Source organism: Macaca mulatta, chromosome 3 (assembly GCF_049350105.2).
Source record: "Macaca mulatta isolate MMU2019108-1 chromosome 3, T2T-MMU8v2.0, whole genome shotgun sequence".
Classification (NCBI taxonomy): Eukaryota; Metazoa; Chordata; class Mammalia; order Primates; family Cercopithecidae; genus Macaca; species Macaca mulatta.
The window spans coordinates 179,049,248-179,193,426 of NC_133408.1; the positions used below are offsets into that span (position 1 = coordinate 179,049,248).

Below are 144,179 nucleotides of genomic sequence, written 5' to 3' on the forward strand. Positions count from 1 at the left end.
AGGTGAACTAATAAGTGAATATCCAGCTACAAGATGTTGGTTACATAAATACAGGTGCATCTATAAAATATAATATTTTGCAATCATAAGCTGGGCACAATGGCTCATGCCTGTGATCCCAACACTTTGAGAGGTCAAGGCAGGAGGATTGCCTGAGCCCAGGAATTCAAAACCAGTCTGGGCAACACAGTGAGACTCTATTGCTACAAAAACATTAAAAATTAGCTGGGCATGGTGGCCCAGGCTTGTAGTCCTGGTTACTCAGAGGGCTGAGGTGGGAGGATTGCTTGAGTCCAGGAAGTCAAGGCTGCAGTGAGATCTGTGATCACACCACTGCCCTCCAGACTGGGTGACAGAGTGAGACCCTATTTCAAAAAATAATAATACTTTGCAATCATTAAAAAATGGTGAGGTAGATTTACATTTAATGACTGTGGTAGGCAGAATAATGGTCCCACAAATATGTCCATATGTAAATCCCTGGAACCTTAAAATACATGCAACTACATGGCAAGGGGGAATTAAGGTTTCAGACAGAACTAAAGTTGCTAATAAACTGGCCTTAAAATGGGACAGTTATCCTGGGTTATCCAGGCAGACGTGGTGTAATCACAGAGGTCCTCGGAAGAGGGAGAACCAAAGTCATGGCAGCATGAGAATGACTCAGCTGAAGCTGCTGGCTTTGAAGATGGAGGAAGAAAGCCATGAACCAAGCAATGTAGGCTTCCTCTAGAAGCTGGAAAGGGAAAGGAAGTGGATTCTCCCCTGGAGTTTCCAGAAAGGACTGCAGTCCTGCCAACAATATGACTTTGGCCCAGTTAGACCCATTTTCAGACTTCTGACCTATAGAACTGTAAGATAAATTTGTGTCGTTTTAAGCCACTAAATTTGTGATAACTTGTCACAGCAACAATAGGAAACTAAAAACACTTTAGAAACATTTATAAGACATACTGATAAGTCTTAAAAGTAGGTTACAAAATAACTTTGTGTTGTTGTTATAGTTTGAATATATCCTCCAAAACTCTTATGTTGGAAACTTAATCCCCACTGCAACATTGTTAAAAGGTAGGATCTTTTGGGAGGTGTGTAGATTATGAGGGTTCAGCCCCCACAAATGGATTAATGCCACTATGAAAAGGGCTTTGGAGAGCGGGTTTGCTCTGTCTTGCTCTTCTGCCTTCCTTCATGGGAGAACTCAGCAAGATTTTTGTCTTCCCAGCCTTCAGAACTGTGAGATAATAACTTTCTGTTCATTATAAATTACCCAATCACAGGTATTCTGTTATAGCAGAACAAAATGGACTAAGACACATGTGATTTCATTTGTGCATATATATTTGTCTGTATATGCATAAAGACATCAAGAAGGATGCTCATGAAAAGTTAAATTTAGACTTTTATTAATAATCATTATACATCTATCTAAGAGTAGCTGAAGAAAAGATATTTTCTTCTGGTATAACCAAAAGACTGGAAGTAGGTGATTACTGGCATAGGTTCCTGGAAGGAGAAATGACCACCCAATGGTCTTGGGGACCCAGTGAATCCACAGTAAGATGAACTTTGGCCAGGACTGCATTTATTACCTCGTCTGCCAACTCCAACAAAGGAAACCAGGATGACATTTGGGTCTCTGTGTATAAATCTTAACTAAAACCCTGTGTCTCATAATCCTCAAAATAGTTGGGTATTCCCTAGTGTACTGTCCCTGAGTAAATGGTGATAGGTCCTTTTGGGAAAGGACTGAGGATATCATTAATGTACATGTATTTGGTAGTCATTACATGACTGTATACATTTGCCAACTCTCATAGCAATGTACATTTTAAATAGGTGGGTTTCTTTGTATAATAAAGCTATTTTTGAGGGAGTGGAGTGAGGGTTGAAAAATTACTATTGGGTACAATATTCACTATTCAGGTGATGGGTACATTAAAAGCTCAGACATCCCCACTACGTAATATATGCAGGTAAGAAACCTGGACTTGAAATTCAGAGGATCATAGAGGCTACTGTGAGCAACAAGCCAAAAAACCTAAAGAAATTGACAAATTCCTAGATGCATATGACCTACCAAAATTGAACCAACCAGGAAGAAATCCAAAACCTAAACAGACCAATAATAAGTAACAGAATCGAAGCCATAATAAAAATTCTCCTAGCAAAGAAAAGCCCAGGACCCAATAGCTTCACTACTAAATTTTAACCAAATATTTAAAGAAGAAATAATACCAGTCCTATTCAAACTATTTCAAAAAAGAGAAGAGGAGGGAATCTTTCCAAACTCATTCTATGAGGCCAGTATTACCTTGATACCAAAACCAGACAAAGACACATCAAAAAAAGAAAACTACAGGCCAATATCTCTGATGAACATGGATGGAAAAATCCTCAACCAAATACCAGTAAACAAAATTTAACAACACATTGAAAAGATCATTCATTATGACCAAGTGGGATTTATCCCAGGAATGCAAGGATGGTTCAATAGATGCAAATCAATCAATGGGATACATCATATCAACAGAATGAAGGACAAAAACCATGTGACTACTTCAACTGACAGTGAAAAGAATTTCATAAAATTCAATATCCCTTCATGATTAAAAAAAAAAAACTAAAAAAACTGGGTATAGAAGGAACACACCTCAACACAATAAAAGCTATATATGACAGACCCACAGCTAGTATCATATTGAATGGCTAAAATGGAAAACCTTTCCTCTACGATCTAGAACAAGACAAGGATGCCCACTTTCACCAGTTTTTCGACATAGTACTGGAATACCTAGCTAGAACAATCAGATAAGAGAGAAATAAAGGGCATCCAAAGTAGAAAAGAATAAGTCAAATCATCCTTGTCTGCAGATGATATGCTCTTATATTTGGAAAAACCTAAAGACTCCACCAAAAAAAAAAAAACTCTTAGAACTCATAAATTCAATAAAGTTGCACCAGTACCATTTCTACATGCCAACAGCAAGCAAACTGAAAATGAAATCAAAAAAGTAATTCCATTTACATTAACTACAAATAAAATGAAATACCTAGGAATTAAGTAGTGAAATATCTCTACAATAAAAACTATAAAACATTGATGCAAGAAATTGAAGAGGACACGCACAAAAATGGAAAGATATGCCATGTTCATTGGTTCGAGGAATCAATATTGTTAAAATGTCCAAACTACCCAAAGTAATCTACAAATTCAATGCAGTCCCTAGCAAAATACTAATGACATTCTGCACAGAAATAGAAAAAAAAAAATCCTAAAATTTATGTGGAACTACAAAAGACCCAGAATGGCCAAAGCTATCTTGAGAGAAAAGAACAAAACTGGAGGACTCGCAGTACCTGGCCTCTAAATATACCCCAGAGCTATAGTAACCAAAACAGCATGGTACTGGCATAAAAACAGACATGTAGACCAATGGAGCACAATAGAGAACCCAGAAATAAATCCATACATCTACAGTGAACTCATTTTTGACAAAAGTGCCAAGAACATCTACTGGGGAAAGGACAGTCTCTTTAAAAACTGGTACTGGGAAAACTGGATATCCACATGCAGAAGAATGAAATTAGATTCCCATCTCTCACCTTATACAAAAATCAAATCAAAATGGATTAAAGACTTAAATCTAAGACCTCAGACAAAGAAACTACTACAAGAAAACATTGGGGAAACTCTCCAGGACATTGGTGTGGGCAAAGATTTCTTGAGTAAAAACCATAAGCACAGGCAACTGAAGCAAAAATGGACAAATGGGATCACATCAAGTGAAAAAAGCTTCTGCACAGCAAAGGAAACAATCAACAAAGAGAAGTGACAACCTACAGAACAGAGAAGATATTTGCCAACTACCCATCTGACAAGGGATTAATAACCAGAATATAGAAGGAGTTCAGGTCCAGGCTTGGTGGCTCATGCCTGTAATCCCAGCAATTCGGGAGACTGAGGTGGGTGGATCATGAGGTCAGGAGTTTGAGACCAGCCTGGTCAATATGGTGAAACCCCATGTAGCAGGACAAGCCGCAGACAAAACCCCTCAGACATGGAGTTAAAGAAGGAAGGGGTTTATTTGGCCGGGAGCATCAGCAAGAGTCCTGTCTCAAGAGCCGAGCTCCCTGAGTGAGCAATTCCTGTTCCTTTTAAGGGCTCACAACTCTAATGGGGCTCCGCATGAGAGGGTCGTGATCAATTGAGCAAGCTGGAGGTACATGACTGGGGGCTGCATGCACTGGTAATTAGAACAAAACAGAATAGGACAGGGATTTTCACAGTGCTTTTCTATACAATGTCTGTAATCTATAGATAACATAACTGATTAGGTCAGGGATTAGTCTTTAACTACCAGGCCCAGGGTGTGGCACCGGGCTGTCTGCTTGTGGATTTCACTTCTGCCTTTTAGTTTTTACATCTTCTTTCTTTGGAGGCAGAAATTGGGCATAAGACAATATGAGGGGTGGTCTCCTCCCTTACCCGTATCTACTAAAAATACAAAAATTAGCGGGGGGTGGTGGCACATGCCTATAGTCCCAGCTACTCGGGAGGCTGAGGCAGAAGAATCACTTGCACCTGGGAGGCAGAGGTTGCAGTGAGCCAAGATGGTGCCACTGCACTCTAGCCTGGGCAACAGAGCGTGACTCCATCTCAAAAAAAAAAAAAAAAAAAAAAAAAGAAGGCGCTCAAACAACTCGATAGGAAAAAAAGTAATAATCCAATTTGAAAATGGGCAAAAGATCTGAATAGATATTTCTGAAAAGAAGACATACAAATGACCAATGGGTATAAGAAAAGGTGCTCAACATCATTGATCATCAGAGAAATGCAAATTAAAATTAGAGTGAGAGATCATCTCACCCCCTTAAAGTGGCTTTTATGCAAAAGACAGGCAACAACGAATGCTGGAGAGGATATGGAGAAAAAGGACCCTCGTACACTGTTGGTGGGAATGTAAATTATCACAACCACTATGGAGAACAGTTTGGAAGTTCCTCAAAATACTAAAAATAGGATGACCATGTGATCCAGCAATCTCACTGCTAGGTATATGCCCAAAAGAAAGGAAATCAGTTTATCAAAGAGACATCTGCACACTTCTGTTAATTGAAGCACTATTTACAATAGCCGAAATTTGAAAGCAGCCTAAGTGTCCATCAGCAGACAAATGGATAAAGAAAATGTGGTACATACGCACAATAGAGGACAATTTAGCCTTAAAAAGAATGAGATCCTGTCATTTACAACAGCACGGATGGAACTGGAGGTCATCATGTTAAGTGAAATAAGCCAGGCACAGGAAGACAAACTTCACATGTTCTTACTTATTTGTGGGAGCTAGAAGTTAAAACACTTGAACTCATGGAGATAGAGAGTAGAATGATGGTTTACTAGAGGCTAGAAAGGATATGGGTGGGGCATGCTGTGGGGGTGGTTAATGGGTACAAGAAAATAGAAAGAATGAATAAGGTCTAGTGTTTGATAGCACAACAGATGCTAAAAATAAAAATAGCCAGGCACAGCGTTGCAGGGCTGTAGTTCCAGCTACTCAGAAGACAAACAGGAGGATCCCTTGAGCCCTGGAGTTCAAGACTACAGTGAGCTGTGATCATATTACTACACTCCAGCCTGGGCAATAGAGCAAGACCCTGTCTCAAAAAATAAAAAAAGAATAATGATAATTTAGTTGTACATTTTTAAAATAACAAAAAATATAACTGGATTGTTTTTAACATGAAGGATAAATGCTCAAGGTGATGACTATCCCCATTTACCCTGATGTGATTATTACACATTGTATCCCTGTGTATGAGATATCATGTGCCCCATAAATATATATACCTACTATGTACCCACAAAAATTAAACATTATAAAAAAGAAACCTGTACTTATACTCCCTAAATATATAAAAAATTAAAAAAAACAAACAGTAAAGCTATTTTTTAAATCTCAGGTTTATTTTTTCCAATCTCAGTAGTGCTCACTCTCCATGGTCACAACTACTAACCAGAGACTAGAATTAGACCTGGGTATCATTCCAGGGTGTCAATGAAATTGAAAAAGAAAATTATAGGAACACCAGAGACAAAGAGAACTCAATCATTGGGGGAGGTGGGCACAAGCTGCAAACAATCAAAAATCACATCGACAAACAACATCGGACTTTTTTTTTTTTTTTTTTGAGACGTTTTGTTCTTGTTGCCCAGGCTGGAGTGCAATGGCATGAGCTCGGCTCACTGCAACCTCCGTCTCCCGGATTCAAGCGATTCTCCTGCCTCAACCTCCTGAGTAGCAGGGATTACAGGCACCCACCACCACGCCTGGCTAGTTTTTTGTATTTTTAGTAGAGACAGGGTTTCACCATGTTGGACAGCCTGGTCTTGAACTCCTGACCTCAGGTGATCTACCTGCCTCAGCCTCCCAAAGTTCTGGGATTACAGGCATGAGCCACCGTGCCTGGCCGACATCAGACTTCTTAGTAGCAACTCTGGACACTAAAATAATGATGTGATGCCTTAAGAATTCTGAGGAAAATATATTTCCAACTAAAAACTGTCATTCAAATATGTAGTAGAACAAATATCTTTTCAGACATGTATATAGCATAAAATTATTTGCTGAATAATGTACTCCCTCAAAAATACGGGAACAAATTCAGGGAAAAAGACATGGTGGTATAAGAAACAAGGGCTCCAACTTGAGTACAAGAGAGATGAAGGGGGCTGGGCGCAGTGGCTCACACCTGTAATCCCAGCACTTTGGGAGGCCAAGGCGGGCAGATCATGAAGTCAGGAGTTTGAGGCCAGACTGGCCAATATGGTGAAACTCCATCTCTACTAACAAAAAATACAAAAATTAGCCGAGCGTGGTGGCACGTGCCTGTAGTCCCAGCTACTCAGAAGGCTGAGACAGAAGAATCACTTGAACCAGGGAGGTGGAGGTCACAGTGAGCTGAGATCGTGCCACTGCACTCCAGCCTGGGTGACAGAACGAGACTGTGTCTCAAAAAAAAAAAAAAAAAAGAGAGAGAGATGAAGGGAATACTCTGACTAATGGTGGGGACATATTTCAAGACAGGTCAGAAGCAGGTCAGAAGGCTCCAAGATAGGCTCAAGCAAGATTAAATACACAAATACCTCATTTATCAACACATCAATAACATGTTTATTAACACTGTGAGAATTCGGAGATGAGTTACATAGAAAACTAAGCAAATGAGAAGACAATTAGAAGGTGTACAAGAAAGGAAAAGTATTAATAAGATACTTCGGCCGGGCGCGGTGGCTCAAGCCTGTAATCCCAGCACTTTGGGAGGCCGAGACGGGTGGATCACGAGGTCAGAAGATCGAGACCATCCTGGCGAACACGGTGAAACCCCATCTCTACTAAAAAATACAAAAAACTAGCCGGGCGAGATGGCGGGCGCCTGTAGTCCCAGTTACTTGGGAGGCTGAGGCAGGAGAATGGCGGGAACCCGGGAGGCGGAGCTTGCAGTGTGCTGAGATCCGGCCACTGCACTCCAGCCCGGGCGACAGAGCGAGACTCCGTCTCAAAAAAAAAAAAAAAAGATACTTCATGGATCAGTCATAAAAACTATTTATTTGGTCCTAAAACTGAACACTCATTCAACCAAAAATTGACCCAACTGTATTAGGAGGATGGGGAGATAGGAACTATCCATGTGTGGGGGGTATGTGTGTGTGAGAGAGAGTGTGTGGGCACCAGATCCTCATATTTCATTGCAGTATGATAAATGCAATGCATTTAGACGGAAACTCTCATATTTAGTTCTGAGAAGCAGAGGAAGCTGAGCAAAGCAAAGAATCAAAGAGACAAGCCGTATTTGTAGGAAGCACTTTGCCCTGCAGAAGAGAAGACATCATTGTGAACAGTTCCACAGCTGCTCATCAAATAAGATGGAGAAGAGTCAATGCAAAATTTGGAGTCAGGTAAATGCCTGCTAAATAGGTGGGCACATGGCTGTGGGGTCCCCCTACATGTATATTCATCAGAATAGCTGGTCCAGGAAAACTCTTCCTTAAAGAAGAGCAACCACACAGACAACACAGCTGAGAGTCTATAGAAAATTAACAGAAGAGGAAAAAAAAAAAAAAAAAACGGAAAGGAACAAAAAAATCACATGGTGGACAGAATATTAATAGAAAATAGATAACTAGGATATTCATGTATAGGAAAGCTATCACCAAACATTTTACTCTGACAGTGTATTAGTCTGTTCTCACATTGCTATAAAGAAATACCTGAGACTGGGTAATTTATAAAGAAAAGAGGTTTAATTGGCTCACGATTCTGCAGGCTGTAGAGGAAGGCAGCATCTGCTGGACTTCCGAGGAACCCTCAGAAAACTTACAATTATGGTGGAAGGCGAAGGGGGAAGGGGGAAGCAGGCTCATCTGATATGGCCACAGCAGGAGGAAGAGAAGCAGGGGAGGTGGCATACACATTTAAACAACCAGATCTTGTGAGAACTCAGTCACCACACAGTGCCAAGCAGGGGATGATGTTAACCATTCATGAGAACTCAGTCCCCATGAGCCAGTCACCTCCCTTCATGCCCTACCTCCAGCAGTAGGGATGACATTTCAACATGAGATTTGGGTGGGGACGCAGATCCAAACCATATTGGATAGAAAGGTAGAAAGTAGTATTAGTACATTGATACTAGCTCGGTGCAAAAGTAATTGCGGTTTTTGCCATTACTTTCACTGACAAAAAATGCAATGACTTTTGCACCAACTTAATACATTTAAGATAAATCAAATAGTAGGACTGAGTGTATTTTGCAATACCAAGTTAAACACAAAATGTAGGAAAAAACCACTAATTTCATAATTGAATTATAGTGTGAAATGATAGATGTGTTTCCAAAAATTAAAGGTTAAGGGCATAGAGTAAGACCCTGTCTCAAAAAAATTAATAATAATGTAATTGTACATTTTAAAATAACAAAAAGAATATAATTGGATTGTTTGTAACATGAAGGATAAATGCTAGAACAAAAATATAAACCTTCCAAATTGTTGGAAGTAACATACACAAAATAAAGCAAATGGATAAACTCATGGAGGATTTTTTTTTAAGGTTTAAAGGAGAGAGAATGACATAAAATAATGTGATAGATGTATGCTCAAACATACCTCTGGTGTCAAAAATGCAAATAGGCTTAACTCACCTATTAAAAGAAAAAGATTGGCAGATTGGACCACAAAGCAAAATCTAACTCTGTGCTGTTACTTCTACTCAGAACAAAGTGATGCATAAAGGTTGATAATAAAAAGATGGGCACTAGTACAATTAGGCAAATGCAAATAAAAAGAGAGCAGGTGTCACAATCAAACAAGGTTGAATCCAGGTCAAAATCATTAAGCAAGTCAAAGAAACACACTTTGAATGATAAAGGATCCATTTCTCAATGAAGATATAACAGTTATGAATATGCAGCAAAGAAACTGGCATCAATATTCAAAAACAAAAATGGTAAGAGTCACAAGGACAGTAGAAACGGAAGATTACAGGTCATGAGAGTTGACATGAAAAAGGAGTAAAGCTTATAGGCAATCTAAATATCACAAATAATAAAGAATAGATTGTAAATATAGCTTACGCCTTGAAAACAAAGAATAGGATCCATAGCATGTTCAATAAAACTGACTGTACCTTAGGTCACAAAGAAAACAACACTAAACACTTACACGGGTGCTTACTATACCCCAGCCATCCTTCTAAGCAATTCATGTATGTTAACTCACTTAATTCCAACAACTTTGAAAAGTACATATATTATGATTCCCATTTTGCGGATGAGGAGACTAAGGCACAGAATGGTTACATCACTTTTGCCAAGATTGCAGAGAGCATGCTAGTGAGCAGCAGAGCTGGAGTTTAACCCAGGCAGCCTGACTCCCAATCTGTGCTCTTAACCACTAGGCCAGAGACTTTTTTCAATAAGGTCTCAAAAGTAGAACCACTGCAGATAGTTTCTAATCACAATGCCCTAAAAGCAGAAGTTAATAGTAAAAACAAAAAAGCTTAAGAACTCTGCCACCTAAAATTTAAAAAGAAAAAAATAAATGAACGAACCAACCAATCAACGAAAGAAACAAACAGTTAGCAAACAAAAACTACCTTTTTAAGTTCTGGGTAAAAGACAATCCAAACTGGACTAGAGTTAAAGCTCAGAAAACAAGGTCTTTAATTTTTATATTAATAAACAAACAAAAAGATGAGTGACTTAAGGATCTTATCAAGAAGTTATAAAAACATAATTGAAATAAAAATAAGGAATCCACAAAGAAAAATGAAATTAATGAATTTATGAATAGAAAAAACTGTACTACCAATAAATAAGTGAAAGAGCTGGTTCTTTGAAAAAAAGGTAAACCAATAAAACAGAAGAGCCTTTAAAACAAGCAAAAGAAATGAAAACATACAAAATATTATAGATCTTAGATAAATTCACAGAAGTGGAAAATCCTGGTTACAGACTATGAACATTAATAATTTTGACAGATATTGCTGATATGCCATATATAAAAGATTTTGCCAATTTCCATCTCCACCAGCAATGAATGGAACCGATTGTTTCCTCACATGTTCAGCAACATAGTATTAGCCATTTTTAAAATGTGTCAACCTAAAAGATGAAAAGTAGTGCCTCTGTATAGTATTATAGATAAATGTCTATTTTTTTTGTTTTGTTTTGTGGTTATAGTCTTTGCCAGAATTGGAATCTGTTTTGCTTGAGTCATGATAAGAAGTTGGAAATTTTTCTCCTATTATGTATGCTATATTACTTTAAATAATATTAAACCTATTTTTCTATAAGTGCTTTGTTGGATTCCTCTATGAAACTGTCTGGTCCTAGTTTTTTTGTTTTGTTTTGTTTTGTTTTGTCTTTGAGACAGGATCTCACTCTGTCGCCCAGGCTGGAGTGCTGAGGCATGATCACGGCTCACGGCAGCCTTGAACTCCTGGGCTCAAGTGATCCTCCCACCTCAGACTCCCAGGTAGTTAGGACTACAGGCATGCACCACCATGCCTGGATAGTTAAAAATTTTTTTTTTGTAGAGACAGGGTCTTGCTATGTTGCCCAGATTGCTCTTGAACTCCTGGCCTCAAGCAATCCTCCTGCCTTGGCCTCCCAAAGTGCTGGGAATACAGGGCAACATTCTTGATTTCTTCTGTAGTAACTGGTCTGGATTTTCTGTCCTTTCTGAAACCAGTTTTGTTATCCTTTTTTATGGATAAACCATCACTGTAATTCACATTTTTTACAACAAAGCATCCTGCATCTTTTTTTTTCTTTTTTTTTTTTTGAGATGGAGTCTCGCTCTGTCGCCCAGGCTGGAGTGCAGTGGCGCAATCTTGGCTCACTGCAACCTCTGCCTCCCAGGTTCAAGCCATTCTCCTGCCTCAGCCTCCCGAGTAGCTGGGATTATAGGTGTTTGCCACCATGCCTGGCTAATTTTTGTATTTTTAGTAGAGACAGGATTTCACCATGTTGGCCAGGCTGGTCTCACACTCCTGACCTCGTGATCCGCCTGCCTTGGCCTCCCAAAGTGTTGGGATTACAAGCATGAGCCACTGCACCTGGCCCTTTTTTTTTCTTTTTGAAACAGAGGTTCGCTCTGTCCCCCAGGCTGGAGTGCAATGGAATCTTGGCTCACTGCAACCTCCACCCCCGGGGTTCAAGCAATTCTCCTGCCTCAGTCTCCCGAGTTGCTGGAATTACAGGTGCCTGCCACCAGGCCCGGCTAATTTTCTTTTGTAGTTTTAGTTGGCTAGTCTGGTCTAGAACTCCTGACCTCTAGTGATCTGCCCTCCTTGGCCTCCCAAAGTGCTGGGATTACAGGCGTGAGCCACTGCGCCCTGCCCATCCTGCATTGTTTTGTTCTGCTATCTCATGTTGTAAACATCAGGTGGATTGCCTGACAGGCCCCTTACCCTTTCTTGGAGTGGCATCCTGCCCCCTATGCCACTTCCACCTAATCAGAAGCTCCTGGTAGCCATACCTTTCCTCACAGTTGTTTGACCTAGGGATGAGCACCTGTCCCAAAATAGGTCAATCACAGATCCTTCCCTAGAATTTTGGAGGTAGGTGTAAGGGTTTCCAGTCTTAGTCTGGACTGGTCTCTTCAGTAAAGAAGGTATTTTTAAAAATTGCTAATTATAACAAGGCCATATTTTTAACCATGTAACTTGGGGAGTGGAGAAAACTAATCCACAGAAAGGGGAACAGAATGAAGTAGATCTGAGATACATAAATGAGACAGAGACAAAATTGCCTGGAATCCATGTGACTTTTTAGTTCCTGATTCTGGTTCCATCTTCTTGGGACCTGACTGCAATCCTTCCCTTGGATTCTGGGAGTTATCCCGACCTCTGCTGTACAAACTCTTCTGTTTAAACTAGCTTAAGTTGATTTATAGTGCATGTAACCAAAAATTCTAACATATTCTTCAGTTCTAATTCCCACTGCCCCTCTTCTGGCTCTGTGCTGTCAGGGCAGCTCACTCCACCTTCCCAGGCTGTTAGAGTTCATCTCTAACACTATAGTCATGCCTGCCTTTTTCTTTCTTTCTCTTTTTTTTTTTTTTTTTTTTTTTTTTGAGAGAGTCTCGCTCTGTCACCCAGGCTGGAGTGCAGTGGCATTGTCTCAGCTCACTGCAACTCCGCCTCCTATGTTCAAGCAATTCTCCTGCCTCAGCCTCCTGAGTAGCTGGGACTACAGGCATGTGCCACTATGCCCAGCTAATTTTTGTATTTTTAGTAGAGGCGAGGTTTCACCATGTTGGCCAGGCTGGTCTCAAACTCCTGACCTCAGGTAATCCACCAGCCTCGCCCTCCCAAAGTGCTGGGATTACAGGTGTGAGCCACTGTGCCTGGCCATGCCTGACCTTTTCTATTTATCCATATTCTCGTCAAGTCCCTGTTTCCTCCACCAAATTTTCCCTGACTATTCTAAATTTCATTGATTTCTCCCTCCTCTGAATTTCCATGTTGCATTTATATATTGGAAGAGCTGAAAAATGTTACCCCTGCTATGCCAAATCACTCTCAAAGCTTTTTTAAATCTCAAGCCTCTGAGTGAATTTCACATGGAATCTTTTAGTCCTCCTGCTTCTGCAGTGAAATTCCCACAGCTTTGACCCATGGTTACAACCTCATGAACCTATTCAAGACTAAATCGGCTGGGTGCGGTGGCCCATGCCTGTAATCCCAGCACTTTGGGAGGCTGAAGCAGGTGGATCACCTGAGGTCAAGAGTTCAAGACCAGCCTGGCCAACATGGTGAAACTCTGTCTCCACTAAATATACAAAAAAAAAAAAAAAGATAGGTGGGCGTGGTGGCAGCCACCTGTAATCTCAGCTACTGGGGAGGCTGAGGCAGGAGAATCACTTGAACCTGGGAGGCGGAGGTTGCAGTGAGCCAAGATCGCGCCATTGCACTCCAGCCTGGGTGACAAGAGTGAAACTCCATCTCAAAACAAAACAAAACAAACAAACAAAAAGGACTAAATCTACTATTAATTTATTATTTCACTAATTCCAGCACAATTTGCAACAAAACAAGTTTTGCTCGAGGGAACTGTTCAACATTAATTAAAAAACAAAATTATTATACTTTATAAGCATAAAACCCGAATAGTACATAAAATGTCCATTATAAGTTCACAGTATAAACAAATGGTGATATATTCATAAATGGAATACTATACAGCAGGAAAAAGGATAAACGACTGATGATATGCAGTAACATGGATGAATTCAAAACCATTGTGTTGAGAGAAAGAAGCCAGACATAATATATAAATACATACTGCAATGATTCCATGCACATAAGGTTCAAGAACAGGCAAAACTTATCTGTGGTGATGGATGTCAGACTGGAGGTTACCTCTGGGAGCATATGGAACAGAAAGGGGAAAGATGGACCTTTAGAAGTGATGGAAATCTTATACATCTTGAATGGATAGTGGTTAAAGGAATGTGTGCAAAGGGTAAAATTCACCAAGTGGTGTGCATCTTTCTGTATGTCTAGAATCCCTTAATTAATTTTTTTTTTTCAGACAGAGTCTCACTGTGTCACCCAGGCCTGGAGGGTACAATCTCCACCCAACCAATTCTCCTGCCTCAGTCTCCCAAGTAGCTGGGACTACAGGTGTAAGCCACCATGCCAGGCTTTTTTTTTTTTTTTTTTTTTTTTTTTTTGAGATGAAGTCTCACTCTGTCACCCAGGCTGTAGTGCAGTGATGCAATCTCGGCTCACTGCCAGCTCCACCTCCCAGGTTCATGCCATTCTCCTACCTCAGCCTCCTGAGTAGCTGGAACTACAGGTGCCCACCACCATGCTCGGCGAATTTTTTGTATTTTTAGTAGAGATGGGGTTTCATCGTGTTAGCCAGGATGGTCTCAATCTCCTGACCTCGTGATCCACCTGCCTCAGCCTCCCAAAGTGCTGGGATTACAGACGTGAGCCACAGCACGAAGTTTTTTTATTTTTATTTTTATTTTTTTTGTGTATTAACTAGTTATGGGGTTTCACCATATTGGCCAGGCTGGTCTCGAACTCCTGACCACAGGTGATCCTCCTGTCTTGGCCTCCCAAAGTATGGGGATTACAGGCATGAGCCACTGCGCCTGCCTAAAAATTTTAAAAGATGCAAATGTGCTGCTATGAGAGTTTGCCCCAAGGCTAAACAAGCACAGCTGGGCTGTCTCCATAGTTAAATCTGTGGGTCTGTCTTCTGTTTCTAAAACTGGGCCACGTAATATCCCTTTTGAGATCAGTTCTCAGTGTTGTGAATATACATGAAGAGATTTTTAAAAATAAATTCTTATATACATACACATACATACATGCATATACAAATAATACAGTAGTTCTCCCTTTTAACAAAATGTTCCTCCTTCTATCCTAATGGTAGTATATTAAATAATAGTCTGCATATTCCTTTTTTCACTTAAGAATAGATTTTGGTAATCAACTTTTTAAAAGATTGCATAGAATTTGATTGCATGGATTTACTCAAAATAAGAGAAATGTACAACAAAATCATTTTTTGAAATTTATGCCGGCCGGGTGCGGTGGCTCAAGCCTGTAATCCCAGCACTTTGGGAGGCTGAGACGGGCGGATCACAAGGTCAGGAGATGGAGACCATCCTGGCTAACACAATGAAACCCCGTCTCTACTAAAAAAAAATACAAAAAACTAGCCGGGCGAGGTGGCGGGCGCCTGTAGTCCCAGCTACTTGGGAAGCTGAGGCAGGAGAATGGCGTAAACCTGGGAGGCAGAGCTTGCAGTGAGCTGAGATCCGGCCACTGCACTCCAGCCCGGGCGACAGAGCGAGACTCCGTCTCAACAAAAAAAAAAAAAAAAAAGAAAGAAAGAAATTTATTAGTTTTTGGCAAAGATTAAAACATTCGATAACATAAGTTGCCAAGGATATTGAGAAATAGAGACCCTCATGTATTGCCAGTGGAATATAAATCAGTACTTTCTATGGAAGGCAATTTATCAAAGTTGGAAATACACATATTATTTGGTTCGGCAATTGAGTTAGGTTGAACATATTTCATTGGTTTAAGAGCCTTATATTTCCCTTCCTGTGAACTATTTGTTCATATCTTTTGCCATTTTTTCTAAGAGGTTATTGTTGTTTCTATGATCTGTAGGAGTTCTTTATAGATTAGGGAAATTTACTCTTTGTGAAATGTATTGTAAATTTTTTTTCCAGTTTCATCATTAGTCTTTTGATTAATGCTGTTTAAGCTGTTGAAATTATCAATCATACTTGGAAAGGCCTTTCTTAGTCTATGTTTTTTTAATCTCAGCCAATTTCTTCTAGAAATATTATGACTTCTTTTTTATATTTAAAACATTTATTCACTAGAAATTTATCCTTTTGTAAGGTGTGAGATACAATTTTATTCTAGTCTAGATAATTATCTGTTTGTCTTAAACCATTTATTGAATAATCTAAACTTTCCTCACTGATTTGAGATCCTTGCATATTCAACCAGAAAAAGACAGGAACCATAATGGAAATATGAATAATGATTATAAACAGGCAATTTACACAGGAAGAAACTTAAAAGACTAGCAGATATATGAAGAGATGCTCAAATTCCTTAGTCATCAGAGCAGTGCAAATTAAAATAATAATGAATGGCAGAAATTAAACCGTATTTATTTGTAGCAATACGGTGGGAGAAGAGGAGGTGATACAGGAACCCTAACACCACTGGCATGACCATTTTGGAGAATAGTCTCTTAATGTGTACACATGCCTGAAGATCCAATGGTTCTTTCCTGGGTCTGTGTCCGAAGTAAATTCTCATATAGACTCAAAGAGCACATGACTGAGGATGTTCATAGTTGCACTGTGGTGGTGGTGGGGCTAGGGGGTAGTTGGAGGCAATCCAAGCATCCATCACTGAGGAAGTAAACAGGCAAAATATGCAATTGCAGATTACTACTCAAAAGTTGTAAAAAAAAAAAAAAAGTTGTAAACTGAATATATTATACACAGCAGCATGAGTGGATATTCAAAATATGGTGTTGAGCAAAAAAGGAAACAGAATGAGATATATAACACAATAACAAACTTACAAATTTAAAATATATACATGTAAAATAATAATATATACAAGGTCACATACAAAAAGTTAAAATTGGCCGGGCACGGAGGCTCACATCTGTAATTCCAGCACTTTGAGAGGCCGAGGTGGGCGGATCACCTGAGGTTAGGAGTTCAAGACCAGCCTGGTCAACATGGCAAAAACTCATCTCTACTAAAAATACAAAAATTAGCCAGGCATGGTGGCAAATGCCTATAATCCCAGCTACTCGGGAGTCTGAGGCAGGAGAATCGCTTGAACCAAGGAGGCAGAGGTTGCAGTGGGCCAAGATTGCGCCACTGCACTGCAGCCTGGGCGACAGAGTGAGACTCTGTCTCAAAAAAAAAAAAAAAAAAAAGTTGAAATTGTAGAATTTTTGCCATTGGAGGCAATGAATGGAAATAAAGAGGAATTTCAAAGAGAGAGAAAAAGACTGATGATGATAATGTGCCACAAACTGTGAAATATGATTAATTCAACCTTCTTTGCCTGAAGTGAAAATTAAAAATAAAAAGCTCATTAAGGTTACCAATCTCTCTGCTCTCATCTTACTAGAATTCTTGGTAGCATTCAACAGTTAGTTGGCTACTCCTACTTTCTTGAAATGTGTTTGTTGTAAGATCATGTCACTTTTCTACTGAAAATTTTCCCAATGGCTTCTCGTTTCATTTACAGTAAGATCCAAACTTTTTGTTTTTGTTTTTGTTTTTGAGACAGGGTCTTGCTCTGTTGCCCAGACTGGATTGCAATGTTACGATCACAGCTCATTGTAGCCTCAACCTCCTGGGCTCAAGCAATCCTCCCACCTCAGCCTCCTGAGTAGCTGGGACTACAGGTGTGTGCCACCAAGCCTGGCTAATTTTTTTATTTTTAGAGACAGGTCTCATTATGTTGCTCAGTCTGGTTTCGAACTTCAGGGCTCAAGTGATCCTCCTGCCTCGGCCTTCCAAAGCGCTAGGATTATAGGTGTGAGCCACCATACCTGGCCAGATCCAATCTGTGCCATTCCATGACCTGGCCCTTCGCTCCCTCTCAGATTCCATCTTTGCCCACCCTGCTCACTGCACTTTGGTCACCCTCACCTTTCTTCCAACTCACCAAATCACTCCCTCCATAGGCTTTGTGCTTGCTTTTCTTTCTCTCTGATACTCTTCCTTTGGATCTTCACAGGGCATTTTGGTCTTTAAACTTAAATGTTGTCAAGAAGGGATGAGTAACTTGATCTCACAGGGTATTTTATTATGTATTTATTTATTTGCTAAACAAAACAAGAGTGCCTGATCTGACCTTACAGCATTACAGTTAAATAATATTAAAGGTATTTTGACTTTGTATTCTGCAGGAATTGACTTTGACCTCTTCTCAGCTTCCTTGAAGGGCCCCCACTACCCAACAAAAGCATTTTGGATTTTCCAAATTTACATGGAAATGCATAAGTAGGTGTGCTCTATTCCTAGTCCCCAGTAACAAAATTACTTTCTCATCACCTGCTCAGTCTCTACTGGAAGAGACCGAACTAACTTTCAAATTGGTAATTGCAGCCAATTAGAAGTTTGTGAAACAGTTTTGAGAGTCACAAGCAGCATTTTAAAAACATGCAATATATTACCGTAGAATCTCATGGAAAATATCAGTGTACCACACTGATCCTTATCCAGGAATACAGACACTTTAACTGCTGATGAAGAGAAGGGCAGGGGGGAAGGGTGACTGCAGTCACTGGAACTCCTAGGTTCCTTTGTTGGACAGGTAACATTGTACAGCCTAATTTTAGGTTATCACAACTATCCGTGACTTATGAAATGAAGTAAAGGAGAATTTCATTCGGTGATTTAAAAAACTCATAATTTTCAACTGGGATACACTGAAGAGCTTTAGGTATGTTTTTGGGAAAACACCATCATGTGTGTTGTGTGTGTGACGTGTGTGTGAACTATGATATATTAATCAAACTAGTATAAATTGCTCTCAAATAGATTGCTTTATTATTAGAAGAAAAAGGAATAAGAAAGTGAAAAATACAGAAACATATTCCAATTTAGCTGCTGGGTCTGGAGTTATAGTGGAAATATTGAGAAAATGTTAACTCTATCATCAAACATTGACTTTACATCTCATTCTAAAAAGAAAAAGCACTTTTCCTGCAAATAAAAGCTTAATACCTTCAAAATTAAAAGGACATCTAAGGCTGGGCGTGGTGGCTCACACCTGTAATCCCAGCACTTTGGGAGGTCGAGGTGGGCGGATCATGAGGTCAGGAGTTCGAGACCAGTCTGGCCAACACAGTGAAACCCTGTCTCTAAAAATACAAAAATACAGAATTTTCTAAAAATTTCTAAAAATACAAAAATTAGCTGGGCGTGGCGGTGCGTGCCTGTAATCCCAGCTACTCGGGAGGTGGAGGCAGGAGAATTGCTTGAACTTAGGAGGCGGAGGTTGCAGTGAGCCAAGATAGCACCACTGCACTCTAGCCTGGGCAACAGAGCAAGAATCCATCTGGGGAAAAAAATAAAAGGATATCTGAAAATTTAGCATGATGAACTTGTCGATAAACCCCTCCTATATGTTCCTAAAAAAGGAGGGGGGTAGAGTTATTGACACAATTTCTCAGTTTTTCCACAAATCTTTTTAATTTTTTTGGTTACATAAATTAACCCATTTATTATAGGCTAGTGATGTCTCAAAGAGTAGAGGAGCGTCTATTGGTCTTTCAATTGCTTCAGTTCTTTACCTTGATAGCGGAAGTGGTATTGTAGGTCCAGACAATGTGGTTCCTGCATGAAGACACCGCTACTGTCTTCATACAGGAACCACAGTGCCAGATCCCCACAGCTCATCTCTGCATCTTGGTTTTGCCACAGAAAAGAGCAAATGTACTTGGAGTGCTGGCTGATTTCAATTTTCTTCACCATTTTCCGGAGGGAGGCCCCACAGCGGGTCCTATATTTACCAACGATTCCAACTTCTTGGTTCAACCATGTCACCGTGAACTATGACCCAGCTCAGAGAGCTATTCCACAAATCTTAAGGAGAAAGACAATCAGTGTGCAAAAGAAATATGGGTCATAGTAAGTGCTGAAAAACTTCATCCGGTATTTATGGGTATGGTGCACATGCTTTCAGTGACAAATCAGCTGATAAATGAAAAACTATACTTATTGGCAAAAACACAGTATCAGTGTATTACCTACCACAGAATATTTACAGCAACAATAACTATGATGTAGTAACAGTCCAACTTGCTAAGAGTACTAATACTGAAAGTTGCATAATATTTTTATGCCAGATATGTGTAGCAAGATAATTTTATAGAGGAATTATTGACTGTATAGAGAAAAATATATTCAGAATTTTAAAATAGTTCCCTTGGCCTCCATCACGGCAAGTAGTAGCAGCATCAGGGCGGCAGCAGTGATCAGAATGCGGTGAGGGAGATCGTGGACATTCTGTTTGTAGTCCCAGCTACTCCGGAGGCTGAGGCAGGAGAATGGCGTGAACCCGGAAGGCGGAGCTTGCAGAGAGCCGAGATCGTGCCACTGCACTCCGGCCTGGGCGACAGAGCAAGACTCCATCTCAAAAAAAAAAAAAAAAAAAAGAAAAAGAAAAAGGAAAAAAAAGAGAGAGAGATTTCAAGAATTCTGAATATTGGCTTACTGGAAACTCTGGCTATTTGTGTACAGCTTTGTGAGCAAGAACTTAACCCAGAATTAATTAATAATCAAGGAAATATCACTGGTTATTAAGGAGCTTCGAAAGACTACTAAAGCACTAAAGGCTGCTGAAAACATGACAAGCTAACTTTCTGGAGAAATCCTGATATGTCGAGCTCTTCAAGAGGATTTGAAGACTGCGTTGTAATCAAGAACGTACTGTGAAACTACTGCATGCAGCAGTGTAGAAAAATTGTCCTTTTTAAAAGAATTATAGAATCATAGCTTTATAAATCAGTGGGAAAGTGGCTTATAGAGCGAACTATCAGGTGTGTTCACATTGCATCTTACTCACTTTTTAAAATGGCACCAATGTATTGGCATTGCTATGTTTATATTTAGCATTCCTTATTTATAGCTCTAATAGCTTTAATTTTCTGAGCAGTTTATTACATGTTTATATCTGCTGTGCCTGGCTGAAGTATGGTGGAACCCATTAGTAATACGGTGTGGTGGTTATATAACTTGACGTTTCCTTTATAAACTAATTTTGAATTGTTTATGCACAATAACTATGGATTTATGTTGTACTCTAACAGGATTTCAGCCACCATTTGTGAATTTTGATTTAGGTTCATTATATCAGAATCTTGTGTTTTAAATTAAGAACATGGAAAACACTTCTTGTAATCTGCCCTTTAACAAAGAACATAGAGTTTTCAGTTTGTTGGGCAGTTAATAGGGTGAACCAGATCATTTTTATTGATTTAAAAAATTAATTTGATTAAACTTGGTATTTTATGAAGAGAATAAATTATTACAGCTTAGTACTTCATTTACACAGAAAAATGATTGTGAGGTATGAAATTTATCATGATATTGGACTAAGATTAAAGAAGAATTTATTGCTATGAAGAACATGCATATGCATTATTACTATTCACGACAGCCTATATATCTGAACTAGGGTTTTCAATTTTGATCAGTTTAGAAAAGAAAAAGATCGGCCGGGCGCGGCGGCTCAAGCCTGTAATCCCAGCACTTTGGGAGGCCGAGACGGGCAGATCACGAGGTCAAGAGATGGAGACCATCCTGGCTAACACGATGAAACCCCGTTTCTACTAAAAAATACAAAAAAAAAAAAAAAACCCAAAAAACTAGCCGGGCGAGGTGGCGGCCGCCTGTAGTCCCAGCTACTCGGGAGGCTGAGGCAGGAGAATGGTGTAAACCCGAGAGGCGGAGCTGAGATCCAGCCACTGCACTCCAGCCTGGGCGACAGAGTGAGACTCCGTCTCAAAAAAAAAAAAAAAAGAAAAAAGAAAAGAAAAAGATCAGGCGCCACAGTGGATCAGATGTTCATGTACCACTGTCCTCATGAATACTGGAGTGCAATAAACCTATGAACAGGCAAGAACTTCCATGGCGTTAAAGAAAATCTTTCCTAATGTGCTTCTATATGATATTAACATTTTTTTCTACACTGTATAACAAAATATTTTATATTAACTCTGTTGCGTCTGTTGCTTTTACTTTATCCTAAGCAGTAGGTAAGTATTGTGAAACTTGTATTTCAGATATGCACATATGTGTTATGTATATATGGGTGTACATTCTGGGTTACAGTGTAAAATTTCTTACTGTGGGTTGTGGATCAAAAAGTTGGAAAACTCAGTGGGTTAGAAGTTAGAAGATAATGTTGGACAAGTAACACACCTGTACTAGGATTTGGCCCACAGACCATCAGTTTGCAGTCTCTGAGCTAAACTGTGGAGGATATTGAATATGAGTATACATTCATAGAACTTAGTTTGTAGGTAAGTTGCAGCCAGAGCAGAGAATGATATAATAAAAACTCTTTTAGAGATATTAATATGACCCCGTCTCAAGACTGGCGGGGATAGAGACTGAAGGCAGGTCATTTAAGTATCACAAAGACAATCTAAAAATGAGACCCGAATTCGTAATCAGAAAAGGAGCAATGGGGAAGGAGATAACGGAGGTAAAACATGGTGCCGAGGAGAAAAGATAGGGTTTTAGAGTTGGGAGAGATCTTTGGAATCATAGATTTCATCACCATCTTCGTCCAAGTAGAGAAAGTAATAGGAGAGGAAAAAATAGTACCCTCTCAGAATTTGTCTATGACGTCACAGACTTAATAAAAGAGCTTTCAACAGTTAATCCAGTTAATGCAATTAACAGAAGGCTTGGATGTGAAGGGCGACCCCTCAAATTTACTTTTTATTCAATGGATTAAAATGGCCAGTAATTCTCATCCTTTCAGACCTGACTTCCAATTAATTAATTACAAGTGAGCCTATGGGGCGTGCCCAATCAATTCCTTCCCCAACCTGAAATGGGTCCTTTAGCATTCTTTTAAACAGTACGTTTCCTGAAATACCACCAAACCCTCTTAAGAAGTTTTCTATGATTTCAACAGTTTAGGCCTTCTGAATGAGCCCAGAACTCTTCACCTGCTTGTTAATTTTCCAACTGCAAAGCGTTATTGAACATTTAATGACCCTGCCCCACGCAACGCCCACTGCGGCCGGGCGAGGGAAACCAGAGTAGGTCGAGGAAGGAGAGGCCTGCGCTTTCGGGAGGGAAGCCGCTGGGGCTAGTCGGGCTGAAGGTGGGCACTTCCTTTTTTCCCTCGATACTTAGGGCTACGGGGACACAGGCCTGGCAGGCACGACGGCCGGCGCGTCTGTCTACCTTTGCCCAGAGTCCGCCTTGAATAATCAGCTAACAACCCCAGTTCCCTTGAACCCAGCGCGGGAGACCCGGCGCCATGGCTAGGTCGGTCTCAGGCACATCCCGATGCTCGCCCCGGGAAGCTCCTGGAGCGCCTCTGGTTTCCGGGTACGAATAGGAAGCTGCTCCGGAAACCCCAGAACCCTCCCTTTGAGAAAGGGTGCAGACGGCGTCTCCGTTTCCACGGAAACAGGCCGAGCCATGTCGTCACTTCCGCCGACCTGTCTGGACGCCAGACTGTTGGGAGGAAAAGAGGAAAACTGAGCAACAGCCACGACAGTGGACGCGAGCGTCTCCTCTGTGCGCATGCGCCCGCTCAGCGGCCTGCTTCTATTTATGTGGGGGATCCAACATGGCGGCCGCGGCGACCCTGGCGATGGCGGTGAAGCCCATCAGAACGTAGTAGCGGGGAAGGGGACGCGGTCCGCACTCACCGTGGCGTCGGCGGAGACGGCTGAGGGTGGTGGAGGGAAGAAAAGCGACGGAGAGCAAGAGGAAGGGCGGGCAGGCACGCAGCGCGGCGTAGAAGCGAGCGCCGGCTCGAGCTAAAGCAGAGGGCCAGAACAGTGGGGATGGCGGAGCCGCGCAGAGTAGCGTTCATTAGCTTGTCACCGGTGCGGCGGCGCGAGGCCGAGTACCCGGGGCCCGAGCGCGAGCCCGAGTACCCCCGCGAACCCCCCCGGCTGGAGCCGCAGCCGTACCGCGAGCCGGCCCGGGCGGAGCCGCCGGCCCCGCGGGAGCCTGCCCCCCGCTCGGACGCGCAGCCCCCGCCGCGGGAGAAGCCGCTCCCCCAGCGCGAGGTCAGCCGCGCCGAGCCGCCCATGTCGCTGCAGCGCGAGCCCCCGCGGCCCGAGCCACCGCCGCCGCTCCCGCAGCTGCCCTTGCAGCCGCCCCCGCCGCGGGAGTCGGCTTCCCGGGCTGAGCAGCCGCCGCGGCCGCCGAGGGAGACGGTGCGCCTGGAGCTGGTGCTCAAGGACCCCACCGACGAGAGCTGCGTGGAGTTCAGTTACCCGGAGCTGCTGCTGTGCGGAGAACAACGGGTACAGAAGATTCCTCCCTCCTGCCCCAGACCCCGAGAGCCTCAGGACCCGCCGTCTTCCCCAGCTGGTTTGCACCTTGGGACGCCCACCGAGCGCGTCCGGGTCGCCCCGAGGGTGGGGTGCGGGGGGCCGGGGCCGAGCGGGTGGACGGGGCGGTGAGCGCTGCTTCCTCCACTCCCTGGGGTGGCCGAGGCTCTCACCCGGCCGCACCGAATCCCCAAACCCCCGGCGCTCGCTCCCAACGCCGCGCCGAGCCTGTTTTCTTGTGCACTTTTCGGAACCTCAGATTTTCCTTCTTTCCTTTCTGCACCCCACACAAAATCCTGGGGCCCTGCAGGCCGTGTGGCTGGGTTCTCCCTGTGGCGCTACAGCTGTCGTTCCAGTAGAAAGGAAGAGAAAACCTTGGGGGACACGCCCCCCAGTCTGAAGCAGAGAGATTGTGTAACCCCTCTCGTATCATCCTCATCCTCATCACTATTTGTTTTGCTGGGCGCCGTGGCTGCTGAGGTGTGCTTGCGTGCCTGTGATATTTTTCTTAATCGAAGGGAATTTAAGAATAATTAAAGGTTTTCAGAGACTAAGGATCCCACTTTAGGAATGGAGAAGTGGGTTAGTTAATCTGGTTACTAATTTTTCTCTCGTGTTGGTATTGGAAAACCTTTTTAGCTTTCCTTTTTTGTGGAGTTTGTTCATATTGTAATTGAATGGGAAGGTGTCTCCTGTTTTATTTGACACCTACCCGTCATACTATTTAAATGTGTTATCATTAGTTTATAGAAGAACATTGTACTCGGCCTTTGTAATTTTCGGAGGATGATGAGAAAAATCTCAGCTTTGAATTTTTTAAAACAATTGAAAATATATAGGTATGCTTTTGATGTAAGAGGTGAACAATGGAGAAAGGATAGGGCTTATGTTGGTAATTGTAATTTTTCTTGTTGTGGGTTGGTGGATCTTCAGAAGTAAGTTAGAAAAGGAAATGATAGATTAACAGTAAAGAAAGAGAACAGTTTTTCTCTGTTGCTTAGCAATTATGCCCGTTATTAGGCTTTGCTTTAGCTTGGGTCTAATGGACTCCAGAAGTCACTTGTTTTTTCATCTTCAACTACCTTTATGGTCAAAATGACTGACTGCTTAGTCACAAAGTATCATGTTGAACAGTTTCACTAGATTTTTGTTTACTTTATGGCCAGCTAATGTTTTGATCATTATTTAGAAATGTTGTGTGGTCCAATCATTACAAAATGTTTTAAACCAAAATGAATTGCTTAAAGGTAGAGATCACTTTAGTCACTTCCACATAACATTTTGCTCTTTAGACTCACTTGAGTGCCCCCTCTTTATAAATGTGATGTCACTTTTTTCCCAAAAGAATATTAAAAATATTGGATTGGAGCATTTTCCAAACACTGTATTTGAGCTGCTAATCTAAGTTGGTTTGCAGTTTTTGTAATTTTCATAAATTGCAGGAGAGAAGCATTCTCTTTGTGTAAAAAATACATAGCAATAACTACCTTTACTGAGTTCTTACTGTGTGCTAGACACGGTTCTAAGCACTGCACGTGGTTTTTCTAGTAGTCCTACAGAACTCCATGGGGTAAAATCTATTATCCTCACTTTACAAACGTATGTAATTTTATTAGTACTTCTTTCCATAGTGATATAATTTCTTAGTAAAACAAAATTTCTTAATATTAACTCATATAGTTTAGAGGATTCTGCCAAAATGACGTAAAATGTAAGTCACGGTAGAACTACAAAGACCTTTATTATGTCCCTATTTATGCTGTAATAGTCACACGATGGCAAATTAATAATAGATGTGTATCATTTAATTATAAAAAAGTTTGACACCCTAGCTTTGTTAACTTGGTAACACCAGAACTACTACTTTCGTGTAATGGGAGAAAGAGGAATAATTCCATTTAATTTTTCTGTTTACTTATTAACAATGTAGGTGTCTATTGGCCCAATTTTCTCATTGTATATCAACCTTCTGTCTTTTTTCATATACCTCTGAACAAAACAAAATCCATTGTATATAATCACCTTTGCAACAAAGATTTGCCACATTTTCCTGTGATTGCTGCCAGTGAATACCCTTATTATGCAAGAAAGCATAGAAAACATATGTTTAAGTAAAATTGTCATGGTTTCATGAAGGGAAATCCTAGAAGAGAGACCATCAGAAAGCAAAATGCGAACATTAGAATTGGTCTGGAAAGTTGGTGGTTCCCAAAATTAGAAGAATTAGAGGAGGAAGGACTACATTTTTGAAATAGCCATCTATCAGTAAATAAGATTTTAGTGCCAGATGCTGAAATTGGTAGATGTGGGGCTATTAAAAAAAAAACAAAACAAAAGGTGTATTACATATGGATACCATTCATATGGGTGCATTTAAATCAGTTCCCTTCGTAAATACTAAATGAACAGTAAAACCCTGATTTACTGAAACACAATCAGAAATTTTTCTGTGCTCTATTTTTAATGCGAAAAGCACAATTAAATAATTTGTGCTGGGAAAATACGAAAAACAAAACCACAGGTTAGCTCAACCTTTAAGCTTATTGTCTCTATGCAGTACAGTGCTGTGGTTGAGGTGGTTTAGGATGATGACCGGCATTGGAATCATCTCTATCCTGAATTTGGTCACCATTTCTGGCTGAAGGGTAATAGTGCATTTTAGAAATAAATTTTGGCAATGATTGATATACAAAAAAAAGGTTTAACTCTTAGTAAACCAGAAAAATCAGTTAACCAGAACACCCATTTGTGAACATGCTTAATTGAACATTTACTGTAAAAAGAAAAATAAGTGTTTATAGTATGTTAATATAACTGTACTATTTGGGAATTCCATGGCATTTCATTGTTTGCATATTTTGGATAAAATTTGTGAAAGAATCTCCTGAAAGTGGTGTTGATGAGTTAAGATCAAAGGACAAAATTACTGCATCAGTTTTGCATGTGGGTAGTTGATAATTTTCAGATATTTTTTCACCTGAAAAAACCAAAAAAGCTTAGTCTTGATTGGGGAAGGGTGTTTATTCTTAACTGTAAAAGAAAAGTGAGTCCGTTTTCTTAAATTTGTTTTTGTAGGCTGTCAAGAGTAAATAAGAGCTGTACTTTTGATACCTACATAAAGTACATAAAATATTTTAGAATGGCATATAAGGTGATTCTTATTAAAAATATAGATCCATAGGTTTATATTTATACATATAAAATGAGTCATACCACAGAGGAAGTATTTGGGCTTCACAGTGCATGAGGGAGCAGTTTGTAATAGACATGGCGATTGCTCACTGTCCTTAACCTGAGCCTCTAGTTAAGGTTATACCTGCCGGGTGTGGTGACTCACGCCTGTAATCCCAGCACTTTGGGAGGCTGAGGTGGGCGGATCATGAGGTCAGGAGATCGAGACCATCCTGGCTAACACGGTGAAACCCTGTCTCTACTAAAAATACAAAAAATTAGCCAGGCAAGTTGGCGGGCGCTTGTAGTCCCAGCTACTCTGGAGACTGAGGCAGGAGAATGGCGTGAACCCAGGAGGCAGAGCTTGCGGTGAGCCAAGATCGCACCACTGCTCTCCAGCCTGGGCAACAGAGCAAGACTCTGTCTCAAGAACAAACAAAAAAGGCTATACCCTGGACATGCCTAGGATTCCTTATTATTCTCACTAGTTGATTCCTTTTTGGATCATGTTTATGTTTTTCATTGGTAAAATTTTTTTTGAGGGGTGACGAAGTCTCTCTCTGTCTCCACCAGGCTGGAGTGCGGTGGTGCGATCTCAGGATCTCAGCTCACTGCATCCTCCACCTCCCGGGTTCCAGCAATTCTCTTGTCTCAGCCTCCCAAGTAGCCGGGACTACAGGCAGGTGCCACCACACCCGGCTAGTTTTTGTGTTTTTAGTAGAGACAGGGTTTCACCATGTTGGCCAGGCTGGTCTTGAACTCCTGACCTCCCAAAGTGCTGGGATTACAGGTGTGAGTCACTGCTCCCGGCCTTTCATTGGTAACTTCTATTGGGGTGAAGTATTCTATAAATTTATTACTTATTACAATGATTTTAAAAATTAATTCTAAAGTTAACTCCTTTAAAGAAGTATCCCTTTATTCTAATGTCCCAAGTGTGATGAATTGTCTCGTATTCATTCTGTCCACATTTTTCTATCATGTTTTTTAGACCGATCACTTATCAACTTTTATATCCAGGATGAAGTATCTCAGTTTCTAAGTGTGCAAATCTTCCTTCTGCATTTTTTCTTGCCCTTCAGAGTCTATTGAATCTGTGTCAGTATTTCAGTTGTAGTATACCTTAATTTTTAATTACCTCAGTCAGTTGTCTGAAATTGGATAAAAGTAGTATTTTTATCCTTGTTTTGGTTTTTTTGTGCATTGAAAACCATATATATGTTTGTATACTAAAGTAGAAGACTTAAGGATGTGATGGCTATTTTTGTTTGTTTTGTTAAATAGATGGTTAATGTGGGCTTCTAGCTCTGTGTTTGTGTGTTTTAAACCATGTATTATAATAAACTTTCACTCTCCCCTACTAGAAGAAAGGCATGGTAATATAACCTTTTTGCAGCTATTTCTCTTTTCTAGCTTTGTTTAAAAGTAGTGTGTATTCCCTGAATGGATATCCATTGACAGGATATTGGTGATATAATGGTTGTTGATACTGGACCTCAACAGAAAACCTTAGCTGCTATACACACTCAGTGTTAACTCACAGGCAGATGATTAAGTGTTGATTTTAATTAATAATCTAGAGCTCCTTTTAGAAGCATTTCCTGATCAAAGCAGTTAATCTTTGCTAGTGAAGATATCACTCTAGAGTCATAAGTGAGATTTTCATGTTTAGCTAGTGTTCCTGGGGATTTTTTTTCCTTGTTATTTTGGATAAGGTGACCATATGATCATTTTGCAGGTGAAGACAATTTGGATTGTTGAGTTCTTACTCATCAAAACACTATGAAGTGTATATGAGTCCATTACAACTGTAAATATTTTTTACTATGAACCAACTTTTTTTAGTTTTAATACTTCTGACTTACTTGTTAGTATTAGGAAAAGTCTCTTATTGATTAAATTTAAAATATAGTTTCTGAATAATATAATTGTATAACCTATGTTATATATTCTCACTAGTTTATTTCCTTTCGGATCACATTTATTGAAATAGAATTGAAGTGTTTGTTATATAATGATAAATAAATAAACAATAATACTATTTGTAATACTAATGGATACTTCTGTTTCTTTTCCCATTCACCTTGAATCAGAAGAAGCTCATTCACACAGAAGACCCATTTAATGATGAACATCAGGAGAGGCAAGAGGTGGAAATGTTGGCTAAGAAATTTGAAATGAAATATGTGAGTATAATAAACTGATCACTTTTTTTAGTCCTATTGACCTGTTTCCTTTCTGTGACTGGTCGAGAGGGCCTATAAATATTCATTGCCTGCCTTACCTTGTTCTCACAAATTGAAACCAAGTGAATGGTTAGATAGTCAAATAAAGATTCCAATAGGCTTGTGATAAAGTAGTCATCATTCATTTTTATGTTTATTTATTTTGGAAACAGGGTCTTGCTCTGGCACCCAGGCTGGAGTGCAGTGGTGCAGTGTTGGCTCACTGCAACCTCTGCCTTCCAGGTTCAAGCGATTCTCATGCCTTGGCCTCCCAAGTAGCTGTGACTACAAGGGCAACACCACACCCAGCTAATTTTTTGTATTTTTAGTAGAGATGGGAATTCACCATGTTGGCCAGGCTGGTCGTGAACTCCTGACCTCAAGTGATCCATCCTGCCAAGTAGCCATCATTTATTATAGTCTTTCTAGAGTCCAGGCAGTTTGCTTTTCATATATTATCTCCAATCTTTGTAACAAAACCACAAGCTAAGTAATATTGACCATATTTTACAGATGAGGAAACTGAGGCTCTGAGTTCAAGATTAAGTAACTGATATAAGGTCACACAGTGGCAAGAGTAAGCTACAGGTCCAGGTCTGTGTAGCTCTAACTCTATTCGCTTTCTGCCACCATCGAGAATGCTATTTTAATTCCCTTGAAATAGTAGTACTCAAACCTTTCTGCCTCTTAAGAGTTTGACAGTGAATATGTGTACTTCTAAGCCCGTAGCATCAGACTCAGAACCAGCATGATACCTCTTTGAAAGTGTCCGGTTTATGCTAAATATTCATGTACATTTTATATTCAGTGCCACATATATTGGTGTTTGTTTGAATACAAAAATAATTTTTAATTACCTGATTAACTTGCTTAACATTTTTCTCAAATTTTCTAGTATTACTGACTTTGTAGAAAGCCCCACTCCTCACCCCACATTTACACTATGGCTTTAAGTACTCTTGGCACTTTGCTAAAACATAACCCAGTTGAGAAGCAACACTTTACCCCTCTGATTCCTCTGTGAGCATTGAAAATTATCCCACGAGAGGAAGGATATCAGCTCACACTGGCCTAGTCATTCATACTACCCTCAAGATACCACTGGGATCTTGACCCAATCATGCTGGCTCCTTGTAATTAAGAAACCATTTGAGGGTAGAAGAAATAGATGAGAATAGATTGGAATTGAAATCAAGTCCTAGGCCATACTTTGCCATCTTCTAATTGTGTCCTTTTGGTGAGGTTTTTAGCTCTGGGCTACAGTTTTTTTTCTCTCTCTCTCTCTCTTTTTTTTTTTTTTTTAAGACAGAGTCTCTTGTCACCCAGGCTGGAGTGCAGTGGTGTGATCTCGGCTTACTGTAACCTCCACCTCCCGGGTTCAAGCAATTCTCCTACCTCAGCCACCTGAGTAGCTGGGATTACAGGCATGCACCACCATGCCTGGCTAATTTTTGTATTTTTAGTAAAGATGATTTCACCATGTTGGCCAGGCTGATCTCGAATTCCTGACCTCAAATGTTCTGTCCGCCTTGGCCTCCCAAAGAGCTGGGATTACAGGTGTGAGCCACTGGGCCTGGCCAAGGCCACAGTTTTCTTACCTATAAATTGAGAGGTTCAGGTGTTTCAGAGACCCTCTGGTTCTCTATTCTGTGACCATATAATAACAAATTTAAGGATGGACTGATGGGTATTTAAATAGAAGGAATAGCAAAAGTTGTTACACTAATTTGTAGTATTTAATTACAATGTAATACTTTGAGACTATATTATATCATGATATATAAATTGTAAAATCCTATAGAATGTATAAATCCTAAAATCCTAACATATATAAATCCTAAAATACTGTGTTTTTTATACAAGTTATACATTGGTTACACTTAATGTTTTAACCAACTAGTACACTTATGTGGCTCAAAATTCAAAAATTAAAAATCTTCCTTTTATTGTATTGCCCACCCATTGAATCCCACTTTCTAGGCAAGTAACATTCCTGTGGTACTAGAGATATATCTCTGTACATATACATCTATTCCTTTCCCACCCCCTTTTGATACATATTATAGAATACTGTACACACTTAAGCTCTTTGCTTTTTATTTACTGCATCTTAGTATGTTTGGGTGGGAGGTCATATCAGGACAAAGTGCTTTCTCTCCATTGCTGTTTCACTGCATGGAACTCTCACACTGTAACCAGTCCCCAAATGATTTAGGTTGTTTTCAAAAATTTGCCCTTATTAATAGTGCTGCAGTAAATTAGTCTGTAAAATGGCATTTTACACAATTTCAAATTTATCTCTAGGACAGATTCCTAGAAGTAGACGATTCAGGTCAGAGGATTTATGCATTTATAATTTTAGTATATATTAATATATATGTATATTATATATAATATATATATTTAAAATAAATATATATTTAAAATATATATTATACATATATATATATTTAGTATATATTACTAAATCACCAGTTCTACTCCCTCCATCACTATATCAGAGTGTGTCTTTTTTTTGGGGTTTTTTTTTTTTTTTTTTTTTTTGAGACAGAGTTTCACTCTTGTTGGCCAGGCTGGAGTACAGTGGCGCAGTATTAGCTCACTGCAACCTCCACCTCCAAGGTTCAAGCGGTTCTCCTGCCTCAGCCTCCCAAGTAGCTGGGATTATAGGCACGCACCACCACGCCCAGTTAATTGTTTGTATTTAGTAGAGACAGGGTTTCACCATGTTGGTCAGGCTGGTCTCAAACTCCTCACCTTAGGTGATCCACCACCTTGTCCACCCAAAGTGTTGGGATTATAGTTGTGAGCCACTGCACCCAGCCTAGAGTGTCTGTTTTGCCGTGGGTTACAAAATCAAGGATTAGAATTGCCCTTTGCAAATGGAAAAATTCCTCTTTATAATCCTATAAGTAAAGTGATTCAGTGTATGATGCACTGCCTTAAAGTTAGCATTAAGTCTTCTTAGTTAACCTTAGGATAGTATCTGGCATAGAAAGACCAACGTTCTGAAGAAGTTATTTGATGCGTGAAACTGAGTTTCAGTTGACTTAGATATATTCAAGCCTTGTTTTTTTATTTACAGTGATAAAATATTACTCTTGTTATAATCTAAATTAATGGGCTGTATTTCTTCTCTGGATTTTTATTTTGGTGACTTACTTTCTTATTTCCATTCTAATTAGAGATTTTGTGTACATTAACCAAAAAGCATGCCCAAGTGTTATATCTATGAGTATTAAGTGTGTGTGTGTGTGTGTGTGTATTTATTTATTTGTTTGGTAGAGACAAGGTCTTGTTGTGTTGCCTAGGCTGGTATTAAACTCCTGAGCTCAAGCGATCCACCTGCCTCAGCCTCCCAAAGTGCTGGGTTTGCAGGTGTGAGCCACTGTACCCAGCCTAAATATATATAAATATATATATATATGGTAATTATTTGGAACCTTTTAAGAAAATCATCAGGCCAAAAGTGACCTGAGAGAAGATAGAGTGTCCTGCTAGGTGCTATAGGCCTAGAACTCTAGGCTATCACAAAATCTCTCTTCAACTACAATAATCTTGATTGGTGTTTGGGGCAGGTGTTGCAGCAGTTGAAAATCAGTGATATCAGAAATTATAGGGCGTATAGGCCAGGCGGGGTGGCTCACGCCTGTAATCCCAGCACTTTGGAAGGCGAGGCGGGCGGATCACCTGAGGTCAGGAGTTCGAGACCAGCCTGACCAACATGGAGAAACGCTGTCTCTACTGAAAATACAAAATTAGCCAGGCATGGTGGCACATGCCTGTAATCCCAGCTACTTGGGAGGCTGAGGCAGGAGAATCGCTTGAACCCGGGAGGCGGAGGTTGTGGTGAGCCGAGATCACGCCACTGCACTCCACCCTGGGCAAGGAGAGCGAAACTCCGTCTCAAAAAAAAAAAAAAAAGATTTTAGGGAGTATAAAATTGTAAAAAGAGCAGCCTGCATTGAATTTATGGGGTTCCCCCCTCCATTGTGTCCTATTTTTATGGCCATGTTCTGTTTCCTGTTATGTTGTTCTTATGTTCAGGTAATGTGACAGTTCATATTCAGCATCAATTACTAAATGGTTTTTTGGGAAAAGATCAATATGACTGTTAAGTACTTAGTTTTACCTAGATTATACTAAATTGGTTGTTGTACATAAATCTTTTTAATTTTTTTTTTTTTTTTTTTTTTGGAGACGGAGTCTTGCTCTGTCACCCAGGCTGGAGTGCAGTGGCCGGATCTCAGCTCACTGCAAGCTCCGCCTCCCGGGTTTACGCCATTCTCCTGCCTCAGCCTCCCGAGTAGCTGGGACTACAGGCGCCCGCCACCTCGCCCGGCTATTTTTTTGTATTTTTTAGTAGAGACGGGGTTTCACCGTGTTAGCCAGGATCGTCTCTCGATCTCCTGACCTCGTGATCCGCCCATCTCGGCCTCCCAAAGTGCTGGGATTACAGGCTTGAGCCACCGCGCCCGGCCCATAAATCTTTTTAAATAGCTAAGTCCAAGTTTTGACATTTCTACAACTGTGTAGGCTCCAGATTCGTCTTGATGGTTAGAAAGGAGGCAGGATACAGGTAAAAGAGGCTCCCATACCTCTCTTTATTCCCAGTTAAGGCTCCAGAATGTTTAGGCGAAACATCTTGGTTTTCAATTCAGTTTTTAGATGGTCTCTAGGTAATATATACCTTTTATGAGGCCACTTGTACTCTCTACTCTATACTCTGGAGTAAGATGCTTCGATTTGATGGGTATAGACTTGTTCTCTTGGCCTTCTAGGACATAGGATAACCTATAATTGTTGAAAGATTTCTCTTAGTGATTTTTTTCTCACCCCATCACCTCAGCCATTCTGAAAGATCATGCTGTCTTAGAATTGGATATAAATTCAGTAATCTAAATGAAAGCACCTAGCACAATACCTTGTGCCTAGCAGGGGCTCAGTTAAGACTATTTGAATCTGAACGACTCTGAATAGGAAGGCATATATTCTGCCAGACATTTATTAATATTCATGAAATCACATTATAACTTTAAAATCTGCTTACTGTGCTATATAGACATTGAATACCATCTTTCACGCTTAGTTCTATGTGGTTTTGGACTCTCAGAGCCCTAGTAGTTTCATATTTGTTTTAAAAGGAAGGGTAAGGGTAGATTTGATAATAGAAAAGTTATTCTGAGCAGTCTTATAAAGGAAACAGTTGACCAAAGGGAATAACACTGTTTTTACTCAAAGACAAATTATTCTTCTAAATACTCTTGATTTTCTTGAGACCGTGTCTCTAATAAGAATAATAAAATCGGCCAGGTGAAGTAGCCTATGCCTGTAATCCCAGCACTTTGAGAGGCCGAGGTGGGCAGATCACCTGAGGTCAGGAGTGCAGCCAGCCAGGCCAACATGGTGAAACCTTTCCATCTCTACTAAAAATACAAAAATTAGCCGGGCATGGTGGTGGGCACCAATAATTCCAGATATTCAGGAGACTGAGGCAGGAGAATCCCTTGAACCCAGGAGGCAGTGGTTGCAGTGAGCCGAGATCGCGCCATTGTACTCCAGCCTGGGCGACAAGAGTGAGACTCCATCTCCCAACAAAAAAAACAGAAAACAAAAACAAACAAAAAAGAAATATATATATTTAAATGAAAAGTCTTGATTTTCTTTTGTATGAGTTGTAAAAGTGATTCTTTCCAGATAATGTTTTAAAGAATGGCAGTATCTTGGAATAACTAATTTCTGATGAGTAACTTCTTCACAGTAAATACTACTTGGCTGAGTGGAAAGAAATATAATTTTATCTTAAAATAATTATGGATTAAACTGTCTTCAAATGTGAAACTGATACCAAGTAGTTGTTTTGAAAGCATTTGTGTACTGTTTCTGGGAGTTGTAAGAAGTCAATTACTCATATTACTGGTTGATCATCCACACTTGCTGAGGGGTTAGAGCTTCTTGGGAACTTCATAGGCTAGTTTTCCTGTTTGTTTTGGCCTTATGTTAGGTCTGGTCCCTAAGGATCACCTCAGTATAGAGCTTTGGGAAAACTTGTTGACACCACCACAAAGTAAATCCTACTTGCAAAACACAAATACCAGTGGATTTAGGGTTTCATAGACCAATAATAGTATGATATTACATGTACAATAAAGACATAAAATAATGTTTTAAAGCAAACTGGGGTAGGGGAGAGAGCCTTAAATAAAGGTCAAGGAGGAATTCCTAGCTCAAATAATAGTTTCTTTATTGAAGTTACCAATTCTAATCACTTGCTGTGACATGCCCTTTTAATTCCTTGGCCTCTTTGAATTGAATAAATTCTCTTCAGCCTTCTTTAATCCCTTAGGAACAATTGAGAATCCGCAGTTTTAGGATATTTAGGAGGAAGGACTGGTATCCATATATGGTGATTATAGAAATTGTGTATAGTATTTTTGTGCTGTGTAGTCAGCTCTTGGCTATATTTCCACTGCCTTGAAACTCAGCTCCTGTCTATTGGTAGGTTGAAGAAATGGGCATAGATGTAAAGAGATAAGGTGGTGGCAGGGCTGGGACAAATAGGGAGTCTTGTGTCGACAGGATGTTTTCTTCTCACTTGTAGGACTGGAGTGTTTTTTAGCAATCAGGGTCATTCTTGCTCTGTCTACTAGAGGTGATCAATGAATGTTGGTTTTTAGTTTGGTTTACTATTAGCTGGAGGCAATTCGGGGTCAGGGGGTCCAGTACTAAGAACATCTTGTTTGTTTGTTTTCCAGTTTAGTGTTACAGTGTAATGAGGCTGCATTGGCCTAAAACACTGATTGTCAGGTTAAGCAAGTACTAATGACTCAGTGAGGAATATTCTTCTGAGTCACAGCGGGCTAGTGCCTAGAAGAGTAGATAAGAAGGAGGTTCTTCACTTTAGGTGTAGCAAAATTCAAGGGTTTTTTTTTGTTGTTGTAGTTTGGAAAATAAGTTTTGATTTTTAAAGATCTACTTAATTTATAAACTATGTAATATCAACTGCAGAGGTTCAGAGAATTTATCAAGTAAGATTTTGATTCTGCTGCAGTAAGGATACTGAAAAAGAGAGTAATTCAACAGAGGTCTTTCTAGTAGGGAAGACACTATAATTCTTTGCCAATGTAACTTGAATTTCTTTAGGTTAAATTTTAATGTTTGTGAATTAATTTATATGTACCTTTCTGGCAGCTGTCAAAAGTTTGGTTCCAGCTTATACAATTTACGCATTATTGAATTTTAGCACGATTAGGGAACTGGAGGGTGGAGAATAGAAATGGGGTGGTAAGGCAGGAGGCCGGTCAGGGTTAGAAGTTTTCCAGGAAGACCGCAAGTGAGGAAAAGCAGACTGTACCTAGAAAACTACTCTAATGGCCTCTGTGATGAAGGAGGGAACTGGATTGTCCCTTATAGTTGGCAGAAATCTGTTTATAAGTGGAGCAATGCTTGTGGAACCCTAGTTGTTGGAAAGTGAGTCAAGAAAGAGGTACTCAGGTATGGGTGTGTCAAATACAAGTTATCCAAAACTCTTTCCCCACAGTGGGACTGGGAAGTAGAGCCAAATGAGGAGGAGTTCCAAACTCTGGTAGTGAACATTTGGTGGGCCAAACCTAATAAAATAACATTTATTGAGTGGGTAGTACATGTCCTTAATAAAACTCAGGAGATACAAAAGGTCATGTGATAAAAAGAAAATCTCCTTCCTACTCCTTACTCCCAGCTAACCAGGTCACTCCTTAGAGACACTGTGAGTTTCTTGCCCCAGAGAGCTATGTGTATGTGGGCAGTCACATATTTCAAAGGTTTTTTTTTGTTGTTGTTGTTCACTGAAAGAGGATATATAAATACAGATAAATGAAAAGATCAAAATAAAAATCAGCAAATCACCTGTAAGTCCACCGCCAAGCAGAACCACTGTGAATAGTTTGATGGTTTAAAGTATATCCTTTCAGGAATTTTAAAAATGCATGTGCAATTACATATGTACTTTCTTGCACTCTAAAAGAAATTTTTTTTAGAGCCAGCTGTGGTGGCTCACACCTGTGATCCCAGCTACTTGGGAGGCTGAGGCAGAGAAGATGTCTTGAGCCTAGGAGTTCAAGACCAGCCTGGGCAACATAGCAAAACCCCGTCTCTTAAAAAAAAAAAGTTAGATCACCTGAGCAATACATGAATATGTTCCTTTTATTAAAAACAAATTCAAATAATACATATTACATCAAAGTCTTCCTGTACCACTGTTTCCAGTTCTATCCCTTCTCCATCGTAATGACCATGGTTATCTGTTTGTTGTGTATTCTTTGAGCATTTTATACATATCTATAGATATATATTGCTATGTTTTGTTTTTCATAGATGAGATCATCCTGTTCGTATGATAGTGGAAGAAACAATATCTTGTTATTTAGATGTTGTCTCCATAATTACCATTTAAGTTGAGACCTTTTCAGATGCTTAGTGAACACTAATAGCACCTTTTCGTGAATAGCCTGAGCTGTACATAACATTTAGGAAACTGTTCTTGTTACCCTGTATATTAATAAATACTCTCTATCACAATTTTTAAAAATGTATTTACTTATTTATTTTGGGGACAAGGTCTTCATCGCTCAGACTGGAGTACAGTGGTGTGGTTACAGCTCCCTGCAGCCTTGACCTTCTGGGCTCAAGTGATCCTCCCACCTCAGCCTTCCAAGTAGCTGGGACTACAGGCATGCACCACCATGCCCAGCTTTTTTTTTTTTTTTTTTGGTAGAGACAGGGTTTCACCATGTTGCCCAGGCTGGTGTTGAACTCCTGGGCTCAAGCAGTCAACCTGCTTCAGCCTCCCAAAGTGCTGGGATTACAGGCATGAGCCACCTCACCCAGCCTACCACATTATTCTTCAATGGCTATTAACATTGAATAGATATGTGGTAGTTTGTATAATTTATACTTTCATAATTGATATGCTTGGTGAAGATCTCATACTTGTAAGATCATTTTGGGGGGAAGCATTTTGGTTAGATTAATACTATTATGATCAAATAAAGCTTTAAGTCTTTTATTTGCTCCCCTTGGTAAGATATATACTTATTTAACAATACTAATCATTTTGCTGCTTAGATTAGATTATGGACTGAGAACTATTATGGTTTCTGGTGGCAACAAACTAGTCACTTTGGCTAGACATAGATGTTCCTAAATCTCTAATTACCCATAAATTGTTTACACGTCTGCATATATCTGATTGTGCCCATTACAACAGAACCTGTTTGTTTAGCTTTCCCAGGTAAATCTTATAGGCAGCTGTTTATGCCTAGACAAAAAATATGATAGGAGAGCAAAAAAAGATCATTGTCATTGTGATTTTAATTAGAAAGCATCTTGGAGAAAAGATTGAAAATGTAGGCTGATACGTGAAAGCTGGGAGGATTAAGAGAATAGCAGGAGACTATCCCAGATGGGGAGAAAGCACAAGGAATGGTAAGAAGGTGTGTTTGGGGGAGAGTTGGTAGACAGTTCGAATGGATGAAGTGTTCATGTTGGAAAATTGTAAGTAAAAAGTTGGAAAGGTGGTTTGAGTCAACATGTAGAAGGCATTTAACTGGTGCCATGTTAAGGGTTTTCAATTCTTATAGGTGGAATGCTTCTGAAGCATTTTGAGCAGGGGAAATGATAGGGTGTTTTCAAAATATTAATTAGGTGGTAATTATGCAGGATAAATTTGAGGGAAGAGGCCAGGCGCGGTGGCTCACGTCTGTAATCCCAGTACTTTAGGAGGCCAGGGCGGACGGATCACCTGAGGTCAGGGGTTCGAGACCAGCCTGGCCAACATGGTGAAACCTTACCTCTACTAAAAATACAAAAATTAGCCGGGTGTGGTAATGTGCACCTGCAGTTCCAGCTACTCGGGAGGCTGAGGCAGGAGAATCACTTGAACCTGGGAGGCAGAGGTTGCAGTGAGCTGAGATCATGCCCTGCACTCCAGCCGGGGTGGCAACAGAGTAAGAGTCCGTCTCAAAAACAATTTGAGGGCCGGGCGCGGTGGCTCAAGCCTGTAATCCCAGCACTTTGGGAGGCCAAGACGGGCGGATCATGAGGTCAGGAGATCGAGACCATCCTGGCTAACACGGTGAAACCCCGTCTCTACTAAAAAATACAAAAAACTAGCTGGGCGAGGTTGTGGGCGCCTGTAGTCCCAGCTACTTGGGAGGCTGAGGCAGGAGAATGGCATAAACCCAGGAGGCGGAGCTTGCAGTGAGCTGAGATCCAGCCACTGCACTCCAGCCTGGGGGACAGAGCGAGACTCCGTCTCAAAAAAAAACAAAAACAATTTGAGGGAAGAGAGGCTAATTAAGACATTCATTATGTTTAAGTGAAAAACAAAGGCCAGCATTCTAGCATTGACAGAATGGAAAGGAAACTGTAGATGTGGTTAATCATGGCAACAAAGATTTGTGGGGAGAGATACTTGGAAGCAGAAATTATGAGAGTTTTGAAATAGCATTATTGAGGTATAATTTAAATAAATTTAATTCATCCATTTTAAGTGTACAGTTTGATGGATTTTAACAGATGCATACAATCCTGTAACCATTACTACAATAATGATACAGAACAATTGCGTCACCCCAGAAAATTCCCTTTATAAACAGATCTGTCCCTCCAGACTTAGCCCCTGGCATCCTCTGATCTGGTTCCTGTGACTCTAGACTTTTTTGGTGTTTGTTTGTTTGCCTTTTCTAGGGTTTCCTGTAAATGGAATCTCATGTCTTCTGCATCTGGGCACTTTCACTTAGCATAGTACTTTTGAAATTCCTCCATGTTTTGCCTGTGTCCCTTTTTATTGCCGAGCAGTAATCCACTGTATTCCTACTGTGGATTATGTACCACAGTTGTTTATCCATCCATCAGATGATGACCGTCAGGTTGTTTCCAGTTTTTGGCTGCCATGAATCAAGCTGCTGTAAACATGAGAGTACAAGTCTCTGTGTGTGAATACACATTTTCATTTCTCTTGGGCGCATGTAAGAGTGGGGTTGTTAGGTCCAATGGTAACTGTATGCTTAATAAGAAACTACCTGATTCGCTGAGAGAGGGCATTAAAAGAAAAAAAAGAAACTACCAAAGCATTTTCCAAAGTAGCCACATAATTTTGCATTCTTGCTAGTGATGTATGAGAGAACCAATTGCTCCATGTCCATGTTAGCATTTGATGTCATCACTCTTAATTTTAGCCAATGATGGTTTTAAGGCAGAAAAAATAGGATGAACAAAATAGGAATGTCAAGTGGGAGAAGCTAATTTGGAGACAGATGACAGTGGGAACACTAATTTCAGTTTTGCTTTATTAGAGTTTAAGGTGTTTTCAACTTAAAAAATGACCCTATAGGTTCTATAACTTCTCATATAGAATTTTTAAAAGAATGGCCTGTTGGAGTTAGGCAGTCATGAGTTTGAAGATTGGCTTGCCTACTTTCTGTGTGACCTTAGATAAGTTACTTGTCCTTTCCGAGCCTTCGTTTTTCTCATTTGTCAAATGTGAACTAATAGATAGTTGTACTTAGTGTAGGATCTGATGCAAGGTTAGCATTCAGTGAATGGTAGCTTGGTATTTAAGTATATATTTTATGCCCCCAGTAACTTGTGAATTTCTTGCAAATCTGAGCATTTTTTTTTCTTTCTAGCTGTTTTATTCCCCAATTGTGTTAGTTCCCCATACCAGTAGTCAGAGTGATTTTATTAAACACTGATCTTGTCAGTTGCTTCCTTGTGCCGATGCCTTCGGTGGCTTCCGCAAGTGCTTAACTCCACTTGTCCTTGTCTGGGTATGATTATCTTAGGAAGAAGCCTTGATTAGGTCCTCTGTTGAAAAGATCTCCTTTCAACCTTTTTCCTTTCTACCATTTATAACTACTGTAGTTGTTTGTTTAATCTTTCTCTTCCCCTCTCTGTACTTAACTGCTTGTGTATAACTATAAAATCCATGAAGGCTGGCACATGGTATAAGTGCTCAGTAAGTTTGTTTAATAGATTATCTTGTTTTAAGTTACCAGAAGACAAGGACATTTCATACTTAAATTCTTTCTGGTATTTTAACATATTGCTTTCTATGGCGTAAGTTCTTAACAGATATTTTTGACTCTAAGTAATGGTTTGAAATAAGCTATATAGAATCACTGGGTGAAATAAGATGAAGAGTTTTTAAAATTATTTTAGCATATTTCTATTGTAACAGTAATACTTCATAGGAAATTTGGAAATCATAGAAAAAGCAGAAGAAGAAAATGTAAGAGTATTGCAAAGTCTCTTGGCAGATGCTTTCAGATTGCTTTCGAAAAGGGTTTTATTGGTACACTCTTTATCAGCAGTGTTTGAGCAGTTCTATTCTCCATCTTTTCAGAATTTAAAGATTTATAATTTGATGGAAGAAATCGATAACTTACTGTAATCTCATTTATTTATTGATCATTTTCCATTGAGTTGTAATGCTGCCTTTTTCATCTTTAATTGTTATATGCTAGGGTAGGTTTCTGAAAAATGCTGTTCATTAATCTTTTTATTCTTTTTTTTTTTTTTTTTTTTGAGATGGAGTCTCGTTCTGTCGCCCAGGCTGGAGTGCAGTGACGCGAAGCTCTGCCTCCTGGGTTCAGGCCATTCTCCTGCCTCAGCCTCCCAAGTAACCGGGACTACAGACGCCCGCCACCACACCTGGCTAATTTTTTGTATTTTTAGTAGAGACAGGGTTTCACTGTGTTAGCCAGGATGGTCTCGATCTCCTGACCTTGTGATCCACCTGCCTGGGCCTCCCAAAGTGCTGGGATTACAGGCGTGAGCCACCGCACCTGGCCATCTTTTTATTCTTATATTCCTGCCTCATCTATTTTAACTCCCATAACGTTAAAAATATTTCGTATGTGGCAGGACTAGGCCTCTTCATTAGTTTTGTCTGTGGATTTTAATATATTTCTTAGATCTCTTCCTCTCTGTCTCATTTTAGGGCGAAATCATCCCTCATGTCCTTAACTGTTTGTGTGTAACTTTTTCTCAATAGACTATCTCCTACCAACCTCTCTCTTTCCCTTTCCTGAATGCTGATTCTCACCATAATTCTATAACATAATGTGAAGGTCTCAGTCTGCAGACCTGCCCAAATGGGAAAAATAAGGACAATCTAATATGTATTTTGCATCTGAGCACACGGGTATGTTGTATGTATATATGTGTATATGTATGTATTACACCTGTGTGTGTATATACACACACACACACATATATATATGTATGCATGTTGTTTAAGGTTGCCAGCTGGTATTTCTTGAGGATTGTCATTGTTCTGGGATTATACCCTCAGTGGCCTTATTTAGCAAGATGTTGCCACCCTATGTTGGTTCCTAGGATTGTACTTGAAACTTTTACCTAACTTGTAAAATCTAAAAATATGGGAGCCATTACTTATATTTCACACCACAATGTCTTTCTTGGTGATGATGGTGTAGTAATCGCGTTGTTTTGTCCGCCGAAAAGCGTACAGTGGAGTCACAGCTTATATGGGAGTTAGGTTTTTTTTAGCATCACTATGTAATAGTAGCTAGTCAGAATTGCCTTTGCAAGTTACTTGTAAAGTGATGACACCATGTTGGAGATGTCTTTCATAAGTCTGGCATAACTTTTTTCCCTCAAGCACTGGAACAGATCACTGTTTCTTTGCGTTGAAACAAGGCGAAGCAATTTGCTTTTATTTAAGGGCCATGTTACATACAACTTACTCATCTTTAAGCATTAGAATCACACTTTTCATTGAGAGATGTGTGGTTTGAGAGCTGAAACCAAAGGAGGTGACTAGAGATTTACATCTTGCATCTCATGCTCTCTATGAGGCTCACTGTGGCTTAGTGGTGGCATGTTGGTTGGCAGAATCCTTTGCACTCATTGTTTTCTTGATTTTGTTTTTGCTTTTGTTTTTTGAGATAGGGTCTCGCTCTGTCACCCAGGATGGAGTGCAGTGGCATGAACTTGGCTCACTGTAGCCTCAACTTCTGGGTTCCTCCTGCCTCAGCCTCTCAAGTAGCAGGGACCACAGGCACATGCCACCATGCCTGGCTAATTAAAAAAAATTTTTTTTCTGTAGAGACAGGTCTCATTATGTTGCCTAGGCTAGTCTCAAACTCCTGGGCTCTTGGAATCCTCCTGCCTTGGCTTCCCAAAGTGCTGAAATCACAGGTGTGAGCCACTGCACCTGGCCTTCTCTTCTCTTTCCAAGCATCCTCTTCCCTCCTCCCCTACCAAAAAAATCATGGGACAGGGAAGTCTTAGAAGATGCTTAGAAAATTTAAGATGGGTACCATAGCTTGTGACTGCAGTCCTGGCTACTTGGGAGTATGAGGCAGGAGGATCGCTTGAGCCCAGGGGATCAAGGTGAGCTATAACCATACCATGGCACTGTAGTCTGGGCTACAGAGCCAGACCCTGTGTCATTTTTTTTCTTTTGGAGACAGAGTCTCGCTTTGTTGTCCAGGGTGAAGTGCAGTGGTGCCATCTCAGTTCACTCCAACGTCCGCCTCCCCAGTTCAAGCGATTCTTGAGCCTCAGCCACCCAAGTAGCTGTGATTACAGGGGCATGCCACCACACCTGACTAATTTTTGTATATTTAGTATAGATGGGGTTCAGCCATTTTGGCCAGGCTGGTCTCAAAGTCCTGGCCTCAAGTGATCCCCCTGCCTTGACTTCCCAAAGTGCTGGGATTACAGGCATGAGGCACTGTGTCTGGCCCAGACCCTGTATCAAAAAAAAGAAAAAAGAATTATAGACTCAAAAAGTTGCAAATATACTACAGAGAAATCCCATGTGCCCCTTGAACCCAGCTTCTCCCAGTAGTAATATCTTACATATCTACAGTTATCCAAACTAGGAAATTGACATTGGCGTAATGCAGTTAACTAGATAATAGATCTTAACTCAGATTTCACATACTCATTTCAGTTTTTACATGCACTCATTTTTCATTTTCTTGTATGTCTGTGTGTATAATTCTAATTATTAAAACAAATACTTTTAGGCTGGACCTAGTGTCTCACACCTATAATCCCAGCACTTCAAAAAAAAATTAAAAATTAGCAGGGCTTTATGGCATGCGCCTGTAGTCCCACTTAGGAGGCTGAGGCAGGAGGTTCACTTGAACCGAGGAGGTTGAGGCTGCAGTGAGCCATGATCATGCCACTGCACTCCAGCCTGGGTGACAGAGTGAGACCCTATCTCAAAAAACAAACATGCAGTGAGCCATGATCATGCCACTGCACTGCAGCATGGGCAATAGATCAAGACCCTGTCTTTAAAAATAATAATAATAATAATAATTTTAAGCATAATTTTAGGTTTACAGGAAAGTTGCAAAGACAATACAGAGAGTTCCCACACAGCATTCACCCACTTTCCCCTGTTGTTGACATCTTGCAGTGTTGACATCTTGCAGTGTTGTTGACATCTTGCAATTTATACATTTGTTACAGCTAAGGAGCCAACATTGGCACACTACCATTCAACTCCACATTTTATTTGGATTTTACTAGTTTTCCCCTAGTGTCTTTTTTCAGTTCCTGAATCAGCCAGGTTACCATATTACACTTAGTCATTATTTCCCCTTAGGTTCATCTATACTGTGGCAGTTTTTCACATTTTCCTTGTTTTTGATGATTTTGATAACTTTGAAGAACACTGGTAACTCATTTCATAGAATGTCCATGAATTTGGTTTTGTCTGATGGTTTTCTCAGGGTTAGGCTGGAGTTATAGGTTATTGAGAAGGTCACAGAGGTGATGAAGTGCAGTTTTTGTCACAGATCGTGGATGTGTGCGGTCAGTATGATGTGTCCCTGTTGATGCTGACTGTGACCACCTAGTGAGGGAGTGTTGGCCAGGGTTTCTACTGTGAAGTTCCTCTGTCCTGCCCCTTTTCATACTCGTTGGAACAGGTCACTAAGTGCAACTTGCACTCAAGGTGTGGGAGGTCTTAAACCTCCTGGAGAGGGGGATTGTCTACAAAGATTAATTGAATTCTTCTAACAGGTCTTTTTAAACTTGATGAAAACAGCATGAGTACCGAATCAGTCTAACATGTCTGTTCTTTGCAGGGTGGGAAACCCCGTAAACACCGGAAGGATCGGCTACAAGATTTAATTGATATAGGCTTTGGCTATGATGAGACAGATCCATTTATTGATAACTCAGAGGCTGTGAGTAATGTATCTTTAATATAGCAGCTGATTCATTGTTTGTATGGGATAGTAGAAGTCAAGGGTAAAGTAACTTAAATAGTGCAGTGAATGTTTTTATTTGTGCTTTTAAAAGCCATGTTCACTACTTAAAGATTTTTTTACCTTTTTTTTTTTAAAGAATACTGCAGATTGAGAATTTTGTAATTTCGGGTTTGTCTATGGTGAGTTGTTATTACACTGTTAAAATAGACCAAGTTTTATGAAACTTTTTTCTGTAAAAGGCTACATAAGTATTTTAGACTTTGTGAACCCTATGGTTTCCGTTACAATTACACAAGTTTACCATTGTAGCATGAGAGCAGCCATAGATAATACCTAAAGAATAGTGTGGCTGCATTACAGTGAAACTTGACTTATGGTCTGGGAAATTTAAATTTCATATCATTTTCATGTGTCATGAAATATTAATTTCTTTTGTTTTTTTTTTCCAATAATTTTTAAAATGTAAAATCCATTTCTAGCTTGCAAGCTGGTGGGCTAGATTTGGTCAGTGAATCTCATGGTTGCTGACTCTGTACAATGTCTTTATTTTCATATGCTCTGCTCCTTTCCAGTTACTGAAAGAACCTCTTGGGATTCTCTAATAGTTGCTCATTTTCAGATGTCTAATTATAGCGTTGACTGCATCATCACCCTTTGCTCAAACTGAGAACAAAAATAAGTTTTTAAAAAGGAAAAAGGAAAATCAAATGCTGAAAAACATTATGTTAAGCTAATGATTCTCAATCAAGGATGAGAATATTAGTACACTTATCTTAACTCAGACTTAAGGAATTAGGATTTCTGGAGGTGAGGCCTACAGAGATTTTAGTGTTTTTTTTTTTTTTTTAATATAAGATTAACATGCTTATGGTAAAACAACAATAAAGTACAACGTGATTATGAAGTAGAAGGTGAAGTACACAAAGGTCCCACTCCTGAGAGGTAAATACTAAAAATCTTCTTGTGTAGTTGTCCAGAAATTTCAGAATTTCAGTGATACATATTAGTACATGGATATAATCCTAATGGCTGTTAGCGAATGTACCTAAAGAACATAGTGTATTTGTCTAGTCCTGTTTGATGTACATCTAAATTGTTTCTGGTTTTATGTACGTACAAATAATTGAGCATCTGGATGCTTTTATCTACTTAAGGAAATGTGTATGAAGGGTATTTGGAGAGTGCATTTATATGGGTAGGGTAAATTTCTAACAGTGGAATTTATTGGTCAAAGGGCATATATTTGCATCTTGATTTTTACTGATATTCCCAAACTTGGGCAGGTGTGTTTCAAAATGACTTCCAACATAAGAGCCATGCAGTCTTAAATATTGGTGCTACTAGGTTGAAATTAATCTGGCAGACATCTCAAATACCTATTTAATTCTTTATTGCTGCCATGCCTTATTACCAGGATGGTATATTGAATGCCAGTCTTTATCACCAGTCTGTTTTGATTGAGCCCTACAGCTTTTCCCCTGGAATCCCCTTTCTCTTATAAAAGGAAGAGGAATTTAGGAGAGCATTTAAGGACTGTAGCAGCCCCTTGATCACATAGCAAATGAAAGACAGCAAGTCATGTTTTGCAGTAGAGAACGTGTATGTTCTTCCATTCTTGTTTATATACTAATCTAATCCCTGGGATTATGATATCCTCTGCGATGTGCAGTAATTAAGGATATACAGAAAGTGATGCTAGGTGACTATTACACTCCCCACAAATTATATAGTATGTCTTTTTTCCTGTTGCTACACTGCTTGCTTATAAAGTTGATGACAGAACTTATAAAGTTAGTAGAATGACAGTAAGGACTCCAACTTGAGGCACATTGGATACTCTGTCAAACTCCTAAGTTGCTTCTGGTGTCCTGACATGATCTTATTTACCATACTAGGCAGCCTGGTCTGTAGAAGTAATATATTGCCAGCGCCCTTTGGAGTAAAGTGGGCTTTGTATTACAAAAAAGATTGTCAACCAATAAATCAGGGCATGGGATGTTTTTCCAGAGTCTTGACCTTGATTTGTAACTCAGTGAAGAAGTCTAGATTATAATCTTAATTCAGTTTCTAATTTGCTGTGTAGCCAGGAGCAAGTCTTTCAGCACTGCCCAGTTTTCTCTGCTGTGACTTGCTTACCTCACAGAATTATTGAGGCTTAAATAAGGTAATGAATGTCAACTAGCTGAAGAACGTGAAGCAAGTGCAAAGCATCAGTAGAAGTGTTAATATTATGTGTACATTTTGAATTCTAAATAACCCAAGAAGGAACTTAGCCATATATAAATGGGCATCACATGTACTCACACTTAAATAGCTTTTTTTAATTAATAAACTTTATTTTCTTAGAGCAGTTTTAGAGTCATAGCAAAACTGAGCAGAAAGTACAGAGCTTCCATGAACACCTTGCCCCCATGCATACACTACCTTCCCCGCTCTCAGCATCCTGTACCACAGTAGTACATTTGTTATAGTTGATGAGCCCGAATTGTGACACATCATTGTCACCAAAGTCCATAGTTCACATTAGGGTTCATTCTTGGGGTTGTATATTTTGTGGGTTTGGACAAATGAATAATGACATGTATCTACGATGGTAGTATCACACAGAAGTATAGTATCACTTCCCTCAATATCTTCTGTGCTCTGCCTATTTATTCCTCCTTCCCTCCTAATCACTGGCAACTACTGGTCTTAACTGTCCTCATAGTTTTACCTTTTCCAGAATGTCTTATAGAGAAAATCATATAGTATGTAACTTTTATAAATAGCATTTTCAATATCTCCTTTTGTAGCATTTAGGATATTTTCATGCTGACTTTTGTAACCCATAATTGGATTATACATCAACTTAAAGGACATGACTGGTATTTTTAAAGAAAATGAACTCAAATAGAATCGGAATTAGTACGTCATTGGTAGACTATACGGTTTTTATTGTGTGTGTATGTGTGTGCTAGATTTTGATGGGTAATGTATTTTCCACTTGGATTGTGGTGAAGAAAAGTTGAAAGCTACTGTTAATTAATAAGTTAGGATAAATTTTGTAGATACAAATTGTTTAGTCATACAACTAGTTTCTGAACAAGATAGGTTCCTGTTTTATAAGAAGAAATTGAACTGAAATGCAGGTTGCTTGACTTACAAAATAACTTAGTATCTTTGCCCTTGACATATTGTTTTTTTTTTCATGAGATAATTCAGACATAAAACAACTATGGTCGAACCAAATGATTCTTGTTCTTTTTATTTATCGTATTGCCAATAAGCTTTCCGTGTTGGCATATTTTTGATATATTCTGAATCATGCACTAATTACTAAAAATAAATACCTGAAAATAAATGCTTTTGAAGATTATTTTTAGTCTCATATTTATGCTACCAAATTGTAAAAGAGCTGAAAGAAAATGTTTTATTTATTATTAATGATACCAGGCATGAATCACACTTTATTTATTTAGATAATCTCTTTTAAATTTCACTAGAACTTTGTGAAGTAATATTGTCCCTGTTTTATAACCGTCCAAAATTGATGTTAAGTGATTTTCCCTGGGTCATAGTAGCTAGTCATAGGCAAGGAATCGAAATCCAGGACTTTGAATTCTTAAATTCAGTGTATTACCTCTTAATACATTCTACTGAAATGGCTAAACTAAGTATTCATAAAGAGTGTATTCCCCTGAAGAGTGTTCGGATAGGAAAAGCTCAGCAGAATACTGCATAAGAAAACAGACTTTGAGCACATCAGAATTGCCCTGGATACCTGGGGATGAACATGTTTCACTCCCACGTGAAGCTGCTTGATATAGTAGATGGGTTGGAGGCAGCCACTGACTTTGCCATAAACGTGTATAGAATTGCTTTGGTAAGGTACTTACCCGGCTTTCACTTTTAAAGTGGGAGTAATATTTGCCTTTTTTACCTCACAAGGGTATCATGAGGACCAAATGAAATAATTTATATGAAGAAGTATTGAAAATTATAAAACATGGTACAGAACAATGTAGGCAAAGAGTACAGGTGTTTTTATCTTGTCACAGTTAGTTTTCAGAATTATTACAGTCTTTTCACTTTTAATCCTTCACTCCTCACATCACTTCTTTATTTGCAGATGGTCCTGCCCCTTTTCTTCAAGATCTTTATAGTAGTGTAGCTCTTTGTAGTAGATTTTTCTAGTAGTGTATCAAGTAGAGCAATAAGAAGGTAGTTCATTTTTTTCTTTTACCTTTCTTCAATCATTTTATTTCTTTTTAATTCAGTGTAATTGAACTGGACCCTCTTCCTTTTTCCATTCTCCATATAATTGAAAAGGATACAGGTTAAAGTTACAGCTTTTATAGTTAGCCTTAATATTCTTACAGTAACTAATAGAGTATGTATATTCCTTGCCCATGGCAAAGAAGTTTCCCTAAAAATCTGACTTTCTTAAAGACTAGTTAGATAATGTGAAGAACCTCGGAAGTAGAGGTCTGGAGATCCCAGGTAACAGATATCTTTCTGCAATCAGATAAGTTCCTTTTTTATTTCCTACTTTGAACACCTTCATTAGTTAAGTTGTTCTTCACTTAATGTTTGCTTTTTACCCATCTTTATCAGGTGAGGTAATGGTAAACCTTAAGATCCAGCCTTTGGGGACATAAGTGTGATTTAAACAAATTGAGTTCCTTTCTCCAAGCAAAGTGCCTCCTCATTCTAGGTCCTCAAGTATGTGCTTTCTGAACAGGGCAGTTGTTTTTCTGTGCTATTCTTCTTTTAAAATATGTGCTATTCTTTTTCTAAAATGTATTTGCTGTTTTTCTTTCTTTCTCTTTTTATTTCTGAGACACAGTCTCACTGTGTCACCCAGTCTGGAGTGCAGTGGTATGATCTCGGCTCACTGCAACCTCCACCTCCCGGGTTCAAGCGATTCTTCTGCCTCAGCCTCCCAAGTAGCTGGGACTACAGGCACCCCCACCCCACGGACTACAGGCACCCCCACCCCACCGGCTAATTTTCTTTTTGTGTTTTTAGTAGAGATGGGATTTCACTATGTTGGCCAGGCTGGTCTTGAACTCCTGACCTCATGATCCGCCCGCCTTGGCCTCCCAAAGTGCTGGGATTACAGGCGTGAGCCAACATGCCCGGCCTAAATTAAATGTTTTTAAAATTTTCTCCACTTAAAAGCATATGGCTAAGACAGGAAGAAAAAAGTTTCTGTTAAATAAAATGTTGTGTTGTTTTTTGTTTTTTTAGACTGAGTTTTGCTCTTGTTGTGCAATGGTGCAATCTTGGCACACTGCAACCTCCACCTCCCAGGTTCAAGGGATTCTCCTGTCTCAGCCTTCTAAGTCGCTGGGATTACAGGCGTACGCCCGGCTACTTTTTGGTATTTTTAGTAGAGACGGGGTTTCACCATGTTGGCCAGGCTGGTCTTGAACTCCTGACCCCAGGTGATCTGCCTCCCTCCACCTCCCAAAGTGCTGGGATTATAGGCTCCAGCTACCGTGCCCAGCCAGTTTTGTTATTCTTTATAAAATCTCCTTATGGTAGGAAATGAAATTTACTCCTTATCTGGACACTTAGTCATCTTTTTAAACTTGATTTCTCATCAGAACCATTTGTCATTAAGAATAGTAGCAGTGGGAAAAAAAAAAAAAGGAATAGTAGCAGTGATCCTTAAATTTTTCTCAGCAGGTGATATATTTAGAATTTATTATTTCAGAAGTTTTTTTCTTATACCAAATTATCAGAGCTAATTTTTATTCCAGATAGTAACTTTTTCTAAATTTATTTTACAAACATCCTCATTGCAGTCTGTGTTGCAGTTAGGATTTAAGGGAGATGCTGCCATGGTGGATGAATTTCTTTGACATTTATAGAGTTAAAGACAATAGGATATAGCTGAAACTTTTTTTTTTAATCTAGTATGACGAATTAGTTCCCGCTTCTCTAACAACAAAATATGGAGGCTTTTATATCAACACTGGCACTCTACAGTTTCGCCAAGCTTCAGATACTGAAGAAGATGATATTACAGACAACCAAAAGCACAAGCCACCCAAAGTGAGTTTATCAAACATTGCAACAGTAATGAGAATGTTCAGTTATTCGGATTTTTTTTAATGTTACTTGTGTCACAAGTGTGAATGTAAGGAAAAGTAAAATACAAACCATTGTGTCATGGATATATAGTTACATGCTTTAAAATTAAATTATGTAGATACGGGAAAATTGGTATTTACATCATAGAATTATATTTTCTTTGAAAAACTCTTTACAAATGTGGGCTAATAATTTACTGTTACTGGGAGAAGGTTATATTTCTCGGATGGGTTAAGACTTCCTATAGAAATGACTAATAGCTGTTACCTTTCCTGAGATGTCATTTGTAACAAACTCTATAGAATTTGTATACATTGTCTTTGGGAAAGATAGAGTGTCCTTAGATAAATGTTTCTTGAAGTGTGGTCCAAAGACTTACTTATACCGGAATCACCAGAATGCTTGTTTAAAATGCAAATTATGAGGTCCTAACCCAGATAACTGAATCGAAACCGGAGGTGAGAGTGCTCTTGAACCCCAAGGATCTGCATTTATAACAAGTGATTGTAATGCACACTGACATTTGAGAAAAACCACTGCTAATGCTGGATTGCTAACATCAAAGAGTAAAGCATTGATACTTTCATAAATGATCATTCTTTTACCATTTTGCAGGTCCCCAGAATAAAAGAAGATGATATTGAGATGAAGAAGCGGAAGCGGAAAGAGGAAGGGGAAAAGGAGAAGAAGCCAAGGAAAAAAGTACCCAAACAACTGGGGTACGTTCAGTTAAACCTAAGAAGGGAACTGGTGTCACAGTATAACTGTCTCTCCCTTTAGAAAGATATCTTGCCATTAACTAATTCAACTTAGCTGAGTCTAATTTAGTATGTTATTGACAAATATTAGTGACTTATATTTAATACTACTGTAGTATTTGTTCATAAGTAGAAGGCCTTGTAATCTTAGAGACTGAGTGTTTTAGATGAAATTTATAGATTGATTCATTAAGTATTTTGCTCATTATAACTTTTACCAACAAGAACCAGTTTGAAAAGATGTTATAAACATTGAAAAAACTGTTCTAATCTTTTGGTACTAAAACTAAGATGCCTGGGGAATGAGGATTAGCAGTAGCCTATATGGGAACAATTTATGGTTGTTCTAATATTTAAAATTTTTATTTGATTGATTGATTGATTGATTGATTGATTAGAGACAGATTCTCATTCTATCACCCAGGCTGGAATACAGTGGCCCAATCTAGGCTCACCGCAACTTCCGTCTGCTGGGTTCAAGCGATTCTTGTGCCTCAGTCTCCCAAGTAGCTGGGATTACAGGTGTATGCCATCACTCCCAGCTAATTTTTCTATTTTTAGTAGAGAATATTTTAGTAGTGAAACATGAGGGTTTCACTATGTTGGCCAGGCTGGTCTCAAACTCCTGACTTCAGGTATTCCGCCTCCCTCAGCCTCCCAAAGTGCTGGGATTACAGACGTGAGCCACCCACTGCACGCAGCCAAAATTTTCATTGATTGTATATAGCTGTTCTTTTTTTTTTTCCCTCCTTGAGACAGGGTCTTCTGGCACAATCATGGCTCACTGCAGCCTCAATCTCCTGGGTTCAAGGGATCCTCCTGCCTCAACTACCTGAGTAGCTGGGACTATAGGCATGTACCACTATGCCTGGCTAATTTTTATATTTTTGTACAGATGGTGTTTCGCTGTGTTACCTAGGCTGGTCTTGAACTCCTGGGCTCAAGTGATTCACTAGCCTCAGCCTCCCAAAGTGCTGGGATTACAGGCATGAGCCACTGCACACAGCCAGTATATAGCTAGTATTAATGATATTGCTGCTAAAAACGAAATAGAATTTCTCAGAAGCCTTACATCAGAAGAACAAAATATTTGTATAATGTAGTCAAAAATTACCAATTGCCTTGACTTCTCTGTGGCTTTTTTCACAGAGCTAAGGGAAAGACACTTGCGAGAGGCCGAATTTTCTTACTCTACTTAGCAGTGGAGGCGCATCTGAATTTTGGGTTATCAATATCCATAAGGTTGATGTAGGGGGTATTTCTCTCCCTCTAAAACTTGGGATTACAGTCATTAAAAAATTAGGAGAAAAAATGTATGTATTACTAATGGTTGTCTTAAATGTTCATTATTTACAAGTAGACTTCTTTGGGAACGTAGGCTACAAGTAATCCCTTTTATTGAATGTGTTGTTTTTCAACTTTATAACTTATTCATGTATTCAGCTAATATTTATTAAGTACCCTGCTGTATACGAGGCACTGATGTAGGGTTTGGGTTGTATAACAGTGACTGAAACATGGGGCTGCCTTCAAGATGCTAATAACCTTTTAGGTTCTGTAGTGCACATAGAAGCATTTTAAGCTATAGGATTTAGAAAAGATTTCTAGGAGGAAGTAATAGCTAAACTGAGCTGTTTCCACATTTTCTTCCCTATAATGGCCATTTACCTATTTGCCTTTCATGGGTGACATTCCAGATTATTCTGAAGAAGATGCTATTGTAATGGTATAAGTTAATAAGAAATTAAGAAAACTGCTCTGTCACCTGTCAAATGATTATTTTAATTCTGTGCCTGCTTATTTATATGACACTTTAAAATCACACATAGCCTAACTGATCATTTTTTTTCTTCACAGAGTTGTGGCTCTAAATTCACACAAGTCTGAAAAAAAGAAGAAACGTTATAAAGATTCTCTTTCTCTGGCTGCCATGATCAGAAAATTCCAGAAAGAGAAGGATGCATTAAAGAAGGAGTCTAACCCCAAAGTCCCAGTGACCTTGTCAACCCCCTCTCTAAATAAACCCCCATGTGCTGCTGCAGCACTGGGGAATGATGTCCCGGACTTAAATCTGAGCAGCACTGATCCAGACCTTCCTATTTTTGTTAGCACAAATGAACATGAGCTGTTTCAGGAAGCTGAAAATGCCCTAGAGATGCTAGATGATTTCGACTTCGACAGATTACTGGATGCTGCTTCTGACGGTAGCCCCCTATCTGAATCGGGGGGTGAAAATGGAACCACCACCCAGCCAACCTACACTTCTCAGGTTATGCCCAAAGTGGTACCTACACTCCCAGAGGGTCTACCTGTACTTCTTGAAAAACGTATTGAAGACCTTCGTGTAGTAAGTGTAATAATTCTCTTGCTTTTTATTTGCTGCACAAACATGAGAATTAATGCTTTTGTTTGTTTGTTTTTATTTTCCACATAACACTGATATAATTGCTTTTGTTTTTTAAAAGATAATAACCTACAATCCCAACATTTTTATAACTTTTTATTTTCCATGTTTCCTTTTAGACCTTTCTTTTTTTTGAGACGAAGCCTCGGTCCATCGCCCAGGCTGGAGTGCAGTGGCGTGCTCTGCTCACTGCAAATTCCACCTCCTGGGTTCAAGTGATTCTCCTGCCTCAGCCTCCTGAGTATCTGGTATTACAGGCGCCCACCACCTCCCCCAGCTAATTTTTGTATGTTTAGTAGAGATGGGGTTTCACCATGTTGGCCAGGCTGGTCTTGAATTCCTGACCTCAGGTGAACTGCCTGCTTCGACCTCCCAAAGTGCTGGGATTACAGGCATGACCCACCGCACCCGGCCTAGACCTTTTCTTTTAAATAGAAATAACTGGCTGGGCGTGATGGCACATGCATGTAATCCTAGCACTTTGGGAGGCCAAGGCGGGTGAACCACTTGAGGTCAGGAGTTTGAGACTAGCCTGGTCAATATGGTGAAACCCTGTCTCTACTAAAAATACAAAAAAAACATTAGGTGGGCGTGGTGATGCGTGCCTGTAATGCCAGCTACTTGGGAGGCTGAGGCAGAGAATTGCTTGAACCTGGGAGGTCGAGGTTTCAGTGAGCCGAGATTGTGCCACTACACTCCAGCCTGGGTGACAGAGCAAGACTCCGTCTCAAAAAAAGAAAAAAAACCCAAATAAATAAATAGAAATATCTTAGTGATAACATCAATAGAGTTGATTCTTTTATTATTAAATAGGATTCACCTGACTCTAGAGTAGATGGCATAGGTATTTTGTTATCCCATGTGGCCCCATCTCTATAATCTTAGTTTCTTTTAGGTTTTAAAAAGTGCTAATGATGCAATTCAGGTTTTTCAAGGTGTAATTATTAATAATGGCTTATCATTTATTTAGCAAGAACCAGTCCTGTGTGTTAGTTCCTTATTTATAAGATAGGGACTGCAACACCATCTTTTTTGGCTGTTTTTAAGGTTAAACATGGTGATGAGCATGAAGTCAGACACATGGTAGGCAGTAACGTGTATAGAAAGTGAGACATCTCCTTTCTGTCTCCTTTCTGTTACCTTGGAAATCACAGCAAGAATTAATAAACCTATGGATAATCAAAATACACAAGATAGCCAAAGTATTTGCCTCATTTTGTGAATTTAGAAAGATAAATTATATGTATTGTATGTATATATATATCAAAGAGAAGGGTATGTATGCTGAATTTCAACACTCAAACTGCATACCAAGGATACAAAGTTAAGTGAATCATAGCCCTACCCTCAAGGAGCTTATTCTTTAGTAAATAGATATGGAAACAGTATCTTGTTTTTTGAACTGTGGATTGAGACTTATCAATGGGTTGGAAATCACAATAGAAGGTAAAGGCCAGCATATTTAAAAAATGAAATAAAAATGGCCAGGTGCGGTGGCTCACACCTGTAATCCCAGCGCTTTGGGAGGCTGAGTTGGGCAGATCACCTGAGGTCGGGAGTTTGAGACCAGCCTAGGCAACATGGTGAAACCCCATCTCTACTAAAAATACAAAAATTAGCCCCGCATGGTGGCAGGCGCCTGTAATCCCAACTAGTTGGGAGGCTGAGGCAGGAGAATCGCTTGAACCCGGGATGCAGAGGTTTTGGTGAGCTGAGCCTGCCATTGCACTCCAGCCTGGGCAACAGAGCAAGACTCCATCTCAAAAAAAAAAAAAAAAGGATAGGAATACGTGCTAATACATCAAAAGTAGGTTCCAAAAATATTGTTGTATGACATTTTTGTTTATATACGTGTGTAACTACTGGATGACTAAATCTAATTTTCTATAGCTAGGTCATATAAAAAGTCTTGCGGTTATAAAGTTTAAAATTCTATCAGAAATTCTTCTAGATGTTTTTACTCAAAGGAAATCTATTTTTTATTCACATTAGGCTTTGGTAAGTACTATAGATACATCATGGAGACATTATAACTTAATTTGCAGTTTGATACCTTTTATGACCTGTGATGGTGATTGAATTTAAAAATAGGCGGTACTAATTTATTATTCACATTACTTTTTAAAAAATATTGTTTTTGCCTTCACCAAATCATCAGTTAAATGACCTTTTAAAAAATCCTTTATTTCAACAGTTGTACTATTGATTCCATATTACTTTTTCACTACATGTTTGACTTTTTAACTTCCTCTTAGAGATTACCAACTCTACTGATTTTTTTGTTGTTGTTGACTATATCTAAGATTATTTTTTTTCCCAAAACATAGCACACTGCCTCCAGCCACACATTTCAGCTGGATGATTGACTGTATCCTGGTCAGCAATCCTCATGGAATGTAGCTAACTCTATTAATAATTATGTCAGTGACTCCTTAAGGACAGAGTCCTAGATCTATCTTCTTGGATTCAAGTTAGATATGGCGCCAGATTCTTTTGTCTGCTCGTAGAAGTCTGCAGCTTCAGTGTGGGTCGATCACACGATTTGGACCTTTTCTTTTTTTTTTGTCCTACACTATTTTTGTTTGTTTGTTTTTTTTGAGACGAAGTGCAGTGGTGCGATCTCAGCTCTCTGTACCCTCCACCTCCCTGCAACCTCCGCCTCCCGGGTTCAGGTGATTCCTGCCTCAGCCTCCCAAGTAGCTGGGACTACAGGCGCGTGCCACCACACCTGACGAATTTTTTGTATTTTTAGTAGAGATGGGGTTTCATTGTGTTAGCCAGGATGGTCTTGATCTCCTGCTTCAGCCTCCCAAAGTGCTGGGATTACAGATGTGGGCCACTGCACCCGGCCGATATTTTAAAAATCTGTAAAAGTTGTGATCCTAAGAATATGAAAAACAAACAGATCAATTCCCATCAAGGTTAAGAGCCTCTGGAGGGACCATGGGCCTGCTGACACCTTGATTTCAGCCCAGTGATACTGACTTTGTACTTTGGACTGAGGAAGGATAAATTTCTCTTGTTTTTTTTTTTTGTTGTTGTTTTTTTTTTTTTTTTTTTTGAGACGGAGTCTCGCTCTGTTGCCCAGGCTGGAGTGCAGTGGCCGGATCTCAGCTCACTGCAAGCTCCGCCTCCCGGGTTCACGCCATTCTCCTGCCTCAGTCTCCCGAGTAGCTGGGACTACAGGCGCCCGCCACCTCGCCCGGCTAGTTTTTTGTATTTTTTAGTAGAGATGGGGTTTCACCGTGTTAGCCAGGATGGTCTCGATCTCCTGACCTCGTGATCCGCCCGTCTCGGCCTCCCAAAGTGCTGGGATTACAGGCTTGAGCCACCGCGCCCGGCCAAATTTCTCTTGTTTTAAGCCAAAAAGTTTGTAGTTTGTTACAGTAGCAGAAGGAAACTTACACAGTACCCAGCTGAACTTGAATCTCTCAAATGGCTTTGCCTGTCTGTTCATCACAACTCATTTGGTGTTCTGATAGGAACTTCTTTTTTTTTTTTCATTAGATATTAATCTCAAAGTAATTGTTTATTGCAGCAGGGCACAGTGGTACATACCTATAATCCCAGCTACTTGGGAAACTGTAAGGTGGGAGGATTGCTTGAGCTCAGGAGTTTGATACCAACCTGGGCAACATAGTGAGGCCCTATCTCAAAAAATAAAACAAAACAAAAACCAAAAAACCTTTGAACATGTGTCCTAAGAATACAAAATAGAGTAATCGCTTATTTTGAATTATGACCATCTTTCTTGTTTCTCTAGGCTGCCAAACTTTTTGATGAAGAAGGAAGGAAAAAATTCTTTACACAGGATATGAATAATATTCTTCTGGAGTAAGTAATTTTCTTTAAAAAAAATTAAGAATGATTCATTAAAAAATGTAATAGGCCTTTGAGCTACTGGGTGTTTGGCAGGTCTTGGGCATGAGTTCTTCCCTTTAAGCCTTACAGCATGTGTGATTCACATTTGTTTCTCAGCAAAATTATGTTTCTGCATGTATTGGTTTTCCTGGACCACTTAGGATAATCAAAGCTTCCAATAGTTACAACTGGCAGAGCAAGTGACCACTGTAGAGGTTGGATATTTAGCTAGACTTAAATGTACTTCATGTCACCTTATGTGAAAGTGTCTTTCTGGGAAATGTTAGAGCATTTATATATGGATTTGGCATGATTTTCCATCTACTTTTATTACTTACACTGGGGAATAGTAATTCCATTGATACCTAGTGAGGTTAATTATAATTTGTACAAACTTTTATAGTCAAATGGAAAGTACAGTTTTGTAAAGAAATTGTGGTTGTGAGGTAGGATAGAGATAATGTAGAGGAGATAGCAGTTAGATTGAGAATAAGGTGAAGGTGGATATATAATATAGATTGTATTTAAATTAGCAAATTTTGTATTTAACTTAGCAATAATTTTGCACTCAGAGTTTGATACTAATGAAGCAGTAGGTTCTAAGGTTGTGGTCAAATAAACCGAACTTGTAAACCTTGTTCTCGACTTAAATTTTAACCATTGTTTCCAGGAATCAGCTATATAATTGGATGCAGAACTGGTCAAAAAGTAATCATGGGGAAAATAGCAAATTTTCACCTTTCTGGTGAAAATAATATTTGCTTATTCTTAGTGATTTAGTAGCATCATATATTATAGAAAGACACAGGAAAGGCCAGGCATGGTGGCTCATGCCTGTAATCCCAACACTTTGGAAGGCCAGGGTGGGAGGATCACTTGAGCTGAGGAATTTGAGAACAGCTTGGGGAATATAGTGAAACTCCATTTCTATAAAATCTACAGAAAAATTAGCCAGGTGTGGTGGTGCACACCTATCATGTCAGCTACTCGGGAGGCTAAGGTGGGAGGATTCATTAAGCCTGGGAGATTGAACCTGCAGTGAGCTGTGTTCGTGCCACTGCACTCCAACCTGGGTGATAGAGTGAGACCCTGTCTCCAAAAAAAAAAGAAAAAAAAAAAAAGAGAGAAGGAAAAGGGAAATAACGGGAAAAGGAAAAAAGGAAAAGGAAAGTAGTATTTATAATACTATAGTTGCCATCTTTTAAATACATAATGGAGATAGTTTCTCATGAGATGTGAAGAAGGGCTGGTTGAATCATTGCTTCTGATAATGCTTGTAATTTGTTACAGTCTATTATTTTGGAGTACTTAAAAATAGACTCAGAAAACATATAGTCTGCTGCTAGTATAGTGGCAGAGGAGTTTCTCATTTCTGTTCCTAGTTATTTTAACCAGGAATTTTCAGATGGAGTCTTTCTGCCTGGCAGCCAGACAAATGCTTTCTATCTACACCAGCTCCTTTTCCCTAGTTCCCTTTAAAACTCCAGACTCAGTGAACAGTGCAGCCATGACTTGTCAGAGCTGTTCCAGATTCCATAGTCAGGGATCTGACCAACTCTTCTTTTTCTTTCCACCTGTGAACCCAAACTGTGATCAGGTCCTTCTCTTGTGACTGAGGCTGTTCTTTTTTATTTTACTCTTCTGTAAAAGGGAGCAACTGTTTCTGTCCTGGGAGAGTCAAAAGACCATCCTTGGGACATAGCTTCTCAGATAAGCAGAATATCAGCATTCCATATACAGGCTTTCCTATTTATTCCTCTCATGTCTATCTTAAAACGAATCTTTCCATTTTTTGGAGCCCATCTGCTTTTTATTTCACAGAGGGTATGCCTCCAATTTCACAAGTACTAGTGTTCTGAGTTGAAGTTTTTCCCTTTTAGTCACTTTCTTATTCCCTCAGCCTCTTTTTCCACTTTCCTAAACAAACATGTCTTATTTTCTGTATTGAGTTGCCCTCCTAAGAGAATATGGAACATGATTATTTAGAGTAGGAACTCCTGTGAAGCTATCCAGTTGTATTGGTGATGCCTCGCCATTGCTTCCTTATACTAGGGGAAAAAAAGATCAGTTTGTTGGAATAGGGAACCCTCTTCCCCCTTTTTTGCCTGATTGAATTTTGCCTACTCAGAACACTAGATCAAGAGATACACAACATGCTGACTCGATTTCCTTGCCTACTACCTAGAACAGACATTGCTCATAATTTTTTTTTTTTTTCTTTTTTGAGACAGGGTGTCGCTCTGTTGCCCAGGCTGGAGTAGTGATGTGCTCATGGCGCACTGCTGCCTTGACCTGCAGGCAGTTGCCACTGGGCTGAGGGGTAGTATAATATCTCTTTGAGGAAAAGAGCTTTTGGTTAATTACAAATTTATTGTGCTTTACCTGAAAACATAGAGTTTGCCCCTGTAACCCAAAAAATATTTCCAGCTTGTTCATGGTTATAGAAGTTCTACTCTTAGACTAATAGAATACTTTTATAGCATTACTATTTATTGGTATGGGGCTGGGCGCAGTGGCTCACACCTGTAATCCCACACTTTGGGATCGAAGGCCAAGGCGTGTGGATCACCTAAGGCCAGTAGTTCAAGACCAGCCTGGCCAACATGGTAAAACCCCGTCTCTACTAAAAATACAAAAAACTTAGCTGGTCATGGTGGCGGGCGCCTGTAATCCTGGCTACCTGGGAGGCTGAGGCAGGAGAATCGCTTGAACCCAGGAGGCAGAGGTTGCAGTGAGCCGAGAACACGACATTGCATTCCAGCCTGGGCTACAAGAATGAAACTCTGCCTCTAAATAAATAAACAAACTATTTATTGCTATGGGTTCCCCCTGCCCCCCCATGAAAAATACTCTTTAGGAAATCATGAAAAGATAAAATGAGAACAAGAACTGGCTTTGCTTTCTTGTCTGTACAATGCCACCTAAAACAAATTCTATATTGTTCATTGTTGTTAACTTTTTTGGCCAGCATTGAGTTACAGCTACAAGAACTAGGCCCCGTCATTCGCAGTGGTGTCTACTCCCACCTTGAAGCTTTTGTGCCATGCAATAAAGAAACACTAGTAAAACGTCTAAAGAAGTTACATCTCAATGTCCAGGTAAGAGGAAGAACAATAATATCTACATCTTGGGTTTCATAACCTGTAAAGACAACTTGTTTTTATTTGGGGCCTTTGCACATTAATTGATTTAATATAAGTACTCACCTTTTTTTTTTTTTTTTTTTTTTTTTGCTTTTAATACAGGGTCTTTCCCTGTTTCCCAGACCGGAGTGCTGTGGCGTGAACATGGCTCTCACTGCAGCCTTAACCTCCTGGGCTCAAGCAGTCCTCCCACCTCAGCCTCCCAAGTAGCTGGGACTACAGGCTGGCATCATCACACCTGGCCATTTTTAATTTTTTTTTGTAGGGACAGGGTCTCACTATGTTGCCCAGGCTGGTCTTGAACCCCTGGCAAATTTGAAGTTATTTAATATCCCTTTGGCTATGGAAGAAAGATATCTTACCCTTGCTTTTCTTTATATGGTTTTATCACATATATTTGTATCCCTAAACATTTTATTTAGTTTTGCATGTTTTTGAGCTTCATTTAAAGAAATACTGTCTGCTTTCTTCTGTAGCTTGTAATGTCCAATATTGTGCACCTGAGATTCATCTTATGTCTACATATAGCAGAATTATTTTTTTTTTGGAGACAGAGTCTCGCTCAGCCCAGGCTGGAGTGCAGTGGCGTGATCTCAGCTCACTGCAACCACCATCTCCCAGGTTCAAGCAATTCTCCTGTCTCAGCCTCCCGAGTAGCTGGGATTATAGGCACCCGCCATCATGCCCAGCTAGTTTCGTATTTTAGTAGAGACGGGATTTCTCCGTGTTGGCCAGGCTGGGGTCTTGAACTCCTGACCTCAGGTGATCCTCCCAGCTCAGCCTCCCAAAGTGCTAGGATTACAGGCGTGAGCCAACGTGCCCAGCCGGAAATACATTCATTTTTACTGCTGGGTACACAGCGTTCCATTGTGTGAATATATCCCAATTAATTTGTCCATTTGACTATTTATGGATATTTGGGTTGTTTCCGGGAAGAAGTCTAAGCTACATAATTCTTCAAAAGTAATCATCTAGGAACGATGATACTGGATGTTCACTTTTTTTTTTTTTCTGGCCACTGCGCCTGGCCAGATGTTCACATTTTTAAAAATAAGATTTTATGTCGTATGTGTTACCATATTTATTTACTGGTGTTCATGGAATAGGTTAATATGTACATTTTTAAACATAGGATTTTACGTTATATGTGCTGTAATATTTACTGGTGTTCATGGAATAGGTTAATATGCTTATTTGTAATATTCGTGTTTTTAAAATCTTTTCTTTTTTTTTTTTTTTTTTTTTTTTTTGAGACGGAGTCTCGCTCTGCCGCCCAGGCTGGAGTGCAGTGGCCGGATCTCAGCTCACTGCAAGCTCCGCCTCCCGGGTTCACGCCATTCTCCTGCCTCAGCCTCCCGAGTGGTTGGGACTACAGGCGCCCGCCACCGCGCCCGGCTAGTTTTTTGTATTTTTTAGTAGAGACGGGGTTTCACCGTGTTAGCCAGGATGGTCTCGATCTCCTGACCTCGTGATCCGCCCGTCTCGGCCTCCCAAAGTGCTGGGATTACAGGCTTGAGCCACCGCGCCCGGCCTAAAATCTTTTCTTTACCAAAAATCACATTTTAAAAACAGTTGTTTTGGCTCGGTAGCTCACACCTGTAATCCCAGCACTTTGGGAGGCTGAGGCAGGCACATCACTTGAGGCCAGGAGTTTGAGAACAGCCTGGCCAACATGGCAAAACCCTGTCCTACTAAAAATAGAAAAATTAGTTGGGTGTGGTGATACACACCTGTAGTCCCAGCTACGCGGGTGGCTAAGGCACGATAATCACTTGAACCCAGAAGGTGGAGGTTGCAGTGAGCCAAGATGGTGCCACTGCACTCCAGCCTATGTGACAGAGCGAGACTCTGTCTCCAAAAAAAAAATTGTTTCAGTGAAGAAAAGTAAAGTCTTATAATATTTCTGCACCTATAATGGTGATAAAAGTATGTTTTAAGTAGTTACATATATATAGTTGCTTGCAAGATGAAAGTAGTAAATTGATTGATTAAAACTATCAGATGCAAGCCTACTTTCTTTTTTGTCCGGAAAACCCACATGAATAAGAGTTTTCGGGTTCCTTTCACTTTGTCCTTGACCTTGCATTTTTACTTGCAGCCTAAGTCAGAATTACTAACCGTAAGAGAATAGGATACCAACATCTGGTTGGTAGTCACCCAAACCAAACACGTGTGTTCGTGTTCCAGAGCAGTGTCTCTTCTTAGGGCACTGGTTTCCCATCATAATGGAGATTAACCAGTAGTAGTCTATACAAGTAGAAGACAATGATTTTGTTTTATGTTATCTATATGAAAGTGTCCATGGGGCATTTTTAAGAGTGTAATGGAACACCATTAATAACTATGCTGGGCAACAGGGAAAAACTGGGACTCTTCTTGGGTAACTTGGAAATGTCAGTCTAATTGTATATCTAGTGTGTATTACAAAAAGTCAGTGTTGTAGGAGAAATGTCCATATTTAGATATGCTAATATTTCAAATCTATAATTGGTATCTAAAACATAATTTTTATCTTTTGAGGACCTGCTTACAAAATTTTGTAAATATGTCTGATAAAAACTTTTAGTATGTTTTTCTTTTTAGGATGATCGTTTAAGAGAACCTCTGCAAAAACTGAAACTGGCTGTTAGCAATGTCATGCCTGAACAGCTATTTAAATACCAGGAGGACTGCCAGGCTCGTAGTCAAGCTAAGTGTGCCAAGTATGTATCTCTTCTATTTGGACTGGCTTTTGTATTTGAGAAGTGTATGTATGTATGTATGTATGTATGTGTGTATTTTGAGACGGAGTCTCACTCTGTTGCCCAGGCTGGAGTGGAGTAGTACGATTTTAGCTCACTGCAACTTCTGCCTCCCGGGTTCAAGTGATTCTCCTGCCTCAGCCTCACAAGTAGCTGGGATTACAGGCACCTGCCACCACACCTGGCTAATTTTTGTATTTTTAGTAGAGAGAGGGTTTTACCATGTTGGCCAGGCTGGTCTCAAACTCCTTACCTCAGGTGATCCACCCGCCTAAGCCTCCCAAAGTGCTGGGATTACAGGCGTAAGCCACCGTGTCTGGACGTGCATTTGAGAAGTGCTTTTAGCTATTCTGATGTTAAGTGGACCTCATTCTCAAGTAGAAATCCACATATACCACTGACATGATATAATTGAGTATTTTGTAAATGGCACTCAGTTGCTTTGGAGTCAGAGACAAAAGGTGTTTGTTAATGGATTGTACGGAGGTGATCAAGCAAGAGCTAACACTGTTGAGACATTTCACAACCCCACCTTGACTTGCTGTGGTTGAATGCAAGTATTTTCTGAACTAAAAGATGAATGTTGGTGCCTTTACATTGTAATTTGAAGTCCTTGTTTACCAAACTACTTTATAATTCCTTTCAAATTCGAAGTATTTTGTGGAAAGGTAGATTCCCTCTTTACCCTCTCTTTTAACATTCAACTAGGCAATTCAACAAGTGTTTATGGAGCATATTATATAGGCAGTGATGGGTTGAAAGTTTGTTTTGTAAAGTGGTTTTCATTTTTAGATTGCATACAGATGAAGAACGTGAAAAAAATGGATCCGAAGAAGATGATGATGAGAAACCAGGAAAACGTGTCATAGGACCAAGAAAGAAATTCCACTGGGATGATACCATCAGGTAAGATTTAATTAGTTTTCACTTTTAATGTATAATGCAGAAGTAAGATTCCTCATTTAAAACAAAAAACAAAAAACTCTGTAATAAATATAAAACTAGATTGGAAGCAACCAAAGATTAGTGTGTAGAAAAAAATTATTCAAGAGAAGATGAACTGGGCTCTACTATCCTCAGAGTATTATTGATTTTATTTTCATATACACTGTAATACTTTTTATAAACTGATCTAATAATGGAGTGAGTCATACTGGTTTCAGAAGGTGAAGTACTTTCAACATATTTCTTCTTGAGCCATCTTTCTCAATAGTATTTCTGTACCCCAAGTAGAAAACCATCCCTTTCAATCTTTGGTGCTTTGATTAAAGATACCAAAGGAAATTGTTTCATATTGGGGCTTTGACTGTGGTGCAATGAATGATACATGTTAGAAATTGTTATTTTCTGAATTTTTCACATAATCTATATTATTGCTGCCAAATTTATGTTCTTCTAAAAAAAGTTTCAAATTTAATTTTCAATCTGTTTAGAACTTTGTTATGTAACCTTGTTGAGATCAAATTGGGATGCTATGAGTTAGAACCAAATAAAAGCCAGTCTGCTGAAGATTATCTTAAGTCTTTTATGGAGACGGAGGTGAAGCCCCTGTGGCCTAAGGGCTGGATGCAGGCAAGGTAAGAAATGCAACTTACGGGATTTTATTTAATTTTATTATTATTGCTGTTATTAAAGATATACATACACATACACATACATGACATTGATTTTGCTAAGAACCTAATGTATTCAGCATGCTGTATAGTCATCTCAGATGATCCTTGCTTTGAAGACCTTAAGCACTTAAATGACAAAACAGTCATGCATACACAGAGATAGATGTAAAGGTGATATTTTACTTAACATTTTTTTTAACACCCAAATTTGCTAGTAGAGAAAAAGAGAGAAGACTGGGTCCCAAATGGTTATGAAGTTTGGAAGAGGAACTTCATATGGGTAACATGAAGATAAGGAACCAAATACAGGATTAGAGCATAAGCAAAGAGACATAGCCTTAGGTTCTTTTGAAAATAGTCATTGTAGAGGCCGGGCGCAGTGGCTTATGCCTGTAATCCCAGCACTTTGGGGGGCCAAGGCAGGCGGATCGCCTGAGGTCAGGAGTTCAAGACCAGCCTGACCAACATGGAGAAACCTCGTCTCTACTAAAAATTCAAAATTAGCCGGGGTGGTGGCGCATGCTTGTAATCCTAGCTACTTGGAGGCTGAGGCAGGAGAATCGCTTGAACCCAGGAGGTGGAGGTTGCAGTGAGCCGAGATCGCACCATTGCACTCCAACCTGGGCAACAAGAGTGAAACTCCATCTCAAAAAAAAAAAAGAAAAAAGAAAATAGTCATCGTAGGCCAGGTTCCCAGTGGCTCACACCTGTAATCTCAGCAGTTTGGAAGGCCAAGGTGAGAGGATTACTTTGAGCCCCAGGAGTTTGAGAACAGTTTCAAAAAATAAGTAAATAAATAAAATATTCAGTGTAGAGAAGTATCTCAAGAAACTAAGAGTCACTCTGTTTAAAATCTCAAGGGTTGGCCGGGCATGGTGGCTTAAGCCTATAATCCCAGCACTTTGGGAGGCCGAGACGGGCGGATCACAAGGTCAGGAGATTGAGAGCATCCTGGCTAACACGGTGAAACCCCGTCTCTACTAAAATATACAAAAAATTAGCTGGGCGAGGTGGTGGGTGCCTGTAGTCCCAGCTACTTGGGAGGCTGAGGCAGGAGAATGGCATAAACCCGGGAGGCAGAGCTTGCAGTGAGTTGAGATCTGGCCACTGCACTCCAGCCTGGGCAACAGAGCGAGACTCCGTCTCAAAAAAAAAAAAAACCTCAAGGATTAAGTAAAGAATGTCGCCCGTTGCGGTGGCTCACACCTGTAATTGCAGCACTTTGGGAGGCCGAGGCAGGTGGATCACCTGAGGTCAGGAGTTCAAGACCAGCCTGGCCAACATGGTGAAACCCTGTCTCTACTAAAAATACAAAAATTAGCTGGGCGTGGTGGTGGGCACCTGTAGTCCCAGCTACTCAGGAGGCTGAAGCAGGAGAATCACTTGAACCTGGGAGGCAGATGTTACAGTGAGCCGAGATTGTGCCATTGCACTCCACCTGGGCAACAAGAGCAAAACTCTGTCTCAAAAAAAAGAGTTAAGTGAAGAATGTAAAAATTAAATTTGGCTAGTTCTACCCATGATCTTAAATTACTCCATCTTACATCAACAGAAAAGATGTGTTGACCAGGTATGGTAGCTCACCCCTGTATTCTCAGCACTTTAGGAGGCACAGGGCCACGGTGTGAGGATTGCTTGAGGCCAGGGGTTCAAGACCAGCCCGGTCAACATAGTGAGATCTCTGACTCTGCAAAAAGTTTTAAAAATTAGCTGGGCATGGTGGCACGCACCTGTAATTCCAGCTTCTTTGAAGGCTGAGTTAGGAGGACCATTTGAGCCCAGAAGGCCTAGGTTACAGTGAGCTATGAATAAAACTCTCCATAAAATAGATTATTGAGTATACTGTACCATTATAACTTTTACTTGGTAAATAAGCAAGTAGTAGTCTGTTGAAAATTAAATTACTTTAAAAATAAAACAATTATGTTATTATCTGCTATAAAAAAATAATAATTGTGTTCTTTAAATTTTTCCAGAATGCTTTTTAAGGAAAGCCGGAGTGTTCATAATCATCTTACTTCTGCTCCGTGAGTAAATGCAGACTCCAGATTGCTTCATTTATTCACATTATGTGCTTTAGTGATCAAAAGTATCATTTATTAAATGCTAGTTGGAATAGGACTTAAAAAGATCATTTTGACCATTGACTATTTAGATTTCAGAACACATTTATCTATTGAAATAATTGTCAGGCTACTCTCTAAACACCTACTAAATGCATAGTGTGACACATAATGGCCTGGGATTCTGGTAGTAGGGAAGCGTGAAGGCTCAGGGGTTTTCCTTTGTTCCTGGGCCTTCTACCTGCCAGTCTTTTTCTCCACCTCTTAACGTCCATCTGCATTTGTAATCCACAGCCCTCTGCTGTCTTGAGTTTACCAGGACAGATCCATATGCACACCCACCCTTGCTGTGCTGCAGAGTGTTTTCCATAAAATTCACCGACTCTTGAGGTCTTTCCTTCTGTTCAAAACGGGGTATTTCCTTAGTGATGTGATTACTAGAGAAAGATCTTTTATCTTACCCACATAAAACAAAAAGGCAAGTTTTTTCTGTGGTCACCTTTTTGGTTGACTATTGGTCAATTCCAGAACAGTTTTATTTTTCCCTACAACTTGGGGCACCTTCTCTGTAGCCTGCAAGGGTGGCATTAAGGGTTAAAACCTGGCAGAGTGGCTCACGCCTATAATCCCAGCACTTTGGGAGGCCGAGGTGGGTGGATTGCTTGCCTAGGAGTTAGAGACTGGCTTGGGCAACATGGCGAAACTCCTTCTCTACAAAAAATACAAAACTTAGCAAGGCATGGTGGTGTGTGCCTGTAGTCCCAGCTACCCAGGAGGCTGAGGTGGGAGGATGGCTTACGCCAGCCAGGGAGGTGGAGGTTGTAATAGTGGAGATCATGCCACTGCCCTCCAGCCTGGGGGACAAAGCAGACCTTGTTTCTAGGGAAAAAAAAAGGGGGTTATTAAAATATAAAATTAGCAAGTTACTGAGAATTTACTGAACACTCTTAATTCAATATTCTGCTGAGAGGTCTGTTTAACATCTTTTGGGCAACATTATAAAATTCCTACTCTCCTTGTATGCAATTATATAGGAGTTTTTTAGTTTTTAGGAAGGACATTTCATTATTACAGTTGACCCTTGGAACAACACAGGAGTTAGGGATTTCACCCCCTCACCCCACACACAAAAATCCACGTGTAACTTTCAGCTCTCCCAGAACTTCACTGCTGATAGCCTACTGTTGACCCGAAGCCTTACTGATAACATAAATAGTTCATGAACACATTTTGTATATTTTATGTACCATATACTGTATTCTTAACAATAAAGTAAGCTAGAGAAAAGAAAATGTTAATAAGAAAATCATAAGGAAGAGAAATTATATTTACTGTTCATTAAGTGGAAGCGAATCATCATAAAGGTCTTCATCCTCAGGAGTCAACTGTATATCATCAGGGATGTATTGAGTTGGTTGTGGTTTTTGGTTCTTAGTGTTTTTTTAGTATAAGTTCTAAGTAGTTTGGTTTCATATATTATAGGCTTACTTGTTGCAAGTGTTTTTGTTGTCTTTGAAATAAATTTTATATACATATGTATATGTTTGTGTCAGTAGTATTTTTGGCTTTAATTTCCCTGTACAGTAGTCCCCCTTATCCTCAGACAATATACTCCAAGATGCCTGCAGTGGATGCCAAAACTGCAGACAGTACTGAACCCTACATAGACTATTTTTTCTTATACAGACATTCCTATGATAGATTTGAGTTTACAAATTGGGCGCAGTAAGAGATTGACAACAACAATAATAAAAGAGAACAGTTTAACAATATACTATAATAAAAGTTATGTGAATGTGGTTTCTCTCTATTTCTGGAATTTTCCATTTAATATTTTCAGACCTCAGTTGACCACAGGCAACTGAAACCGCAGAAATTGAAAACTGTGGATAAGGGGGGGCTACTGTAGTTCCAAAGCCATATATGCATTACAATTCAGGTACAAATAATGCATTCCTTTAATTCTAAAGGTGTTTACAAAAGATGTCTCCCTCTCTTTTTTTTTTTTTTTTTTTTTTTTGAGATGGAGTCTTGCTCTGTCACCCAAGCTGGAGTGCAGTGGAACAATCTCAACTCACTGCAACCTCCATCTCCCAGGTTCAAGCAATTCTTCTGCCTCAGCCTCCCGAGTAGCTGGGACTACGGGCGTGAGCCACCACACCTGGCTAATTTTTGTATTTTTAGTAGAGACGGGGTTTCACCATGTTGGCCAGGCTGGTCTCAAACTCCTGGCCTCACATGATCTGCCTGCCTCAGCCCAAAGTGCTAGGATTACAGGCTTGAGCCACTGCACCCAGCCTCCTTCTCCCTTTTTAAAAATATCTTTATTATGATCATTAACTTTGTGTTTTGTTTAACTTTGTGTTTTGTTTTGTACTGTAAAGTAGGAATCTATGGGATAAGTGGGCCTAGAGGTCGTTTCCCTAAATGGCCTTCATCAAAAAAAACTTAGAAAATTACTGTTGCCTAAATGAAGTTGTAAGTTGACAGTTTTAATCAAGATTCCTGTTAATCTAGTTAGTGACATTTTAGCCAAGTGAAGTAGACAAGGTGAAGTATTTTAGCTTGTCAACACTTATTCAACAAACATTTGAATACTTTGACTTACTATGGAACTCGTTAGTTTTTTTTAATCTTTGAACTTTTTCAAAGTTTTCCAAAACTTCCAAGATTCCATAGTAATTTTTCTTGCCCTTTCTCTCCCTGTCATTTTGACATTTTTTATTTGAATTTTTACATTACAAAAATTTTTCTTTAAAAGCTCAGGGGTTTTTTTGTTTTGGTTAAGTTAAATCTCATTCACACTTTCTTTGCATGTTTAATTTGAGCCTGAAGTTCCTTGAAGCTCTTTTAGGAGGGGGGTTGTTTTACAGTTTATGTATTTACATTTAATTTTTAGAAAATTGTATTATCTACATTTCATGTTTTACTGGTTGTTTGGCCTTTCAGTTAATCTGAATTGGGGAAAATGTTGCTACACACTTAGTATAAACTGAGCACTTAAATATGGTTCCTTCAAAGAGCTTTCCAAATAGCAGAAGGAATTATTTACCACATAATTACAAAGCTATTTATTATAATTTTCTAATGAGCAATATAACTGCTACTGAAATAGCCTTTTAAAATCATTTTATCTTAGGGCAAAGAAAAAGGTGATTCCTGCACCTAAACCCAAAGTAAAGGTAAGTATTAAAACAAAATCTTTAATTAGTTATAGTTGGTGAATGTGAAATACATTCGTAAGATGAAAAAGATTTATGGTATTTAGCAGAGGTCAGTAGGCACTATAAGATAGGTGTTTTCAACCTCATAATAATCTTAGAACTTTTGTATTTGGGAGAATAGATTCCTGTGTAGCAGTGGGAAATATGCATATGCCAATTATAAAGCTTAACTTTATTAATACTTGGAAATGCTAGGTAAACTATAACAAATACTCTTTCATAGCACAGCTGAGATTGAAAATATGTAAGAAAAATTCCTAAGACCAAAAACAAAAAAGGAGCTGACAGTGTTAATCTGTCGCTTAAACTTTGGTTGCCCTTGGAGGCATTTGGCACTTTCTACCCATCACTTTATGGTTTCTTTTTATGTTTCTTCTCAGAGCATAGCAGTTAGGGTTTTCTTGGGCTTGTACAGGTTAAAACTTGGGATGAAATCTGTGTAAAGCTGGACCTTCAAACTATAACGTATTTAGTAAAAGAAAGGACTAGAAAAAAATCCAGCCACCAGCAGAAGACATTAAGAAAAGTGGCTCTTGGCCGGGCGCAGTGGCTCACGCCTGTAATACCAGCAATTTGGGAGGCCGAGGTGGGCGGATCACGAGGTCAAGAGATCGAGACCATCCTAGCTAACATGGTGAAACCCTGTCTCTACTAAAAATACAAAAAACTAGCCGGGCGTGGTGGCGGGCGCCTGTAGTCCCAGCTCCTTGGGAGGCTGAGGCAGGAGAATGGCGTGAACCCGGGAAGCGGAGCTTGCAGTGAGCTGAGATCGCGCCACTGCACTCCAGCCTGGGAGACAGAGCCAGACTCCGCCTCAAAAAAAAAAAAAGTGGCTGTCTTGGACTGGGTTCTGGTTTGGAGGAAGAATGTCCTTGCTGGAGTTTAAGTTACACTATCTCTACAATCTGAGAAAACCCCAAGCGGAAAAAGTAACTTAGTTATTGGATTAGTAGTAACCCAGGGCCTCTGGCAAAAGTAAATTCTATGTGGCATAATGTGCCCTCTTCAGAGGCCTCAAAGGCCTTCCTCCTATAAACCATGTCAGACCTGAACTCACAGTCTGAAATACAGAATACATGAGAGGATAAGTTACTATGAGTGACAGTCAGTAGGAACAATAAACAACAGTTAGATCCCTAAGACAGACAAGTAGTGCATTTATGGAATTTAATACATAAAATAATTTTACTTAAAATTTTTTAATATTTAGAGAAATAGAAAAGGGAATAAAAGATATCCTATCAAAATAGACAAAGTAGATTTGAAAGAGAATCAAAATATAACCTCTGGAAGTAAAAACTATAGTCATTTGAAATTAAAATTTTAATGAAAGCCCATACCTTTTAGGTTTTACACTTTGCTCTGTAGCCTTTGTCTCTTTGGTTTTTTTTTTTTGTTGTTGTTGTTTTTAACAGATGAGTTTCTTTGCTTGTAAGATTGTGTCCAGATGGTCAATATTTATTATTCTGTGGCCTTCCTGACTTTTTTGGCGTTAGAGCCTCTTTAAATGCAGGGTAAATAGTCTTCTTTTTCTTTTTTCTTTCTTTTTTTTTTTTTTTGAGACAGTCTTGCCATGTCACCCAGGCTGGAGTGCAGTGGTGCGGTGCGATCTCGGCTTACTGCAACCTCCACCTCCCAGGTTCAAGCAATTCTCATGCCTCAGCCTCCTGAGTAGCTGGGATTACAGGCGCGTACCACCACGCCTGGCTAATTTTTGTATTTTTAGTAGAGACAGGGTTTCACCATGTTGGTCATGCTGGTCTCGAACTCCTGACCACGTGATCCACCTGCCTTGGCTTCCCAAAGTGCTGGGATTTCAGGTGTGAGCCACCGTGCCCAGCCAATAGTCCTCTTTTTCTTAATAACCTACTACTTTGTCTTCTGATCCAAATAATATTGAGCCAATCTTTCATTAAATCTCTTGAGTTTGGACTTTGTTTTGACACTTCACTTTATTTTTATTAGAATACTAAAGTTTTAATAGCCTCCATAAAGGATTGGTTACATTTTGATACATCTGTTCAAACATATGATTAATAGAATAATTGGATAGGAAATTTATTAAATTCTAACACTGGATGTGTTAGAATGATATGGGGGAGTCATCAGTTTTTTTGTTTGTTTCCTTCTCTATGGTTAAATTACTTTTTCCTTTTCCCAAAATGGAAAAGCTATATTGTTGATGTGGTTTTTTTCCTACTGTAACTCCCTATACTGTTTCTAGTTACAAAGGTTAAGATAAGGAAATGCCTATAATAGAAGATGCAAATAACACAGAAAAGTAAGGAGAAAAGTAAAAGTATCTATAAATTTCTCCTCAGTGAGAGAATAAAAGCTCTTGGCTTTCTAGGACACATCTTCCTTCCCTTCTTCTGAAACTCTGTTCTTCCCTCCCTCCCTTCCATTCATCCGTCCATGCATCTATCCAATTAGCTATCCATTTATTTAGTCTTTTATATAAATGGAACAACCTGCTTTTCTGACTCAGTTATGTATCCTGAACAATTCTCTGCCAGTATAAATCTACACAGTATTCTATTAGAGTGCATTTGATGTTTTTATAAATAAAAATTAATAATCAAAAAGTCACTTTAAAACAGCAGTTTTATACTAGTAATACTTCCAACATTTGGATACATTTCCCACCCTTTATTTTGTACTTTTTATAATGGTATTTTCACTAATTACGTAAGTGGATGGCATATCAAAACAAACGTGTCTCATTTGTATTACCTATTCTTCTTAGCAGACATTTGTGACCTTAATGTAGTACACTTTACTTCCAATAGGCAGTGAGGTTTTTAATCAGGGGTTTTAGAATAAAAGCTTAGAAAAAATACTAAGGAAGTTAGAGTGTAACAGTATTCTTAACAGCTTGCTTATGTAATACCTTAGGAGGTGATGGTAAAGACCCTTCCTCTCCATTCTTTCCCCACTATGCTTAAGGTAAGTGCTATGGTTGTATAAATCAGTATATAATATAACACTCTAGGTTTGTTTGGGTTTGTTTAAGAAACTAATTGAGGAGACTTTGATACGACTTTTATGTAATAGGTTTTTGCTTCTCAATCTTAATAAAATGAGTCAAATACTTTATTTATCTTTAAAAATAAATAGATGCTTTTTAATTCTTTTGCTCTTTGAATATTGTAAACTGTGCTCTAGTTATTTTCCTTAAATATTAAGAAGGTTGATTCTTTGAGAAACAGACTCTAACAACTGTTAGGTATTCAGAGTTGTAATTCTTAATACCCTTGTTTTCTTAGCATAGAGCCCTGCTCACAGCGGACACTTAATGGATATATATTGAATAAATGACAAATGAATAATTTACAAATAAATTACAGATTCACCATAACAAATAGCATAATTTATATATGCTTGGATTGAATCATCTGCCACTTTGACGTACCAGTTTTTCTATGTACTGGCTGTAGGGTAGCTGCAGGACAGGGCATACAAAGAGGCAGAAATGCATGGAAGCAGAAAGTGAAGGTCAGCCTCCTAGCAAACCATCCCAGACGAGAAGGGGAGAGTCTTAATATAAAGGCAGAATTTCTCCTGAGTGCAGGGGAATAAAAAGAGAATAATCTGAACAGATGGATTTGGAACAGGATGTGAAGATCTGATGCAGGTGAGGGAGGCTCATCAGTAATGTTACTAGTATATGAATGTTCCTTCCACTTGGTGTTAAGCTTACCAAGGTATGACAGCTATGTGCAATATATCAGATACTTTGTCTTGTGAGGACAGCTCAGTCAGGAGCTCTGTCATCTCAAAAATTATTTTTGTTTTGATAGTCCCTAAACATTTCCAGTAGAAAAACAATTTTAATTGTCATGAAAATCTCTTAGTTATTTAAAATTAACTTTGTAATTTTTTATTCACCATTTCTATTTTTTTCATATGATGCTTTACATTAGGAGTATAGTCCAAAAAAGGACCAGAAAACTCCGGCATCCCTGGTGGCTTCGGTTAGCGGTCCTCCAACGAGCTCCAGCACAACTGCCGTTGCTGCAGCCAGCTCTAGCTCTGCACCAGCCCAAGAAACCATCTGCCTCGACGACTCACTAGATGAAGACCTTTCTTTCCATTCACCTTCACTGGATCTTGTTTCTGAAGCTTTAGCGGTTATCAACAGTGGGAACAAGGGCCCTCCTGTTGGCTCAAGGATAAGCATGCCAACCACAAAGCCTCGTCCAGGACTGAGAGAAGAAAAATTAGCTAGTATCATGAGTAAGCTGCCACTGGCTACTCCCAAAAAACTAGATTCTACTCAGCCTACACATTCTTCAAGTCTTATTGCTGGTCACACAGGGCCAGTACCAAAGAAACCCCAGGATTTAGCTCATACTGGCATCTCTTCAGGCCTTATTGCTGGTTCTTCCATTCAGAACCCTAAAGTTTCTTTAGAACCTTTGCCAGCCAGGCTACTTCAACAAGGACTTCAGAGGTCAAGCCAGATTCACACTTCTTCCTCTTCACAGACCCACGTCTCCTCTTCTTCCCAAGCCCAAATTGCTGCCTCTTCTCATGCTCTGGGAACATCCGAGGCCCAAGATGCTTCTTCATTAACACAAGTAACAAAGGTGCACCAGCATTCAGCTGTCCAGCAGAACTATGTGTCTCCATTACAGGCCACCATCAGTAAATCCCAGACCAACCCTGTGGTGAAGTTAAGTAATAATCCCCAACTCTCCTGTCCCTCCTCGCTTATTAAGACTTCAGATAAGCCACTTATGTACCGCCTTCCTTTATCTACCCCCTCACCTGGAAATGGTTCTCAAGGGTCCCACCCCCTGGTTTCTAGGACAGTACCTAGCACCACTACCTCCAGTAACTATTTAGCCAAGGCTATGGTGTCACAGATCTCCACGCAGGGTTTCAAATCTCCCTTCTCGATGGCTGCCTCCCCAAAACTTGCCGCATCTCCCAAGCCTGCCACATCTCCTAAACCCCTGCCCTCGCCTAAGCCTTCTGCCTCACCCAAGCCCTCTCTGTCAGCTAAGCCTTCAGTATCAACTAAACTTATTTCTAAATCCAACCCGACTCCCAAGCCTACTGTATCCCCAAGTAGTTCCAGTCCAAATGCACTAGTAGCCCAGAGTAGCCACTCCAGCACTAACAACCCGGTCCATAAACAGCCCAGTGGAATGAACATCAGCAGACAGTCTCCCACCTTGAATTTATTGCCCTCTAATCGCACTTCAGGCCTTCCATCTACAAAAAATCTTCAGGCCCCCTCAAAGCTAACAAACTCATCATCCACTGGAACTGTTGGGAAGAATAGCTTGAGTGGAATTGCAATGAATGTACCTGCCAGCAGAGGTAGCAACCTTAACTCAAGCGGAGCTAATAGGACTAGTCTATCTGGGGGAACAGGAAGTGGAACACAGGGTGCTACCAAACCATTGTCTACTCCACATAGACCATCCACTGCCTCAGGGTCTTCAGTGGTAACAGCCAGTGTGCAGGTATGTATGTTCTGTACATCCATGTGATAAACTGTAAGATTGCATAGTGTCATCTTTCTTGTAGGTAACTTTAATAAGCTTTTTATGATACGTGGATTGTTCTCAATAGGCTTATTACAGCCTGTGGCCATGGAATATTCCTGATGCTGACATCATAGTGGTAGGCACACTTGTAGATGAGGTGTTTGTTGGGATGTGGATTTTTTTTTTAAACAAAGTAACAAAGGTGCACCAGCATTCAGCTGTCCGACAGAACGATGTCTTCATTACAAGCAACCATCACTAAATCAACTTTAAAATTATTTGAAAAAGCACAACTAAAATGCATATTTCAAACTTTCTTATCAAAATTCAGAACAAAGTAGTAACTTAGGAATTTAACATTCACTTAACTCTTCCCTTCCGTTTTTCTCCTGCCAGCTTTCTTACTTTTAAATCAAATTTTTACATTCCTGTTATTTTTTAATCATTTATCTTCTCAAAATTTTTATTTTGCATTAATTTTATAGTGCTATATAATTTTCTGTGTCAAATTAGTGTCAGTTGTCCTTTTATTCCACAGTTTTCCCATTCATGAATTTTTAGTTTAAACTTAATCTCTCAATTAGCTGAGTGCCTCACTCAAGCAATCTTTTTAAGAAGGGTAGCCTGGCGTGGTGGCTCATGCCTCTAATCCCAGCACTTTGGGAGGCCAAGGCAGGAGGAACACTTGAGGTCAGGAGTTCAAGACCAACCTGGCCAACATGGTGAAACCCTGGCTACTAAAAATACAAAAAAATTAGCCAGGCATGGTGACGCATGCCTGTAGTCGCAGCTGTTTGGGAGGCCGAGGCAGGAGAGTCGCTTGAACCCAGGAGGCAGAGGTTGCAGTGAATGATATCACGCCATTGCACTCTAGCCTGGGTGACAGAGCGAAACTCCATCTCAAAAAAAAAAATAGTAATAAATTTTAAAAAGGGTAGCATGAATGCTATTTTACCTTAGCTCATGTGCCCCTGGTAATTTCTTTCTGTGCTGTCACACTTGAGTAGGCATAACCTTCTTGGGGCACTAACTGTTCCACTTCAAATTTTGTAAATACTCTTCCAGTGACTCTTGCTTAGTATTTAGGATTATGGAGAAGTCTGAGACCATTCTCAGACTTTTCTCATTCTCCTTTTGTTCCCTTATCATTAATGTGTTTTCTCTGCCTAGTTTTCATTAGTTGTATACCTAGAACATAATAGCATTCCATCTCAGACCTGGTTATTTATTTTAGATCAAGAATATTTTGTTGTATTATGTGTCTGATTACTGTTTCTGATGCATTTATCCTAAGTTTTTTGAGAACCCTTTATTATATTTATTTATTTATTTTTTTTTTTAATTTTTCCCTGAGACGGAGTCTCACTCTGTTGTACAGGCTAGAGGGCAGTGACGCAATCTTGGCTCACAGCAGCCTCCGCTTCTTGGGTTCAAGAGATTCTCCTGCCTCAGGCTCCCAAGTAGCTGGAATTACAGGCACCTGCCACCATGCCTGGCTAATTTTTGTATGTTTATTTATTTATTGTTATTTTTTGAGACCCAGTCTCCTCTGTCGCCCAAGCTGGAGTGCAATGGTGTGATCTCGGCGCACTGCAACCTCCACCTCTCGGGTTCAAGCAATTCTCCCTACCTCAGCCTCCTGAGTAGCTGGGATTATAGGCACCCACCACCGTGCATAGAGACAGTATTTTGTCATGCTGGCCAGGCTGGTCTTGAACTCCTGACCTCAGGTGATCCACCCACCTCGGCCTCCCAAACTGCTGGGATTACAGGCATGAGCCACCATGCTTGGCCTAACTTTTATATTTTTAGTAGAGTTGGAGTTTCACCATGTTGACTGGGCTGGTCTCAAACTCCTAACCTCAAGTGATCCGCCTGCCTCAGCCTCCCAAAGTGCTGGGATGATAGGCATGAGCCACCACACCCAGCCTATGTTTCGTCTCTCTGTCTTCCATATTATCTTCTGTTATTGTTTTACTCTCTCTGCCACTTCTTTGTATTCTGACACTTTCTCAGATTTGTCCTTTATGTTAATGGTTTAGATTCTTTAACTTTTTTTCCCCTGAAAGTAATATGTGTTCACTGAAGTCAAATTTAGAAAAAAGAAAATAAAAATCACCTATTAATCCAACACTGTTTACGCTTTGTAGGTACTTTTTAAGACTTTTTTCGATAAAATGTGTTTTATATATTTCATTTTATAACTGTCCAAAAAAAAAATACCATTTTATGATATGCAAGTTCTTAGGTTCTTAAATATTCTTTGAAAACTTAACTTTTATTGATTTATGGAATTGTGTTGTCTAAGGAAGTACTCTTTGTACTGCCTCCTATTTATGTGGAACAGCAACATCTAATGAGAAGAGTTTCCCCTTGCTGTATGTCAAGGTTTACTGCTGTTCAATACAGTCTAAGGGTTGATACTCAATATACATTGCATACATTCAGTATACGTATATTCACATCATCATTCTGCCACTGATGTAGGCATAGGAATGACTAGATGTCAGAATTCTAATGTAGAACAAATTCAGCTAACTGGTAATTCATTAATTGAAATCTAGGATTAACTGATGTTTTATGTATGTACATTTACTTTCATCAGAAATAAAATAATAAAAACAAATTGATATTAGGGATTATATGTTAAAATGTATATGGAGATGAATGAATAAAGACCTTCCCTTATGAAAAAAAAGTATGTGGAAGATTGGAGTTAGTCTGCATTACTGTCTATATTATCTTTATTAAAAAATTTACTCTTGTTAAGATTCTTAATTTGATAAAAGGAATAAGTGAAAAGATAGCATAAATGGCAGTTCCCTGCCCCATATCCTCCTCCTAGGGTTAACTACTTTTAACCCTTTCAGCATTTTCTTCTTAGTGTTTTTAAATAAGAATAATAAATGGAAAACTCTTAATTTTATCAATTTTATAAAAATTTGGGGAGTTATTTCTGGAATTAAAAACTCCTTTTTATTTTCATTTGCTTCATTTTCTTTGAACTTAAGATTAAATCTTTCTTCATCCTTTGTCATCTCTACAATCTGTCAGTTCTATTTTGTTCCCAAAGATCTTCCTGTATTTGATCATTTATCGCAAAAGAACCCCTGTATCATCTAACAAATAATTGGTTTGTCAGCATGGAGGCTACTTGGCAAAATATGCATTTCTGAAGACTAGCTACTCCCTCCTGGTTTTCTTCCTCTCCCAAATGGCTTTATGATTTGGAGACTGAAGTGTTCCTGTCTTCATATCTGATCTTTTTTCTTTTTTCTGTCTTACTGGTTTGACTGAAGAAAAGTTTAATAATTCATTAAGGGCATTTCTACCCCTTGACGAAACTAAAGTTCTTTTTGTTTTAACGTAGCATCTCAGTGAAGTCTTACCAGCTATCTTGTGGCCTCTAGAACCTGTCTATAGCTCTCCAGTACTGAAAACAGATTTCCTATCTATGCGTGTAAAACATTCACCTTCTGTCTGACAGGCATCTGTGGGTGTCTACTCATTTGCAGAGTGAAAATGACAGGTCCTTTAACAAATGGCAAAAGGTAAACTCCTTCTGGGTTCAGGTTGTTAGCTCTGCTTGCTTTCTATTTAATAACTTTCCACACAGGGGTTTCCTCCTGTTTCTTACCCTTCAATTTACTGATTTTCTTTGAATCTTGTCTTTGCCACTTTATAATTCCAAACGTCATTCATTCATTAAGCAAATGTTTATTGAATGTTTACTATGTGCCAGGCACTCTTCTAGGTGCTGGGGAAATAGGGATGAACAGCATACTCAGCATTCCTGCTCTCATGGAGCATATAGTCTATGTAGGAAGACAAGCAAAAATACAAGTTTTATGAAAAAATAAAATTTGTAGGATAATATGATAAAGAGTTATTGCTGCCAGCATAAAGAAGGTGAAGAAGGTCTGAGGAGGTAACATTTGATCTGAGAATTGAATGAGCAGAAGCCAGCCATGTGGAGAAAAGAGGGGAAAAATAATTCAGGCCAGAGGGAACACTTGTATGAAGACACTGAGATGGAAAAGAGCCTGAAGTGAAGGCGGGCCTGCATGTCTGGACCATGGAGAGAGAGTGGTAGGTGATGAGATCAGAGAGAGACCAGAACCATGCCATGGAGGACCTTGTGAGCCACAGTAAGGACTTTGGATTTTATTCTCTGTGCAGTGGGAAGCTATTGGAGTTTCTTAAGCAGGGGACTGGTATGGTCTGATTTGCATTTCAAAAGGTTACTCTGAGTGTTGTGGGAAATAGGGGATCAGTGCACTCACCAAAGTAGAGTATGTGGTTTAAAAAAAATTTAATTGCAGCCGGTCGCAGTGGTCACACCTGTAATCCCAACACTTTGGGAGGCCGAGGTGGGTGGATCACAAGGTCAGGAGAGCGAGGTCATCCTGGCCACCATGGGGAAACCCCGTCTCTACTAAAAATGCAAAAATTAGCTGGGTGTGGTGGCATGTGCCTGTAATCCCAGCTACTTGGGAGGCTGAGGCAGGAGAATCACTGGAATCTGGGAGTCGGAGGTTGCAGTGAGCTGAGATCGCGCCACTGCACTCCAGCCTGGCAACAGAGGGAGACACCATCTCAAAAAAAAAAAAAAATTAATGCCCACTATGGGAAGAGCAGGGTTTCCCTTCAATGTTTTTTTCCCCTGGGAATAAAATGTAGAGGTCACGGAAACTATTTTTGACTGTGGGGCATAATCCTGAACTATTTAGCTGCTTCATGCTGACTTCTTGTGCATGATCCCAGATTATGTCAACATTGGAATACCCCACTGCTGAAAGGTCTCCATCTTTTAGGTTAGAGAGATTTGCAAATACCCATGTCACATTTAGATTATCTGATGCTTCCATTTATATTTATAAACAAAGTGGATATAGAAGTTACTTGAAAGTGTAAAATGTTAGGCAGTTATGGCATAGTATCACTTTTTTATTGCTATACTTGAGTTATTTAATTTTGGAAATTGCCCTGCCTAATTTACATCTTGCTTTTTTTTTTTTTTTTTTTTTTTTTTGAGACAGGGTCTTGCTCTGTTGCCCAGGCTGGAGTGCAGTGGCGTGGTCATGGCTCACTGCAACCTCCACCTCCAGGGTTCAAGCACTTCTCCTGCCTCAGCCTCCTGAGTACCTGGGATTACAGGCAAGCGCCACCATGCCCGGCTTATTTTTGTGTTTTTAGTAGAGACGGTGTTTCACCATGTTGGCCAGGCTGGTCTTGAATTCCTGGCCTCAGGTGATTCACCCACCTCAGCCTCCCAAAGTGCTGAGATAATAGGAGTGAGCCATAGTGACTGGCCCTCATTTTGCATCTATTTTAATGCTTCAATTGCACTCCTCCAGAAAAGCTTTAAAAGATTCCTTTTATTAACAGTATTGAATGTTCCTCACTAGGGAACTCCAGTTGGGGCACACAGCCTTGGAAACTCTTTATCATTCCAAGACTGCAGTAGAATTATGATTAAAAGAAGAAGCAACTCTGGTTAATTTTTTTTTTCCCCGAGATAGGGTCTTGCTGTGTCGTCCAGGCTAGAGTACAGTGGCACAATCTCAGCTCACTGCAACCTCCGCCTCCCAGGTTCAAGCGGTTCTCCTGCCTCAGCCTCCCGAGTAGCTGGGACTACAGACATGTGCCACCACACCTGGCTAATTTTTGTATTGAATTAATTATTGTAATTTCGTATTTTTAGTAGAGACAGAGTTAGTAGAGACCACCATGTTAGTCAGGCTGGTCTCGAATTCCTGATCTCATGATCCGCCCACCTTGGCCTCCCAAAGTGCTAGGATTACAGGCGTGAGCCACTGCACTGGCCAACACTGGTTCATTTTTAAGTTGATGCAGGATCTTTTCTATCCTGGTTGCATTAAGATACTATTATCTCTAACTTGGTAATTTTTTTCCTAAATGCACTCACTTTGTATATCGTGGTTGGCACAGTACAGGAAAAGACTGGCAAATAAAAACTGTCAGGTTCAAACATGGAGTGGTGAAGGTTTGTACTTACGTGTAAGAGAAAATTTTGGCAAAAAAGAAAGAATGGGTTTGTTGACTATAATGTCATCATTTTATGATACTTGAAAACTAAGATTTCAAGCCTAAGTGACTGGAAAGAATGGAATTCCCTGGTGAAAGCAGTTGACAGAAGATGGGGGAACCCATTGGAGAAGATGATTTCAGCTTTGGATATGTCAAGTTGGTGCTAGATATTCAAGCGGAATTATTCAGTTAACTCTCAGATATACAGGATGGAAACAGATGAGAGGCCAGAACTACGGATATAAATTTCAGTTGTAAAATTTGTTATTTTTATTAACAAATAAAGGAGAACAGGGGAGGGAGGCAGTTAAAGAACCAGAAAGAAGGCCGCTTGTGGATATTCTTCATTTGTTTGTTCAGCAGTGGCATAACCTCTTAAGTGTACAAATATATGTAATGTTATGTGGTATGTGTGTGTGGAAAGATTGTCTGCATTTTTCTTATACATTAAGAAATACCCCACCAGCAGCAAAAGGACCAAGATTTTTAAAATAATAAGTCCTTAATTAATAATGCTTATTGATACACATAATAAAAGTGGAAAGAGCTAACATTTATTATTTTTAAAATAGTCAACAAATTCCATTTTCCTGATCAAATTTAGATTTAGTGGGACACGGTGGCTCATGCCTATAATCCCAGCACTTTGGGAGGCCAAGGCAGGCAGATCACTTGAGCACAGGAGTTCGAGACCATCCTGGCCAACATGGTGAAACCCCATCTCTACTAAAAATACAAAAATTAGCTGGGCATGGCGGCACATGCCTGTAGTCCCAGCTACTCAGGAGGCCGAGGCAGGAGAATTGCTTGAACCCAGGAGGTGGAGGTTGCAGTGAGCCAAGATCGCAGCACTACACTGCAGCCTGGGCAACAGAGTGAGACTCCCGTCTCAAAAAAAAAAAAAAAAAAAGCAGGGAAACCAAAAAAAATACAAAGTTAAAGTTTTGACCAGGAAAATTTGGATTTGGTAAAATAAGACTACAAAAGAAATCTCAGAATGACAGAAACTATAATAGATAACATATGATAATGACAAAATTTGATTGTATCAACTCCCTGTTGGTAGGTAAGTGCACATAGAAAAGAACAATGTTGGCCAGGCATGGTGGCTCATGCCTGTAATCTCAGTGCTTTGGAAGGCCTAGGTGTGAGGATTGCTGGAGCCCAGGAGTTCTTTTTTTTTTTTTTTTTTTTTTTTTGAGACAGAGTCTCGCTCTGTCGCCCAGGCTGGAGTGCAGTGGCGCAATCTCGGCTCACTGCAAGCTCCGCCTCCCGGGTTCACGCCATTCTCCTGCCTCAGCCTCCCGAGTAGCTGGGACTACAGGCGCCCGCCACTGCGCCCGGCTAATTTTTTGTATTTTTAGTAGAAACGGGGTTTCACCGTGGTCTCGATCTCCTGACCTTGTGATCCGCCCGCCTCGGCCTCCCAAAGTGCTGGGATTACAGGCGTGAGCCACCGCGCCCGGCATAGAGCCCAGGAGTTCGAGGCTAGCCTGAGCAACGTAGACACCGTCTCTATAAAAACATTTTAAAAAGTTAGCTGGGTCTGGTGGCACACGCCTGTAGGCCCAGCTACTTGGGAGGCTGAGGTGGGAGGATCACTTGCACCCAGGAGTTTGAGTCTGCCGTGAGCTACAATTGTGCCACTGCTCTCTAGCCTGGGGAACAGAGTGAAACCCCGTCTCTCAAAAAATAATAATCTTTTTTAAAAAAAATCAAAATGGAAAAAATGTAATTGTTGTGTAGAAAACTGTTCAAAGAATTAAACTAGGTATAGGAAGATATTTGCCAGGCGTTCTGGCTCACGCTATAATTCTAGCACTTTGGGAGGCACAGGCAGTGAGGAGATCACTTAAGCGTAGGAGTTCTAGCCCAGCCTGGGCAACATGGTGAAACCCCGTGTATAATAAATACAAAAAATGTTAGCCAGGTATGGTGGCATGTGCCTGTAGTCTTAGCTACTCGGGAGGCTGAGGTGAGAGGATCACTTGAGCCTCCAGGAGGTTTGAGATGGCAGTTAGCTGTGATTGCACTGCTATACTCCAGCGTGGGCAACAGGAGACCCTGTCTTAAAAAGGGGGCGGAGTTTGGGCAGGGGGAATATATTTAAGTAAGTTCTCTGTGAAAGCCCATCCAGGTCAGCATATTTCTTATTTATTTTATTTTTTTAAAGTCCTCCCTGCAGTCCAAATATGTTAGCATATTTCTGATTTCAGTGTTTTTATTCGTAAACATGGCGTCAAAGCCCAGGTAGGGGAGTGTGAAAACACTGTCATCTTTTACCTTAAGGAGTGTAATTTCAGAAAAGTAATAAAGTGAAAATCGCTTTCAGGAGTTAAGTGACTGGAACTAAGGAAACTGAAGTCTGTCATTCTGTTTGATAATAAAAGGAAGACAAATTAGATAGTGGCTAGGAGTTGAGGAAGAGCTAGAATAACGGCGTGGTTATAAAAAGAAATAATAAGTTTTTCTGTATCTGAGAAGGCAGAGGAAACATGGAAAAGGTGCAGTAGTAGATATTTGTACAAGAAAGTTCTATACGGTGAGAATTCATGGTGTAAGTCAGGTGGTTAGCTTTGGAGAAGGGCAGGTGAGGCTCATGGCGAGGAAGAATGCCTCGGCCTGGTCTCTAAGCTGATGTGATGACAGTAAAGGATACTGGGTAGGGCCCTGAAAGCAGCAGTCTAGAGCAGCCGCTGCAGGAAAGATGATGAGACAAATAGTAAAGTGAGCATTTTCAGAGACCCAGCCAAAATTGCACGGGATTGTTTACTCATGGTTCAGGTATTTGGGCTAGGAGGCAAAAGTGGAGGAGTGCAAGTGTAAGGTTGGGAATTAGTAGATTGAGAGAGTGCGTGAGTGTTCATATAAGTGCCACTAAAATAACAGCGTCTGAGGAAACTACAGTGGTAATGAAGAGCCTGTCTCACAACGTTTCTGTCAGAGCAGATGTAAGGCATAGTCTTGCATCTGTGAGGATATTATAGAAAATAAATCAATTTGGATTACTTTATTTCTTACGTATTTTGACCCCTGGTTTCTGCACAGTCCACAGCAGGAGCATCATTATTGGCTAATGCCTCACCTCTGACTCTCATGACATCACCTTTGTCTGTAACAAATCAAAATGTGACTCCTTTTGGGATGCTGGGTGGCCTTGTTCCAGTGACCATGCCCTTCCCGTTTCCCTTGGAGATATTTGGCTTTGGAACGGACACAGCTGGAGTGACAACCACCTCGGGATCTACCTCAGCCGCTTTCCACCATAGCCTAACTCAGAGTAAGTGGGGCTCTTCTATTTGCTTGGGCTGTCTAGCTTGACAGAACAGGAAACCTTATAAATTTATTCTAATTAAGAGTAGTCCAGTTGGAGTTAATGAAGATTATAGTTTTTTCTTAAGAAATGCAGTTTATATGTATATATAGTAAGTAAAATTATTGGACACTGGGGTTTTATATACAGTTTTTAAGCTATCTATACCACATTTCCATCTTAATGAAATTTTTAAGAGGAAGTCAATTGTGTTGGGTTATGTGCATACACATACATTAAAATAAGTAAATTTTTAAAAACGTGCTCTAGTTTTAGAAGGCCTTCGAAGTCAGGTGCTGTGCCGGCATTATGTAAATCAGTTTACATTTTTGAACTAAAAGGGCTCCAATCTGGATTTAAAGATGACTGACAAGTCTGTTTTCCTCTCAGATTTACTCAAGGGTTTACAGCCAGGAGGAGCCCAGCATGCAGCAGCGCTTTCCCACTCACCTCTGCCTGCACACTCACAGCAAGCATTTCACGGTGAGAATGCCGTCTCCTTCTTCCTCTCGTTCTTATTTGTATAGGCTTGTAGATATGGATTATACTTTTCTGAAAACATTGTGAATTGAATCACAAAGGCTGGAAAATGGAAATTTTCATAGACTGAATCCTCATTCCTCATTAGCAACAAATTCCTTTTAAGAGGAAGGAAATAGGTAAACGAGATCTTCTGTAACCTAAAAGCCTTTTTGAAGGTGTTTATTATGTGGAAATGATGACTAATGAGAGGATTCATAAGATGGTTAAAAGTTATGTACAGTAATGATAGTTGCTTACATTTATTGAAAGCTTACTAAATGCCACATAGTCTTGTGACAGTTTACATGGATAGCTTAGTCCTTAGATGACGGTCTCCATTTTACAGATCACGAAACTGAATCAGAGAGCTAAGCAACTTGCCCAAGGTAATACACAACTTGCCCAGATAACAAATGCTTGATCTGAGATTCACACCCAGGAAGTCTGACTCCATGACCTATATTCTTAGTCATTAAATGTCTTGGCATTTTAGCAGAGATGAAATTAATATGATCCTGCCAGGCACAGTGGCTTGCTCTTGTAATCCCAGCACTTTGGGAGGCCAAGGTGGGCAGGTCACTTGAGGTTGGGAGTTTCAAGACCAGCCTAGCCAATATGGTGAAACCCCGTCTCTACTAAAAATACAAAAGTTACCTGGGCCTGGTGGCACGTGCCTGTAGTCCCAGCTACTCGGGAGGCTGAGGCAGGAGAATTGCTTGAACCCGGGAGGTGGAGGTTGTGGTGAGCCGAGATCACGCCACTGCACTCCAGCCTGGGCAACAGAGTAAGACTGTCTCAGAAAATAAACATTAATATGATCCAAGCTGTATGCATTATGTCCTTGTAGGCAGCCAGATCGCTCTGAAATCTGACATTAGGCAGTCAGATTAGGCAGTGTGCCAAACACACTGGGCTCCAGCTTCTCGTTTTCCCCAGCAGTTGACCTCCATAGACGCTGATATTATTCTGAAGCCCATTTTCAGGATCTTTTGAGCAGAAATAACTGCTCAGCTGCCCTCTTAACTTTGAAAGTTGACTAGGCCTCACTTTTTTTTTTTTTTGGCCACTGAATCAAAATGATCTTTGAACCAGTTTACATTAACCACAGTGCAGACATGGGAACTGAGGAGCAATCTTGAGGCAACAGATTGCCATTAATCCTCCGAAAGAACTAAGTGGTGAGCTGTCCCAGTCTTACCCTTGAGAATGAGCATAAAACCACAGTTATGTAAAATGGGTAACAGAGAGTCGTGGCACAAATGTCAACAATCCCAATCTTCCTGAACTCTGACTAGTTTAAATATCTAAAGAGAATTGCCCTGTGACTAAAGCAGTTCCTCCCTGGGTGTAGACAACTGTTCGGTATAATGAATCTAGCTGAGGGTAGTGTACTCATGAGCAGATTGGCATGAATGTGGCCACCTGCAAGGAATTAAACAAGCAGGATTCTCATGGCTCCAAAAGACCCCAGTGTTCGCTCTTACACGAACTATCTCGTTTATCAATGCAGCACTGCTGTTCCAGAGGGAGAAAGGAAACATGACTGTCAGTATTTTCCAAATAACTAAAATTAAAAAGTTTAAAATTTTTCAACCAGCCTTGGTAGCTCATGCCTGTAATCCCAGCATTTTGGGAAGCCAAGCAGGCAGGTGGCTTGAGTCCAGGAGTTCGAGACCAGCCTGGTCAACATGGTGAAATGCTGTCTCTACAAAAAATTTTCTGGGCATTGTAGTGTGCCCCTGTAGTCCCAGCTACCCGGCAGGCTGAGGTGGGAGGATCACCTGTAGCTGGGAGGTCGAGGCTGCAGTGAGCTCTGATTATGCCACTACACTCCAGTCTGGGTAACAGAGTGAGAGTCTGTCTCCAAAAAAAAAAAGAGTTTAAAAATTTTCCCTTAAGACCCATTTTAAAGTATAAGTCACTGAACTTGAGGATCAGACTTGGATTTTTGAATTACAGAACTGCCGGTTTGAATAGGTTTAACTTGTTTGAACATCACTTTCTCTTGCTTGTAAACTGGAGACAACAAATGTTTTTAAGGACTTCATATGAGAATTTAATAAAAAATAATTGATTTAAAGCTTCTAGCATGGCACCTGGTGCATAGTAAGAGCTCAATTAATGTTAATTAATTTTATGTAGTGTAAAAGCTCAGTAAAATTTTTCTGTAAAGGGCCAAATAGTAAATATCTTAGGCTTTGCAGTCCATATGGTCTCTGTCACCACTACTCACCATTGTAGTGAAAACAGCCATAAGAAGTATTTAAACAAATGAGTATGACTGTAAATAAAACTTTACATACAAAAGCAAGCAGGGAACCAGATTTGGCCTATGGGCTGTAGTTTGCCAAACCCTGGTCAAATTTTTCCTTTTCACCTGTGTATTTCTGCCATTCATGCCTCTTCCCTCAGAATAAAAGGTTTCCTTTCCCTGTCCTTTGCTGTCAGACCTGGGTTGTCTTTGAGGCCTCATTTTTCTTGCTAAGGCCATGACCTGTTGGAGACTTTCTCCATATTCTGTTGGCTCTCCAGGTCATGGGGCCCTACCCTTGCCCTGGTATCCCCCTTTCCTCTCCTCCTGGCCAGTTTTTATAGGTAATTTAGTTGAGGATTAAATGCAGTAATCAACAGTTTTTCTGCAAGCATTTAAACAGCAGTGTGTAAAAATAGAAATTATTTTGAGCTGGTCTGGTGGCACACACCGGTAGTCCCACTACTTAGAAGGCTAAGGCAAGAGGGTCGCTTGAGCCCAGGAATTTGAGGCTGTGGTGTGCTATGATCGTATCTGTGCATAGCCACTGCACTCCAGCCTGGAAAACATAGCAAGACTCTCTCTTTAAAAAAGAAACAGCCGGGCGTGGTAGCTCATGCCTGTAATCCCAGCACTTTGGGAGGCCGAGGTGGGCGGATCATGAGGTCAGGAGTTTGAAACCAGCCTGACTAACATGGTAAAACCCCGTCTCTACTAAAAGTACAAAAATTAGCCGGGCATGGTAGTGCACACCTGTAATCCCAGCTACTCGGGAGGCTGAGATAGGAGAATTGCTTGAACCTGGGAGGCAGAGGTTGCAGTGAGCCGAGATCATGCCATTGTACTCCAGCCTGAGCAACAGACTAAGACGCCGTCTCAAAAAAAAGAAAAGAAAGAGCATTGTCCCATTAGCAGACTTTCCTGTTACTTAAAGCTAGGTTAGAATGAGCACACAGACTCAGCTGAATGTTTTTCACTACAGATTAAAAGTTTGCTACATTTGTTTACACAATCAGGAATTATGAAATGCTGTGTCCCAGGTTGAAATTTTATTTCACTTACAAAAAAAAATGAAGTTGACCTGTCTTCTAAAGGAATTGAAAGATGTAGTGGGTCCCTCTGAGGGAGGAATTGTGTCTTCTGGTTCCTTTATAACCCTCTTACAGCATTTGACACAATTGGCTGGGACGTAAATAATAAAAACTTATTGAAATGGTATTTATAGAACACTGAAAACCACAGTCATTTGAAAGAAGAGGATCATTTTTCTTGAGTTTTTATCTCCATGATGTTTTATCAACCTCTATAATGCTATATGGCATGCAAGATATTAAAAGTTATATCTTTTCAGAGATGTCAGTTCTTTTTGCTTTGTTTTTCTTACCTGGTTTTTTTAACATATGGACCCATACCAATTTAATATCTCTTTTTCTCAGATGGAGGCCAAAGTAAAGGGGACACTAAATTACCACGGAAATCTCAGTGACTGCCCAGCAAGCAAAGGAGACGAAATGTTTAGTTGACTGATGGAATCTACCTGATGGGAAAGTACTTATGTGGTCATAGGGCTGCTGTTTCTGTCGATGTTTACATTCTCTCGTCCCAAGCACTGTGGTGAGGAGGAAAAAGAAAAGAAAACATTACTTGAGCAAAGCCAGGTGCAGGAGGAAGAAATGCTTTTGTGCAAAGTTAGTGACCTTTGGTCTCTTCTAAAGAATGACAAAGTTACCGTATTAATAGACTTGAAAGAGACTCAGTTGTCAAACCCACAGAAATACAAATTTGATTTTTCCCGGGGGAGGAAGAAGGAAGTCAAGAGAATTTGGGTAAACTCCATCCATCCTGGGGGTTGGATCTGAACACTTAATAGACATAATTGCTAATAAAAGGCATTAAAAACTGGAATTAGGCCAGTTTGTCAGGAATAATGATCATGTCTATTTGAGTGGACTGTGTAGCAAATTTGCCACAAAAAATAATAACAATAGTGATTCTATCTCCGATATACAGTAGCTGAAGAAATACCATACCCTCAAAAATCCTGAACAAACTTGAATCTTCTCCAGTGTGTAGCAACTCCCCTAAATCAGTGGACTAAAGATCCTTCAGGAAAGTTATTTTAGCACAGTGATATATATTATTAAATCATCTAGATTTTTAAAAATCAGGAAGTTGAGCCTGTTGCTCTTAAGAGATGAAACCTAGATGTCCCCTTTTTGTAAAAGGGTCAATTTCATCTTCCATTCAGAAGCAGGTACTTAACTCTTTTCTTCAGGTGATTTGTGCATCTAGTATTGACTGGTTAATTCTTATTTCCATTCTTGATGTTAAAATGTGACTGTGTTCACATTTTTCTCTTGAGAAATGGGGATCTTTACAGGGTTATTGCTTTGCTGCTATTAGCCCTTGCAGCAACATAAACTCTTAAGTTTCCCCAATTCATCTAACTTCACAACTTCTCCTTCTGTTCTTTTAGCTAGTGGTCCTTCAGGTGATTATTAGCTATTGGTATAAACAGGTAGAAGTGTACACTATGTTTCTTCATTGGTCATTCAAATGGCATGAATATAGTTTTCGAATTTTTAAGATGGTATTTTAAAGGGAGGAATCACATTAGGATCACAATCACAATGTATTTTTACTCCTTGTATCCAGTGTAGTGAAATTGTTTGGAGCATTTGAGATCCTAAAGCTTTACTAATATTTACTCAGTGTATTGATATGTGAGTAAATCTGCAGAAAATAAGACTCCTTAGTTATTATAGCTTCCTTATGCAAATAGCATATTCAACAAAGGATGTTAAGGGAAAAATTTATGGTTCTCCTTGGATGCATTTGATTTGATTTTTTTTTTTTTTGCTGTATTATTCTAGTTTTTTAAGCTCTGTATTTTCAAACTATATCAGAGAATGGTGTAAACTCTAAATGGTATAAGCTTGATCCATTTATAATGACACACTAACCTAAAAAAATCAATAGACTGGTAGTGGCAACATTTCTTGCATATGTGTTTATTACACATTACCCTATACCATTAGATTACTCAATTAAGAGTATTAACCAGACCCTTTTTTCTTTTATACGCAAAAGTCCCAGATATCCTACAGGACTGTGAATAAATAACCACAGATCTGTTTAGATCTGTATGCCTATATTTTGACTTCAAAGTCACATTGGCTTGCTTCCTAGCAAAAAAGTTAATAAATAACTGAAAACTTTAGTTCCAAGAACTTGTTACAGTAAAGGGAAAGGATTATTTCAAAGGAATCACTGATATAATTTCTTGACTCTAAGAATTTAGTTTATCAATAAAACAAATATGGATATAGTATGAACCCCAGTAGATATTTTGGAAGGATACTGGAAGGATGTCGCAGAGAGGTTTGACTTGAATTCAGTATGTCTGATGAAGATTTGCTTGGTTTCAGTTAGGGAAGCTTGCCCAATTTTTTTACTTTTTCAGATGTAGTGGACCTCTTGCTTTTATGAAAATTGAATAAAAAGGTCTTTGCTTAATACTAGGGGAAGTGATGAGATTTTCCTTTGGGAAGGTAACTTGTTTTACTTCTCATACCACAAGAGAAGTCAAAGTGCATATTAATCTCTCTTCCGGAATACTTGAATATATGTGTGTACATACACACATATATTCATATAAATGACTAGTTTGAGTCAAAAAATCATTTGAATTTCTTAAAACCATCAATTCTGAATCATGCCATGTGAAGATCCCTGGTGACTCTCATCATTAGAAAAGAACAGGTAATCAGTTCTTTTCCCTGTAACATTTTATACTAACCAGTAAAAATATCTGAAGGCCCTTGGCTCCAAGAATATAATATGGAGATTCTTCTGTGTTCTCTTTAGTCTTGATTCCTTGAGGACTGCTGTCAGATCCCTACTTTAAACCCCCATCTGCACTGACAACTTACATTCATTTCAGTCAGGACCCCTCTTTTATGTTGTATGAATCAGTCAAACATCCTTGTATTTCTGTATAGATAAAGTATGATCAGAGAGTTTCTACATGTAAATACTAATCTATTTCTTTTCTAGATCATAACATTGAAAAAGGTGCCCATACTTTATGGTCACCTGTCTTTACCGTTTTTATTACTAAAAACAAACATATAAATTGGTTATTTTTTAGCACAGAGACTTGTGACTCATACTGTATTTTTGCACTTAAAACTCAAATTATGTTATTTTTTAAAATGGTGAGTCATTGGAAAGGATATCTATAGAGCAATGTGTATTTCTGAAGAGCATTAGCAACATCCAAATGCAAAAATAATCAGCACACATGATTATATCCCACTCCTCGGGATTCTTGATTCAGGAAGATTAAGCTGTTTGTTTTCAACTGTTTTATATTTTAAATTGCCTTCACTGATATATAAGCTGTTACTGTACATACAAGTTAATCCTCAGTATTCACAAGCAATAACAGTCAGCAGAGTTGTCCTTGGAGATAGCTGTGCTGAGCCTCAGTTGGAGACTGGGAGCAAAGTGTCAAGCTCATTCAGAGCATCCAGAATAAATGCAAGCAATAATTTCCACTATAAGTCAATTATAATTCTTGTATGCTTTTGAGGTCGGAGGGTAAATGAAATCATGATTTCAAAACAGCCTGAAGGAAAAGGTTTTGGGAAAGGAAATGAGGCTAATCTGTAGTCATAAAATTCTAATACTTTGCGGGAATTGGAAGATGGTGATAGTGCATTCTTTCGTGCCCACCACCCCTCTGATGGATGTTGTTAGCCCAAATTACATTTTTCATATCATGGACATTGAATAGGGTTTATTGAATCACGAAGGTAAGGGGAAGAACCGGGCACATATGTGTTGGAATACTGTGGGTTTGACACCTGGTTGAAAACAACTTATTGGACATGATTTTTAACCCAGGATATTTTTTTCCCAAAGCAGATCTAAATTGTTTACTACCCAGGGTTGGAAAGGGCAGGCACCTCTAATCTAGTCTTTCTCCTCTGGTTGCCCTCTCCCACACCCCTTTCCACCTATACTTGGTTCAAGACATTTTCTGAAACAAAAATTCTACTGTTATTCAAACTGCCATTGGTTATGAGAACTCTGTGTCCTTTGGGATCATCTCTTAGAACTCCAGTGATCTATCATATTTGCTGCTACATTTGTAAAATGAACTTTGCCTGTATTGGTTGACTTTAATCTAATTTACAGTTCTTTATTTCTAGGATGTTCTGTCCTCTAATTTGACTCATGTATAGAATTAGGATACTTTATTTTAGGAGTGTACCATAAAAGCACACTGGTCCCTATGTTGTTTTTATTATTTAGGTTTGGAATTTGTTTGCTTTTTTGTTTTTTGTTTTGTTTTTTTAAAGTTGGAAATAGAAGAATGAGAAAAATCTATAATCAGGCCAAACTTGAGAACTGTCCTGTGCTTCAGCACTGTAATTCTGCTGACCTAATGTTCTCAAAAGGGCACTTTTACTTTCTGTTGTGCATGTATGATTGTTGTTTTTTGCTTTTGGGGGGGCTTTTGTGTTTGTAATAATGAAGCAGAAGAAAAGTGCAGTAGTAGATAAATGACTGATCACAAACATGTTATGCAATTTTATTTTATAAAATTTTAAGGGGAAAAGTTTAACTCTTTGTAAATCATTTCTTAGCTCTGGTAAAATGCTTATATTACTCCTCTAAAACATGCTCAATTCAGGCCTTTGTCTTTGTTAAGTGCCTTTTTTCTTTCTTTTTTCCCCTCTTTTGAAACTGTTGTCAGATTATCTTAAAGTACAGACTGATAAGTCAGGGGATTGAGGAGGAAGAATCTCACACTTGCCAACGTCATGTCATGCTGTAACCCTCTTCCTTTTCTTTCTATGTATATGGATATATATGTAAGATACGTACATTACATATATATAAAACTAGGAGCTGCTGTACCATTGCATCCTTTCCAAACACTCCCCTTTCAATGTTTGCAAAACTTCTGCCTTGTTTATTCCATTGCTTTTAGTTGATTAAAGTGGGTGGATTAGAAAAGTATCTTTTCGGCCTGGCGTGGTGGCTCACACCTGTAATCCCGGCTCTTTAGGGGGCCGAGGCGGGCTGATCACGATGTCAGGAGATCGAGACCATCCTGGCTAATACGGTGAAACCCCGTCTTTACTAAAAATACAAAAAATTAGCCGGGCATGGTGGCAGGCGCCTGTAGTCCCAGCTACTCGGGAGGCTGAGGCAGGAGAATGACATGAACCCGGGAGGCAGAAGTTGCAGTGAACTGAGATCGTGCCACTGCACTCTAGCCTGGGTGACAGAGCAAGACTCCGTCTCAAATAAAAAAAAAAAAAAAAAAAAAGAAAAAGAAAAGAGAAGTATCTTTTCACAAGAGGCCATCTTTGCCCTTTGAATATCTGCTTGTAGAAGTTGACAATAACAACACACACACACGTCAGTTACTACAAGTAAAATAAACTTAGTGAATCATTGACTATTCTTGGATGTAACCCACTTTTCTTTGCTCTTTAATCTTGGCATAAGTAATACAGGAGAAAGCATTGGAATAACAAGAGTACCTTACAAGTCACATTGGTAAGGTGCGCTAGATTAAACATGTGAGAAGGCTAGTGTTAGAACCATGATATGGTATCTAAATAAGTTTAGAAGGAAGTTAGCAACTTGCAATGTTAGAAATGTATCATATTTTCTTCTGGAAAATGATTTTTGAAGAAATCATATAGCTGCATATCTATCTGTTAAAAGGTTAATAAACTCAGAAGTAGAAAGACTTCAGATGCTGAGGAAAACATTCATATAATCTATAGCATTCTTGAGAGATTTTCCATTTGCTTTTTATTTGCTAGATACTTACATTTGGCTTAATCTGATTTTATTGTTATTTAGATTTCTCCCTTGAGCAAAATAACATAATTTTCAGTATCTGAGATTCATTGATTTCTTGTTGAAAACAAATAGACATGTTAAGGGAGACCAAGTTGAACCATCCCTCAAACCCAGTACTAATATACCTAGTAAGTGCCCCCTTTTCAATACATTCTAATTGGAAAGAAGAGACTAGTGGCTTAAAAGGAAAAAGCAGAAGCTCCTGGTAGTGTTACCTGATAGCAAAACTTGCCAGGCAGTTGGAATTCACAAGTGTTATTCTTGAATGACTATGTCTAGGGGGAATATCGTTTAACCTTCGTGCCTCAGATTACCCATTAGACAATTGGGTATAATCATATTCACCTACCTCCCAGGGATATCAGAGACTTTACTATTTCAAAAATATTTTGAGTTTTTGTAAAATGTCCTATATAATTAAAAATAGTATTATCATCTTCCTGCAGAGGCTAGAAAATGTTTTCCTTATAATAAGTATAAAAAGCACCCTATGATTTTTAAATTTAAAAATCACTGGAATTTTAATTTAGATATGTATTTGTTATTTAAACATTATCTTTGAAGTGGGATAAAATGTTTAGTTTCAGGTTAACAAGGGAGAGAGATAACACTAAGTTTAAGTAGTTTTTGTTTTGTTTTGTTTTGTTTTTAGCCTTTTACGGTGTTATTGTGATTTTTGTCAAGGTTATGGAGCTAAAGTTAGATAAAGTTATGATGCTTGGTTGTTGGAGTTGATAAATGATCCTGGAAGATTTAACTGCCTCACTTTCCCATCTTCTCAGTCTAATTTCCTTTTATTGCTTGTTTGGGGACGGAGAGCTAAGCTTTTTAACTTTCTAAGAATGAGTAGGATGTCTCCTCATTCTTGCAAATCAGAGATTGTGTACTAATTCCATTAACTGTAGGTGTATCCAGCTCTGCACTGAAGAGGTGAACACTACACACAGCCAGCTGGGTACTCTTGTAGCCATTGCACCTTTGTAATTCATGCTTCTTCAACCCGTGAAAGAGGTGGAGCCATCAGCTGCTCAGGTTGTAAGAAAATGGGAGACGGAAGGCAGGATTCACTTTCTAACTGGGTCGGGGTGGGGAAGGTCAGGGTAGAAGGAAACATGTTTCTCCCAGCTCCCAGGAAGAGACGAAGATCATTTTATCCCATCTTCCATCCCTGCATATTAAGTAGTACTACTACATAGAATTTTCCCATTATCATTGAAAATAGTAACAACAGGAAAAAAAATGGATGCTGCAGTTTTAGTTGGGGTAAATGCTGAGCAATGATTGTTGGAGTGTATGTGTAAATTTAAATTGTAGCACATATTCAGGGTCAGGAAAGGAGAATGTGGGGGATGAGGAACCAATTTTATCAGGTTCAAGTGAGTCAGTAGAAAGCACCAGGTCCAAGCAGGCAAAGCATCTGGTTAATTTCCAGAATTGGGTAAGGTCCATTGAATCTCTAATGATAGGGGTGGGTGTGTGTGGGGGGGTGTGTGTGTGTGTGAGACTTTTTGGGTTTTTGTTGCTTTTTCCAGATAAGGCCTTAGTTAGTAGCCTCTAAATATCAACTATGCAGACAAACATACTTCTTTTTTTTTTCACATTTCCCTGTCTTTCCCATTCTCAGATAACAAATGTTAAGACCCAAAGAAATAAGGCAGAAGGGTTTTTGTTGAATGTGTGTTTGTTCCTCTAGGGAAAATTAACAGAAGCATAAAATAGAGATACTTTGTGTGTTCATCTATCCTAAAATGTGAACTCTGCATTCAAAGACTATCTACAGAGCCTTTCACTGGTGCAAAGCTGTAGTTAGTATCATGGAGTGTCTTTGGGTTGTTAATGATAAAATCATCCCAGTGTTCAATTCTGAGAGTTTTAGATTATATGACGCAAGGTTCAGGTTTATGGAGCTGAATGGGTGGTCAAACTCTAATTAAAAATAGCTTTGAATATTAATGTCGAATTCTTCTTTCTTGGTTTCCTTTAGTCTTCATTCTTTATTCAGAGCTCTTAATCATATTGCTACTCTAGAATATGAGTTGTGTATTAGGAGTCTGGGGAGGAAAGGTTAAATTGTCTTTTACATCCTCTTCTCACTCACTCTGGCAACCTATCCTGTGTGCCCATAGAACTGAAAAGTAAAGCCCTGTGCAGGCCTGCTTTAGAAGACTGTTTACATCCCAGCAGAGGACTCGGGCAGGGACTCTCTTAGGATTTTAATCAGACTGCCTTTGAATAATGTGATATTAAATTTTATTTTTCTCATAGACTCTCAAAGTACCACTTGCTTGAAAGTAGCTACTTGTGATCTTTAATTTCCTCATATTGTAATAGTTCTACTTCTCAGTCTTTCCTGTGTATCTCCATTTCATAGTGGGTTAGTACTTAAACTTCCGACACCTTTCCAAACTGTTAAGTCAGGAATGCTTTTCAGAATCGCAGTAGTAGTATTAGGGTCTCTGGATCTAGGACTTACAGTCATTGGTGGTCATCACTGGGACTAGAGGGGTTTTTTTTTTCGTCTTCTCCTTTGTATTAAAAAATAGATTTTGCTACTGTATAATGCGGCATTTCATGACTTCCTCTTGTTACTTTTTCAAGGTTATTCTAAAGAGATGGAGATCTTTATTAGGAGCTATTTCTCATAACAGTCTGCCTTGCTTATTTTCATACTCCCCCTGAAATAAGCCTAATTTTGCAAACAGGCCATATGAATCAAATTTTATGTTTGTTCCTCACAAAATTTTCTATACGTTATTTGTTCCCACTTTGCTAATAATAATATAATGATTTTATTGTAAATCTGTGTTTTAAATATTTTATAATAGAACACTAATGGAAACCTAATAAATACAAGCAAGATGACTATTACCCAAGATAACATGGAAATACTTCTGTTTTTGAAGTTAACAACACCATCTGCCCTCAAAGCACATTTAGGTGTATCAACCAAGACCAGCCAGTTGACATGTTTTTCTGTGTGACAGCCTGCCCATCAATTGTCAGCTCTTAGCTATCTTGTGTTCGCTGTGCTTGCAGCCATAAGCTTTCCTCCTTTTTTGCTTATCCCTGCTGTTTGTAGGGTTAGTGTGCCCTCTGTCAGCAAATTGGGTTTTCTTTACTGTACCTGCAAAATTACCAAGGGTTACCCCAATAGTGTCTAAAGGAATTAAAAAGAACTTATTCTCGGTTGACAGAAGTATTACTGTTTTACATAGTTAATTGGAAAGTTGGCCAACTTTGGTCAGCTATTTTTGAGTCTTGGCTATGCCTTTGTAATTAATTACATATACCTTCTGAGACCTTCAGATAATCAATGGGCCCTTCCCCATTAGAGGTAGGTTCCCAACCTACAGATAATTTCCTGTGATCCATGGCAAGCCTCCAGAGAAAAGATTCAAGCTTTGCACTGCCCTTTTGTTGGTTGTCACTGAAAACTTACTTTATTTTAGAAAGTATCAAAAATACCAAATTGGTCTTTCAGAGAGTATGTAAATCTGGGGCTTGCCCTTACATTTCATTGGTTAAACACCCTCAAACTTAAGAAAATAAATCTCCAGCTGGTGACAGTTTTGTGCCCCCATAGTATATTAATCCAAATCTACCAAGGTAACTAAGTGATGGGTGTTTTCTCTCTTTTCTTACAAGCAAGAAAGTGTATTTGCAGTTGTGAAAACGATTACAGAACTCCAGGCCTATTTGCTGTAACTGATTGGAAATAATGATTCTGATTTTTAGTCTGGGTGGGCACATACTTCTAACCCTTCTGGTATGAATTTTGATAAGGGAAAGACTTGTTTGGTAGCCCAAGGAAAAACAGGATGTGTTTATACAGTGAATGTTCACTCTGCAGAGGAACTTCCCTCCAGTTACATCTTCCTCATACATTAGCCACCTCCACACCTGACATAGGTGCCAACATGTTTCAAAACCAATCTTGAAGGAGCCTAAAGAGTTGATGGTCCTCTAGGTGAAAGGCACGAATTACTGTATCGCATTTGCTTATATGGAGGTGTGTTTTTGCTAACTTGAAGGGATATACTGTATTTCAAATAAGTGTGTGACTTAATATTTTCGGATTTTTTTTTCCTCCTTTAAAAACTGGACCTGAACACAAGCTTTGAGTTGATATTTGTAATAATCTCAGGACCTGAAAGATTGTAGCATTTAGTGTGTCTTAAAAATTATGTACTGTACCAGCCATGGATTTTTGTAAATATACCTGTCTCCCTTTTTTGTATTTTAGTAAAAAAAATAATAATAAATCTAAATAAAAGGGGGTGGTGATGACATGTGAATGGGTGTGGGTATGTGTGTGTGTGTGTTTGTATAAGGCTCTTTTGAGATGAACTGGTGCTTAATTTCCAGCTCAAATCGGAGCAGGAATATGGACAAACTGCTGCTACTGAACCCTGCACTGAGCCGAGGTATTTCCATTTGGTTAATTAAACGCTAGCTACCAGGAAATGACGCAGAAGTCACGTTCTTCTTCCCACTGCCATCTTGCCTTTGCATTCTCAGTTCTACGTGCCCTTTGAACTTTAATGGTAAAACATTTCAAACTTTGGGTGGTTTGCTTGTCTCTAGTTTTTAGAAAGCTCTTATTACTCCTTCCTAAGAAAAAAGAAGGACAGGTAAATTTTTTTAACCAAAATCACATATTTCATAAAACCCTGATGAATTTTGGATATGTGAGAGGGCATAAACATTCCTAAATATGGACCTGTGAATTTAGTAAATTATTCCCATGAATATACTCCTTCAGTGCAGGGATTTTTGTGGGTTTTTTTGGTTTGTTTTTTTGTTTTTAATTTTTTTGCAACAGCCTTGCTCATATTCCAGGTGTAGCTAGCAAACCCCTGTTTTTGAAGCAAGAGCCTTATTTGATTCAGTGTAGGTGTTTCCTGTCTATCCTTTGTGACAGGGCCTTTTAATGAGTGTTTTTTCTTTTTGTATATGTTACGTGTTTGTTGTTGTGTTAAATAAAGAGGAATGTACATACTACCCTCGTGTCTGTTGTGTTATTGAGTTACCTTGGGTTCTAACATCACACTGTCAGCTCTGGGAGAGTATCTCCTGCCCATATCACACTGTGCTAGGCTTACAGGGTATAAGAAGTAAAGGACACAGTCTCCTGCCTCCCAGTGTACTCAAAATTTGCAGTCACATGATAAGTTAAAAGATAATGGTTCAAAATTTGTCACAAAGCTGCGGTCTGTTGCCACCTGACATTTGAGTTCACAGTGGGGAAGAAATGGGACTGGAGTAATCTGGGGAGACTCAGTGCGATGCATGGCATTTGAGGTGGGCCTCCAAGAACTGGTGGAATTTGGCCAAATCAGGAAGGTAGATCATCTGCTGTGAGGGGCATGTTTGGACAAGTGCAGGAAGGCAGAGTGTGGGAGTCCTTGATTGTGACTTACGCTAGGTTTTTTGGGTAATAGGGTATGTGTGTATTTGATGATGCTACTATGGTCAGGACTTGAAATGTAGATGTGGGAATCATACAAAAATAATTCAACCTTAGAAATTCAGGTAAGAGGCTGGGTGCAGTGGCTCACGCCTGTAATCCCAGCACTTTGGGAGGCAGAGGCGGGCAGATCATGAGGTCAGGAGATTGAGACCATCCTGGCCAACATGATGCAACCCCGTCTCTACTGAAAATACAAAAATTAGCTGGGCGTGGTGGCATGTGCCTGTAATCCCAGCTACTTGGGAGGCTGAGACAGGAGAATCGCTTGAACCAGGGAGTCAGAGGTTGCAGTGAGCAGAGATCGCGCCACCGCACTCCAACCTGGTGACAGAGTGAGACTCCGTCTCAACAAAAAAAAAGAAGAAATTCAGGTAAGGGGTGGGAGAAGGATGAAGAGAGAGAAAGCAACTTGCCAGAGAAAGTGGTTAATTCATTATTTTTAAGTGTATGTGTGATCTGCATAGAAAATATCAAAAAGGTTATTGCTGAAATGGGGTTGTAGGAAAAAATATCAAAAAGGACATACACCCCAAAATATAGAGTGATGGTATGAGTGCTTTTTATTTTTTCCTTTCAAGTGTATTTTCAGTGTGTTGTCATGAAGATGAAAAGAAGTAAGAAATTCAAAAGGCATAGACCTCATACATTAGGGGATGAGGGGGATTGTAAGTGCCTTTATCATTTAAGGACAGTTTTGTAAAAGTGTGTTCTTGTCAGCAGTACTCCTCAAGATGATTTTTGACGAAACCAGGAAACCCTGTGGTTATGTAATTGAACTGTACTTAACCATGTTTTCACCATCTTGTAAATGTAAACATATAAAGGTGTCATTGTTAAACAAATTTTTTTAAAAAACATATTTCTACCAAGAGTATTTGGCATGGGACACTTTTTTAATGTAATTCCAATTAACATTAAATTTTAAAAGGTGGCCAAGGCGGGTGGATCACCTGAGGTCGGGAGTTCGAGATCAGCCTGACCAACATGGAGAAACCCCGTCTTCTACTAAAAATACAAAATTAGCCAGGCATGGTGGCGCACGCTTGTAATCCCAGCTATTCAGGAGGCTAAGACACAAGAATCGCTTGAACCCAGGAGGCGGAGGTTGCAGTAAGCCAAGATCGCGCCACTGCCCTCCATCCTGGGTGATTGTAAGTGTAAATACATGTGTGTGTACATACATGCATTAGAAAATACACAAAAGAACATACACCCCAAAATGTAGAGTGGTGGTATTAGTACTTTTTCTTATTTTTCCTTTTACTTAAATATATTTTCTATGAATGGATAACATGAGTGTTGTTTTATGTAACAAATAGGTGACTTTTTGGTTGAAAAGAGGGAGAAAGAAATGGGAAGGGGCCTCTCCCTGTCTCATCACTGGAAGAAGAGGAAAGGAAGGAATATATTTCTTCCACTCAGACCTTAGTAGATCCTAACACTGGATTTGGCTTGGAGGGAAAATACAATAAACGGCTCGATTGAAAATAAAGATGTGTTGGCCGGGTGCAGTGGCTCACGCCTGTAATCCCAGCACTTTGGGAGGCAGAGGCGAGCGGATCACTTGAGGTCAGGAGATCGAGACCAGCCTGGCCAACATGGTGAAACCCCATCTCTACTAAAAATACAAAAATTAGCTGGGCGTGGTGGTAGGCACCTGTAGTCCCAGCTACTCAGGAGGCTGAGGCAAGAGAATCGCTTGAACCCAGGAAGCAGAGCTTGCAGTGAGCCGAGATCGCGCCACTGCACTCCAGCCTGGGCGACAGAGCGAGACTCCGTCTCAAAAAAAAAAAAAAGAAAATAAAGATGTGTTTTGCTTTGGGAGACTGAGGTGAGAGGATCACTTGAGCCCAGGAGGTTAAGGTTGCAGTGATCTATCCTGGGCAACAGAGCAAGACCGTGTGTCTAAAAAAAAAGTTTATATTTGGTAGGGAAAAAAAGTACAAAGTACATGGGGATATAATGCGTGCAAAGCAAATCTTCCTACCCACGGTCCCATCTTCCTTCCCCAGAGCAACCACCTATCAATTTCTCCAGTTAAAAGCAATGATACGTATCTGAGTTTGTAATATAAACTTAGCATACATAGCTGGGCACAGTGGTTACGCCTTTAATCCCAGCATTTTGGGAGGCCAAGGGAGGCAGATCACTTGAGGTCAGGAGTTTGAAACTAACCTGGCCAACATGGTGAAACCCCATCTCTACCAAAAATACAAAAAAATCAGCCGGGCATGGTGACGCATGTCTGCAATCCCAGATACTTAGGAGGCTGAGGCAGGAGAATCGCTTGTGCTTGGGAGGCGGAGGTTGCGGTGAGCCAAGATCATGCTACTGCACTCCAGCCTGGGCCACAGAGTGAGATTCCGTCTCAAAAGTAAATAAATACATAAACTTAGCATACATATACACTGTATCTAGCATTTTTAAGTTAATCTTGGAGGTTATTTCACAGTACATAGAGGTCTGTCTGGTTCTTTGAACAGCTTCATAGTATTCTATAGTTGTGATACCACTTATTGATGGGTGATTAGGTTACTATCAGAGGTAAACCACAATATCCTTTATATATTTGCCATCTGTATATAATGCAAATGGACAGTCAAAAGTTTGCTTTGCCATGGACAATAAATGATCTAACTGGATTTGAGTCTGTCTGAAATCTCTACCACTGCTTCCTATACATACAAAGCTTTGAGAAATACTTGAGAAAATCAGTGTTTTGTTTAAGATTTTTGATAATTGGAAACAGGCAGAAGAGATGCCTTTGAATTTAGTAAGGGTTGGGTTAATCGTGAGATCATACACTTTTCAAAGGACAATGACAGTCTCTTCTCAGGCAGGCATACTCTGACATGTCCTGAGTGTCCTTACTTCAGAAAACATCGGTCCTCCATACGTGCCTAGGCATAGTTTGGTTTTTCTCCTTCTGTATATTTGCCTCTTTTGTGTCTCTGTGTTTGTCCCTCCTTCATTTCCCCATCATCTTTTCTAGTGGGTGGCGTGGTGTGAAGAACAGGTTGACGGCAGGCAGACGGGTTCACAGGACCCCATTGTGAAGCTGTGTCACTCTAGACAAGATGCTTTCCCTTTCAAGCCCATTTCCTCATCTGCACAGGGATGGGACCCCAGACGGGTGTGTTGTTCGGATTAGAGACAAGGTATGGAAAGCACCTAGCGCAGTGCCTAGCACATAATAAGAGCTTATAAATGGTGGCTACTATTATTCTGTCTCTTGTCTTTTTACTTCTTAAATGTATGCTTCCTCTTGGTCCCCTAATTTCCCAAAAGTATAGAAGTGAAGTTATAGTGTTGTTTAAAAATCTGGTATATTTATTGCTTAAAGTACAGGCATAGATAGATAGCAGTTAAAATTGTTTCATCACAGGTATCAGAAACTCCTGGCTGAAAAAGTCAAGGGAATCTTCTGGTTCATCTGAGTAGTCTTACAGATACATGGTTTAGTTGAAGCATCATGGAGTGACTCCATGTCACCAAGATCCAGCTCTGTCTGCTCTGCCATTCCGAGGACCTGGCTCCGCAGGGAGTCCATGATAGCCTCAGTCTCTCTTTCTGTAATCAAATGCGTGCTGTAGTTTCAAACTATATGTGAGTATGTGCTGTGGATAATTTCTACTTTGTACTCAAATGCAAAGTAATGCGTCAATCATATGCCTTGATTCATAGCACATTGTCATCATCAGTCAGCTCTAGAACTCATTCCCTCACTTCATTATCCATTAAGTTTCTCCTCTTCCTTAGTCCCCACTCTGCTCTGTCCCATAGTCTCCACCCTTACTTTTTTGATATGCGCCCCTTGTTTTGCAGGCATTCTTCAAAGTAAGTAGTATTGTGTTTATGTATACAATTCTAAGTCATACCAATGGTACTGTGATAGCCATGTTTCCTGTTTTCTACTTAGATGCATCCATGTTGCTGTGCGTCCATTCGGGGTGTTGCTTCTTACTGCTGCACAGATTCCCTAGTGTGCACGCACCACTTTATACACACCTGTTCCCCTCGCAGTGGATAACTAGGTTATGTTCAATTCCTTATTACCAAAAACAAGGTGATAGTTAGTCTTCCCTTCTGTCAGTTGGGTGCTGATCTTTGCTCATTGTGCAATTGCATTTTGGTGTCTTGTTGTGGATATTAATCTCTTACCAGTTTTAGATGTGTCAGTTACTTTTGTCTGTTACCTGTCTTTTAACTTTGTCTGTGACATACTTGATTGAACAGAAATCCTTACTTTTTGATTAATCTACTTTTTGTCTTATGTTTGTGTTTGGGACAGTTTACTTATGAAATATTTCCCTAGTCCTATACCACAAAGATAGCCTCCAGAATTTTCTCCTATGAGCGTTATAGTTTTGCCTTCACATTTTCATTTACAATCCATCTGGCATCTACCTTTGTATATTGTGTAATGTAGGGATCCAACTTTATTATTCTATGTTTAGTGAAGCAGTTTTCCCAATGCCACCTAACAGATCAATACTTCTCCCATTAATTTGTGGTACCATTTTTATCATATACCCAGTTGTCATATATGGAAAGATCTATTTTTGAGCTTTGTTCTGTTCCATTGCTTTTTTTATTTCCACACCAGTATCTTACTGTTTTCTATTACCATAGACTTTAACAATATGCCTTAATATCTAGTAAAGAGAGTCCCATCTTTGTTATTCTATGTTGGCCCAGCTAATTATGGATTTTTATTCTTCCATATAAATTTTAGAATAAACTGTCCACTTCCATTTAAAATCCAGTTGAAATATTGATTAGGATTGAATTTGCATTGAATTCACCTTCTTTGAGGCCTGTAGAGTGGTTTAAGGAGAATAATAGAATCTTTAAGTTACAGATTGTTTTGTGTGTCTTCCAATAAAGCTTTTAAAACTTCTCTATGAAGGTCTTGTTTATACATTAATTTCTAGGTATTTTATAGCTGTTGCTTCCGTGAATTGTATCTTATTCTTTGTTTTCTGATTTGTTGTCAGTACTAAGGAATGCTGTTGATCCTTTAAAGTTGATTTTATGTCCAGCAATTTTGCTAAACTGTTATTCTAATAACTCATCTGATTATTTTATTAGCTTTTCAATGGAAGTGATCATATAATGTACAAATAACGATGGTTTTATCTCTTTCAATTTCACATTTTACATCTTGTCTTAGAGCATTAGACTGATCCTTTAATACTATGCTAAACAGTAATGGGGAAAGTGGCATCTGTGTTCCGTATTTTAATGGGAACATTAAAATCTTGTTCCTTGTTGATCTAAGTCTTCTCCATTAAGTATGGTGTTATTCTAGATTTTTGGTATATAGTTTTTATGAACTTAAAGTTCTATTCCTAATTTTCTGGGAAGGTTGATTATATGCATGAGTTGAATTAGATCAAGTGCTTTTCCCATAATACCTATATATGATCAACACTGACAGAATTTTTTTTTCTTTTGAGACAGAGAGTTATGCTCTTGTTGCCCAGGCTGGAGTGCAGTGGCGCATCTCAGCTCATTGCAACCTCCACCTCCCGGGTTCAAGCGATTCTCCTGCCTCAGCCTCCCAAGTAGCTGGGATTACAGGCGTGTGCTACCACGCCCAGCTAATTTTGTATTTTTAGTAGAGATGGGGTTTCACCATGTTGGTCAGGCTGGCCTTGAACTCCTGACCTCAGGTGATCCGCCTGCCTCAGCCTCCCAAAGTTCTGGGATTACAGGCGTGAGTCACCGCACCTGGCCCAGAAATTATTTTAGAAGTGTATTTGTGGCTGGAGGCAGTGGCTCATGCCTGTAATCCCAGCACTTTGGGAGGCCGAGGCAAGCAGATCAGCCTGGCCAACATGGTGAAAACCCATCTCTACTACAAATACAAAACTTAGCTGGGCATGGTGGCAGGGGCCTGTAATCCCAGTTGCTCGGGAGGCGGAGTCTAGAGAATCACTTGAACCCAGGAAGCAAAGGCTGCAATGAGCAGAGATCGCGCCACTGCACTCCAGCCTGAATGGCAAGAGTGAAACTCTGTCTCAAAAAAATAAAATAATATATACATAAAAATATAAATTAAAAAAATGTGTGTGTGTATATATATATAGTTTCATTGCTTTTTTGTCTCTAATTTTTCTGTTAGGAAGACTAATGCCAATCCAATTTTTATTCTTTTGTGAACTATTTTCCTTCTTTCTGTAAGCTTTTAGAATTTTGTTTTCTTTTTTTTTTTTTTTTTTTGGTCTTCGATGTTCCTAAATTTCTTTTTTTTTTGAGATGGAGTCTTACTCTGTCACCCAGGCTGGAGTGCAATGGTGTGGTCTTGGCTCACTGCAACCTCTGCCTCCTGGGTTCAAGCAATTCTCCCACCTCAACCTCCCGAGTAGCTAGGACTACAGGCCAGTGTTCCTAAATTTCATTACAGTATGGCAAAGTTTAGATTTTTCCTTCTCTGTTCTGTTTGATGTTCCACAAGACCTTTGCATTGCGATCTTTTTATCATTAATCTTTATTATTATTATTTGAGAGAGGGTCTTGTTCTGCCATCCAAGCTGGAGTGCACGGCTCACTGCAACCTCCACCTCCCAGGCTCAACTGATCCTCCCACCTCAGCCTCCCAAGTAGTTGGAACTATATGGTGCACACCACCACACCCAGCTAATTTTTAATTTTTTTTAGAGACAGGGTCTCACTACATTGCCCAGTCTGGTCTCAAAATTAATCTTTAAAACTTCACACTTAAGCTTTTTTTTCTTCTTTTTTTTTTTTTGACTCCCAGCATGAAATACACACACTTAAAATTTTTTAATACATTCTCTTTCTTACATCCATTTTTTCTTTTTCTGGAACTTGTATTAGGCAGATATTGACACTAATATTTTCCATCTCTCTTAAACGTTCTTTGGTATTTTCCATCTCCTTATTACTTTTCGGTACCTTCTAGAAAAATTTCTTCAGCTGATTTATTATTCATTTTTCAGCTATTCTTGTTTTTTTTTTTTTTTTTTTGAGACACAGTCTCGCTCTGTTGTCCAGGCTGGAGTGCAGTGGCACAATCTTGGCTCACTGCAACCTCCACCTCCTGCATTCAAGTGATTCTCCTGCCTCAGCCTCCCAAGTAGCCAGGATCACAAGTGCCCGCCACCATACCCAGCTAATTTTTGCATTTTTAGTAGAGATGGGGTCTCACCATGTTGGCCAGGCTAGTCTCAAACTCCTGACCTCGGGTGAGCCACCCACCTTGGCCTCCCAAAGTGCTGGGATTACAGGCATGAGCCACCGCATGCAGCCCAACTATTATTTTTTTTATCCACGCTACTGAGTTTGTTACCAACTTCATATCAGTGTTTCCACTGGATTCTGTGCCACTGCTTGTTCCTCATTACCATCCTCTTATCTCTCTGAGGATCTTTGTTGTGCTTATTTTAGAGTCCTGATTTGTGTAGGACAGTTTGTCTCCTTTGATGTGATTGTACTCTTAAAATATCTGGTGATTTTAACCTCCGAGCTTGTTTTTCCCTGAGCTTATCAGCTTCCTTAGCTGGTGACATACAGTCAGGGGCATGGGCAAGGTCCAGCCCCCAGCCTGTGCTTTAGCAAGTGGGCTGGGAGCACTAGCAGCCTTTCCTAGAGCAAACTTCCAGGCACCTAAGTCAGACCTGAACTTAGACTGTGGGTCTGATTGTGCAGTTTACTGTTTTCTACCAACTTGCTCATGGTGGCTTATTTCTCTGTGTGTTTAGTGATTTTTGTATGATATATCCCTGCACTTCATAACTTTATGGACATTCCTTGAGGCCTGGATATTTTGTTTGTTTGTGTTTTTAAGACAGTGTTTCACTGTATGCCCAGGCCAGAATGCAGTGACATGATCATTTCTTACTGCAGCCCTGACCTCCTTGGCTCAAGTGATCCTCCCACCTCAGCCTCCCAAATAGTTGGGCCTGCAGGTGCGTGCCACCACACCCAACTAATTTTTTAAAAATTTGAGGCCTGGATTTAAAGAAGAAGGATTTCTTCTTTAGAAAGGACTTGCTTTAGAGTCCTCTCCTTTAGAGAGGACTTGCTTTGCTTCTTCCAGGTTCCTAGGGACATTACTGACCCAAGACTGACCCTTTCAAATTAATTTTCAGCTTAGGATCTCTGGGCTGCGAAGTTAGGATGGATTTCAGCCACAAACTCATGCAAGTGGTAAGAGCTGGTGGTTAAAGACTCCTGTGGGCAGTTCTCTGGCTGGTGGTTAAGGACTCCTGTGGGGGGTTTTCCACCCTGCCACCCACCCAACACTGCAGTCAAGGCAGAAAAGCTTCTTCTCAGCAAGGTCAGGGATGCTTTTTTCATTCTCAGCAATTTCCTGTCTTTGAGGCCCCAGCATTAGGCAAGAGTGCAAGAATCTTTTTTTTTTTTTTTTTGAGATGGAATGTTGCTCTGTTGCCCAGGCTGGAGTTCAGAGGTGCAATCTCAGCTCACTGAAACCTCTTGCCTCCCGGGCTCAAGCAATTCTCCTGCCTCAGTCTCCCGAGTAGCTGGGATGACAGGTGGGCACCACCATGCCTGGCTAATTTTTGTATTTTTAGTAGAGATGGGGTTTCACCATGTTGGCCAAGCTGATCTCGAACTCCTGACCTCCAGCAATCTGCCATCCTTGGCTTCCCGAAGTGCTGGGATTACAGACATGAGCTGGGATTACAGGCATGAGCCTTGATCTGCTGTCCCACCATGCCTGTCTGGGGCCTTCTTTCCTTTTGGTTGCCTGAGGCAAATTAAAAATCCAGATTCTAAAGCCAGTTGCGCAGATGCCCACCTGTAGTCCCAGCTACCTTGGAGGCTGAGGCAAGAGGATTGCTTGAGCCCAGGAGTTCAAGTCCAGCCTGGGCAACACAGCAGACACTCCATCTCTAAAAAATAAAAAATGATAAGAAATTCCAGCCTCTAGGCCACCAGGGATTACCATAGGCCCTCAAGGCAAACACCGCTGTTCCTTTCTCCTTCCAGGCCCTCCTTCTCTGACCTCCAGTTATTCTGGTCTTCTTTACTTCCCTGTTAGCTCAGTCATGCTTTAAAGTATTTTTTTATGTATTTATTAAAATTTCACCCAACACTCAAAGTAGTCTCTATTGACAGAGATTTCTCTGCACATCTAATTATCCATAATTTCAAAAACAAAAATTCTGACCAGGCGCGATGGCTCATGCCTATAATCATAGCAGTTTGGGAGGCTGAGGCGGGCAGATCACCTGAGGTCAGGAGTTTGAGACCAACCTAGCCAACATGGTGAAACCCCGTCTCTACTAAAAATACAAACATTAGCCGGGCGTGGTGGCGAGTGCCTGTAATCCCAGCTACTCAGGAGGCTGAGGCAGGAGAATCGTTTGAACTGGGAGGCAGAGGTTGCAGTGAGGCGAGATGACAATACTGCACTCCAGCCTGGGCGACAGAGACTCTGTCTTAAAAACAAAACAAAATTTCACCCAACACTTTAAGGTAGCCTATATTGACAGAGATTTATCTGCACGTCTAATTTTCCATAATGTCAAAAACAAAAATTCTGGCAAAGTGCTGGGATTTTAGTCACAGTGGCTCATGCCTATAATCCCAACACCTAGGGAGGCCGAAGTGGGCGGATCACTTGAGGTCAGATGTTAGAGACCAGCCTGGTCAACATGGTGAAACCCCATCTCTACTAAAAATACAAAAATTAGCCAGGTGTGTTAGTGGGCACCTGTAATCTGAACTACTCAGGAGGCTGAGGCAGGAGGATCACTTGAAGCCGGGAGGCGGAGGTTGCAGTGAGCCAAGATCATGCCACTGCACTCCAGCTTGGGCGACAGGGTGAGACTCCATCTCAAAAAAAAAAAAAAAAGAAAAAGAAAAGAAAAACATCCTCTATATATTTTATATAAAAAGTCATATTAACGTAAGGATGTAATATATAAATATGTAATAATTCTGTATTAGCTATGCCTTCACACAGCCCGCTTCGTAAGTCAGGCTGTCATGAGGCACCTGCGGCACATCAGGTATCCTGGTGTGAGGAAGGGGTTACTTTTTATAATGACAATTTCTTTTACTAAAATGGGACTCTTTCTGTGTCAGTTTCACCAGAGACCCCAAAGGCTGAGAACAAAACAGTAGGTGCCAAGTACTTCCACATTCTAAAGGCAGGAGGAGCTGGATCACCTTCGCAGCTCATGCTGAGATTGTAAAACCATTAGCTCCACATTGGGAAGGATTAGCTTGGCATCCACATCCCGGCCTTGGCGGAATGTGAGAGGATTGCTTTGGAGCAGTTGTCTGCGTGCTGGACATGGCCCTTCTCCCTAGGCAGGAGGGGGTGGGTGCCTCATCTTCAGCTCATGCTAAATAATGGAGCACTTCAAGAGGACCTTTTGGAAAGTGTGACATGTCTTCTGGAGTTTGAGGGACACGCGGACTGGGATTTGACTCCCTGTCGGTGGCTAGCCCCTGGAGATGGCCGCCTTTGGCGTGGTTCGCACTCTCAGAGTTCCTGCAGGCCTGCCGTGGTTTTCTAGAAAGGGAGGCGGCCTTGTTCCAGGCAAAGGGAACACCGGAGGGATGGGGTAACCTCAGTGGAGGGGAGGACTTCTGGAGCCTAAGGGGCTGGGCAGGTATCCTAGTGTCCAGCTGGAGAAGGTGTAGCCTCCGGGGGACAGCAGATGGCCTGGGGGTGGAGACTCTGCAGAACCCATGAGAAGACACCTAGGAGAAAAGAAGCACCATTTGGAATCTGTCACTCCCCGACTCAACTCATGGAGTGAAACCTGACCTTCCTTCCCCTGCTTCCCCAGGACAGCAGCAGGCCAGGGACAGCAGCCAGCGAGGCCGGAGGAGGCAGTATGAGAAAGAGGAATGACACTGACCGTGACCCCACACACTCCAGGCTGGAGAAGGAGAGAGGCTTTCAAGTCAATGACATTTGAAGTTTTGAGATGACACTGGATAAGACTGACTAATACCTAGAAAAGGAGACTTTTCTTTTTTTCTTTTTTTTTTCTTTTTTTGTTTTTGAGACAGAATCTTGTGTCACCCAGGCTGGAGTGCAGTGGCGTAATCTCGGCTCACTGCAACCTCTCCCTCCCAGGTTCAAGTGATACTCCTGCCTCAGCCTCTGGAGTAGCTGGGACTGTAGACACATGCCACTACGCCTGGCTAATTTGTGTATTTTTAGTAGAGATGGGGTTTCATCATGTTAGCCAGGCTGGTCTTGAACTCCTGACCTCAGGTGATCCACCCACCTCAGCTTCCCAAAGTGCTGGGATTACAGGCATGAGCCACCGCGCCCAGCCAAGACTATTTTTTAATAAAACAAAAACAAAACAAAACAAGAAACTCTTTAACCTGTTTGTTACCCAAAAGAGGCTGGAAAAACTATAAATGTCATCCAGGCCTAGGAAAGAACATATCATTACAACTGATTTGTAGGGGCACTCCTGAGAAAGCAAAGTTATTTTTTGTTCATACCTTAGCTCCTTCAGCAAAAGGCTGCATGGGAGTGTAGAAGGACAGGTCAGGGAAACAGGTGGGCCATGTCCCCTGGCCCTCTTGGCCCACTTCCAGGCCAGGGCAATCTAAGCCAGCAATGGGAAGATGTTTCATTGGAACTTTGGAGTTTTCATGTTATACCATCTGGACTTTTGCTTTTTTTTGAGACGGAGTCTCACTCTGTCGCCAGGCTGGAGTGCTGTGGCGTCCCACCACACCCAGCAAATTTTTGTATTTTTAGTATAGACAGGGTTTCACCATGTTGGCCAGGATGGTCTCGATCTCGATCTCCTGACCTCACGATCTGCCCACCTTGGCCTCCCAAAGTGCTGGGATTACAGGCGTGAGCCACCGTGCTCGGCTGGATTTTTTAAACAACCAAAGAGGAAGATTGTTCTGCTATTTCCTGGAAGGGCTGTGTAAACCACCCCCCGTTTCACACAGGACAGAAAGAAGTCACCCAGGAAGCTGACAAGTGGCAGTGATGAGAAGGAATCGCTCACTCTCTCCTTGCATCCAGCAGGTCCAACTTGCCTGTTATGAGCTTCATAATATTCTGAGTATTATCATGTACTGCAGTTTCCATGCCGCAGGATGTCATCAGTGGGTTCACTTGATTAAAAGCAAGACCTTCAAATAACAGAAACTACCATGTAATGGAAAGAAGCCATGAAAATCTCATATACAAGAATTGTTGGCCGGGTGCAGTGGTTCATACCTGTAATCCCAGCACTTTAGGAGGCCAAGGTGGGCAGATCACTTGAGGTTAGGAGTTTGAGCTCAGCCTGGCCAACATGGTGAAACCTTGTCTCTACCAAAAAATACAAAAATCAGCTGGGTGTCAAATTCAAAATTAATCACCTAGTTTTCTTTTACAAAAGAGTCAAGCATTTCTCATATACTGAGCTCTCCTTTGATGACAAGAGGCTGTCAGGAGTGTGCTTCCCTGAGGTTCACAGCATATTTTTGGCAATCAGGTTTCGTTCCCAAATTTTTATATGCTACTCTCCGTATTACAAGGACTAGAATTATGGAAACTGCATTTCTTAATATCTCTTGCCTGCAAGCTTCTGGACTGAATTTTTTTTTTTTTTTTTTTTTTTTTTTTTTTTTTTTGAGACAGAGTCTCACTCTTATCGCCTAGGCTGGAGTTCAGTGGCGTGATCTCGGCTCATTGCAACCTCCGCCTCCCAGATTCAAGTCATTCTCCTGCCTCAGCCTCCTGAGTAGCTAGGATTACAGGAGTCCGCCACCACGCCTGGCTAATTTTGGTATTTTTAGTAGAGATGGGGTTTCACCATGTTGGCCAGGCTGGTCTCGAATAGATGTGATTTTTTTGTACTCATGCAAGTTCTCGTAGGTGCAAGGAAAAAGTGGTATTATTATTTTGGAGGCCATGGTAGACCTAAAATCCCACAGTAGCCTCCAAGTGATCCATTAGCCCCATCTCAGTGCTTTGGGGCCTCTGCCATCAACAGGGGTTTCCTGCATTTTCCTGACCTGGGTGATAGAAGCAACCAACCTCCCGTACTCTGAAGCACTGTGTGGTGGCAGGCTCCCCCTAGCCCCTAATTCCCGCTGCCCTTCTTATGATGTCATAAGCATTTAAATACCCTGCACTCAATTCCTGTCTGCTTGAAAGGCCTACAGTGGTTCCCTTTTTCTTGCTAAACCCTGACTACTATGGATGCCTAGCTGATATTTGGGAAAAAATGGAGATCCTTAATGGGTCTCTTTAAGTTAAAAATTTTTTTAAGGTTTAATTAGACATGAACTGCCAATTTTAAAAGAAACTTATACTATGAAGAGAGAAATTTGAAAAATGAATGTTTAGAAATGTTTATCACTGTGCAATTTTGTTGCCTGAAATAGTGTGCAAAAGATTTTTCAGAATATGGCTGGCTGCGGTGGCTCATGCCTGTAATCCCAGCACTTTGGGAGGCTGAGGCAGGCAGATCTCCTCAGGTCAGAAGTTCGAAACCAGCCTGGCCAATATGGCGAAACCCTGTCTCTACTAAACATACAAAAATTACCCGGGCACAGGCAGGAGAATCACTTGAACCTGGGAGGCAGAAGTTGCAGTGAGCCGAGATTGCACCATTGCACTCCAGCCTGGGCGACAGAGTGAGACTATGTCTCAAAAAAATAAATAAACAAATAAGATTTTTCAGAACAATGAAACATGCTGAATTACGTTGTTGTCAATAAAATACACAATAATCTTTCTTTACTGAGAGAAATTAGGACTTTTTTTAGTGTTGATAAAAATATTTTCAAAAATATTTTCAAAACATTTTCAAAACATTTCAAAAATGTTTTTAAAACATTTCTATTTTTTCATATTTTATAATGCTTCAGTAGTAAATGTATATAATTTTAAAATAAATACAAAGGCTTACAGGGGAGTGACAAGACTTTCACTGATACGAGTACATAATTAAAAAGTTTAGAAATCACTCTTTTTTTTTTTTTTGAGACAGTCTTGCTCTGTCACTCAGGCTGGAGTGCAATGGCGCGATCTTGGCTCACTACAACCTCTGCCTCCTGGGTTCAAGTGATTCTCTTGCCTCAGCCTCCTGAGTAGCTGGGATTACAGGCACCCGCCACCACGCCCGGCTAATGTTTTGTATTTTTAATAGAGATGGGGGTTCACCATGTTGGCCAGGCTAGTCTCGAACTCTTGACATCAAGCGATCCACCTGTCTCGGCCTCCCAAAGTGCTGGGATTTGAGGCATGAGCCACCGTGCCTGGCCGAAATCACTGCTTTCAGACACAACATCTATAGCATCACACTCAACAGAAATGCATGCACACACATATACTCTGATGTGTACTCATTTTCATCAGTCCTGACACTTGCCCTCCAAAATCTCCCCCCCAATTATGGTAGCACATCCAGGTTGCCAGTCCTTGCTGTAGTTGAAGAGTAAAGATGGGGCCCTCGGAGTCGGTCCCCACAGTTTCACTGGGCATAGTAAACTGTTGTCCCAGAACTCCTTTACCTTCACACAAGGCTTGAAGGACAGGATGAGGAGACCTGACAATGGCTGGGGAGTGAAGGTAGGGTTTCTCTAGTTAAAAACATGGGCATTGCACCGGGCGCGGTGGCTCACGCCTGTAATCCCAGCACTTTGGGAAGCTAAGTGGGGTGGATCACTTGAGGCCAGGGGTTTGAGACCAGCCTGGTCAACATGGAGAAACCCCATCTCTACTAGGAATACAAAAATTAGCCGGGCATGGTGGCATGTACCTGTAGTCCCAGCTACTCGGGAGGCTGAGGCAGGAGAATCGCTTCAACCCAGGAGGCAGAGTTTGCAGTGAACCAGGATCTGCCTGGGCAACAGAGCAAGACTCTGTCTCAAAACAAACAAACAAACAAACAAAAAATGGGCATTGTCCCATACAGCATATGTACACACACATGTTGAAAATGGCAGAACCCTCCTATCATTTGCCTCTCAGCTCAAATATCACTTTCTCAGGAAGGACCTCCAGAACACATTACAAAGCAGCAGGTCCAGTCCCCAGCCCTGGCTTTATTTTTCCCCATAGCACACATCACGCTGTGACAAACTTTGTTTTACTTGTTATTTATCGTTGTCTGCCCGTCTCTCAAACAGAAGCTTTGTGAAGATAGGAACTTTTACCTGTTTTGCTTGCTCTGATTTCCTTAGCACCTAAAAGAGTGCCTAACTCATAGCAGGTGTGCAGTAAAATTCATTGAATGATAAAATATTTGCCTTCCCAGGCTTCCTTGAAGCCAAGACATGGGCACATCACCCAGGCCATGCCAATTAGAACCACCCACTTGAGAACATGACCCAGATGATGACTTAGACTCATCCTGGCACACATGGGAGCAGAGAAGCCAGCCACTGCCAGTGTGCTGCAGCAGTAGCTTTGGTGCAGGTGTCCAGGTCTGGCCCAGGGCCACTGTGTCAGCATTGCAAACTGTGGTGACTGTGCCTGGGGATGTTTTCACTGGACCAGATCTGTGGCAGGATTTTGGGTGAGGTTGTTGGCTATGTCACTCCCAAGCCTGGTCTCTAGCCTTACCATAAAATTGTGAGAAGCACCCTGCATCCTTTTAATAAACGTATTTTCTTCTTCTTCTTTTCTTTTTATTTTATTTTATTTGTTTATCTTTTTTGAGACGGAGTTTCACTTTTGTTGCCCAGGCTGGAGTGCAATGGCGCAATCTTAGCTTACCGCAACCTCTGCCTCCCGGGTTCAAGCGATTCTCCTGCCTCAGCCTCCTGAGTAGCTAGAATTACAGGCATGTGCCACCACACCCAGCTAATTTGTATTTTTAGTAGAGACGGGGTTTCTCCATGTTGGTCAGGCTGGTCTCAAACTCCCAACCTCAGGTGATCCACCCACCTCAGCCTCCCAAAGTGTTGGGATTACAGGCGTGAGCCACCGTACCCAGCCCAGAGCCAACATTTTATTATTTACTCTGTGTATTAGTCTATTTTGTGTTACTATCAGAGAATACCGCAGACTAGGTAATTTATAAAGAAAATTTATTTATCATAATTCTGGGGGCTGGGAAGTCCAATATCAAGGTGCTGGCATCTGGTGAGGGCCTTTGTGTTATGTCAGAAGGCAGAAGGACAAGAAAGCAAAAGGGGCCCAAACTCACTTTTATAACAAGCTCACTCTAGTGACAACGAACACTCTGCAATAACAGTAGTAATGTACTCTGTCCTCATGACCTAATCACTTATTAGGCCTCACCTCCCAACACTTGCACTAGGAACCTAGTTTCCAACATATGAACTTTGGGGGATACATTAAAACCATAGCACTCTGCCTGAGTGAACTAATAGCATAGAATGGAAGGTAAGAGTCTTCTGGCAGTTCAGTAAATCCAGAATTCTTATCACCCGTTACCACAACAGTTATTGAAGACTTATTTCCAGAAAATTATCCCATTTCTTCAGGGCTGGCTAAAATCTGCTGCATCTTAGAAAACTGCTTGAATTTCTATCACAAGGAGAATAACTGATAGAATTCTCCCTAATCCCTCCTGTGTATTTGCCCTTTAAAACCATATACTTGTGAACTAGAGGTTGATAAACATGAGTGTGAGTGGGACAGATTAATTCATTATCCTTAAGTTATATAGTTTCCTCTTCTGTTGACTCTGGAAGTGTCAAGATTCCAGCTAGGGCTTGAAATATTATATCAAAAGGAGCTGTATTCATCTATTTTCACCCTGCTATAAAGAACTACCTGAGACTGGGTAATGTATAAAGAAAAGAGCTTTAATTGATTCACAGTTCCACATGGCTAGGGAGGCCTTGGGAAACTTAAAATCATGAGGGAAGGTGAAGAGGAAGCAAGGCACGTCTTACATGGTGTCAGGGGAGAGAGTGAAGGGGGAAGTGCCACACTTTAAAACCATCAGCTCTCATAAGAAATCACTATCATGAGAATAGCAAGGGGGAAATCCACCCTCATGATCCAATCACCTTCCACGAGGCCCTTCCCTTGACATGTGGGGATTACCATTTGACATGAGATTTTGGTAGGGACACAGAGCCAAACCATATCAGGGGCCACAGCTAGAGCCAGTGGACCCTGACAGGGACCTAGGACAGAAGAGCTGCTAGAGTGAGAAGTCCTGACTGAGCAGTTGCATCCTGGCTCACGTGGAAGATGAGACATAGGTCATCTAGCTTGTACTGGGAAAGAGTCCAGGGAAAATTAGGATGAATCATGACTCACACCAAAGATGAACCAGCATCAGCATTATGAAACTCACAAAAACATGTTAAATCAGAAATCAGATAGTCAGGTATGGTGGCACATGCCTGTAGTCCCTGCTATTCAGGAGGCTGAGGCAGGAGGATTGCTTGAGCTGGGGCGGTCGAGGCTGCAGTGAGCTATGATCATACCACTGCATTCCACAACAGACTGAGACCCTGTCTCAAGAAAAAAAAAAAAAAAGGAAAAGAAATTAGAAACCTGTCAGTAGAAACTAAAGATTAAACTCAAATGCAGAGGTTTTTAGCAGCAATTTAAAAATAATGAACTTCAGGCAGGCCGTGGTGGCTCACACCTGTAATCCCAGCATGTTGGGAGGCTGAGATGGGAGGATTGCTTGAGCCCAGGCATTTGAGACCAACCTGGGAAATATAGCAAGATCCAATCTCTATATATATTTTTTTTTTGTAATTATAAACTTCAAGGCCAAAGGCAGAAATTAGTGTGAAATAAAGCCAGGGAACGATTTAGAGGTCAGTATGGCCAGTTGCTGTGGCAAAATATTTTTTTTTTCAAAAATAAGACTTGTTTCTTTTTTCTTACAGGGGCCTTGCCTTAGAGATGTCTCTGAACAATTTGGACCCTGACAACAAGGGTAAAGGAGAAATTGGAATACTCTTGTGATTCCCCCAGTCAACCACTGTTCCAGTTGCTCATCTGCTGAGACAGCAGTTCTTGACCCCAGCTACACACTAAGCTTGAAAAAAAGAATATTACTGTTGCCTGGACCCTAGCCCAACTTGTGAATCAGAATTTCTGGGAGTGGGTCCCAGTCACTGGTGTTTTTGAAAGTTTCCCTGGGTAATTCTAATGTATATTCAGCATTGAGCCCCACTGGCCTGACACTTTCATTCCCACTGAAACAGAAGTAATCCACTACAGAGAAGAGAAGGTTGTTCCATTCTAAGCCATAGGAGTTTTTAGTTATCATAGCTCCAAACCCATAGGAACTGGCAGGAGAGCATTCTTACATGGGCGATGGAGGTAAGAGCTTCAGGAAGTCTCAGAACATCTTGTCCCAGTATGTTTCTACTTGTACAGCTATTCAAAATGAGGGCCAAACCCTTCTTTGGAATCCAACTTTGCTCTAGGCTGGTTGGCTGCCCCCAGACCAGGATTTAGCACCCACAAACTGAGAATGTGATCAGAGGATTGGGGCCACTAACATAACTGGAAAGGAAAAGCAGAAAAACATTCTCCCATATCCTGTTCCATTAATTCACCAAATAGCTGTGGCCATGGCTGGAAAGGTACCAAGGTGCAATGATTAAGAACTCTAGCTTTGGGGTGAGATAGTCCTGGGTTCTCATGCTGGCTCCACAAGGCCCACAAGTTGTGCACTCTGGGCAAGGCACCATACGAGCCTGAAGTCCCCAACTCCCCCACCACCAAAAATCCTCAGAAAAGAGTTGTCTTGTAGTCAAGCCCTTACAACACCTCTCATATTATAAGGTGCCCTCTCAATTACTTGGAAAAATAACTATTTGCTTCAAATGTACATCACCTTAGATGACCTCAATTAATGCAAGTTTGGGGTATCTGTAGAGGCCAAAAATCAAACAAAATCAGTTTTTTAAGTGACAGAGAAATTTTTCAATTTTTAAGTGTATGAGAAATTCAGAACATTTATCATTCTTTCTTTTTTTTTTTTTTTTTGAGACGGAGTCTGGCTCTGTTGCCCGGGCTAGAGTGCAGTGGCCGGATCTCAGCTCACTGCAAGCTCCGCCCCCCGGGTTTACGCCATTCTCCTGCCTCAGCCTCCCTAGTAGCTAGGACTACAGGCGCCCGCCGCCTCGCCCGGCTAGTTTTTTGTATTTTTTAGTAGAGACGGGGTTTCACCGTGTTCGCCAGGATGGTCTCGATCTCCTGACCTCGTGATCCGCCCGTCTCGGCCTCCCAAAGTGCTGGGATTACAGGCTTGAGCCACCGCGCCCGGCCACATTTATCATTCTTAACTATGTTTTAAGTGTTAAGTATATTTTCATTGTTGTAAAATAGATCTCCAGATCTTGTAGAACTGAAACTGTGTACTCATTAAACAACTCCTTTTTGCCTCTTACCTCCAGCTCCTGGTAACCACCATTCAACTCTCTCTATCTATGACTCTGACAACTGTAGATACCTCATATAAGTGAAATCATGTAGTATTTGTCCTTCTGTGACTGGCTTATGTCACTTAGTGTAATGTCTTCAAGGTTAGTCATGTTGTTTGTCATGTGACAGGATTTCCTTCCTCTGTAAGGCTGAATATTACATGCTGTGGATAGAGCACATTTTATTTATCCATTCATCCATTGATGGACACGTGGGCTGTTTCCACCTCTTGGCTATTGCGAATAATGCTGCCATGAATGAATGTGGGTGTACAAATATCTGTGTGAGTTTCTACTTTCTTTTTTTTTTTTTTTTTTTTTTTTTGAGATGGAGTCTCGCTGTGTCTCCCAGGCTGGAGTGCAGTGGCGTGATCTCGGCTCACTGCAAGCTCCGCCTCCCGGGTTCACGCCATTCTCCCGCCTCAGCCTCCCAAGTAGCTGAGACTACAGGCGCCCACCACCACGCCCGGCTAGTTTTTTGTATTTTTAGTACAGACGGGGTTTCACCATGTTAGCCAGGATAGTCTCCATCTCCTGACCTCGCCTCGGCCTCCCAAAGTGCTGGGATTACAGGCTTGAGCCACCGCGCCCGGCCGAGTTTCTACTTTCAATTCTTTTGGATATATACCCAGAAGTGGGGCTGTTGAATCTTATGGTAGTTCTATTTTTAATTTTTCGAAGAACTGCCATACAGTTTTCCATAGCGGTTGCACCATTTTACAATACCACTGTTGGGTTTTTCTCACACCTCTTCAACACCAAATGAGGGTAGTTGTTTTTTTCCCTTCCTGACACCAACCTATTCTCCAACTCTCCAAACACCAACCGAGAATCCTACCATTCAATTCCATTTTGACAGTAAGAGTTACTCTAAGACTCACAGGTTGAAGCATTCAGTCCCACAGACTGCCTTCACTTATACGACTTGGGCCAGTCTCTAGCATTGGGTCCCCAAGTTACCCACACTTCTGTTTGACATAACTATAAACTCAGGGGTTCCCACAATCCTCCCAGATTTGATAATTTGCTAGAATGACTCACAGGACCCAGGAAAGTGCATTACTTACTATCGTCAGGTTATTATAAAGGATACAACTTAGGAACAGCCAAATGGAAGAAATGCATAGAGCAAAGTATGGGGACGGGATAAGTGGAGCTTCCATGCCCTCTCTGGGTATACCACCCTACTAGCACCTCAATGCATTACCAACCCCGAAGCTCCCAAAACCCTGTTGTATAGAAATTTTAGTGGCAGTTTCATACACAGTTATATGTAGGCCTGACTGATTCGACCATTGGCCATTGCTCATGGACTCAATCTAGAACCTCTCTCCTCTCCCAACAGAGGCATGGCTTTCAGGAAGAGAAAGTATTTCCCCTCCACTGAAACCAGGGCAGGCAATTAGGAGGGTTATGGAGAAAGGATGAGAGGGTTTTTTGTGAGTGAGCTACTCTGTTGAAAAGTGGATCTGGGCCGGGCGTGGTGGCTCACGCCTGTAATCCCAGCACTTTGGGAGGCCGAGGCGGACGGATCACGAGGTCAGGAGATGGAGCCCATCCTGGTTAACATGGTGAAACCCCGTCTCTATTAAAAATACAAAAAAATTAGCCAGGCATGATGGCGGGCTCCTGTAGTCCCAGCTACTCGGGAGGCTGAGGCAGGAGAATGGCGTGAACCTGGGAAGCGGAGCTTGCAGTGAGCAGAGATGGCGCCACTGCACTCCAGCCTGGGCAACAGAGCAACCATCTCAAAAATAAACAAACAAATAAATAAATAAATAAAAGTGGATCTGCTGGACATGGTGGCTCATGACTGTAAACACAGCACTTTGGGAGGCCAAGGTGGGTGGATCACTTGAGGTTAGGAGTTCAAGACCTCACTGGCCAACATGGCGAAATCCCGTCTCTACCAAAAAATACAAAATTTACCTGGGTGCAGTGGCATGTGCCTGTAATCTCAGCTACTTGGGAGGCTGAGGCAGGAGAATTGCTTCTTGAACCCGGGAGGCAGAGGTTGCAGTGAGCCGAGATGGTGCCACAGCACTCCCGCCTAGGCAGCAGAGTGAGACTCTGTCTCAAAAAAAAAAAAAAAAAAAAAAAAAAGGCCAGGCGCGGTGGCTCAAGCCTGTAATCCTAGCACTTTGGGAGGCCGAGACGGGCGGATCACGAGGTCAGGAGATCGAGACCATCCTGGCTAACACGGTGAAACTCCGTCTCTACTAAAAAATACAAAAAACTAGCCGGGCGAGGTGGCGGGCGCCTGTCGTCCCAGCTACTCGGGAGGCTGAGGCAGGAGAATGGCGTGAACCCGGGAGGCGGAGCTTGCAGTGAACTGAGATCCGGCCACTGCACTCCAGCCTGGGTGACAGAGCAAGACTCCATCTCAAAAAAAAAAAGAAAGAAAAGAAAAGAAAAGTGGATCTAATGGAATAGTTTTTCCTTCACTGAGGTTTCACCTTCCAGCTTGTTACTGCTATCAACCGATGTCTGAAAATGGGTGAGTACAGTACAGTTAGATGTTTTGAGAGACCACATTCACATAAACTTTATTATAGTATACTGTTATAATTGTTATATTTTATTAGTCATTAGTCTCTTACTGTACCTAATTTATAAATTAAATCTTGTCATAGGTATGTGTGTATAGGAAAAAACAGTCTATATAGGATTCAGTACTATCTGCAGTTTCAGGCATCCACTGAGGGTCTTGGAACGTACAGCCCTCGGATAAGGGGGTACTGAATGGGCACGGAGTGAAACTACAATGGTTTGAAGAAGCCCATAAAGTGCTGGGGAATGCTGCATAGAAGCCAATATTATGGCACTGGTTTCTGAGAGAAAAAAAAGCTTTATTATCACAAGTCAACTGGCAAGGAGATAGGAGGGAGGCAGCCGCCAAACTTGTCTCTCCAGTCTGCGGGTGGGTCCAGCCTTTATGGCCTGGCCATCTAGTCCGAGGGGATGCCAATGCAGCTGGTCTGCCAGGCTAGTGGTGGTAACAATTAGGAGGTTACAGCCCTTTTTTTTTTTTTTTTTTTTTTTTTTTTTTTGAGACGGAGTCTCGCTCTGTCGCCCAGCCCAGGCTGGAGTGCAGTGGCGCGATCTCGGCTCACTGCAAGCTCCGCCTCCCGGGTTCACGCCATTCTCCTGCCTCAGCCTCCCGAGTAGCTGGGACTACAGGCGCCCACAACCGCGCCCAGCTAATTTTTTGTATTTTTAGTAGAGACGGGGTTTCACCGTGGTCTCGATCTCCTGACCTTGTGATCCGCCCGCCTCGGCCTCCCAAAGTGCTGGGATTACAGGCGTGAGCCACCGCGCCCGGCCGGTTACAGCCCTTTCTATTGCACATGCCTGGACAATTTTGGCTCCGTGTCACCTGTCACAACTTAAGCAATGGTTAATCAGCTTGAGCTTGTCCCACGGCTACAAAAGGAAGCTCAGTCCCTAGATGACTTTTTAGAGCAGAGCTGCCCTACTAACCTGGAACGACCACTTCTAGACTATTATGCAACATAAATATTTTTAATTTAATTTTTAATTTAAGCTACTGTGTTTGAGGTCTCTTTGTTATAGCAGTTTAGCCTTTAATGAATACAAACAGGAAATCAGTTCAGAAAGAGAAGGCAACTGATATACACAGTTTTCTGACCTGACTTCATCTGCTTAAAGTATACAATTTTTATTTATTTATTTATTTTTGAGATGGAGTTTTGCTCTTCTCGCCCAGGCTAGAATGCAATGGTGCGATCTTGGCTCACTGCAACCTCTGGCTCCCAGTTCAAGCGATTCTCCTGCCTCAGCCTCCTGAGTAGCTGGGATTACAGGTGTCTACCACCACGCCCGGCAAAGTTTTGTATTTTTAGTAGAGACGAGGTTTCACAATGTTGGCCAGCCTGGTCTCGAACTCCAGATCCACCCGCCTCCGCCTCCCAAAGTGCTGGGATCATAGGCGTGAGCCACCGCTCCTGGCCTTTTTTCTTTTCTTTTCTTTTTTTTTGAGACAGTCTTGCTCTGTCACCCAGGCTGGAGTGCAATGGTGCAATCTCAGCTCATTGCAACCTCCGCCTCCTGGGTTCAAGCGATTTTTGTGCCTCAGACTCCCAAGTAGCTGGGATCACAGGTATGCGCCAGCAAGCCCGGCTAGTTTTTGTATTTTTAGTAGAGATGGGGTTTTGTCACATTGGCCAGGCTGGTTTCAAACTCCTGACCTCAAGTGATCCGCCTGCTTTGGCCTCCCAAAGTGCTGGGATTACAGGCGTGAGCCACCATGTCCGGCTAAGGTATACAATTTAATGGTTTTTGATATAATGGAAACCACTACCCCAAATGAGATTTCTGTCACTATAGATTGATTTGCATTTTATATAAATGGATCATATAGTATGTAGGCTTTGTGTCTGGTTTTGCTCAGGATAATGACTTTAGATTCCTCCGTGTTATGCATCAGTAATTTGTCCCTTTTTATTGCTGAGTAGTATTCCACTGCAGATATGCTACATTTTATTTATTCATCCCTGTTGATGGACATTTTAATGAGTCTATTATTCACATATCGAGTATGACTCCAAATGTGACGTCATTTCTTTTATATTCAACCTCATTTTCAAGTGGTCAAGCAGTCGCTAAGCAACAGCTCAGTGCCTAACACTGCAGCAGTTTCTAGACTGACTTGCTAAACTTCCACAGACCCAGTCAAGAAGGAGACAATGAGTCCAATGGGGTCAGATAGTTTATTATTTACACAGACAGCAAAAGCAAGATGGTGTCTGCTCCCATGTCCCCAGTCCAGCAGGATGATGATGAATCACAGAAAGCAAATGATAGCTTAAGTGGTGGATTGCTCTGCCACGGAGCCAAATCCAACTGCAGCCAAGGCGTTTTATAAACTTATGCAGAAGTCTGCAGCTGTACCATAAGCTAGAATAAAGTGGAAAGTTCTGTGCTCAACTGACATTAGAGAAGTTGATGAGAAATGGCCCTGTAGCAGTCTCCCAAAAAATAGGGATGAGAAACTGCCTTACAGTAGCTCCTTACCAGGCATATCTCCTTTTTGCATCAGGAGCAATCACAGGGCTTTCTACTGAAAAGTGGGGAAGTAGATTTTGGGGGTGCCTAACTGCAATATATGTGGCCTACATGGAGACATGCATGGTTGCCAAGATGCCGTGGCAGACCATTCCTACACTCATCTTATACCATAATGACATCTTTTTTTTTTTTTTTTTTTTTTTGAGATGGAGTTTCGCTCTTATTGCCCAGACCGGAGTGCAGTGGCACTATCTCAGCTCACTGCAACCTCCACCTCCCGGGTTCAAGTGATTCTCCTGCCTCAGCCTCCTGAGTAGCTGGGATTACAGGTGCCCGCCACCATGTCCAGCTAACTTTTTTGTATTTTTAGCAGAGATGGGGTTTCATCATGTTGGCCAGACTGGTTTCGAACTCTTGACCTCAGGTGATCCACCCACCTCAGCCTCCCAAAGTGCAGGGATTACAGGCGTGAGCCACTGCACCTGGCTTCCATAATGATATCTTAAGTCACATGCCATGACAACAAAAATGCACTAAAAAATGACTAGCAGAATGAATTTGTGTAATTCACTGAGCTTAAGATTTCTCACATAAAATAAAAGTAGCACCTAAATGAATTCCAAGGTCACTTCTACGTCATTTGAATCAATTCAGAATTGTGACTGTACCAAATGATTGTCATTAAATTCATCATGCTAGGTGCATTCAACCTGATAGTCAGGTTTCACCTCAGTAAATCATATACTTTCCCTCAAGTCTTCTTATTACAAACAGCATAGCAAATAGGAACTAAAGAAGTAAACTGTTTAGGTTTCTTTTTCTTTTCTTTTCTTTTTTTTTTTTTTTTTGAGACAGAGTTTCGCTCTTGTTGCCCAGGCCGGAGTGCAATGGAGCGATCTCGGCTCACCACTACCTCCGCCCTTGGGTTCAAGCGATTCTCCTGCCTCAGCCTCCCGAGTAGCTGGATTACAGTCATGCACCACCACGCCCGGCTAATTTTTTATTTTTTTCGTAGAGGCAGGGTTTCTCCATGTCAGTCGGTCAGGCTAGTCCTGAACTCCTGACCTCAGGTGATCCGCCCGCCTTGGCCTCCCAAAGTGCTGGGATTACAGGCGTGAGCCACTGCGCCCAGCATTTCTAAGAGTCTCAGGAAAACTGTCCCCCTGGAGGTTCTATGCCATCTGTATTTGACAATTACTGGAAAAATGATGGCAACTGAGAGAGCTGTCTCAAAATATCATCACTCAGGTACAACATATTCCATAATGCTGGACCATCTCCAAACAAAGCTAACAGCACTTTGCAGGTTATCTCGTGGAGATCAGCTATTCCAGGGCCAGCCCCAAAGAACATAGCTCCACATGGGAGCTATATTACATTATCATCATGACCCAGGTAGGTACCAAACTCTCTGGGTGATAGCTTTAATTTAATTCATTTGTTTTAATTATTATTTTATTATGTTTTAATGTTTTTACTCTTTTAAAACCTGGCTGGGCACAGTGGCTCATGCCTGTGATCCCAGCACTTTGGGAAGCCAAGGCGAGCAGATTACTTAAGGTCAAGAGTTCGAGACCAGCCTGGCCAACATGGTGAAACCCCATCTTTACTAAAAATACAAAAATTTGTCGCGTGTGGTGGTGCACGCCTGTAATCCCAGCTACTCCGGAGGCTGAGGCAGGAGAATCACTTGAACCTGGGAGGCGGATATTGCAGTGAGCTAAGATTGCGCCACTGCACTCCAACCTGGGTGACAGAGAGAGATTCTGTCTCAAAAATAAATTAATAAATAAATAAAATAAACCACTTCAAAAAGAAAAAACAAAATGTCTGGTGTGATGGCTCACGCCTGTAATCCTAGCACTTTGGGAGGCCAAGGCGGGTGTATCACTTGAGGTCAGGAGTGAAACCAACATAGTGAAACCCCATCCCTATTAAAAACACAAAATTACCATCCTGGCTAACAAGGTGAAACCCCGTCTCTACTAAAAACACAAAAAATTAGCCGGGCTTGGTGGCGGGGCGCCTGTAGTCCCAGCTACTCGAGAGGCTGGGGCAGGAGAATAGCATGAACCTGGGAGGCGGAGCTTGCAGTGAGCCGAGATTGTACCACTGCACGCCAGCCTGGGCAACACAGCGAGACTCCGTCTCAAAAAACAAAACAAAACAAAATTATCTGGGCATGATGGCATGTGCCTATAGTCCCAGCTACTCGGGAGGCTAAGGCAGGAGAATCACTTGGACCCGGGAGGTGGAGGTTGCAGTGAGCTGAGATCGTGCCACTGCACTCCAGCTTGGGTGACAGAGTGAGACTGTATCTCAAACAAAACAAAAAACAAAACAAAACAAAACAGAAAAACCTTCACAAAAAGAAAAAAGAATTTCTTTTGAGACAGGGTCCCACTCTGATACTCACGCTGGAGTGTAGTGGTGTGATCAAGGCTCACCACAGGCTCAAGCGATTCTCTCACCTCAGCCTCCCAAGTAGCTGGGAATACAGGCACACACCACCACACCTGGCTAAGTTTAAATTTTTTTTTTGTAGAAGTGGGTTTTCGCTGTTGCCCAGGCTGGTCTCAAACTTCTGAGCTCAAGCAATCCGTCTGCCTCAGCCTCCCAAAATGCTGGGATTATAGGCTGGGATTACAGCCTCCCAAAGTGCTGGGATTACAGGCTGGGATTACAGCCTCCCAAAGTGCTGGGATTATTGTTATAATAATAATAACAATTATTATTATTTTATTTTATTTTATTTTATTTTTTTTTTGAGACGGAGCCTTTGCTCTGTCACCCAGGCTGGAGTGCAGTGGCCGGATCTCAGCTCACTGCAAGCTCCGCCTCCCGGGTTTACGCCGTTCTCCTGCCTCAGCCTCCCGAGTAGCTGGGACTACAGGCGCCCGCCACCTCGCCCGGCTAGTTTTTTTGTATTTTTTAGTAGAGACGGGGTTTCACCGTGTTAGCCGGGATCGTCTCTCGATCTCCTGGCCTCGTGATCCGCCCGTCTCGGCCTCCCAAAGTGCTGGGATTACAGGCTTGAGCCACCGCGCCCGGCCAATAACAATTATTATTATTTTAGAGATAAGTTTTCGCTGTCATCTAGCATGCCATGCAGTGGAGAGATAATAGCTCAGTGCAGCCTGGAACTTCTGGGCTCAAGTGATCCTCAAACTACTGTGTAGCTAGAACTACAGTCACGCACCACCATCTATACGGTGATCTATTTTTTGTTAAGATGGGGTCTTGCTTTGTTGCCCAGGCTGCTGGCTATCACTGTACACTCAGTTAAATAATCAGTTGGTGTGTCTAGCCAAAAAGTACTATCCGAAAACCCTGAGTCTGAAAAATATGTAAGAGCAAGGAACTTTTTTTTTTTTTAGACAGGTTCGCGCTCGCTGTGTCACCTAGGCTGGATTGCAACCTCTGCCTCCCAGGTTCAAGCAATTCTCCTGCCTCAGCTTCCAGAGCAGCTGGGACTACAAGCACACAGCGCCACGCCCAGCTAATTCTTGTAATTTTAGTGGAGAATGTGTTTTTGTCATGTTGGTCAGGCTGCTCTTGAACTCCTGGCCTCAAGTGATCTGCCTACCTTGGCTTCCTAAAGTGCTGGGATTACAGGCATGAGCCACAGCACCCAGCCAAGAGTGGGGAACATTTAAAATGGTAATCTTGAGAAAGCTGTTTAAGATGTTAAAGTTCCTTAATTTAGCCAGTGTGGTAATCAGCTGAGGGTGCTGAAGAGTGACCTATAATGAGACTGGGTTTTGAACAGAATCTTACATGTTAATACAAATGAGTTTACTACATTTTGTATTTATTATCAGGAGCATTTTTTTCCTAAAGATAAGGCAGGGTATCAGGCTAAGGAGATAACAGGAAAGAAGAAAATCATCTAAAAACTTAAAAAGACAATAAAGTTTTAAAAATTTTTCCAAAAAAAATAAAAATAAAAAGGCAGAATCATCAAAGCAGCTTTTTTTCCCATGAAGTAGGCACACCACATGTTTTTACCTTTTCTTAACTTTGAATCCTACCGCCCTTTTTTTTTCTTCCTTCTTTCTTTACAGACTAGAAGTCTGTGGGGCTGTTCTGTTTGGCATGCAGTACTTTTTTTTTTTTTTTTGAGACAGAGTTTCGCTCTTGTTGCCCAGGCTGGAGTGCAGTGGCGAGATCTTGGCTCACCACAACCTCTGCCTCCTGGGTTCACGCAATTATCCTACCTCATCCTCCCAAGCAGCTGGGATTACAGGCATGCGCCATCACACCCAGCTAATTTTTTATTTTTGGTAGAGATGGGGTTTCTCCATGTTGGCCAGGCTGGTCTTGAACTCCTGACCTCAGGTGATCTGCCCACCTCGGCCTCCCAAAGTGCTGGGATTACAGGCGTGAGCTACCGTGCCCAGCGGCATGTAGTACTTTTAAAGTATTCATTAGTAGCCAATATTTAGAAGGAAAGCTATAGTATTAAAACAGATTTCCAGAGTTTCCTGAAAAATAATTTTTTTTAAAGGATTTGCTTTCCTAAAATAGCAACAATCAGTGGAGGTGAGTAATGACTGCCCCCTGGACAGGTGGGCTAGGTGCTGTCCAGTTCACCAGGTTTCCAAGCAAGTCAGCTTTCCTCATTAATGAACAATTGATGTTCCATTTGTCATTCCTGCTCAGTAGCTTATGTCTCCTAGCCATTGGGGCCAGACAGTGCCAATCCCTTTAGGAGCTTCAGACTAAGCTGTTATGACTATCCTACCAAGGAGTAAAGCCTGGTGAAGAAACAGGCTTTTCTGTTAGGCACAGGGCTTTCGGAGCTGAACAATTTCCCAGTCTGATGGAGGAGCCTGACAATTACAGCATGGAGTAGTGGCCATGTACCTACATTAAGAGTTATTTATGATGAGTAAATAAAGGGAGCAACAGGGTACCAGAGGAGGTGAAATTGTAGCAGGACGAGCCGCAGACAAAACTCTTCAAACACCGGATTAAAGAAGGAAGAGGTTTTTTTATTCGGCCGGGAGCGTTGGCAGACTCGCGTCTTAAGAACCGAGCTCCCTGAAGAAGAAATACGTGGCCTTTTTAAAGGCTTACAACTTTAAGAGATCCATGTAAAAGGGTCATGATAAATCAAGCATGCGTGGAAAACGTGACGAGGGGCTACATGCATCAGCTAACAGAACAAAAAGTTTTACAGTGCTTTCTCATACAATGTCTGGAATTTACAGATAACACTAGTAGTTTTGGTCAGGGGTTAATGTTATCATTATTATTTTAACCACCAGGGCCAGGTGGTGGTGCCAAGGTCGTCTAGCTATTTATCTTACTTCTGTTTCTTTCCAACCTTTTGCTTTCTCCCCCTTCTTCTGTCTTATAAACTAGGGAAAAGGGGAGAGGGGGAAAAGCTGGGAAAAACAGCAGGAGAAGTGGTGGTCTCATTCTATAAAATGAGTAATTTTCACCTTGCGGTATTGACCTCAAGGGCCTAGAGATGCGTCTAACTTACACTTCTGGAATAAGCTGAAGCCCAAAGGGTAAAGAGGCATATTAACACAAATGGTTAAGTTTCAGGCAGAGGGAATAACAGGTAAGGTGTGTGGTGGGGAAGAGACAATGAAAGTGGAGATACCTGGAGCAGAGGGTGACAAGAAGCGGAGAGATGAAGATTAAGATATAAGCGAGGATCAATTTATGTCGTCTGAACTTAGGGACAATGGGAAGCCCCTGTGATACTATAAGTAAGGGTAAGTTTACTGGGACTCTGAAGTGTTTTGTTCAAGTTATACAATTAGAGACGGAACCAAAAAATGAACTGCTAATTTTAAAAATTAATTCCTAATCAATGTACTATTACTTCCCCGCTCTCCCATGTTTATCGCTGACCCACCAATTCAAAGGACACGGCACATGTTTTTTTTTTTTTTGAGATGGAGTTTCGCTCTTGTTGCCCGGGCTGGAGTGCAATGGCGCGATCTCGGCTCACTGCAACCTCCGCCTCCAGGGTTCAAGCAATTCTCCTGTCTCAGCCTCCCGAGTAGCTGGGATTACAAGCATGCGCCACCACGCCCGGCTAATTTTGTATTTTTGGCAGAGACAGGGTTTCTCCGTGTTGGTCAGGTTGGTTTCGCACTCCCGACCTAAGATGATCTGAGGCTGATCCGCCCGCCTCGGCCGCCCAAAATGCTGGGATTACAGGCGTAAGCAACCGCGCTCGGCCTGCGGAAATGGCCTCAACGCTTCAACCGGAAGCAGAAACTGACCGCGGCAGGCACCACCTAACGGCCGCTGGAGCAAATCTCCACCCGGAAAGTCGCAACACCGGAAAAGGTCAGACTGTTTCCGGTAAAAACCCAACAGGGCTGACGTTCAGAGGGCGAGTCTCGAATATCCGGCCAATTTGCCCAGCGCGCGTGCTCCGCGACGGCGTATGCCTGCTTTTGCGCAGGCGCGGGGACTACTGCGCAGGCAAGCGCGTACGCAAACGCGTGCGCGTGCCCGTTCAACGTCCGGAGCATCGGTGCAGTTTCGAGGGTAAAGCGTTTGGCGCAGTAATGTGGACTTTTGTTCTCTAACTACAAGTCCCAGCATACGTCACCCCTCACGTGGGCGCTAGGTGTGGTTTCGTGGGATAGGGTAAGGCAAAAATGAAATGACGATGACGTACCAAAGAGGAAAATAATTGAATATGTTGTTTGAGCGCGTCACTCACAGAAGCCCCAGTGGCCTAATGGATAAGGCATTGGCCTCCTAAGCCAGGGATTGTGGGTTCGAGTCCCATCTGGGGTGGCCTGAGATTTTTGGCCTTTCAAGTACATTTTTACCTTTCTAAACAAAGCGAAATATGCCAACTTTACTTTTTTTTTTTTTTTTTAAATGGGAAGCGCGTGTGTTTGTGTTTTTACTAGCTGCAATTTTCGAGAATCTGCACACTCCCATGTCCTTTTTCTGAGCCGCAGGTGCCCTGGGATTTGGGGAAACGTCAGTACGTTGACTTTTGATATCCCTTCTATAAATCATTTTAAAATGTCTTCTCAGCGTGTTCCGTATCAAATCCACACCCACACCCCGCGCTGGGCCCGCTCCTCCTGAGACTCAGCGGTTGGTCGGCTAACGGGCATCTTAAATGACGTCGTGAAGAAAGGCCCCTATTTACCCAAATCCTTGTTGTGGGTTAGAGGACCTGGTAGCGTCAGTTAACGCTTGGGTTTTGTTTGCTTTTCTTGTTAGGGCGCCCCTCGGCCTTCGATTAATAAGGCTCGGTACAACGGACAAGTGAGCGGTTCCACTGCTAGTCAGTCGATAGGAGGAGCCGGTAGTCGTCCGACCGTACCATTAGGCGCCCGGCCGGGAGGAGGGGTTTTGCAGGGTCGTAGGACGCCGTCGGGCACCAGGCTCGGAGAAGGACAGGAAAATGGCGGCCTTAGGGTCCCCGGCGCGCACTTTGCGAGGACTTCTGCGGGAGTTGCGCTACCTGAGCGCGGCCACCGGCCGACCCTATCGCGACACCGCGGCCTATCGGTACCTTGTGAAGGCTTTCCGTGCACATCGGGTACGGGAGCCCTGTCCCAGGTTCTCCGCGTGCTGGGGAGGGAGGAAGAGTCGGGTCTGGGCTGGGATGGGGAGCACGGTGTCTAATTACGGCATTTCTGAGGCCAACCCTCCCACGGAGCCCTGGTTCTGACCAAACCAACCCAGGCCCTAGGCTCCATGCTCTGGCATAAACTCGGGGACCAAAGGACCGGCGGGGGCGCAGAGTCGCTCTGGGGACGTCAGTCTGTCCTGCAAAGGGGCGGACCCGTCCCAAAGGATTTCATTGGCTGGTCTGTTTCCTTTGTGGAGGGTAAAGTCAGGAAAGTGGAATAGAGGAAATGCTGGGGATTAAAGAATGAAGATGGACTTGAAGGGTGTACTGTCACTAGATTTAAAGCCACAGCATTTGGCCAACAATCTCCTCGTCCGTCCCCTAGAAAAGTTATTCCAATAAGCATTTCTTTTTGAGACGGAAAAGAAAAACTGGGCTTTAGGGAAGGAAACTTGCTGCCCTTGAGCAATGTTGGGAAAGGGAGAACGATCAACTGTCGAATTTCTGAGCCATGGACGTCAGAATGTAAAATCTTAGAACTCAAATTCACCTAGTTTTTAAAAGGTGATAACTTAGGGGTTGTGCTAGGAACCTAGTCTAAATAGAAAGAATCAGATGCACATGGGTCCTGTCCTTTAAGAAGCTTGCTCCCCACCTGAGGGAGCAATACAGTAAAGCACTTAGGATAAATAAGTGCTCAAGGTGTAGACAACAGGGGCTGGGGTATAAAGAAGGGGTAGTTAGGGAAGGTTTTCCGGAGGAAATTAATCAGGGACCTGAGGGCTAATTTGGAGTTAGCAAGTAAATTGGGGTTAGGGTCCAGATTTAAAAGCTAAACAATTGAAAGCCAAAGGGGAGAAAAATTGCCAATTGAGAGTGGTTTAGCCCTAGGGTGTGTGGATGAAGTGGAGGTAGATGAGGTGGTAGGCGGAACAAGAATTTAAACTTTTTTGTAAGTGTAATGGGAAGCCATTCTAAGATTGCGATCTCGGCTCAGCGCAACCTCCGCTTCCCAGGTTCAAGCGATTCTCCTGCCTCAGCCTCCCAAGTAGTACAGGCATGCGACACCATGCCCAGATAATTTTATTTTTCTTGGAGACGGGTTTCTCCATGTTGGTCAGGCTGGTCTTGAACTCCCGACCTCAGGTGATCCGCCTGCCTCAGCCTCCCAAAGTGTTGTGATTACAGGCGAGCTACCGAACCCGGCCCCATTCTAAGATTTTTAAGGAGGTGACATGATTATAGTTGTACCTTATGGGGATACCATTACCCTTGAGAGAGACTTGGTAATGGTTCTGAAATTCACGGTACATTCCAGAAATACCACTCTGGAATGCACTTGAGCATAGGGGAAATGGTTTCTATTTCCTTCAGGCTCAGAGCTAACTCAGCCATCCCATTTTCTCTATCCTTTCCCTCTGGAGAAGGGATTCTATTAGGGAGAAACCTCCCTTCACAGGGAAAATGCAGTGTTCTATAACATGTGATCTCTTTTATGTTCTTGTGATCTATTTACTGTTTCCTGTCTATTGCTGACCCTTCTGTCCTCATGATTCAGGCTCAACCAAATCAAGGGCAGTATTCTATCCTACGTTAACCTAGAATTCCCATGTCAAATTCCACACATTTAGGCTTATATATTAATAGAAATGGATGCTATGATTTGTTAATGCTTGATATTGGTGTTGATTTCTCATAAAGTTTTGATTACTAAAAAGTTAAGTTTGTATTAAAGCAGATTAATAATGTTTTTAAGCAGCTAATAAATGTTGCTTTCAACATGATCTGCAGATCCTGAAACCCACATTCTAACAGCATGGGCAATATAGTGTAGTGAGACCTCCTCTCCAAAAAATTTGAAAATTATCCAGGTGTGGTGTCCCATCCTCTAGTTCCAGTTAATTGGGAAGCTGAGGTGGGAGGATCACTTGAGCCCAGAAAGTCAATCAAGGCTGCAGTGAGCCATGTTCATACCACTGCTCTCCAGCATAGGCCACAGAGCGAGACTCTGTCTCAAAAACCAAGAAGCCACACACATTCTAGTTTTCAGATTCTAACACTAGATATTCAAATAGAGAAAGGGGATTAGACCAGTAGTGGTGGCTCACGCCTGTAATCCCAGCACTCTGGGAAGAGGCGGTGGGTGGATCGCTTGTGCCCAGGAGTTCAAGACCAGCCTGGCAACATGGTGAAACCCTGTTTTCATAAAAAATAGCCGGATATGGTGGCACGCATCTGTAGTCCCAGCTACCTGCGGGGCTGAGGCAGGAGGATCACTTGAGCTAGGGAGATCAACAGCCATGTTCACACCATTGCACTCTAGCCTGGGTAACAAAGTGAGACCCTGTCTCACGAAAAAAAAAGGTGGGGGTGGGGATTATGTAGGCAGTGGTACCCAGATTAATCCACACTTGGACATGGCTCCTTTAGTCACTCAGAGTTATGTACACATCCCCATCTCACTTTTCCTGCCCCTTTCTCACAGTCTTGAATACAGAACTAGTCAAAGAGGGTGCAGTGAATCTCAAAAGTATGATGAAGAAAAAAGGTTTAGAGTCATTTGGGGACTTTGGAATGGATATGGAATTTCTAGCTTCTTAAAGTCATGAGTCCAGATTTTTCAGATGGATAAGCAAATGGTGAGAGCAAGAACAACTATTTCTCAGTAACTCTGGGGATTGGTTCTAGGACACCCTCCAGCCCTGCTCAGGGATACCAAAATCCACGGATGCTCAAGTCCCTGAGATAAAATGCTGTAGTATTTGCAATATAACCTATGCACATCCTCCTGTATACTTTGTTATCTCTAGATTATAATACCTTGTGCAATGTAAACGCTATGTAAGTAGTTGTTATACTACATTGTTTAGGGAATAATGATAAAACATGTTTGGTAAGACATGATCATCCTTTTATTTTTTTCTGAGTATTTTTTATCAGAAGTTGATTGAATCTAAAGATGCAGAATCCATGGATATGGAGGGCCAATTGTAATAAGTAATATGAACATAAGCATACTACTTTTATACATAAAACCTTCATTTTTTACTATTTAGCACAAAGCTATCATTTTTCAGACAAAGTAAGTTTTCAATTTTCTTTTTTTTGTTGTTGTTGTTGAGATGGAGTCTCACTTTGTCGCCCAGACTGGAGTGCAGTGGCCTGATCTTGGCTCACTGCAAGCTCTGCCTCCTGGGTTCACATCATTCTCCCACCTCAGCCTCCAAAGTAGTTGGGACTACAGGCACTTGCCACCACGCCCAGCTAATTTTGTTTTGTTTTTTAGAGACGGGGTGTCACCGTATTAGCCAGGATGGTCTCTATCCCCTGACCTCGTGATCTGCCCGCCTCGGCCTCCCAAAGTGCTGGGATTACAGGCGTGAGCCACCACGCCCAGCCAAGTTTTCAATTTTCACTGTAATGAAAGGTGTATGCCACATTAATCAAAGTCACAGAAATATAAATAAAACAGTCCTTTATTTGCTTGAAAGGGAGAAAGTTCTACATTATATTATTTAGGTGACATTAATGATCAGTGACCTAATTATAATTTCCACATCTACCATTAACCAACCTCTGAGCATCTCTGAGCTTTAGTTTCCTCATCTGTAAAATGAAGGAATTGAAACTAGTGACTTCTTGCAGTACTGACTGAATACAGGAACATTCAATGCAACTCCTTTTAAAAATCCGAAGTAGAGGTCAGCTTTACTAATAATTACAGAGTGCTTTTATAGATGTAGTAGAGGTCAGCTTTACTAATAGAGTGCCTTTACAGATGTATTAAGTATACATGTATATATATACATGTCTGTATTTCCTCTGTGCAATTTACTTTCACTCTAGTGAATGCTTATTTATTAAATCTGTCTCTGTGGACCTGTATCTGTAGCTGGGTTAAGAGTTTCTGACTTGCTGCTTCTCTAGGTCACCAGTGAAAAGTTGTGCAGAGCCCAACATGAGCTTCATTTCCAAGCTGCCACCTATCTCTGCCTCCTGCGTAGCATCCGGGAACATGTGGCCCTACATCAGGAATTTCATGGCAAGGGTGAGCGCTCAGTGGAGGAGTCTGCTGGCTTGGTGGGTCTCACGTTGCCCCATCAGCCTGGAGGGAAGGGCTGGGAGCCGTGAACATGGAGAGTATCCTCGGATGCTACATTCATAGGAGAACTGAATAATTTCTATCAATATGTATTTACCATTAAATTTTTTTTAAGTTTAAGATTTTTCTCTGTAATTTTGTTTACTAGTTCTTAGGGGAATTAAGTGGAGGTTTCATGTTTACTCTCAGTGAATTTACTGAACTTTTTGCACTAGACTGATGTTGTTTTTCTACTTAAAAAAAATTTTTTTTTTTTTAAATTTAAAAAATAGTACAAGCCTTGGCCAGGCGTGGTGGCTGTAATCCCAGCCTGTAATCCCAGCACTTTGGGAGGCCGAGGCAGGTGGATCACCTGAGGTCGGGAGTTCGAGATCAGCCTGACCAACATGGAAAAACCCCGTCTCTACTAAAAATACAAAATTAGCTGGGCGTGGTGGCACATACCTGTAATCCCAGCTACTCGGGAGGCTGGGATAGGAGAATCGCTTGAAACCCGGAAGCGGAGGTTGTGGTGAGCCGAGATCACACCATGGCACTCCAGCCTGGGCAACAACAACAACAAAGTAGTACAGGCCTTTTGTTTAAGGAATTCAAATGTTATAAAATAAGAGAAGCCCTCTTTTCCTTTGTTCCTCCTCCCTTGTCCCCATTACCAAGTGGTCACTATTACTAACAGTACAGTTATACATACATACCTCATTTAAAAATACATAAATATGATGTGTTACAGTCCTGGCAGGAAATAGGTGGCACACTCAAATAGGGTCATTGAGGAGAGTTAAAGGGATACATAAAGGTGTGGGTGAATTAAGGTCGAGATGGTGAAGCTCTTAGGGGTTCTCAGTAGTAGAGGTCTTTTTATCTTTTAGTTTTAATTGGGCAGGGCCCGAACCAGAATAGGTTAAGAGAGACTCTAGTGGGGAGTTCTCACCTCCCCAGGCCTGACCAGTGCAGGCCCTTGGGTTGAGGAATATGGCCACAGCTCAGCTATAATCCACAGAGGGGGATGGATGAGTACATTGACATCTCTTTCTGTCTCCTAATCTTGTCAAATTGTTCCTCCTCTTGAACTCCCTATCTGGGCAAATAGCTCCACCATGCACTTGCTAACCAAGACAGAAACTTGGGCTTCATTTGCTATTCCTCTCTCTCCTTATTTTTCACAATTATTCAGCAATTTCGGCTTCTGCAATAGCTCTAATAACCTTCTCCCCCTCTGTCTCCACTGCCTCTGTCCTAATTCAAGCACTGAGAATCTTTTGGCTGAACCAATAAAATAGTCTCTTAAAGGGTCCCTTTGCTTCTTATATCCTTATTTCCTCAAAAATCATTCTTTCTGTGAATTGCCAATACTTATTTACCTTTGGCTCCTTTATGGTATATGTCAGTTTCTTCTGGTAGATAGATAACCTCTTTTCTCCTGGACTATGTCTCATTCGTGATCTTTGCAGTTTCCAAAGCACCTTCCACAGTGACTTACACATTGCATGTATTAAATGTTTTTGAATACATAACTTAGCTCCACTCGGAGAGGTACAATCTCAACAGAACTATTCATAAAGCAATTCAAGCCAGGCGTGGTGGCTCACGCCTGTAATCCCAGGACTTTGGGAAGCTGAAGTGGGCGGATCACCTGAGGTTGGGAGTTCGAGACCAGCCTGACCAACATGGAGAAGCCTCATCTCTACTAAAAACACAGAATTAGCTGGGTGTGGTGGTGCATGCCTGTAATCCCAGCTACTCAGGAGGCTGAGGCAGGAGAATCACTTGAACCCGGGAGGCGGAAGTTGCAGTGAGCCAAGATCGCACCACTGCACTCAAGCCTGGTGACAGAGTGAGACTCTCTCTCTAAAAAAGAAAAAAAGAAATATTTACATTGTGATTCTACTTTTATAATTTACCAGATGTATGCTCTTGGGCAGTTTAGTTGACCTGTGCTTTTTCCCTCTTATATTAAATGGGAAGGCCAAAAAGGTTGTTGTAATAAATGAGAATAATGTTTATATAAAACACTTAGGGCTGGGCCTGGTGGCTCACGCTTGTAATCCCAGCACTTTTGGGAGGCTGAGGCAGGTGGATCACTTGAGGTCAGGAGATTGAGACCATCCTGGCCAACATAGTGAAACCCCGTCTCTACTAAAAATACAAAAAAAACTAGCCAGGTGTGGTACTAGGCCCCTGTGGTCCCAGCTACTTGGAAGGCTGAGGCAGGAGAATGGCGTGAACCCAGGAGGCAGAGCTTGCAGTGAGCCGAGATCATGCCACTGCACTCCAGCCTGGGCGACAGAGCGAGACTCCGTCTCAGAAAAAAACAAAAAACAACAACCAAAAAAAAACTAGCCAGATGTTGTAGCATACGCAAGTAATCCCAGCTACTTTGGAGGCCGAGGCACAAGAATTGTTTGAACCCGGGAGGCGGAGGTTGCAGTGAGCTGAGGTGGCGCCACTGCACTCCAGCCTGGGCGACAAAGCAAGACTGTCTCGTAAACAAACCAAGCAAACAAAAAAATCCAACACTTCCATGGTGCATAATGAGTATTCAACAAAAAGAAAATCTTACTGTTTTCATCTTTTTACTTTATTCTCATTCCTTTTATCATGAACCCTTTTCTAAGCCCTACTGCCACCAGTCTTCAGAAGTATATACGTATTATGTTATTATGGTTTAAATAATTTTCTCAGGCCATTTCTGTTCACATTATAACCAACCTGTACCTCCTATTCATAGTTGCACCATCAATAATCAGCTGAACTCAGTGTTAGAATCGATTCTAGAACACAAACTGTATTGGCAGTAAACTTTCTATACTGGAAGGTCCCAGCCTGGGAATCCTGAGGTTTGGTTACTAGTCTAGTGATAAGTGATAAAGCACTAGTGGTAAGTACTTTACTGCATTTCTTCACTTTGTTGTCTCTTGCTCACCTCCTTTAATGTCAGCTGCTCCCCGTCTCTGGATTTTCCTTCAATAGTACTTAATGTACATAATAATAACTTAAATACGCTTTTCCTTCTAAAAACTACTCTGCCTCTACCTCAAATGCTTTTTCAGCTACTACCCGCTGTTCCTCTTCACAAATGGATGAATTTATTCAAAGACTTGAATGAATTATATTCACTTACTATATTTTTGAAACTTCTAAAATAAGTTGTATCAAGGTAAATTTACATATAATAAATATACCCATTTTAGGTGTACAGGTCAATGAATTTTGACAAATGCATACACCTGTGTCATAAACATCCCAGTAAAGCAATGTAACATTTTCATCACCCCCAAAAGTTATCTTATGCCCCTTTGTAGTCAATTCCCCTTCCCCACACCTGGTCTCAGCAACCACTGACCTGCTTATTGTCACTATAGATTTGGCTGTTCTAGTATTTTATCCAAATGCAGCCATACAGTATGTACTCTTTTGAGGCAGCTTCTTTTGTTGAGCATACTGATTTTGAGCCTCAACCTTTTTGTTTTTGAGACGGAGTCTTGCTCTGTCGCCCAGGCTGGAGTGCAGTGGTGCGATCTCGGCTCACTGCAAGCTCTGCCTCCTGGGTTCACACCATTCTCCTGCCTCAACCTTCTGAGTAGCTGGGACTACAGGCACCCGCCATGACACTTGGCTAATTTTTTGTATTTTTAGTAGAGATGGGGTTTCACGGTGTTAGCCAGGATGGTCTCAATCTCCTGACCTTGTGATCCGCCCGCCTCGGCCTCCTGAAGTGCTGAGATTACAGGTGTGAGCCACCGCGCCTGGCCACCTTATCTTGTTAGTAATCCATGTTGTTGTTCTGTATCCATTTTCTGCATTTTTCACCACTTATCCTCAATGCACTGCAGTCTGGTTTCCACCCCTCTACTACCATCAAAACTGTCACCCAGCGGTACAGATGACCTTCAGGACACCAAACCCCGTGGATCCTATTTATTTTTTATCTTTGTTGTCTAGGGAGCATTTGACACTATGGGCAATTCCCTGCTTTTCCCTTGGCTTTGATGACACCACCACATTATTATTTTTTTTGAGATGGAGTCTCGCCCTGTCACCAGGCTGGAGTGCAGTGGTGTGATCTTGGCTCTCTGCAACCTCCCCCTTCTGGGTTCAAGTGATTCTCCTGCCTCAGCCTCCTGAGTAGCTGGGATTACAGGTGCCCGCCACCACACCTGGCTAATTTTTGTATTTTTAATAAATTTTATATTTTTTTAATATAAATTTATATAAATTTTAATAAATTTTGTATTTTTAATAGAGATTGGGTTTCACCATGTGACCTTGTGATTCGCCCGCCTTGGCCTCCCAAAGTGCTGAGATTACAGGTGTGAGCCACTGCGCCCGGCCCATATTCTTCTGTTTTTTTCTTACTCTAGTCATTTTTCAGTCATGTTCTGTGTATCCCTTACATGTTGGGTATTCCTCAGGGTCCTGACCAAGGTCCTTATGTCACACTCTACATGGTTTCCCCTGAGTGATCACCTTCACTTCCATGACTTCAGTTATTCTCAAAATGCTGATAACTCCAGTTCAGGCTCCTCTGGCATGGTGAAGACCTGGATGTCCAACGGCCTGGCAGATGACACCACTTAGGTAACTCAGGTATCTCAAATTCAGTGTGTCCAAAATGGAACCTCCTCATCTTCCCCTACAAGTCTCTCCTGGTATTATTCCCTATCAGTTCAATGACACTTTCACTCAGTCCCTGAAGCCAGAAATCTAAGTTATTCTTTACTGCTTTCTCTCCTTCATATCTTCAGTTAAACATTCACTAAATCAGATTTTATCTCCCAACAAGGCCTTCAATTTTTGTCGCTACTATCCTAGTGTAGACCTCTTACATCTCTTCCCTTAACCACTGCCCTCCCTAATTGGTCCCTTTTACCTCCAATTGTGCTCTCTTCAAGTCCATTTTCCCCTATGCAACACAGATCTGATCTTGTCATTCTACTCAGAACCCTTCAAAGTAAGACTTTAACAAGAACCTCCAGGGCCTAGCCTTTGCCGGACCTCTTCAGCTTCATCTCTATTCTCTGTGTTTGACAGTCCAGCTAGAACTGAATACAGAAATTCAGTTACTGGGAGCCATCGTCTTGATTTCAACATTTTGCTGTTCCTTATACAGGGAAAGTTCTTCCAATCATACTCCCCTTCAGTAGCTCTTTCCTATTCATTCTTCAGGATTTCAGGTTAAATCTCACTTTCTCTCTTCTCTTCCTTCAACAAAGATTTATGAATGCCTACTATATGAGTGAAACTACCTTAGCTACCCTTACCTTTTCACTCTTAAAACAGAAGTGTGGGGAGGTGGCTCCTGTTTGTAATCCCAGCACAGTGGGAGGCCTGGATGGGAGGATTGCTTGAGGCCAGAAGTTTGAGACCAGCCTGAGCAACATAATGAGACCCTGTCTCTAGAAAAAATGTAAAAATTAGCCAGGTGTGGTGGCATGCCCCCATAGTCAGGAGGCTGAGGTAGGAAGATCACTTGAGCCCAGGAATTAGAGGCTGCAGGGAGCTATGATCATAGCCACTGCTCTCCAGCCTGGGTGACAGAGAAAGACCATCTCTACAAAAGAAAAAAAGCCAGGCATGGTGGCCCACACCTTTAATCCCAGCACTTTGGGAGGCTGAGGCAGGAGGATGGCTTGGAGCCAGGAGTTTGTGACCAGCCTGGGCAACATAAGTAGACAACTTCTCTACAAAAATAAAAATAAAAAAATTAGCTGGGCATGGTGCCGCATGCCTGTAATCCTAGCTGCTCAGGACGCTGAGGTGGAAGGATCCCTTGAGGATGGGAGGTTGAGACTGCAGCAGTGAGCCACGATTGTGCCACTGTACTCACCCGGGTGACAGAGCAAGACCCCATCTCAAAGATACAAATTATTTTAAAAAGTTTCTTTCAAGCAGTATAGTTTGTATGCTTACTGATTTTAATTCCCCTGTCTTGAATAAACCAATTACCTAGTTCTTTTGGTTTAGGTTTGGCTCTTGTCATTTCTCCTCTCCACAAGCTTCAGATATTAATACATTTTCACCAGAACTCAGGATGTTTCTGGCTATAAAGTATTGAGTTCCTTGTCTGGTTAAGTGTTAGAGATACAAATATGAACATGTGATAAGAACAAGATGTTCACATACTAGGATTATGTGGTGGGAAAAGTAATGTGTTGCTCTGAACCAAAGGCAGGTTAATCCAAGGCAGTCTGTAAAGTAAGTTTTAATTTAATCTGACTAAAAGATAGTAATTTTCAAAAAATTTGAACTTTAAAATCTACATTAATACACCAGTCGGGCGTGGTGGCTCACGCTTGTAATCCCAGCACTGTGGGAGGCTGAGGCGGGTAGATCACCTGAGGTCAGGAGTTCGAGATCGGCCTGGCCAACATGATGAAACCCTGTCTCTACTAAAAATACAAAAATTAGCTGGGCTTGGTGACAGGCACTTGTAATCCCACCTACTCGGGAGGCTGAGGCAGGAGAATCGCTTGAACCTGGGAGGCAGAGGTTGCCGTGAG

The 144,179-nt window shown here is 41.0% G+C and overlaps 3 protein-coding genes and 2 non-coding genes across 17 annotated transcripts; 4 read left to right on the forward strand and 1 right to left on the reverse strand.

The window, feature by feature from the left end:
- Positions 1-19,413: 19,413 nt before the first annotated feature.
- Positions 19,414-19,465, reverse strand: MIR7186 (microRNA mir-7186). The gene has a single exon (NR_128370.2). It is a non-coding gene; the product is annotated as a microRNA mir-7186 (primary transcript).
- Positions 19,466-23,374: 3,909 nt separating this feature from the next.
- UBN2 (ubinuclein 2) lies at positions 23,375-101,163 on the forward strand. Of its 13 annotated transcripts, none has more exons than XR_013415641.1 (19): positions 23,375-24,597; positions 29,382-29,474; positions 45,626-45,727; positions 51,653-51,790; positions 52,445-52,548; positions 54,445-54,934; positions 58,755-58,825; positions 61,821-61,950; positions 64,579-64,697; positions 65,529-65,642; positions 66,170-66,313; positions 68,329-68,379; positions 71,555-71,597; positions 74,535-74,585; positions 75,563-77,113; positions 86,237-86,468; positions 86,892-86,984; positions 90,711-90,962; positions 100,528-101,163. XR_013415641.1 is itself a non-coding variant. In XM_001108123.5 (18 exons), the coding sequence occupies exons 1-18, from the start codon at positions 23,623-23,625 to the stop codon at positions 90,758-90,760; spliced, it is 4,044 nt and encodes a 1,347-aa protein (XP_001108123.2). In that variant the 5' UTR covers positions 23,375-23,622; the 3' UTR covers positions 90,761-101,163. The 13 variants fall into 13 exon arrangements, 7 of the variants coding, with proteins under 7 accessions (XP_001108123.2, XP_014990505.1, XP_014990506.1 ...); XR_001443894.3 differs by having other exon boundaries at positions 23,375-24,090; XR_013415638.1 differs by having other exon boundaries at positions 23,375-24,090; positions 29,385-29,474.
- Positions 101,164-132,098: 30,935 nt separating this feature from the next.
- On the forward strand, positions 132,099-133,360 carry LOC144339986 (uncharacterized). Its single transcript, XM_077997542.1, has 2 exons — positions 132,099-132,526; positions 133,223-133,360. Exons 1-2 carry the CDS (start codon positions 132,220-132,222, stop codon positions 133,243-133,245), a joined length of 330 nt encoding a protein of 109 aa, XP_077853668.1. The 5' UTR covers positions 132,099-132,219; the 3' UTR covers positions 133,246-133,360.
- Positions 132,709-132,781, forward strand: TRNAR-CCU (transfer RNA arginine (anticodon CCU)). The gene has a single exon. It is a non-coding gene; the product is annotated as a tRNA-Arg (tRNA).
- On the forward strand, positions 133,277-137,813 carry FMC1 (formation of mitochondrial complex V assembly factor 1). Its single transcript, NM_001194423.2, has 2 exons — positions 133,277-133,544; positions 137,505-137,813. Exons 1-2 carry the CDS (start codon positions 133,407-133,409, stop codon positions 137,706-137,708), a joined length of 342 nt encoding a protein of 113 aa, NP_001181352.1. The 5' UTR covers positions 133,277-133,406; the 3' UTR covers positions 137,709-137,813.
- Positions 137,814-144,179: the final 6,366 nt, after the last annotated feature.

Coding starts and splice junctions, on each gene's coding strand:
- FMC1 (NM_001194423.2), top strand. CDS start 133,407: ATGGCGGCCTTAGGGTCCCCGGCGCGCACTTTGCGAGGACTTCTGCGG. Junction 133,545..137,504: donor AGGCTTTCCGTGCACATCGG/GTACGGGAGCCC, acceptor CTGCTTCTCTAG/GTCACCAGTGAAAAGTTGTG.
- LOC144339986 (XM_077997542.1), top strand. CDS start 132,220: ATGGCCTCAACGCTTCAACCGGAAGCAGAAACTGACCGCGGCAGGCAC. Junction 132,527..133,222: donor GCATCGGTGCAGTTTCGAGG/GTAAAGCGTTTG, acceptor TTTTCTTGTTAG/GGCGCCCCTCGGCCTTCGAT.
- UBN2 (XM_001108123.5), top strand. CDS start 23,623: ATGGCGGAGCCGCGCAGAGTAGCGTTCATTAGCTTGTCACCGGTGCGG. Junction 58,826..61,820: donor ATGAATAATATTCTTCTGGA/GTAAGTAATTTT, acceptor TTTTTTGGCCAG/CATTGAGTTACAGCTACAAG. Junction 61,951..64,578: donor AGTTACATCTCAATGTCCAG/GTAAGAGGAAGA, acceptor TTTTCTTTTTAG/GATGATCGTTTAAGAGAACC.